General features: G+C 44.7%; 3 protein-coding genes across 7 annotated transcripts in view; all 3 read left to right on the forward strand.

Moving 5' to 3' along the window:
- The first annotated feature begins 4,942 nt into the window (after positions 1-4,942).
- On the forward strand, positions 4,943-94,580 carry GEMIN8 (gem nuclear organelle associated protein 8). 2 transcript variants are annotated; one of them, XM_069757742.1, is made up of 4 exons: positions 4,943-4,967; positions 59,803-59,838; positions 65,965-66,400; positions 93,560-94,580. In XM_069757742.1, exons 2-4 carry the CDS (start codon positions 59,836-59,838, stop codon positions 93,814-93,816), a joined length of 696 nt encoding a protein of 231 aa, XP_069613843.1. In that variant the 5' UTR covers positions 4,943-4,967; positions 59,803-59,835; the 3' UTR covers positions 93,817-94,580. The 2 variants fall into 2 exon arrangements, with proteins under 2 accessions (XP_069613843.1, XP_069613842.1); XM_069757741.1 differs by lacking the exon at positions 4,943-4,967 and adding an exon at positions 31,820-31,930.
- On the forward strand, positions 51,462-56,908 carry LOC138671674 (uncharacterized). The gene is made up of 7 exons (XM_069759840.1): positions 51,462-51,641; positions 52,480-52,543; positions 52,628-52,714; positions 52,876-53,071; positions 53,218-53,377; positions 54,278-55,286; positions 56,840-56,908. Exons 2-7 carry the CDS (start codon positions 52,496-52,498, stop codon positions 56,906-56,908), a joined length of 1,569 nt encoding a protein of 522 aa, XP_069615941.1. The 5' UTR covers positions 51,462-51,641; positions 52,480-52,495.
- A 44,945-nt stretch (positions 94,581-139,525) lies between the features above and the next one.
- The window catches only part of GPM6B (glycoprotein M6B), a 200,120-nt gene continuing 195,466 nt past the window's right edge, over positions 139,526-144,179 (forward strand). Inside the window, exon 1 of one of the 4 annotated variants that reach the window (XM_069757719.1) lies at positions 139,526-139,722. In XM_069757719.1, the coding sequence (XP_069613820.1) occupies positions 139,719-139,722 (4 nt within the window). In that variant the 5' untranslated portion in view covers positions 139,526-139,718. The remainder of the gene's footprint in view (positions 139,723-144,179) is intronic. The other 3 variants (XM_069757721.1, XM_069757723.1, XM_069757717.1) reach the window with 3 other exon arrangements.

The following is a 144,179-nucleotide window of genomic DNA, read 5'->3' on the forward strand; positions in this document are numbered from 1 at the left end:
TGTGCCTGGACTGCAGGATTGGACAGGTGTATCTGCTAATTGCAAAACTGACTGGGGTATATAGCTTTGCAGGACTCTTTAGTCCCTACCAGTTGTCCATTGTTCCTTTGGAAGTGTTGGTCCTGCCTGGCCTCTCCTGCTTGCTGCCAATTCAGCAAAGTTAAGTGTTTGCTTCATTTTGTTTTAGACGCACTGCTGTGTTTATTTTCTGTGCTATCTAGTTTCAATTTTGTTCCTGCTAGACTGTGCCTGATGTTTTTCTCAGTCTAGTTGGATTCGCTGGAGTTGCAGATATACTCTCCACATCTTTAGTTAGGTGGTGGAGTTTTTGTATTTTTCTGCTGTGGATATTTTTTGTAGTGTTTTATGCTGACTGCATAGTATCCTGTACTTTCCTTTCCTTTCTAGGTAGAAGTGGCCTCCTTTGCTTATCCCTGTTTTCAGTCTGCGTGTGTCTTTTCCTCTCCTACTCAGTCATTATTTGTGGGGGGCTGTCTATCCTTTGGGGGTCTACTCTGAGGCAAGAGAGTTTTCCTATTTCCATCTTTAGGGATATTTAGTCCTTAGGCTGTGTCCAGGTGTCTAGATCTGGTTAGGCACACCCCACGGCTACTTCTAGTTGCAATGATAGGATCAGGGTTTGCGGTCAGTATAGTTACCACTGCTCCAGCGAAGGTCATTTCATGCTGCTCCAAGGCCACCTGATCATAACAGACAACGATGTCAAGGACGGACAAGGAGGAGGAAGATGTGGAGAAAGATGTTGAGGATAGCCGAGGACGATGTCGAGGAGGGGGACGATGATGAGGACATCCAAGGAGGAGACCATCAGACCAGACGAGTAAGAGGACGATGTTGAGGACGGACGATAAAGAGGAGAAAAATTTCAAGGACGGACGAGAAGGATGTTTAGGACAGCCGAGGAGGAGGATGTTGAGGAGGGGGACGATGATGAGGATGGCCAAGGAGGAGACAGTACCAAACGAGGAAGAGGACGATGTCGAGGACGGACAAAGAGGATGATGTCGAGGACGGACAAGGGGGAGGAAGACGATGTCAAGGACGGACAAGGAGGAAGACGAGGAGGAAGACTGTCGAGGATGGACGAGGATATTGAAGATGGAGGAGGATGTCGAGGACAGCCAAGGAGGACAACTATGTCGAGGATGGATGAGGAGGACGACGATGTCGAGGACGGACGAGAAGGACAAAGATGTTGAGGACGGACAAGGAGGAAGATGTCGAGGCTGGAAGAGGAGGACGTCGAGGATGGCTGAGGATGAGGATATTTAGGACAGCCAAGGAGGACGATGTCAGGGAGAGGGACGATGACGAGGACTGCCAAGGTGGAGACCGGCAGACCAGACGAGGATGACGATTTCGAGGACAGACGAGGAGGATGATGATGATGTCAAGGTTGGACGAGGAGGAAGACGATGTCAAGGACGGATGAGGAGGAAGAGGAGGATGTCAAGGATGGATGAGGAGGATGTCGAGGACTGAGGAGGATGTCGAGGATTGAGGAGGAGGATGTCGAGGACAGCCGCGGAGGATGTTGAGGACAGCCGAGGAGGATGTTGATGGCCAATTCTATTTGCTAGTGATGCAATCAATTTCTCTTAGCTTATTAAAAGTTATGTCAAAAAGTCAATTGATCTTCCTTCATTCCATCATGTATAGTATAGAGCCCAATATCTTTCCTTTAATCACACCCAAAGGTTTGGTGCAGAAAAAAGAATGAGTGGAGGTGCTGAATGGACTGTCACGAGGGTGTCACGTTCCCCTGGAAGACCTTGAGTTAGATGGTCAGGTAATGAATCGCAAGTCTTCTTTAGAGATGGTGTGATTCATGTCCTATTTTAAATGGATTTCCTTTCCTTCAGGGCTGAGAGTAACCCTTTCCATGGTGGCTGTTAACATACAGACTGGTTCTTCTCAGCTGCAACTGCTTATCATTTACTCCCTTTATATATACAATCTCTGGGAGTTTAGTCCTTGATGGTGAAATATTCATCTTCCTGTGCTGTCTGCTAAAAAGCTGAGGAGTTTGGGGTTGGAGAGATCTGAAGTTTGCTGAAGTGTCTGTCTTTTGGTCCCTATTCCCATTTAGTTTATTCCTCCCTGTCACTATCCTTCTCCCTATTGTTGGTGAGTGCTTTTGTATGATAGAGTCCATAAAAAAACAAGAAAAAAGCTGAATGGCACTAAGAAACAGGTGAGTACTCACTGTTTGAGCAGTCTTAGCAGAGTCCAGTAGGATGAGCTGAGTCGACAACCCCACAACGGTAATCCACTGGAATAAGGCGTGCTTGCTTGAAAAAACATGAGTGGAAATCCAAACAGGAAGAAAATAGCAGCACCACATAAGTCTTCCAGTAAAAAAACCTTTGTCCTTTATTTTAACAACGTGCTGTGGACATGGTTACAGAGGGCAGGATGATTGCAAGATGAACTGGTTAGGTTAACGGACTATGGCCGTTTCGTCGGGTATACGCTTCAAAGGGTCCATCCGCTGGACCCATTGATACGTATACCAAACGAAACGGCCGTATTCCATTAACCTAATCAGTTTGTCTTGCAATTATCCTGCCCTCTGTAACCATGTCCACAGCACGTTAAAATAAAGGACAAAGGTTTTTTTACTGGAAGACTTGTGTGGCGCTGCTATTTTTTTCCTGTTTGGATTTTGTATGATAGAGGTTTTCTGTTATCCCTGTTTTGTCTTTGTGTCTTATTTACCTTACATTTCTGTACCATGCCTCATGAGGTGGGGGAGGGGGCAGAGTAAGGTTGGAGACACGAGCCTCTCTACATTCAAGGGTACTCCCAGGACAGTGATAGTTAAGGTCCCAGCTTCCAGGGACAGTTTGAGGCCCCTGTTCCTTACTGAAGACCATCACAGCGTGATTAGGACAGGATGTTTACACCATCCTCCAATTAGATGAAGCCCATTAGAGGTCAGTTAGACCAGTACAGTTTGCCATTTGGTACTTACAGTTAACGGCTCTCCCTGTAGTACAAAGTTACTGACAAGGCTTCCATCAGCCATGTGCATACGTGGCCCATATGTATTAAATATCCAAGACACTCTGACCTCCACACCTTCCTGCCAAGAAATGCAGTTTAGAGACATTTTCTTCCAGTAAAAATTTGACCTTTTTTTTGTTTGTAAAAATCTTACACAAATAAGTATGTATTTTTCTACCACTACTACTGTCCCCAGTATCACTTTACAGGGTTATTTTCATTACAACTTTTAGAGGGCTACCACTAATCAGCCTCCTGGCTTCTTGCTTGCCAGGGGACTTTCCTGAATGACTGTCAAAATAGACAAGCAACATGGCCACACAATTGGCCCAAACTGTCCACTGTTACAAGCAGAGCTAGCTTTGTCTCTACAAGATCGTGAGAGGGCAGTGACAATCAAGCTGGTTGAATCCAGCAATCAGGTGAGCATGAATGTTGTCCTTGAGTTGCTATTTGCTGCACATTATTGTCTGCTATCTTTGGGGGACAGGGACATAGGGTAATTGAACAATTGATGATTGCTAATGTTGATTACCCATTGTGTAAACCTCCTCCCTGTGGGTGCCAACCAAAAGCAGGTACCACTGGTGGGGGTAGTCGGCCCTGCAAGCCCCGAAGTCAGCTGTTCTAATCCCGGCAAGCCAGCAAAAGGGTGAGACTGTATTTTGCATCATCTTGGGTATTTTGCTGGGACAGTTCTGCAGGTTATTGTCGGTTTGGTGGTTCAATAAAGTATTGCCACTTTTAAAATTGCGATTTTACCCTCACCCTGTGTTCTCTGAGTAGTATTAGGCCCACGGGAAAGGAGAGAGTGTTCAGTTTGATGAGCCCTGGTCCATGTGCCCACTGACTCCCCATGTCTCCACCCAGTGCTTTCAAACTCTATAGCAAAAAGCATACAAGAGCTGCACTACTTGATGGACTATTGTTCCTTGTTTAGGTTACCGACTACATCTGAAAACTATGGAATTAAAAAGCCCTCTGTTCTTAAGAATGGAGAGGAGTTTCAATAAAAAGATAAATTACGTTTTTTTTATGCTGTCACCTCAGGTCTATAAAGAATTGCTCTGGCAAGGTTAAGAATTCCTTGACTTGTATAAACACATTCTATTTTAGTAATGAAACACCATGTGAAATTCATTTGATTGGGAATAAAAAATAAGTAATAATATAACAACTTGAAGCACACTGCTGTGAAGATCAAGACATTATTGTATCAAGACGTGGCTAGAAGCATTAATGTATCAAGACGTGGCTATTAGCCCGAAGAGTGGCCTGGCCACCCCAGAACATCATCATTGTGATTTTCACAAAAAGAATGAGAAATGATAGTCGCATTTCCAAGAAATCTGAAATGCAAAGGACTCGAAAAGAAATCAAGATGAGAATTAACAAAAATACTCAACTACCTAAAAAGGAATTTGAGATAAGTCACAGCCTCTTAGGAAATAAGAAGATAACTAGAAGATGCTGAGAAGTTACAGGAGAATTAGAAGGCTATCGAAGTGGTTTCCTGCACTGACCCAGTCTATATAGAACACCTATAACATTATATATATATATATATATATATATATATATATATATATATATATACAGTAAGGACCAAAGTTTGGACACACCTCATTTAAAGATTTTTCTGTATTTTCATGACTATGAAAAGTTGTTTCACACTTTTTTGTTAAGTATATAATTCCACATGTGTTAATTCAGGGTATGTGCACACAGAAATTTTCCTGACAAAAACCGGACATTTCTGCCAGAAATCAGCATGCGTTTTTACCGCGATTTTGACACGTTTTTGACAGGGCAGAGCAAAGTACGCCTGCGCCGGAGCCGTGGCTGAAGATCAGAAGAGGACGTCTTGTAATGAAGATGGGAGGCGCCGCAGCGGACCGGAGACACCCATCCGACCAGACCAGCAGCGGGACCGCCCCTGGGTGAGTATAATCTAACGTCTTTTTCTCCTCTTTCAGGTAACATCGGGGGCTTATCTACAGCATTACAGAATGCTGTAGATAAGCCCCTGATGCCGGTGAGCTTACCTCACCCGCGATTTTCGGGGTGACAGGTTCCCTTTAAAACCTTAATTGCAACATGTATGTTCATTTCAACTGTAGTAAACCTGCAGGACAAAATGAAGCATTGCAGTTTTTACTATTTTTGTGTCATGCCAAGTTCTACATAAGGCCCCCACAGGCTAGCCGATTCAGAATTACATGAGGGTCCCATTTTGATAACCAACGGTGTATTTTTTTATTTTTATTTTTTTTTGGGGGGGGGTTTATTATAGTCTCCCATTCTAAATGTGAAGAATATTTATATTGTTTGTGTGCCAGGGACATTATTTTAATATTGTAAGACTGAGGGTATGTGCACATGTTGCGGATTTGGCTGTGGATCCGCAGTGGATTTGACACTGCGGATCTGCAGCAGGTTTCCATGCGGTGTACAGTACCATGTAAACCTATGGAAAACCAAATCCGCAGTGCACATGCTGCGGAAAATTCTACGCGGAAACACTGCGTTTTTTTTTCCGCAGCATGTCAATTCTTTGTGCAGATTCCACAGCGGTTTACACCTGCTCCATAATTAGAATCCGCAGGTGTAAAAACGCAAGCGAAATCCGCACTAAATACGCTATAAATCCGAAGGCGTTTTACCTACGGATTTTTAAGAATCTGCGCGGAAAATCAGCACACGAATCCGCAACGTGTGCACATACCCTAAAGAGCCCAGTTCAGACAGAGAGTGCTATGAAGATTGTACGTTTTATACAAAAGAGCCCTCTATTACATATGTAGTGGAAAAGCCAATTACTCCATTACATGCAAGATTTGCTACTTATCAAGGGCCTTAAAACAGCGTAAATTACACAATGTGCAACAGTTTTAAAAACGTTGGCAAGACACACCATCAGCAAAAAACAAACAAAAACCCCTCAGCAAATAATAAAATCTCCCTAATATATTTAGAACGCAGCAAATATATAGTGCTTAAGGATATAGAAGTCAGAATACTAGTATAATCGCATCTGTAAGGATTTATTAAAGTCATTTTCCCCCCAATGTACGAGGAAAAAAAAGGGACTGATTTCATCAGTGGTTTGGGAGTTTTCACCGTCAGTGACTTTTTAAAAAAATATTTATTTTCTTTAAGCAAAATAGAAAATTGCCGCTGGGGCACTCAGGCAAGCAGGAGGGCCCACTCGCGGTCGGGGAAACTGGCACGCTGCGGGGTCCATTGGTCAGGGGTCCGGGTGCCAGCACAGGCGCATATGCTGGTACCGAGTCCTCCCTTGTGTTTTAAAGTAGTAATACTCACCTCTCCTCGTCCCCCGCAGGCCACAGGTCTAGTCTCTTCTGCTTCTTCTGACTTTCAGACGTCTCAGGGCAGAGGGCGTGGTGACGTCACTATAGCACGCCATCTGTGCTGAGCATTAGACAGCCAGAAAAGGCTGGAGACACTGGAGCTGCGGAGAGTGGAGCTGCAGTCAGCGGGGAACGTGAGGTAAGTATTTGATTATTTATTTTTTTATGTATGGAGCATTATATGGGGCCCATTATTTTGTATGGAGCATTATATGGGGTCCATTATTCTGTATGGAGCAATATATGGGGCCAATTATTCTGTAGGGACCATTATATGGGGCCCACTATTATGTATGGAGCATTATATGTGGTCAATTATTCAGTACAGAGCATTAAATGGGACCCATTCTGTATGGAGCACTATATGGGACCCATTTTCTATGGAGCATTATATGGGGCCCATTCTGTATGGAGCATTATGTGGGGCCCATTATTTTATATGGAGCATTATACAGGACCCATTCTCTATGGAGCATTATATGGAGACCATTCTGTATGGAGCATTATATGGGACCCATTCTGTATGGAGCACTATATGGGACCCATTTTCTATGGAGCATTATATGGGGCCCATTCTGTATGGAGCATTATGTGGGGCCCATTATTCTGTATGGAACCCATTCTGTGTGGAGCATTATTTGGGGTCCAATATACTGTATGAAGCATTATATCAGGCCCATTATTCTATATGGAGCACTATATGGTGCCCATAATACTGTATGGAGGACTATACTTTCCAGTCTAAAATTAAAACTTTTGAATTACCCCAAGGCACGCACTGTGTGCTGCGAAGATTCGCCGGTTTCTGAGCGATAGTACAATTTACAACAGATATCACTCATGTAATGTAAGAATTGAAATCTGGCATTGTAGAGCAATCTTTTTTTAAATAACTGCAACGTTTGTCCTACACATTACAGTAGAAATAGATCATACACACACAAAAGTGACATCATTGCTATCCGGGATTTTCACACACTTGTACGAGCGATTTTGATCCATGACAAGTCAAAAAACACATTACAAAAAATAATTTTCTGATATATATTTTTTTTACCCAAGAATAGAACACCCCACCCCTCCCCCCCACATAGTCTATAATATAGGTGTAAGAAGAGATGGATAACAACGGATGGCAGAGGCGCAGAACGAGGATTCCATTTTCCACATCTTGGGGCTGAAGGAAAGCTCATCACACCGACGGTAAATGGAGAATACAGGGGTGAGGGGTCTTCCACATTACCCTACCCTGTGTCATCACCCCCCTACGGTCTCTGCTGCTTCCCGCACCACAACCAGCTCGGGGCCAATAGGACTCACAGGTCCCCAGTAGTCATTATGTTGACTATCTCCGTAATTTTTAGTACATTTTATCATATCTATATTCACCCATGAGAATATCTTGTATTAATAACCATTAGGGTGGGAAGTGACAGGGTGCTGTCGTGGCTCATTAAAAGGGCATTACCGGTAAGTAATCCGGCTTTTTACCCTTCGCCACGACAGCACCCACTTTGAGAGATTTTCAGAGAACCTTCACCTGGGTGGGATTACCGTACTAAGGACGGCTCTCCCGAATGCCAAGTCAGATGCAGAAGACAGATCAAGTCTATAATGTCTATAGAAAGTCGAGGGTGACGACCAGGTTGCGGCCTTACATATGAGCTCGATGGAGATGTCTTTATTCTCCACCCACGAGGATGATACAGCCCGAGCTGAATGTGCTTTCACTCCCTCTGGAAGATCTTTGCCTTTTGATAAGTATGCAAGATGGATAGCCTCTCTGATCCAACGGGACAAGGTAGCTTTCGTGACACCGTGGCCTTTTCGGTGACCCTGAAAAGATACAAACAGAGCCCTACTCTGTCTGCAGGACTGGGTTCTCTCTATGCAGCTTAGGACTGCTCTTTTTACGTCCAACATATGTAGCTTCTCTTCCTCTGGATTTAGTGAATTATCATAAAAGGAAGGCAGGAAAATTTCCTGAGATCTATGGTACTTTGTCGCTACTTTAGGGAGATATGATGGATCTTGTTTGAGAACCACTCTGTCCTGATATGTCATTAAGAATGGAGGGTCTATGGAGAGGGCTTGGATGTCTCCTACTCGTCTGGCCGATGTTAAGGCTATCAATAAAGCTACCTTGTATGTGACATTTTTTAGAGGGATAGAATCTAAAGGCTCAAAAGGAGGTCCAGTTAAGGCGTCTAGAACTAGATTTAAGTCCCAACGTGGTAGACGTGGGACATGAACCGGAGTACATCGTTCACATGCTCTAACAAATCTTGCTATCCATCTATTACCCGCTATGTTAGCACTATAGAGGGCTCCTAGGGCAGACACTTGAACTCTCAAGGTATTAACCGATAATCCCATCCCATGACCTTTTTGTAAAAATTCAAGGATGGCTTTAATAGGAACCTTGTTAGAGAAGGGTTCGGTATAAAAGTTAAGAAATTTCCTCCATACTCTGGTATATATAAGAGTCGTGGATCTTTTCCTACTTAACAGTAAGGTATTAATCAATTCTTGTGAGAACCCTCTTAATGTTAGAATCTGCCTCTCAAATTCTACGCCGTAAGGTGGAGTCTCTTTACTCGTGGATGGTAGAATGGACCCTGAGACAAGAGGTCTGGTGTCATTGGCAGAGTCCAGGGATCGCAAACTGACATCGCTCGAAGACAGGAGAACCAGGGTCTCTTTGGCCAAAACGCAGCTATTAATATTACTTTTGCTTTTTCTTCTCTTATTTTCTTGATTACCATTGGAAGTAGCATCATTGGTGGAAAAGCGTAGGCCAGATCGTATTTCCATGGATACTGGAGAGAGTCTATTATATCTGGATGATCTGACACATTCAGGGAAGCAAACATCGGTACCTGCCTGTTGTTCCTGGTCGAAAATAAATCTATCTGCGGAAGGCCCCATATGTCCACTATCTTCCTGAATATCCGAGGATTGAGAGTCCATTCTCCCTGGCAAAGCGTGTGGCGACTTAGGAAGTCGGCTTTTAAATTTTCTACTCCTCTGATGTGTAGAGCCGTGAGTGAAAGTAAATTGGGTTCTGCTAGCTCAAAGATGTCTGCTGCTTAACACATCAAACTTCCTGATCGCGTTCCGCCTTGCCGATTTAAATATGCGACCACTGTTGTGTTGTCCGACAGGATTTTGACATGAGACCCTCGGAGCTGAGGAAAGAAAAAATTTAAGGCATAATAAACTGCATTTAGTTCCTTCCAATTTGAGGAGTGCTGAATTTCTAAAGAATTCCAGCGACCTTGGGCTATATTTTGGTCTAGATGGGCCCCCCACCCTTCTGGACCTGCGTCGGTAGTGAGTATTTTAGAGGACCTTATTGTCCATGAGACTCCTCTGGACAAATGGTCTTTATTTAACCACCAAAGAAGAGATTGAAGCACGTCATCAGATAAGGTGATCTTAGTATTTGGATGACCCTGGCAATGTGTTTGAGCATGAAGTATCTGGTGTTGTAAAGCCCTAGTATGGAATTGGGCCCATTGCACCGCAGGAATACAGGAGGAGAGAGACCCTAAGAGAGACATGGCATCTCTAAGAGAAATGTGAGGCCTAGATCTTGCCATAGTGACTTTTGAAATTATGGTAGATTTTTTGGATTCTGGTAAGAGACATTTTTGACTTACAGTGTCCAAGACTAGTCCTAGGAAGGACTGAAGAGTTTCTGGATGCTGCCTTGATTTTTTGAAGTTTACAATCCAGCCTAGAGCCTGTAATGATGAAATGGTATTAGACAAGCGTTCTTCACACAGATGCTGAATTACCAATTATTAGGAAATCATCTAAATAGGGCACAATTAGCGTGTCCTGATGACGTAGATAGGCCATCACCTCTAGCATGACTTTCGTGAAAATTCGAGGGGCTATAGAAAGGACAAATGGCATGGCCGTAAACTGGAAGTGATGGATCCGGCCGTGTAGGTTTACTGCCACCCTGAGATATTTTTGGTGGTCTGCATGGATTGGAAGATGGTAATATGCATCCTTTAAATCCAGACCCGTCATAAAGCACCTAGGAAACAAAAGTTTAATAGTAGATCTTATTGATTCCATTTTAAAGGTGTTTTTATACAAAAAGGAATTTAGTTTCTTCAGATTTATTATAGTCCGAAAAGTACCATCAGGTTTTGAAACCATAAATAAAGGGGAATAAAATCCCCTCCCTTCCTGATTTTTTGGTACTTCGACGAGAACATTCTTAGCCAAAAGGCTCAGAATTTCTAACTGAAGCGCTTCTTGTTGATCCGGCGCTTTCAGTGATGTTAAGATAAATTTATCTCGTGGTAATTTAAAGAAATCTAATCTTAGTCCAGATCTTATTAGACGGAGGATCCATTGATTTGAAGTTATGTTTTCCCACTGATGATAAAAATATTTAAGTCTCCCACCAAATGGGATCTCTCTACTGATGGTATCTACCACGTCTAGATGTCTCAGGGTTACTGTATAAGGCACCTTTCGGTTTTGCTTCCTTTGACTCCCAACGGTCTTTCTGTGGCTCGTACGGCCTCCTCCTGTTAAATGGCCGTCTTCTAAACGCTCTCCTATAAGAAAGAAGAAACTGTTTAGGAAAGCCCTTCCTTCTCTCTCCTGCTTTATTCAGTAGGTCATCCAAGACCTTCCCAAACAGGAACTCACCCTGGCATGGGATTGAACATAATCTGGATTTCGATTGTACATCTCCCCTCCATCCTTTTAACCATAGGGCTTGGCGAGCCGCATTGACCAGACCTGCTGACCTCGCCGCCAACCGGAGGGAATCCGCTGAAGCGTCGGCTAAAAATGCTGCAGCACTCCTGATTAGAGGCACAGTTTGGAGAATTTTTTTCTCTTGCCACCTTGCCCTTTACTTGCTGCTCCAGCTGGTCTACCCAGACTAGTAGAGACCTGGCTGTGCACGTGCCTGATATTGCTGGCTTAAAGGCTCCTGTATTTGTCTCCCAAGATCTTTTGAGGAGAGCTTCTGTTTTACGGTCTAATGGATCCAGTAAAACTCCCGCATCTTCTACCGGAAGGGAGGACTGTTTTGAGGCTGACGCCACTGCCGCGTCCACTTTAGGGACTTTGGACCACACCGCCAAATCCTCATCACTAAAGGGGTAACGCCTTTTAGAAGATAATGGGAGAAACCCTTTCCCTTGTTTGTCCCATTCCTTCTTAACAAGGTCCTTAATAGTGGTATTGACCGGGAAGGCACGGCGTTTTTTCTGGCCTAGTCCAGCAAACATTATATCCTGTACCGACCTAACCTCCTTAGTATCCGGACACCCCATGGTGTTCCTAACGTATTTTACAAGGTTATCTATGCTGTCGACAGGAAAACATGAACCGCCTTCATCCTCAGAAGAGCTAGGGGATGATCCTGAGGTATTAGAGGATCGGATAAGGCCCTCTTCAGATTCTGAACTGGAGACGGGAGAGTGGTGCTTACTTCCATGTTTTTTATGAGATTTCGCTCCGAGAGACTGGATCTCCTGTCTTATCATGGAACGGATGTTTGTGGCCGTAACAGCCGCCTCATCCTGTAAGGTCTGTTTAATACAGGTCTGACACAACCTCTTGGGATACGTGTCGGGCAGGGGTTGCATACACAGGGCACACTGCTTATGCCTAGATTTACTGGTCTTCTTAGCCTAAAGATACCGTCACACTAGACGATATCGCTAGCGATCCGTGACGTTGCAGCGTCCTCGCTAGCGATATCGTCCAGTGTGACAGGCAGCAGCGATCAGGCCCCTGCTGTGCTGTCGCTGGTCGGGGAAGAAAGTCCAGAACTTTATTTGGTCGCTGGACTCCCCGCAGACATCGCTGAATCGGCGTGTGTGACACCGATTCAGCAATGTCTTCACTGGTAACCAGGGTAAACATCGGGTAACTAAGCGCAGGGCCGCGCTTAGTAACCCGATGTTTAACCTGGTTACCATCCTAAAAGTAAAAAAAAACAAACACTACATACTTACCTACAGCCGTCTGTCCTCCAACGCTGTGCTCTGCACTCCTCCTGTACTGGCTGTGAGCGTCGGTCAGCCGGAAAGCAGAGCGGTGACGTCACCGCTCTGCTTTCCGGCCGCTGTGCTCACAGCCAGTACAGGAGGAGTGCAGAGCACAGCGCTGGAGGACAGACGGCTGTAGGTAAGTATGTAGTGTTTGTTTTTTTCTTACTTTTAGGATGGTAACCAGGGTAAACATCGGGTTACTAAGCGCGGCCCTGCGCTTAGTTACCCGATGTTTACCCTGGTTACCGGCATCGTTGTTCGCTGGAGAGCTGTCTGTGTGACAGCTCTCCAGCGACCAAACAGCGACGCTGCAGCGATCCGGATCGTTGTCGGTATCGCTGCAGCGTCGCTAAGTGTGACGGTACCTTAAGGGGAGAGGTAGAGAAGGAGGGGATCAGCTTATAGGTAGAGGATTATAGACACTCACCCAGTGAAGCTATTGTCATACCGGTCTTGGAGGTGAAGCCGCTGTGTGGGGTGTGAGTAGATGAGTATCTCTACTCTTCGTCTTGGTCCTGGAATGAGTGTCAGATCCTGCCATGGAACGACCACTCTTCTTTGCAGACGATCTAGCGCTGCTTTTTTCAGTGCTATCTTCCACCATAGGTGGGAGCTCCTCATGTGCCGGGGACAGCATGGTGAGCGATCTGCTCGGCGTCCCCGGCCTGCATTTGTAATGCGCGGGTTTTTTTTTTTTCCCGTGCTCCTGCCGCAAACCGGAAGTGTACCAATCACTTCCGGTTCAATGGATTAGTGCGGACTTACCCGCGCGATGCAGCCGCCACCGCCTCTACAGCGTCGCTGGCGGCCGACGATACCCAACACCTGGGCCCTCCATAGGCCGGGTTCGATCACCCGGAACCTGCCGGATCTCCACAGACGAGGGGGGAGGATGCGTGCAGTGGCTCCCCCGCCGCTGGTTCCGACGCCGCAGCCCCTGCTGTCCCCACAGGATCACACAGGCGGGTGCACAGGCGTCAGGTAATCCTGGAGGTGCTCCAACCACCTCCTCTGTAGGAATCCCGGGATTTCCGATAGGAACAGGAAACCAACTGAGGAGAGGGGGACCGCCCTTTTGTCTCTGTAGGTTTCCTGTTCCTATGGGCGGGTCCATCTCTCAAAGTGGGTGCTGTCGTGGCGAAGGGTAAAATATGAGATTACTGCATCTTTTTTTTAACAAGAAAACCGCTCGTTAAAAGTGTGTCTGAGTGTATGTGCCCACGATCTGGAGTTGCTGCGGGTATGACGCTGCGTATTTGTGTAGCGTCCAAATGTGACAGCATAGTGGATGGGATTTCTAGAACTCCCACATCTACTATGCGACCACAAAACGCCCGCGGCTTCCCTGCGGAGACGGACATGTGGGGTGTCTCTCCAGACTGCAGAATGTCTATTTCTCTTGTGGAGACGATAGCTTTCACAAGAGAAATAACTTCAAGGCAGGGTGCCCACGATCAGGAAGTAGCAGCTCATGTCCGCTGCGTGCAAAGCACTGTCTATTGAACACAGGTGAATCCGCATGGGTTCACTGAACCGTACAGATTCACAGCGCCTAAGGCTATGTGCACACAGTCAGTAAGCGCTGTGGGTTGTACACTGCATGTCAGATGTGACAGCATAGTGGATGGGATTTCAAGAAATCCCATGCTCACTATGCATCCAGACACACCGCGGCTCACCTGCAGAGACGGACATGAGGTGCGTCTTTCCAGACTGCAGCGTGTCAATTTATCTTGCAGATATACACAGTCTCCGCAAGATACATATCACCTGTACAGTGTATTGGACAAGGTGAACCCCCCACAGTTCAGTGATCACATGCGGAATCACCTGCGTCCAAAGAACTGCCAATTACAGAACTACTGCACATACCCTAAAGAGAAATTAAAATGCTGTGGTCTGGAGAGACGCGCCACATGTCAGTCTCCCCGGGTGAGTTGTGGGCATCTGTAGACATCCACTATGCTGTCAGGCTACGTTCACATTTGCGTTCTGCCGGGCGCAGCCGCGGCGACGCATGCGTCATGCGCCCCTATATTTAACATGGGGGCGCATGGACATGCGTTGCATTGCGTTTTGTGACGCATGCGTCTTTTTTGGCGCACGCGTCAGGGCGCAGAGGACGCAGCAAGTTGCATTTTTTTTGCGTCCAAAATCATGCCAAAAAAGGACGCATGCGTCACAAAACAATGCGTTTTGCATGCGTTTTGGTTTGTGTTGTGCGTTGCGTCGCCGACGCAGCACCGCACAACGCAAATGTGAACGTAGCCTAACATCTGGATGCTGCATAAATACGTAGTGTCCAACCCGCAGCATCTCCTGATCGTGGGCACACACGGTTCAGCGCTTTGGAGTCAGCAATCATGCACTGTTACTTCTGGATTGTGTGCACCCGGCCTTAATGTTCCCATGGTCAGTAACTGCTGCGGGTTGGACACTGCGTACATCCTCAGCGGCCAGATGTTACAGCAAAGTGGATATATATCTTTCCTGTACCATAGTGGATAGGACTCCATGTCTACTATGCGTGCAGGGACAACTGTGGATCACCTGCGCAGACGGACGTGCAGCGCGCATTTCCAGACCATCTCCGCAACATAAGGCTATGTGCACACATTGCGGATTTCCTGCGGATCCATTTTTTTTCTGTGCAGAAACGCTGCAGAACCACAAGTGATTTACAGTACTATGTAAATCAATGGGGGAAAAATGCTGTGCTAATGGTGCGGAAAAATAAGCACGGAATCCGCAGCAGATTAAAAAAAAGGAGCGTGTCACTTCTTTGTGAGTTTCTGCACCCTGCCATTATAGGAAAACAGAGGGGTAAAATTGCATGAAATCCGCACATAATCCGCAGGAGGAAAATACTAAAACCCTATGTGTCATATTTGTCTATACCTATGGTAGATTTTTACCTCTGCCTGTGGTAGATTTTTACCTCTGCCTGTGGTAGATTTTTACCTCTGCCTGTGGTAGATTTTTACCTCTGCCTGTGGTAGATTTTTACCTCTGCCTGTGGTAGATTTTTACCTCTGCCTGTGGTAGATTTTTACCTCTGCCTGTGGTAGATTTTACCTCTGCCTGTGGTAGATTTTACCTCTGCCTGTGGTAGATTTTACCTCTGCCTGTGGTAGATTTTACCTCTGCCTGTGGTAGATTTTACCTCTGCCTGTGGTAGATTTTACCTCTGCCTGTGGTAGATTTTACCTCTGCCTGTGGTAGATTTTACCTCTGCCTGTGGTAGATTTTACCTCTGCCTGTGGTAGATTTTACCTCTGCCTGTGGTAGATTTTACCTCTGCCTGTGGTAGATTTTACCTCTGCCTGTGGTAGATTTTACCTCTGCCTATGGTAGATTTTACCTCTGCCTGTGGTAGATTTTACCTCTGCCTATGGTAGATTTTTTAGTCATATTTGTCTGTATCTATGCCTATGTATTTGTTTATACCAATGGTAGATTTTTTTACAGTGTGTGGGAAATCAGCGATTCCGCAAAATTAATGAACATGTTTTTTTTGGGAAAAAAAATCGCAACATTTGCACAAGTTTTGCGGATTACATTGAAATGATTGGGAACCATATGTAAGCATTTTTTTCACGTTTTTACTGAACGTGTGCACATAGCCTTACAACTCCCTTCTCTGTGTACCTGAACTGAGAGAGGGAGGGGGATGTTTTGAGTGAGAATATTAAGGCTAGGTTCTCATTTCGTTTTCGGGTGAGCGCTAACAGACAGCGTTGCACGGCGAAATTAACGCCGTGCAACGCGTCCGTTAGCGCTCCCATTGCCAGCAATGTTAAATCTCATTGCTAGCGTGTGCCATTTTCGGCACGCGCTAGCGATGTGCCGTTCTTTTGTGGCGCGCCTCGGACGCTGCTTGCAGCTAGCGCTAGCGGGGACGTTTAACGCGACCCCTCAAAAGACATTGTGTTAGCGCAATCCGCTAGCGCTTAGCGCTAAACGGATTGCCGTAACGCAATGAGAACCTAGCCTAATATTGTCTACCTTGAGATAGTTTATAAACCCTCCTCTCACACATCCAGTACCCCAGCAACCACAGAATGCAGAGTAAGTGGACATGCTAGCTGGGGCATATCTTAAGGTACCGTCACACTGAACGATATCGCTAGCGATCCGTGACGTTGCAGCGTCCTGGATAGCGATATCGTTGACATTGACAGGCAGCAGCGATCAGGATCCTGCTGTGCCATCGTTGGTCGGAGCAGAAAGTCCAGAACTTTATTTCGTCGCTGGATCTCCCGCAGACATCGCTGAATCGGCGTGTGTGACGCCGATTCAGCGATGTCTTCACTGGTAACCAGGGTAAACATCGAGTTACTAAGTGCAGGGCCGCAATTAGTAACCCGATGTTTACCCTGGTTACCAGCGTAAAAGTAAAAAAAAAAAAAAAACACTACATACTTACCTTCCGCTGTATGTCCTCCGGCGCTGTGCTTCTCTGCACTGTGTAAGCGCCAGCCGGAAAGCAGAGCACAGTGGTGACGTCACCGCTGTGCTTTCCGGCCGGCGCTTACACAGTGCAGAGAAGCACAGCGCCGGAGGACAGACACGGAATGTAAGTATGTAGTGTTTTTTTTTTTTTTTTACTTTTAGGCCTCTTTCACACTTCAGTCTTTTGGCGTCAGTCACTACCGACATAGTGACGGATTGACGGATCCGTCACAATTGTTGCGAAAACGGTTCTAACGGATCCGTTTTTTTGACGGATCCGTTACTTGGGGGTTGTCTGGGAGAAGTATCTACTTTTTGGAGCATGCGCAATTGAAAAAACGGATTGGGGCGACGGATCCGCCGAAAAAACGGTTGCGGCGGATCCGTCGCCCATAGGCGCCCATTCTATGGAATGGCGGACGCGACGGATCCGTCGCGATCCGCCATTTCGGCGTTGACAAAAAACGTTCCAATGTCCGTCTATTTTCAGAAAACGTCCGCCAAATGTCGACGGATCCGTCGCATGGCGGATGGAACGGACGACCATCCGTCACAATCCGTCACTAATGCAAGTCTATGGGAAAATAACGGATCCGTCAAAAAAAATGACGGATCCGTTATTTGAGGAAAATGGCGGTTTTAGACTGACGCCAAATAACTGAAGTGTGAAAGAGGCCTAACGCTGGTAACCAGGGTAAACATCGGGTTACTAAGCGCGGCCCTGCGCTTAGTAACCCGATGTTTACCCTGGTTACCTGGGGACTTCGGGATCGTTGGTCGCTGGAGAGCTGTCTGTGTGACAGCTCTCCAGCGACCACACAGCGACGCTGCAGCGATCGGGATCGTTGTCTGTATCGCTGCAGCGTCGCTTAGTGTGACGGTACCTTTACTGAAGTCAAGCTGCAACACCAGGCTCTCCCATCACCACTTTGGTAAGTATTACGAATAACGGTTTTAAGCTCCGTTTTTTTATTGGAATATGTTCATATTAGTACAACAACGTTATCTTCCAAGTTTCATTAAGATCTTTTTAGGGATTCAGTCTTTATGCGCCATATTCTGCCATAGATGCCTAGTGTTATCATGGTTGGAAACGGAAAAACGGTTTTGAGCTCCGTTTTTTTTATTGGAATATGTTCATATTAGTACAGCAACGTTATATTCCAAGTTTCATTAGGATCTTTTTAGGGATTCAGTCTTTATGCACCATATTCTGCCATACCTATGCCTACAGTGTTATCACGGTTGGAAACGAAATAACAGTTTTGAGCTCCGTTTTTTTTATTGGAATATGTTCATATTAGTACAACAACGTTATCTTCCAAGTTTCATTAGGATCTTTTTAGGGATTCAGTCTTTATGCACCATATTCTGCCATAGATGCCTAGTGTTATCATGGTTGGAAACGGAAAAAACGGTTTTGAGCTCCGTTTTTTTTATTGGAATATGTTCATATTAGTACAGCAACGTTATATTCCAAGTTTCATTAGGATCTTTTTAGGGATTCAGTCTTTATGCACCATATTCTGCCATACCTATGCCTACAGTGTTATCATGGTTGGAAACGGAAAAACGGTTTTGAGCTCCGTTTTTTTTATTGAAATATGTTCATATTAGTACAACAACATTATCTTCCAAGTTTCATTAAGATCTTTTTAGGGATTCAGTCTTTATGCGCCATATTCTGCCATACCTATGCCTAGTGTGTTATCACGGTTGGAAACGGAAAAACGGTTTTAACCCCTTTACCCCCAAGGGTGGTTTGCACGTCAATGACCAGGCCAATTTTTACAATTCTGACCACTGTCCCTTTATGAGGTTATAACTCCGAAACGCTTCAACGGATCCTGGTGATTCTGACATTGTTTTCTCGTGACATATTGTACTTCATGATAGTGGTAAAATTTCTTTGATAGTACCTGCGTTTATTTGTGAAAAAAACGGAAATTTGGCGAAAATTTTGAGCACTTTGACCCACCAAGTGCTTCACAGAAGTTTATAATGCAGAACCGTAAAAATAAAAAATCATATTTTTTCACAAAAATTATATTTTTGCCTTCAATTTTTTATTTTTCCAAGGGTAAGAGAAGAAATTGGACCTCAAAAGTTGTTGTCCAATTTGTCCTGAGTACGCTGATACCCCATATGTGGCAGTAAACCACTGTTTGGGCGCATGGGAGAGCTCGGAAGGGAAGGAGCGCCGTTTGACTTTTCAATGCAAAATTGACAGGAATTGAGATGGGACGCCATGCTGCGTTTGGAGAGCCACTGATGTGCCTAAACATTGAAACCCCCCACAAGTGACACCATTTTGGAAAGTAGACCCCCTAAGGAACTTATCTGGATGTGTGGTGAGCACTTTGACCCACCAAGGGCTTCACAGAAGTTTATAATGCAGAGCCATAAAAATAAAACAAAATTTTTTTCCCACAAAAATTATTTTTTAGCCCCCAGTTTTGTATTTTCCCTAGGGTAACAGGAGAAATTGGACCCCAAAAGTTGTTGTCCAATTTGTCCTGAGTACGCTGATACCCCATATGTGGGGGGGAACCACCGTTTGGGCGCATGGGAGGGCTCGGAAGGGAAGGAGCGCCATTTGGAATGCAGACTTAGATGGAATGGTCTGCAGGCGTCACATTGCGTTTGCAGAGCCCCTAATGTACCTAAACAGTAGAAACCCCCCACAAGTGACACCATTTTGGAAAGTAGACCCCCTAAGGAACTCATCTTGATGTGTTGTGAGAGCTTTGAACCCCCAAGTATTTCACTACAGTTTATAACGCAGAGCCATGCAAATAAAAAATATTTTTTTTTTCCACAAAAATTATATTTTAGCCCCCAGTTTTGTATTTTTCCAAGGTTAGCAGGAGAAATTGGACCCTAAATGTTGTTGTCCAATTTGTCCTGAGTACGCTGATACCCGATATGTGGGGGGGAACCACCGTTTGGGCACATGGGAGGGCTCGGAAGGGAAGGAGCATCATTTGGAATGCAGACTTAGATGGATTGGTCTGCAGGCGTCACATTGCGTTTGCAGAGCCCCTAATGTACCTAAACAGTAGAAACCCCCCACAAGTGACCCCATATTGGAAACTAGACCCCTCAATGAACTTATCTAGATGTGTTGTGAGAACTTTGAACCCCCAAGTGTTTCACTACAGTTTATAACGCAGAGCCGTGAAAATAAAAAATCTTTTTGTTTTCCCACAAAAATTATTTTTTAGCCCCCAGTTTTGTATTTTCCCAAGGGTAACAGGAGAAATTGGTCCACAAAAGTTGTTGTCCAATTTGTCCTGAGTATGCTGATACCCCATATGTTGGGGTAAACCCCTGTTTGGGCACACAGGAGAGCTCGGAAGGGAAGGAGCACTGTTTTACTTTTTCAACGCAGAATTGGCTGGAATTGAGATCGGACGCCATGTCATGTTTGGAGAGCCCCTGATGTGCCTAAACAGTGGAAACCCCCCAATTATAACTGAAACCCTAATCTAAACACACCCCTAACCCTAATTCCAACGGTAACCCTAACCACACCTCTAACCCTGACACACCCCTAACCCTAATCCCAACCCTATTCCCAACTGTAAATGTAATTTAAACCCTAACCCTAACTTTAGCCCCAACCCTAACTGTAGCCCCAACCCTAACCCTAGCCCTAACCCTAGCCCTAACCCTAGCCCTAACCCTAACCCTAGCCCTAGCCCTAACCCTAGCCCTAACCCTAACCCTAGCCCTAGCCCTAATGGGAAAATGGAAATAAATACATTTTTTTTTTTTTTTTTCCCTAACTAAGGGGGTGATGAAGGGGGGTTTGATTTACTTTTATAGCGAGTTTTTTAGCGGATTTTTATGATTGGCAGCCGTCACACACTGAAAGACCCTTTTTATTGCAAAAAATATTTTTTGCAATACCACATTTTGAGAGCTATAATTTTTCCATATTTTGGTCCACAGAGTCATGTGAGGTCTTGTTTTTGCGGGACGAGTTGACGTTTTTATTGAAAACATTTTTGGGCACGTGACATTTTTTGATCGCTTTTTATTCCGATTTTTGTGAGGAAGAATGACCAAAAGCCAGCTATTCATGAATTTCTATTGGGAGAGGCGTTTATACCGTTCCGCGTTTGGTAAAATTGATAAATCAGTTTTATTCTTCGGGTCAGTACGATTACAGCGATACCTCATTTATATCATTTTTTTATGGTTTGGCGCTTTTATACGATAAAAACTATTTTACAGAAAAAATAATTATTTTTGCATCGCTTTATTCTCAGGACTATAACTTTTTTATTTTTTTGCTGATGATGCTGTATGGCGGCTCTTTTTTTGCGGGACAATATGACGCTTTCAGCGGTACCATGGTTATTTATATCTGTCCTTTTGATCGCGTGTTATTCTACTTTTTGTTCGGCGGTATGATAATAAAGCGTTGTTTTTTGCCTCGTTTTTTTTTTTTTTTTTTCTTACGTTGTTTACTGAAGGGGTTAACTAGTGGGACAGTTTTATAGGTCGGGTCGTTACGGACGCGGCGACACTAAATATGTGTACTTTTATTGGGTTTTTTTTTTTATTTAGATGAAGAAATGTATTTATGGGAATATTTTTTTTTTATTTTTCATTATTTTGGAATATTTTTTTTTATTTTTTTTACACATTTGGAAAATTTTTTTTTTACTTTTTTACTTTGTCCCAGGGGGGGACATCACAGATCAGTGATCTGACAGTTTGCACAGCACTCTGTCAGATCACTGATCTGATATGCAGCGCTGCAGGCTTCACAGTGCCTGCTCTGAGCAGGCTCTGTGAAGCCACCTCCCTCCCTGCAGGACCCGGATCCGCGGCCATCTTGGATCCGGGGCTGGAGGGAGCAGGGAGGGAGGTGAGACCCTCGCAGCAACGCGATCACATCGCGTTGCTCCGGGGGTCTCAGGGAAGCCCGCAGGGAGCCCCCTCCCTGCGCGGTGCTTCCCTGCACCGCCGGCACATCGCGATCATCTTTGATCGCGGTGTGCCAGGGGTTAATGTGCCGGGGGCGGTCCGTGACCGCTCCTGGCACATAGTGCCGGATGTCAGCTGCGATAAGCAGCTGACACCCGGCCGCGATCGGCGGCGCTCCCCCCGTGAGCGCTGCCGATCGCATATGACGTACTATCCCGTCCAGGGTCAGATAAGCCCAGGGCACCTCGACGGGATAGTACGTCTAAGGTCACAGAGGGGTTAAGCTCCGTTTTTTTTATTGGAATAAGTTCATATTAGTACAACAACATTATCTGCCAAGTTTCATTAGGATCTTTCTAGGGATTCAGTCGTTATGCGCCATATTCTGCCATACCTATGCCTAGTGTGTTATCATGGTTGGAAACGGAAAAATGGTTTTAAGCTCCGTTTTTTTTATTGGAATAAGTTCATATTAGTACAACAACATTATCTTCCAAGTTTCATTAGGATCTGAAGGGATTCAGTCTTTATGCGCCATATTCTTCCATACCTATGCCTACAGTGTTATCATGGTTGGAAACGGAAAAACGGTTTTGAGCTCCGTTTTTTTTATTGGAATATGTTCATATTAGTACAACAACGTTATATTCCAAGTTTCATTAGGATCTTTTTAGGGATTCAGTCTTTATGCGCCATATTCTGCCATACCTATGCCTACAGTGTTATCATGGTTGGAAACGGAAAAACGGTTTTGAGCTCCGTTTTTTTTATTGAAATATGTTCATATTAGTACAACAACATTATCTTCCAAGTTTCATTAAGATCTTTTTAGGGATTCAGTCTTTATGCGCCATATTCTGCCATACCTATGCCTAGTGTGTTATCACGGTTGGAAACGGAAAAACGGTTTTAACCCCTTTACCCCCAAGGGTGGTTTGCACGTCAATGACCAGGCCAATTTTTACAATTCTGACCACTGTCCCTTTATGAGGTTATAACTCCGAAACGCTTCAACGGATCCTGGTGATTCTGACATTGTTTTCTCGTGACATATTGTACTTCATGATAGTGGTAAAATTTCTTTGATAGTACCTGCGTTTATTTGTGAAAAAAACGGAAATTTGGCGAAAATTTTGAGCACTTTGACCCACCAAGTGCTTCACAGAAGTTTATAATGCAGAACCGTAAAAATAAAAAATCATATTTTTTCACAAAAATTATATTTTTGCCTTCAATTTTTTATTTTTCCAAGGGTAAGAGAAGAAATTGGACCTCAAAAGTTGTTGTCCAATTTGTCCTGAGTACGCTGATACCCCATATGTGGCAGTAAACCACTGTTTGGGCGCATGGGAGAGCTCGGAAGGGAAGGAGCGCCGTTTGACTTTTCAATGCAAAATTGACAGGAATTGAGATGGGACGCCATGCTGCGTTTGGAGAGCCACTGATGTGCCTAAACATTGAAACCCCCCACAAGTGACACCATTTTGGAAAGTAGACCCCCTAAGGAACTTATCTGGATGTGTGGTGAGCACTTTGACCCACCAAGGGCTTCACAGAAGTTTATAATGCAGAGCCATAAAAATAAAACAAAATTTTTTTCCCACAAAAATTATTTTTTAGCCCCCAGTTTTGTATTTTCCCTAGGGTAACAGGAGAAATTGGACCCCAAAAGTTGTTGTCCAATTTGTCCTGAGTACGCTGATACCCCATATGTGGGGGGGAACCACCGTTTGGGCGCATGGGAGGGCTCGGAAGGGAAGGAGCGCCATTTGGAATGCAGACTTAGATGGAATGGTCTGCAGGCGTCACATTGCGTTTGCAGAGCCCCTAATGTACCTAAACAGTAGAAACCCCCCACAAGTGACACCATTTTGGAAAGTAGACCCCCTAAGGAACTCATCTTGATGTGTTGTGAGAGCTTTGAACCCCCAAGTATTTCACTACAGTTTATAACGCAGAGCCATGCAAATAAAAAATATTTTTTTTTTCCACAAAAATTATATTTTAGCCCCCAGTTTTGTATTTTTCCAAGGTTAGCAGGAGAAATTGGACCCTAAATGTTGTTGTCCAATTTGTCCTGAGTACGCTGATACCCGATATGTGGGGGGGAACCACCGTTTGGGCACATGGGAGGGCTCGGAAGGGAAGGAGCATCATTTGGAATGCAGACTTAGATGGATTGGTCTGCAGGCGTCACATTGCGTTTGCAGAGCCCCTAATGTACCTAAACAGTAGAAACCCCCCACAAGTGACCCCATATTGGAAACTAGACCCCTCAATGAACTTATCTAGATGTGTTGTGAGAACTTTGAACCCCCAAGTGTTTCACTACAGTTTATAACGCAGAGCCGTGAAAATAAAAAATCTTTTTGTTTTCCCACAAAAATTATTTTTTAGCCCCCAGTTTTGTATTTTCCCAAGGGTAACAGGAGAAATTGGTCCACAAAAGTTGTTGTCCAATTTGTCCTGAGTATGCTGATACCCCATATGTTGGGGTAAACCCCTGTTTGGGCACACAGGAGAGCTCGGAAGGGAAGGAGCACTGTTTTACTTTTTCAACGCAGAATTGGCTGGAATTGAGATCGGACGCCATGTCATGTTTGGAGAGCCCCTGATGTGCCTAAACAGTGGAAACCCCCCAATTATAACTGAAACCCTAATCTAAACACACCCCTAACCCTAATTCCAACGGTAACCCTAACCACACCTCTAACCCTGACACACCCCTAACCCTAATCCCAACCCTATTCCCAACTGTAAATGTAATTTAAACCCTAACCCTAACTTTAGCCCCAACCCTAACTGTAGCCCCAACCCTAACCCTAGCCCTAACCCTAGCCCTAACCCTAGCCCTAACCCTAACCCTAGCCCTAGCCCTAACCCTAGCCCTAACCCTAACCCTAGCCCTAGCCCTAATGGGAAAATGGAAATAAATACATTTTTTTTTTATTTTTCCCTAACTAAGGGGGTGATGAAGGGGGGTTTGATTTACTTTTATAGCGAGTTTTTTAGCGGATTTTTATGATTGGCAGCCGTCACACACTGAAAGACCCTTTTTATTGCAAAAAATATTTTTTGCAATACCACATTTTGAGAGCTATAATTTTTCCATATTTTGGTCCACAGAGTCATGTGAGGTCTTGTTTTTGCGGGACGAGTTGACGTTTTTATTGAAAACATTTTTGGGCACGTGACATTTTTTGATCGCTTTTTATTCCGATTTTTGTGAGGAAGAATGACCAAAAGCCAGCTATTCATGAATTTCTATTGGGAGAGGCGTTTATACCGTTCCGCGTTTGGTAAAATTGATAAATCAGTTTTATTCTTCGGGTCAGTACGATTACAGCGATACCTCATTTATATCATTTTTTTATGGTTTGGCGCTTTTATACGATAAAAACTATTTTACAGAAAAAATAATTATTTTTGCATCGCTTTATTCTCAGGACTATAACTTTTTTATTTTTTTGCTGATGATGCTGTATGGCGGCTCTTTTTTTGCGGGACAATATGACGCTTTCAGCGGTACCATGGTTATTTATATCTGTCCTTTTGATCGCGTGTTATTCTACTTTTTGTTCGGCGGTATGATAATAAAGCGTTGTTTTTTGCCTCGTTTTTTTTTTTTTTTTTTCTTACGGTGTTTACTGAAGGGGTTAACTAGTGGGACAGTTTTATAGGTCGGGTCGTTACGGACGCGGCGACACTAAATATGTGTACTTTTATTGGGTTTTTTTTTTTATTTAGATGAAGAAATGTATTTATGGGAATATTTTTTTTTTATTTTTCATTATTTTGGAATATTTTTTTTTATTTTTTTTACACATTTGGAAAATTTTTTTTTTACTTTTTTACTTTGTCCCAGGGGGGGACATCACAGATCAGTGATCTGACAGTTTGCACAGCACTCTGTCAGATCACTGATCTGATATGCAGCGCTGCAGGCTTCACAGTGCCTGCTCTGAGCAGGCTCTGTGAAGCCACCTCCCTCCCTGCAGGACCCGGATCCGCGGCCATCTTGGATCCGGGGCTGGAGGGAGCAGGGAGGGAGGTGAGACCCTCGCAGCAACGCGATCACATCGCGTTGCTCCGGGGGTCTCAGGGAAGCCCGCAGGGAGCCCCCTCCCTGCGCGGTGCTTCCCTGCACCGCCGGCACATCGCGATCATCTTTGATCGCGGTGTGCCAGGGGTTAATGTGCCGGGGGCGGTCCGTGACCGCTCCTGGCACATAGTGCCGGATGTCAGCTGCGATAAGCAGCTGACACCCGGCCGCGATCGGCGGCGCTCCCCCCGTGAGCGCTGCCGATCGCATATGACGTACTATCCCGTCCAGGGTCAGATAAGCCCAGGGCACCTCGACGGGATAGTACGTCTAAGGTCACAGAGGGGTTAAGCTCCGTTTTTTTTATTGGAATAAGTTCATATTAGTACAACAACATTATCTGCCAAGTTTCATTAGGATCTTTCTAGGGATTCAGTCGTTATGCGCCATATTCTGCCATACCTATGCCTAGTGTGTTATCATGGTTGGAAACGGAAAAATGGTTTTAAGCTCCGTTTTTTTTATTGGAATAAGTTCATATTAGTACAACAACATTATCTTCCAAGTTTCATTAGGATCTGAAGGGATTCAGTCTTTATGCGCCATATTCTTCCATACCTATGCCTACAGTGTTATCATGGTTGGAAACGGAAAAACGGTTTTGAGCTCCGTTTTTTTTATTGGAATATGTTCATATTAGTACAACAACGTTATATTCCAAGTTTCATTAGGATCTTTTTAGGGATTCAGTCTTTATGCGCCATATTCTGCCATACCTATGCCTACAGTGTTATCATGGTTGGAAACGGAAAAACGGTTTTGAGCTCCGTTTTTTTTATTGAAATATGTTCATATTAGTACAACAACATTATCTTCCAAGTTTCATTAAGATCTTTTTAGGGATTCAGTCTTTATGCGCCATATTCTGCCATACCTATGCCTAGTGTGTTATCACGGTTGGAAACGGAAAAACGGTTTTAACCCCTTTACCCCCAAGGGTGGTTTGCACGTCAATGACCAGGCCAATTTTTACAATTCTGACCACTGTCCCTTTATGAGGTTATAACTCCGAAACGCTTCAACGGATCCTGGTGATTCTGACATTGTTTTCTCGTGACATATTGTACTTCATGATAGTGGTAAAATTTCTTTGATAGTACCTGCGTTTATTTGTGAAAAAAACGGAAATTTGGCGAAAATTTTGAGCACTTTGACCCACCAAGTGCTTCACAGAAGTTTATAATGCAGAACCGTAAAAATAAAAAATCATATTTTTTCACAAAAATTATATTTTTGCCTTCAATTTTTTATTTTTCCAAGGGTAAGAGAAGAAATTGGACCTCAAAAGTTGTTGTCCAATTTGTCCTGAGTACGCTGATACCCCATATGTGGCAGTAAACCACTGTTTGGGCGCATGGGAGAGCTCGGAAGGGAAGGAGCGCCGTTTGACTTTTCAATGCAAAATTGACAGGAATTGAGATGGGACGCCATGCTGCGTTTGGAGAGCCACTGATGTGCCTAAACATTGAAACCCCCCACAAGTGACACCATTTTGGAAAGTAGACCCCCTAAGGAACTTATCTGGATGTGTGGTGAGCACTTTGACCCACCAAGGGCTTCACAGAAGTTTATAATGCAGAGCCATAAAAATAAAACAAAATTTTTTTCCCACAAAAATTATTTTTTAGCCCCCAGTTTTGTATTTTCCCTAGGGTAACAGGAGAAATTGGACCCCAAAAGTTGTTGTCCAATTTGTCCTGAGTACGCTGATACCCCAAATGTGGGGGGGAACCACCGTTTGGGCGCATGGGAGGGCTCGGAAGGGAAGGAGCGCCATTTGGAATGCAGACTTAGATGGAATGGTCTGCAGGCGTCACATTGCGTTTGCAGAGCCCCTAATGTACCTAAACAGTAGAAACCCCCCACAAGTGACACCATTTTGGAAAGTAGACCCCCTAAGGAACTCATCTTGATGTGTTGTGAGAGCTTTGAACCCCCAAGTATTTCACTACAGTTTATAACGCAGAGCCATGCAAATAAAAAATATTTTTTTTTTCCACAAAAATTATATTTTAGCCCCCAGTTTTGTATTTTTCCAAGGTTAGCAGGAGAAATTGGACCCTAAATGTTGTTGTCCAATTTGTCCTGAGTACGCTGATACCCGATATGTGGGGGGGAACCACCGTTTGGGCACATGGGAGGGCTCGGAAGGGAAGGAGCATCATTTGGAATGCAGACTTAGATGGATTGGTCTGCAGGCGTCACATTGCGTTTGCAGAGCCCCTAATGTACCTAAACAGTAGAAACCCCCCACAAGTGACCCCATATTGGAAACTAGACCCCTCAATGAACTTATCTAGATGTGTTGTGAGAACTTTGAACCCCCAAGTGTTTCACTACAGTTTATAACGCAGAGCCGTGAAAATAAAAAATCTTTTTGTTTTCCCACAAAAATTATTTTTTAGCCCCCAGTTTTGTATTTTCCCAAGGGTAACAGGAGAAATTGGTCCACAAAAGTTGTTGTCCAATTTGTCCTGAGTATGCTGATACCCCATATGTTGGGGTAAACCCCTGTTTGGGCACACAGGAGAGCTCGGAAGGGAAGGAGCACTGTTTTACTTTTTCAACGCAGAATTGGCTGGAATTGAGATCGGACGCCATGTCATGTTTGGAGAGCCCCTGATGTGCCTAAACAGTGGAAACCCCCCAATTATAACTGAAACCCTAATCTAAACACACCCCTAACCCTAATTCCAACGGTAACCCTAACCACACCTCTAACCCTGACACACCCCTAACCCTAATCCCAACCCTATTCCCAACTGTAAATGTAATTTAAACCCTAACCCTAACTTTAGCCCCAACCCTAACTGTAGCCCCAACCCTAACCCTAGCCCTAACCCTAGCCCTAACCCTAGCCCTAACCCTAACCCTAGCCCTAGCCCTAACCCTAGCCCTAACCCTAACCCTAGCCCTAGCCCTAATGGGAAAATGGAAATAAATACATTTTTTTTTTATTTTTCCCTAACTAAGGGGGTGATGAAGGGGGGTTTGATTTACTTTTATAGCGAGTTTTTTAGCGGATTTTTATGATTGGCAGCCGTCACACACTGAAAGACCCTTTTTATTGCAAAAAATATTTTTTGCAATACCACATTTTGAGAGCTATAATTTTTCCATATTTTGGTCCACAGAGTCATGTGAGGTCTTGTTTTTGCGGGACGAGTTGACGTTTTTATTGAAAACATTTTTGGGCACGTGACATTTTTTGATCGCTTTTTATTCCGATTTTTGTGAGGAAGAATGACCAAAAGCCAGCTATTCATGAATTTCTATTGGGAGAGGCGTTTATACCGTTCCGCGTTTGGTAAAATTGATAAATCAGTTTTATTCTTCGGGTCAGTACGATTACAGCGATACCTCATTTATATCATTTTTTTATGGTTTGGCGCTTTTATACGATAAAAACTATTTTACAGAAAAAATAATTATTTTTGCATCGCTTTATTCTCAGGACTATAACTTTTTTATTTTTTTGCTGATGATGCTGTATGGCGGCTCTTTTTTTGCGGGACAATATGACGCTTTCAGCGGTACCATGGTTATTTATATCTGTCCTTTTGATCGCGTGTTATTCTACTTTTTGTTCGGCGGTATGATAATAAAGCGTTGTTTTTTGCCTCGTTTTTTTTTTTTTTTTTTTCTTACGGTGTTTACTGAAGGGGTTAACTAGTGGGACAGTTTTATAGGTCGGGTCGTTACGGACGCGGCGACACTAAATATGTGTACTTTTATTGGTTTTTTTTTTTTATTTAGATGAAGAAATGTATTTATGGGAATATTTTTTTTTTATTTTTCATTATTTTGGAATATTTTTTTTTATTTTTTTTACACATTTGGAAAAATTTTTTTTTACTTTTTTACTTTGTCCCAGGGGGGGACATCACAGATCAGTGATCTGACAGTTTGCACAGCACTCTGTCAGATCACTGATCTGATATGCAGCGCTGCAGGCTTCACAGTGCCTGCTCTGAGCAGGCTCTGTGAAGCCACCTCCCTCCCTGCAGGACCCGGATCCGCGGCCATCTTGGATCCGGGGCTGGAGGGAGCAGGGAGGGAGGTGAGACCCTCGCAGCAACGCGATCACATCGCGTTGCTCCGGGGGTCTCAGGGAAGCCCGCAGGGAGCCCCCTCCCTGCGCGGTGCTTCCCTGCACCGCCGGCACATCGCGATCATCTTTGATCGCGGTGTGCCAGGGGTTAATGTGCCGGGGGCGGTCCGTGACCGCTCCTGGCACATAGTGCCGGATGTCAGCTGCGATAAGCAGCTGACACCCGGCCGCGATCGGCGGCGCTCCCCCCGTGAGCGCTGCCGATCGCATATGACGTACTATCCCGTCCAGGGTCAGATAAGCCCAGGGCACCTCGACGGGATAGTACGTCTAAGGTCACAGAGGGGTTAAGCTCCGTTTTTTTTATTGGAATAAGTTCATATTAGTACAACAACATTATCTGCCAAGTTTCATTAGGATCTTTCTAGGGATTCAGTCGTTATGCGCCATATTCTGCCATACCTATGCCTAGTGTGTTATCATGGTTGGAAACGGAAAAATGGTTTTAAGCTCCGTTTTTTTTATTGGAATAAGTTCATATTAGTACAACAACATTATCTTCCAAGTTTCATTAGGATCTGAAGGGATTCAGTCTTTATGCGCCATATTCTTCCATACCTATGCCTACAGTGTTATCATGGTTGGAAACGGAAAAACGGTTTTGAGCTCCGTTTTTTTTATTGGAATATGTTCATATTAGTACAACAACGTTATATTCCAAGTTTCATTAGGATCTTTTTAGGGATTCAGTCTTTATGCGCCATATTCTGCCATACCTATGCCTACAGTGTTATCATGGTTGGAAACGGAATAACAGTTTTTCTTTCTGTCACGGTTATTCATTCGCTGATTGGTCTCGCAAGCTGCCTGTCATGGCTGCCGCGACCAATCAGCGACGGGCACAGTCCGGAAGAAAATGGCCGCTCCTTACTCCCCGCAGTCAGTGCCTGTTGCCCGCATACTCCCCTCCAGTCACCGCTAACACAGGGTTAATGCCGGCGGTAACGGACCGCGTTATGCCGCGGGTAACGCACTCCGTTACCGCCGCTATTAACCCTGTGTGTCCCCAACTTTTTACTATTGACACTGCCTATGCGGCATTAATAGTAAAACAAGTAATGTTAAAAATAATTTAAAAAAAACCTGCTATACTCACCCTCCGTAGCCGCTCGCACTGGCCGCCATCTTCCGTTGCAGGTTCCGGTGGCAAAGATGGTATGGGAGAAGGACCTGCCATGACGTCACGGTCATGTGAAAACCTTTATTCCGTTTCCAACCGTGATAACACACTAGGCATAGGTATGGCAGAATATGGCGCATAAAGACTGAATCCCTAAAAAGATCCTAATGAAACTTGGAAGATAATGTTTCCAAAAAATTTAACCCCTACATTCATGTATTGCAACTTTATGCAAATAAATACATATGTAAATAAATTGGTTACTCTGCTACAAATGGAGTGAAGTGGAAAGAAAAACTAAATTAAGAAAATGAAACGGTAAAAAAAAATCTAAAATAGGCATAAGTATAGGTTAATTTGGCACATAGGGTTTTAGTATGCACCTCCACAGGAAAAACGCACAAATCTGCATAAAAACGTGCAGATTCTAACCTATGTTTTCCGCCAAGCATCCGCACAGAAAACCCCACAGGCAAATCCGCAACGTGGGCACATAGCCCAAATGTCACCCGGACAATGTATAGGACACGGTGAGTCCCGACGGTTCAACCAACACAGAGGAGTGTGCTGCGTCCATAGCCCTGCCAATTCCTGACCCTGTGCACATACAGGCCGGAGGCAGCGTCCTCCCTCCTCCTCTCTGCTCTGTGGGGGTCGGGTCCTGCTCCTCCTGCTGCATCAGCTCTGCTACAGCATCACTGACGACACGTGACTGATCACATGCTCCTGACGTCATGAAAGGTCCTCTACCTCCCGGATGTAGCCGGCTCCAGCATGGTATGTATGTGCTGCTTTGTGCCGCTCCGCTGCTGAGGTACGGCGGCCGCATTGCTCTGTGCTCCTCCGCGCACACTCTAGGGCGGCTGCAGTGCCTGGCGGAGAGCAGGGGGTGCGGCGCCTTGTGTCAGTGACCAGGTGCAGTCTGTGCTGCGGATTTCCTGCAGAGTTTACCCTAAGGTCAAGTTCACACGTCCAGGGCTTGCTGTGGATTTCGCACTAGGCTGCAGCAATCTCTAGTGCTATACAGGGAGCGGGAGTGTCTACATCCCATTCACACAGTGAAGAAAATAATGCTGCGTTCTTGTTCGGACTTCACCATAGTCAAAGCTTTATAGAGTAGGGAGAACTCGTCAGTAACCGGCGGATTCACTCACAAAGCTGCAGAGGAAACTTCTCACCATGTGTGACCACGGCCCAGAGTTAATGAATATGATTGCAGTGCAAGAAATCCAGTGTGCAGCGCCCTCCGGCCTGGATTATACCGTGTGCAGCGCCCTCCGGCCTGTGGTGTCCCCGTGTGGCGCCCACTCCGGCCTGTGGTGTCCCCGTGTGGCGCCCACTCCGGCCTGTGGTGTCCCCGTGTGGCGCCCACTCCGGCCTGTGGTGTCCCCGTGTGGCGCCCACTCCGGCCTGTGGTGTCCCCGTGTGGCGCCCACTCCGGCCTGTGGTGTCCCCGTGTGGCGCCCACTCCGGCCTGTGGTGTCCCCGTGTGGCGCCCACTCCGGCCTGTGATGTAGGGTAAGCAGATGTGTGGTCTGGAAACCGGCCTCATGCTCATCATACATGGGGTGCTCCAAAGTGCAGGAATTACTGCTTCTCCAGGACGCTGAAAAACTGCCAGTAAGGGGTTGTTCGCTGCTGGGGAACCGCTTATTGATTGCTTTGGGGAGGTGGGGAAAAAAATGAGTGCTCCTGCTGGGGGCATCACTGAGCATGAAGAGCAGGGCCCGGAGGTAAATAGTGGTTGTCTCTTCCAGTTCTTTTAGCGTTTGCTCCCAACCTGGTTATAGATTGCATTGCACTCGCACCGATGTTACTCAGTGAGGCCGTGCTCATCTGTGAGGGTTTTTTTCTCTGCTGGAATCTGTCTGAGGAAAAAAATCTCAGCATGCTGCGTATGGCCGTGTATATCCGACGAGACTCGCCAATGCAAGTCAATGGAGGTGGGGGGGGGGGGGGGAATGGGACGTCACATGGACCACACATACACCGTCCACTTTTTACTCAGAAATCTCATAGACATAAAATATAAAAGCTATAAATATCCTGCAGATAAGTCACACACCCCTACATATTGTACACTTTCACCCTTTAGTGCCTTTCATGTGGCGTCAAAGGGTGTTTAACCGTTCATAGGCTATGGAACCTCATTCTGAGACTCAATAGGCTTTGAGCAGCAGCCACTCCCGCTGTGCTCCGAGCCCTGACGATTATGATGAGCGGTGACGTGCAAGATGTTACTGACATCACCGATCATCAGTCACCACATGTCACGGAGCGCAGCGGGAGCTGGGAGTGGACTAGAAGGCCGGGGTCACACTTAACATATGAAAAATCGGTGATCTCCATATGGTCATCTGTGTGTAATGCATTTGCAATGCGATGATGCGATTTTCTCGCACCTATGTATCCATATGACATGCATATGGTGTTACATTTCTCCCTGATTTTCTCCCTGAGCCATTGAATTTAATGGCTCAATGGGCTGAAATGAGGAAAATGTGTGCGTATTTATAGTTTTTCTCACTCCCATAGGTTTGCATTTGCGAGTCTTGGTGACAATGGCAGCATACTGTGATTTTACGTGCGCGTACAATACGCCGGAGAAAAAATACGGTGATGTGAGCTGCCCCGTAGATTAACAGTGGTCCGAGTGCTATGCAATGTTTTCTCACACGGCACTCGTCCGTATTCTATGCTAGTGTGACCCCGGCTGAACTCTAGTGCTACCTGTAGAAATCCTAAAAGTCAATATTGACCCGTAAATGAGCTCAATCACATGACTTGGGATAAAAGCCAAAATCTCAATTTGCAGACTCTGTGTTTCGGGGGTACTGTCCCTCGTCAGTGCAAAGTGTGAGATCTGGTTTTGCTGGGTAAGAGGTGTCTGACTGGATCCAAGGAGTAAAGGTACTGTCACACTAGACGATATCGCTAGCGATCCGTGACGTTGCAGCGTCCTCGCTAGCGATATCGTCCAGTGTGACAGGCAGCAGCGATCAGGCCCCTGCTGGGAGATCGCTGGTCGGGGAAGAAAGTCCAGAACTTTATTTCGTCGCTGGACTCCCCGTAGACATCGCTGAATCGGCGTGTGTGGCACCGATTCAGCGATGTCTTCACTGGTAACCAGGGTAAACATCGGGTTACTAAGCGCAGGGCCGCGCTTAGTAACCCGATGTTTACCCTGGTTACCATCCTAAAAGTAAAAAAAAACAAACACTACATACTTACCTACCGCTGTCTGTCCTCCAGCGCTGTGCTCTGCACTCCTCCTGCTCTGGCTGTGAGCGTCGATCAGCCGGAAAGCAGAGCGGTGACGTCACCGCTCTGCTTTCTGGCTGCCCGGCGCTCACAGCCAGACCAGAGAAGCAGAGCGCCGAGGACAGACACAGAAGGTAAGTATGTAGCGTTTGTTTTTTTACTTTTTAGGATGGTAACCAGGGTAAACATCGGGTTACTAAGCGCGACCCTGCGCTTAGTTACCCGATGTTTACCCTGGTTACCGGGGACCTCGGGAACGTTGGTCGCTGGAGAGCTGTCTGTGTGACAGCTCTCCAGCGACCAAACAGCGACGCTGCAGCGATCCGGATCGTTGTCGGTATCGCTGCAGCGTCGCTATGTGTGACGGTACCTTAACATTTCTTCTTGCGGAGAGTGACATGTCCTTTATTTGAACAAATGGCACTGACTCCTTTATTGACTCTATGCTAACCAAAAACTGTTATACTCACCTTACGCACAATCTACTGAAGCCGATGTCCCCTGTAAAATAATTAAAATAATAAACAACCATATTCCTCACCTGTCCACCAAGAAGATAATATTCCATTTGTCCCACGACGGGTCTAGCTTTGCTACTGTATATCTAGATGGCAGGCTGCATTGCTGCGTGATGCAACTATACAGCCTGCCATCCAGCAGAGACACTGAGCTGCCTGTGCTTGCTCAGCGTCTCGTGGTGATGTGCTAAAGTTGAGCAGAGTTCATATCCAATGAACTTTGACTTCACAGACGTCACCGATGGTGAGAAAGTTCTCACGCGGTGCCATCGGAATTCAGCGCTCGCGCTGACATCATTGAGTTGAACTGAGTTCTTTGGCGCTGAAGTCTGATGACCTTTCTGCTGGGAGAAAGCGGTCGGAGAAGGAGCCAGCTGGTCTTGTGCATGCTATGCCCCATCCGAGAAGACGAGTGGTGCCGGAACGAGCCGTAGTGAAGAAGTGGCAGGTCACTGAAACAGCTTACAGCTTTTCCTTCTCTTTTGCCGAGAGTTACATCTTTTTAGGGCTTCATTCCACACAGCTGTATGACGACTTTTTTTTGTGTGGGTCGAGTTGTAGTTTTGAATGACTCCATTAATTTTATTATACAGTGTACTGGAAAAATCAGGAAAAAAAATCAACGCGGTTAAATTGTGGGTGGGGTGGGGGAAGCCTGCAATTCAGACATTTTTGGGGGGTGAATTTTTATTTTTTAGGTTTTCACTGTGTGTTTAACTATGACCTGTCAGCTTGATTTTTCAGGTCAGCCTGATTACAGGCACATCAAATGTGTTCAGATTTTTTTTTTAATTATTGTAGTTGTGAAAAAAAATTCTGACATTTTTAAAGGAAAAAAGTTTTTGTTTTGATCCCATTTTCTAAGACTCACACGATTGATCTCTTTGAGGATTCTTTTTTTTATTCGTTTTGTAGGGCAAGCTGATGGGTTTTACATCCATGTGTCATCAGTGTGACACATACCGGCGCCTGGGAAAAACACTAGAGTTCGCTGTTACCAGGCACCGGTGCTGAAGACTGCTCTGATCATTGTTACATGTTCTCCCTGAGATTAGCATGACCAGGTGACAATGATGGGAGTTGTATTCACCCGCTGTGTACATCGTGTGTAAAATAAATAATTTGAAGAAAAAAAAATGCCTGGGCTCCTGAGTAATTTTATAAACCAGCAAAGGGAAAGCCCACAGCTGGGGAATGATCTTGTTAATTTGTGAAAGGGGCAGTGTCCCAAAAGGTTCCCAGGCTATTTGTAACAGCTCACAGCTGTTTACTTAGCCTTTACTGCTTAGTTTATGGGGGAACCCAGAAAAAAATTACACATTCAAACCAGCAAAGGCTAAATACAGAGCTGTGGGTTAATATTAATAGCATGGGAAGGGGCCAGGGATATTGGCCCCTCTCAGGCTAACAACCTCCGCCACCCCAGGATGGCGCATCCATGAGATGCACCAAATTTGATGCTTCGCCTTGCTCTACTCACTTGCTGTGGTGCGGTAGCGAGTGGGGTAATAGGGTTGTTGATGTCAGCTGTATTAATGGCCTCTGACATCAAGCCCAAGGGTTAGTAATGGAGAGGTGCCTATAAGATGCCTCCATTGCTAATCAAATAATGCCATTGTAAAAAATACACAGCAAGAATATAGTCCTTTTAACCGCTTAACGAACAGAGGTATTTTTGATTTTGCTTTTTCGTTTTTTGTTCCCCTTCTTTCCAGAGCCATAACTTTTTTTTTTGGTCAATATGGCCATGTGAAGGCCTGTTTTTTGCAGAACAAGTTGTACTTTTGAACGACCCATTGGTTTTACCATGTCGTGTACTCAAAAACGGGAAAAAAATTCCAAGTGCGATGAAATTGCAAAAAAATAGTGCAATCCCACACTTTGTTTTTTTTACTAGGCTCACTAAATGAAAAAACTGACCTGCCATTATGATTCTCCAGGTCATTATGAGTTTATAGACACCAAACATGTCTAGGTTCTTTTTTATCTAAGTGGTGAAAAAAATACCAAACTTTAAAAATAAAAAAATTGTCATTTTCCGATACCCCTAGTATCTCAATTTTTCGTGATCTCGGGTTGGGTGAGGACTTATTTTTTGTACACTGATCTGACTTTTTTAATTTTAACACTTTGGTGTAGATGCGATCTTTTGATCACCCGTTATTGCATTTTAATGCAATGTCGCGGCGACCAAAAAACATGTCTGGCGTTTTGACTTTTTTTTTCGCTACGATGTTTAACGATCAGGTTAATCCTTTTTTTTTACTGATAGATCGCTCGATTCTGAACGCGGAGATACCATATATGTGTATGATTGATTTTTTTTTACTTTTTTATTGTTTTATTTCAAATGGGGCGAAAGGGGGGTGATTTGAACTTTTATATTTTTAAAAACTTCTTGTTTTTACTTTTGGCATGCTTCAATCGTCTCCATGAGTTGCCATAACCTGATCGACTCTGCTACATACCGGCGATGATCAGATCAGCTATATGTAGTTGAATTACTCACTTGCCATGAGCGCTGACCACTAGGTGGCGTTCATAGCAAGCCGGCAGTGACAACCATAGAGGTCTCCAGGAGACATCCTGTTGTCATTCCAACCCATCGGTGACCCGCGATCACGTGATCGGGTCACCGGTGGGCGGATTTCCAGCATGAATGCTGAAAAAGCATGTTAAATGTCGCTGTCAGCCTTTGACAGCGGCATTTAACGGGTTACTAGCCACGGGTGTTTTCCGGATACATGTCAGCTGTTCAAAGCAGCTGACATGTACCGGGAAAGATGTGGCCTCACCGCCAGAGCCCACATCAAAGGAAGGGAGTCCGACATTGCATAAATGTACACCCAATGTCGGAAAGGGTTTAATTGAAAGAAAGACACAAGACTCCGTTATATGAAATAACCACTACCCACCCTCTTTTTTTTTCTTCCATTTATTACTGTTAAAATGTAAATAATAAAAAATATTCCTCACCTGTACGACAAGAAACCACTTTTCAAATGAAAAAGTCCAGCTCTGCTACATCTGGATTACATGGCAGAGCAGTGGCTTGATGCAACTGCTCAGTGATGAAACCAGGCCACACTGAGCTCAGCTTGGGACGCAGTTTCAGTGATGAGTGGTAACATCATGGAGGTTACCGCCGGTCACTGACAGCTATTCTCATGCTCAGTTCAGTAGGAGCCGGCCAATGTACTGCGGTAACCTTCATTGTGTCACTGCTAGCACCATGAGAAAAATCAACAGCTGGCAGTGATTCTATGAAGTTACCGCTAGTCACTGAAGCTGCGCCCTAAGCTCAGCGTGTTCTGGATTAATTTCTGAGCAGTCACATCATGTCACTGCTCAGCCATGTAATCCAAATGTAGCAGAGCTGGACTTCTTCGTTTAACACATGGATTGTCGTCGGACAGGTGAGGAATATGTTTTTTTATTTTAATTTTTACAGTAATGGTATAAAAGGGGTGGGGAGTTATTTCAGATACGGAGTCTGTGTCTTTCTCTCAGTTAAAGGACTTTATTCTTGCTGTGTATTTTTTACAGCTGTGTATTTTTTGCAATATGACTATAGTAATGGGGGCATCTTATAGACACCTCTCCATTACTAATCCCTGGGCTTGATGGCAGCGGTTTACAACAGCTGACATTAACCCCAACTCTATTATCCCACATAACACCGAACCAGGGCAAGTGAGAAGAGCGAGGCTAAGCACCGAAGTTTCTTCATTTCTGGGGTAACCGAGGGCTGATGTTGTTAGCCTGGGAGAAGGGTCCAATATCCCTCTTTCCTCCTTCTAAGGCTATTAATGCCAACCCACAGCTGTATTTTAAGCCTTTGCTGGTTTGAATTTATAGGGGGACCCTACATCATTTTTTTCTGGGGTCCACCGTAAACTTACCAGTAAATCCTTAGCAAACAGCCGTGAGCTGTTAATAGCCTGGGAAGCTTTTGGGATATTAGTATCATTTAGTAACATTAACCCCCAGCCGTGGGATTTCCTCTGCTGGTTTTGGCCCACGTCATTTAAAAAAAAATATATTTTACACACGATGTACACGGCGGGTGCTGAAAACAACTCCCATCATTGTCGCCTGTTCCTTCTGATCTTGGGGAGACCAGGCGACAATGATCCGAGCTGTCTTCAGCCTGGGAACAGCGCAAACTGTACCGCTGTTCTCAGGCACCGGTGTGTGGCACACGGATGCCACAGGTATGTAACATACGGACACGGATAACTGTGGTACTGGTTATTCCAGTACCGGAAATATCAGGATGTGTAAAAGAGCCTAAAATGGCCTCCCATAAAATTGACCCTTAAAGTCACGTGCACACAGTCAGTATTTGGTGAGGTTTTACCTCAGTATTTATGAGCCAAAATCAGGAGTGGAACAATCAGAGGGAAAGTGTAATAGAAACCCGTCACCACTTCTGTATTTATCACCCACTCCTGGTTTTGGCTTACAAATACTGAGGTAAAAAACTCACCAAATACTGAAAGTGTGAACGTGGCCTTATAGTAGAGAATACTATATTGACCACGACTAGAAGAGGCTGATGGACGTGAATTCATGCATTTTCCAGCGATGGGTGATTGAACCTAATTAAAGTGCACACTGCCGAGAGCTTTTATCAGTTCACTACTACTCTGACACCTACTGCAAAATATGCTTTGTGAAATCATGGTGAGGCCAAAGACAAACAGTTGTTTTCTCAGGAAGAACTATCTAATGGGCCTCCAAGGACTTTCATTGGCTAAAAGATTGACCAGGTGTAATCCTGTCAGATCCTAATGTGATCTCCATATTAGGTGGCACCGAGATGTCTTGTAGTGGATTCGTTTTCTCCCGAGAACGATGATTTTTAAGCTGATTTCACCAACAAACGTGTGCGTGTTTATTGAGTGATAGCCAATGGCCTCTTTAGTCAGACCGACATTTGGGAAATGAGTGTTCTGAGGCCTGTGAAGTGCATCGCAACTCCCAGGTGGCTATGTATGTATGAATCAGAAGTGAGAGAACGAGTATATTCAATCACCAACATTTTCAGTACTTATGCAAATTGAAGTGTGGGAGAAAGCTATATTTGGTAGATTTGTTTCTTTGTAGGATTATGTGCTTTGCTAGAGCCGAGCCACATGATTAGTACAATACAAGCCATGTGGTAATGCTCCCTTGTTCCAGCAGATGGTGCTAGAGAACAAATGACATGATCAGTGTGGCCCACACCCAGTATAAAGCATCCCCCATAGATCTGTAGGTCCAGTGTACGCCCCCCAGCAGTTATATGATTGTTAGGACCCCGCTCATGGACAGGAGAATAAGTTATTAGATTCACCAGAATTATAGCTTGAATTCGCTTTTTTAATGAGGCATTTGGATGGACTGTTTTCTAGCTAAAACCAGATCTACACTGACCTTGTGCAATAATGTCTCTGCCAAGATTGTGTTAGCGGAAATTCGGAGCTATTGGTGCTATGTTTGCTAATCATTTTGTCTTAGATAACTCAGAGGCCCACATTAGGGGACCCCGCTGTAGCTGGACGGATGGGAAGGTTTTCTGCCTAAATCAGTTGAAACTGCAATGAAATGTTGATGGATGTGTGATCCCTGGTTTCTTTTTCCTCCATTAACGATACTACACACATCCTGGGTAGATTTTATGGATGCTCTTGTCTTCGGTACTGATGGTAGGCGCACACTTAATTCAGTTGTACCTCTTTGTGAAACTTAGTATAGTGAACGCTACAGTTTGAGTTAACAGGTAATCTGTCAGTGAGCTACTTTTGATGGGGAGTTAGTAACTCTTTTATCTGTTTTATTTTTCTTTAACTCCTCTCTGTACTGGTATATGACCACATCACATTTGATCTGAATGGAATTCTCAGATCCTTACTGAATCGTGCAGATTTAACAGGTGATTATTAAAAAGAATTGTCCACTATTGGGCAGCTGCAGTTTAATCAGGACCCCATATAAACTGTGTATACTCACTTCCTGCAGCGTTTCGTTCCTTTTCCCAAGCTCGATGTGAGTGGACACTTGTCAGCTGCAGCCTTCACTATTTCTTCCACTTATCTTTTCCCCCTGGCAATGGATCGGAGGTTGCTTCGTCTTACATTCGCCTTATCTTCCTCTTGTATCACCTACATTTTAACATCTCTTGCCTTTTTCTATTCTGTTTTTTTAGTGTTCTGCATCTAGACTTTCATTATTGTATTTTCTATACATGATTATGGAGGTGGCAGCATCGTTGTTCCAGAGCTGCTAGCAGTATCCATAGGATTTACAGCAATCGCATGTGCTATGAAAATCTGTAGTTAAGATGTTCATTGCTTTATCTGAAAGTCAATAGAACATTTCTATCTACTGTTAATTATAGTGTAAATAGCCACATCTTGTCCAAAAGGAAAAAGCACCCCTCTGCAGGCAGCTGTATAGGGGTTCTGTCCTCTCATCAGTGCAGAGTAGGCTACTGGTTGCTTGGAGTAACAGCCTATGATCTACTATATAATTGTCTACAGGTACCGTCACATTTAGCGACGCTCCAGCGATATAGACAACGATCCGCCCTAAACTAGATCGCTGGAGCGTCGCTGTTTAGGTCGCTGTAGAGATGTCAAACACAGCAACTCCAGAACGATGCAGGAGCGATCCAGTGACGTAACTTCTCGTACTCGCTGGTTGTTAGCTCTGTGAAAAATCATTGCAGGCATTGTTGCTTTTGCTGTCAAACATGACGAATGACGCCGACCTGACGACCAAATAAAGTTCTGGACTTTCAGCTCCGACCAGCGATGTCACAGCAGGATCCTGATCGCTGCTGCGTGTCAAACACAACGAGATCGCTATCCAGGACGCTGCAACGTCACGGATCGTTGTCGTTCTCGTTGTAAAGTTGCTCAGTGTAAAGGTACCTTAAAGGTACCTTCACACTGAACAATTTAACAACGATATCGCTAGCGATCCATGACGTTGCAGCGTTCTGGATAGCGATATCGTTGTGTGTGACACGCAGCAGCGATCTGGATCCTGCTGTGACATCGTTGTTCGGAGCAGAAAGGCCAGAACTTTATTTCGTCGCTGGATCTCCCGCAGACATCGCTGAGTCGGCGTGTGTGACGCCGATTCGGTGATGTCTTCACTGGTAACCAGGGTAAACATCGAGTTACTAAGCGCAGGGCCGCGCTTAGTAACCCGATGTTTACCCTGGTTACCAGTGTAAATGTAAAAAAAACCAAACAGTACATACTTACATTCCGGTGTCTGTCGTGTCCCTCGGCGTTCTGCTTCCCTGCACTGTTAGCACCGGCCGTAAAGCACAGCGGTGATGTCACCGCTCTGCTTTACGGCTAGCCGGTGCTGACAGTGCAGGGAAGCAGAGTGCCGGGGGACAGACACCGGAATGTAAGTATGTAGTGTTTTGTTTTTTTTACATTTACACTGGTAACCAGGGTAAACATCGGGTTACTAAGCGCGGCCCTGCACTTAGTAAACCGATGTTTACCCTGGTTACCAGGGGACTTCGCATAGTTGGTCGCTGGAGAGCGGTCTGTGTTACAGCTCTCCAGCGACCACACAGCGACGCTGCAGCGATCGGCATCGTTGTCTAGATCGCTGCAGCGTCGCTAAATGTGACGGTACCTTAAGGGTCACTTCCGTCTGTCTGTCTGTCACGGATATTCATTGGTCGCGGCCTCTGTCTGTCATGGAAATCCAAGTCGCTGATTGGTCGCGGCAAAACAGCCACGACCAATCAGCAACGGGCACAATCTGGAAGAAAATGGCCACTCCTTACTCCCCGCAGTCACTGCCCGACTCCCCTCTGGTCAACGCTCACACAGGGTTAATGCCGACGGTAATGGACCGCGTTATGCCGCGGGTAACGCACTCCGTTACCGCCGCTATTAACCCTGTGTGTCCCCAACTTTTTACTATTGATGCTGCCTATGCGGCATCAATAGTAAAAAAATGTAATGTTAAAAATAATAAAAAAACAAAAAACCTGCTATACTCACCCTCCGTTGTCCGCCAACCCGCTCGCGCCTGCCGCCAACTTCCGTTCCCAGCGATGCATTGCGAAATTACCCAGATGACTTAGCGGTCTCGCTTAGCGAGACCGCTAAGTCATCTGGGTAATTTCGCAATGCATCCTGGGAACAGAAGATGGCGGCAGCCGTGCGCCTATCGCCGGAGCTTCGGTGGATCCTAGTGGGTGATTATATAACTATTTTTTATTTTAATTATTTTTTTTTAACAGGGATATGGTGCCCACACTGCTGTATACTACGTGGGCTGTGTTAGATACCACATGGCTGCTATATACTACATGGGCAGTGTGATATACTGCGGGGGCTGTGTGATATACTCCGTGGGCTGTGCTAGATATTACGTGGCCACAGTTATATACTGTGTGGGCAGTGTTATATACTACGTGACTGGACAATATACTACGTGACTGGACAATATACTATGTGGCTCTTTGCTGTATACTACGTGGCTCTGTGCTGTATACTACATCGCTGGGCAATATACTACGTGGCTGGGCAATATACTACGTGGCTGGGCAATATACTACGTGACTGGGCAATATACTACGTGACTGGGCAATATACTACGTGACTGGGCAATATACTACGTGGCTGGGCAATATACTACGTGACTGGGCAGTATAGTATATGGCTGGGCAATATACTACGTGGGTGGGTGCAATATACTATGTGGGCTGTGCAATATACTACGTGGACACGCATATTCTAGAATACCCGATGCGTTAGAATCGGGCCACCATCTAGTAGATATATAAACAGTGAACCCAAACCCGCTATCTGCAGATGGGTCTCTCTTCCTTTTGGGGAAGTCACTGGTTCTGTTAAATATCCTAATTCCCCCATACAGAATAGATAACAGTTTGCTGAATGATCTGTAAAGAGGAATGCTCGGCTCTCCCAGACTCATCTGGTGGCAGCTTATCTTGCGTAGAAGAAAAAAAGGGGGGCATCAGCAGTCCATAATTGGACATGCCAGAACCTTATCTTTCTAACCATCACCAGTCAAGTGAGAGTCTGGAGACTCCCATATACATTAGACTGACAGTTGAACACGGACATCAGTGGGTTCAACCGACTTTAGTCTAATATGTATGGGAGGTCTTAAAGCAGACCTTTCACCAGCTGAGTTTAGCTACAGGTCCTTCTCAAAAAATTAGCATATAGTGTTAAATTTCATTATTTACCATAATGTAATGATTACAATTAAACTTTCATATATTATAGATTCATTATCCACCAACTGAAATTTGTCAGGTCTTTTATTGTTTTAATACTGATGATTTTGGCATACAACTCCTGATAACCCAAAAAACCTGTCTCAATAAATTAGCATATTTCACCCATCCAATCAAATAAAAGTGTTTTTTAATAACAAACAAAAAAACCGTCAACTAATAATGTTCAGTTATGCACTCAATACTTGGTCGGGAATCCTTTGGCAGAAATGACTGCTTCAATGCGGCGTGGCATGGAGGCAATCAGCCTGTGACACTGCTGAGATGTTATGGAGGCCCAGGATGCTTCAATAGCGGCCTTAAGCTCATCCAGAGTGTTGGGTCTTGCGTCTCTCAACTTTCTCTTCACAATATCCCACAGATTCTCTATGGGGTTCAGGTCAGGAGAGTTGGCAGGCCAATTGAGCACAGTAATACCATGGTCAGTAAACCATTTACCAGTGGTTTTGGCACTGTGAGCAGGTGCCAGGTCGTGCTGAAAAATGAAATCTTCATCTCCATAAAGCATTTCAGCCGATGGAAGCATGAAGTGCTCCAAAATCTCCTGATAGCTAGCTGCATTGACCCTGCCCTTGATGAAACACAGTGGACCAACACCAGCAGCTGACATGGCACCCCACACCATCACTGACTGTGGGTACTTGACACTGGACTTCAGGCATTTTGGCATTTCCTTCTCCCCAGTCTTCCTCCAGACTCTGGCACCTTGATTTCCGAATGACATGCAAAATTTGCTTTCATCAGAAAAAAGTACTTGGGACCACTTAGCAACAGTCCAGTGCTGCTTCTCTGTAGCTCAAAAGTGGCTTTACCTGGGGAATGCGGCACCTGTAGCCCATTTCCTGCACACGCCTGTGCACGGTGGCTCTGGATGTTTCCACACCAGACTCAGTCCACTGCTTCCTCAGGTTCCCCAAGGTCTGGAATCGGTCCTTCTCCACAATCTTCCTCAGGGTCCGGTCTCCTCTTCTCGTTGTACAGCGTTTTCTGCCACATTGTTTCCTTCCAACAGACTTACCATTGAGGTGCCTTGATACAGCACTCTGGGAAAAGCCTATTTGTTGAGAAATTTCTTTCTGGGTCTTACCCTCTTGCTTGAGGGTGTCAATGATGGCCTTCTTGACATCTGTCAGGTCGCTAGTCTTACCCATGATGGGGGTTTTGAGTAATGAACCAGGCAGGGAGTTTATAAAAGCCTCAGGTATCTTTTGCATGTGTTTAGAGTTAATTAGTTGATTCAGAATATTAGGGTAATAGGTCGTTTAGAGAACCTTTTCTTGATATGCTAATTTATTGAGACAGGTTTTTTGGGTTATCAGGAGTTGTATGCCAAAATCATCAATATTAAAACAATAAAAGACCTGACAAATTTCAGTTGGTGGATAATGAATCTATAATATATGAAAGTTTAATTGTAATCATTACATTATGGTAAATAATGAAATTTAACACTATATGCTAATTTTTTGAGAAGGACCTGTATGTCACATTACAAACCCTTCTACCAGCTCTCCACTTACAGCACTGTCAACTCTACTGTACTGCCCCTTTCCCTACAATGCCTGTCTGGAGATGAGTATATCAGTTGTCATAAGGACAACTTGTAGAGCACAGAGATTGCGATCAGAACAGGCTACTCATGTGTGAGATGTAATTACACCCAGTTTTGATCTCACTGCAGTGCGATTTTATGGTGCTGTGAGCACAATAGATGAATTTCTGCACAGGCTCTCTGGGGAAGATGCAGTATAGCACAGCTGACAGTGCTATGAGAGGAGGAGAGCAGATAGAAGGGTTTATAAGGTGACACAACTAAACTTAGCTGCACTTTCTAATCATGCAGGAGATCAGAGATATTATTGGGTCGAAACTGTAGAGATACAGGGTCAGTGGGTGCTCTCGTCCGCTGGCTCGGCTGTCTTTAGAAAGACTGCATGGACCAAGGCTCATACCACTAAATACAAGCGTTCTCTCCCTGTGGGCAGAACACTACTCAGACAACACAGGGTAAGGGTAAAACAGTGTGGCAATAATTTATTGAACCACCAACACACAATAGCATATAGAACAGTCCAAGCAAAAATTCAAGATGGTACAAAATACAGAGTCTCACCCTTCCACTGACTCGCTGGGATTAGAGCTGTTTCCAGGGCCAAATACCCCCACCAGTGGCTCCCCGCTTTTGGTGGGCCCCCACAGAGAGGAGGTAATGACAAGCTTAGGAAGATGACAGTCCATTGATGTACGAGGTCAGGTAACATGATTGTCCGAACCTGGATTCTCTAAAGGTCTTTGAGGGTTCAGTGATGGTCAGTGAGGCAGCTCTGTATTTCTTTAGTTGGAGCGATGATGCCATGACTTCTGTCATGTAGAGTCTCTCTGAACACAGGCAGATCCTCCTTTTAATATATCACAACTTTTCATCTAGTCGTCCCACCACAGGCTTTGGGGGAAGGTGGATGGAGACCATCCCTCACTGCTGGAGTGTTCAAAGACCATGCATACATTGTCCTTCATATTTCTGAGCACCATTGGGTCATCAACATATTAACAAACATTCAAACTGTTGTGCCTTTGTTTCCCAAAGATAGTAGAACAATACGACTGCAATACTAGGACCGATGCAATAGCTAATTAGAAGCCAGTCAACAAATCACAACCAGTGAACATTAATGACAATAAGGGTCAACAGTCATTCTTACATGAACTTTAAGGGTACCGTCACATAGTGGCATTTTGATCGCTACGACGGCACGATCCGTGACGCTCCAGCATCGTAACAATATCGCTCCAGCGTCGTAGACTGCTGTCACACTTTGCAATGTACGACGCTGGAGCGATAATTTCATGACGTATGTGCGATGTAGAAGCCGTTGGTTATTATGCGCACATCGTATACAATATCATGCACACCTTTGTTACACCATGCGATCATGCCGCCACTGCGGGACACTAGACGATGAAAGAAAGTTTCAACTGATCTGCTACGACGTACGATTCTCAGCGGGGTCCCTGATTGCAGGAGCGTGTCAGACACTGCGAGATCGTAACTATATCGCTGGAACGTCACGAATCGTGCCGTCGTAGTGATCAAAATGCCACTGTGTGACGGTACCCTAATTCCATGTTCACACGCTCAGTATTTGGTCAGTATTTTACCTCAGTATGTGTAAGCCAAAACCAGGAGTGGGTGATAAATACAGACGTGGTGACGTGTTTCTATTATACTTTTCCTCTGACTGTTCCACTCCTGATTTTGGCTCACAGATACAGAGGAAATACTGACCACATACTGAATGTGTGAACGTGGCCTAGCTCATGTCCCTGGGCCTTCTGAAATATAGTGGGGAAAAAAGTACACTGCTCAAAAAAATAAAGGGAACACTTAAACAACAGAATATAACTCCAAGTAAATCAAACTTCTGTGAAATCGAACTGTCCACTTAGGAAGCAACACTGATAATCAATTTCACATGCTGTTGTGCAAATGGAATAGACAACAGATGGAAATTATTGGCAATTATCAAGACACACTCAATAAAGGAGTGGTTCTGCAGGTGGGAATCACAGACTACATCTCAGTACCAATGCTTTCTGGCTGATGTTTTGGTCACTTTTGAATGTTGGTTGTGCTTTCACACTCGTGGTAGCATGAGACGGACTCTACAACCCACACAAGTGGCTCAGGTAGTGCAGCTCATCACATCAGTGCGAGCTGTGGCAAGAAGGTTTGCTGTGTCTGTCAGAGTAGTGTCCAGGGGCTGGAAGTGCTATCAGGAGACAGGCCAGTACACCAGGAGATGTGGAGGGGGCCATAGGAGAGAAACAACCTAGCAGCAGGACCGCTACTTCAGCCTTTGTGCAAGGAGGAGCACTACCAGAGCCCTGTAAAATGACCTCCAGCAGGCCACAAATGTGCATGTGTCTGCACAAATGGTTAGAATCCGACTCCATGAGGATGGTCTGAGTGCCCGACATCCACAGATGGGGGTTGTGCTCACACTCCAACACCATGCAGGATGATTGGCATTTGCCACAGAACACCAGGATTGGCAAATTCACCACTGGCGCCCTGTGCTCTTCACAGATGAAAGCAGGTTCACACTGAGCACATGTGACAGACATGACAGAGTCTGGAGACGCCATGGAGAGTGATCTGCTGCCTGCAACATCCATCAGCATGACCGGTTTGGCAGTGGATCAGTAATGGTGTGGGGTGGCATTTCTTTGGAGGGCCACACAGCCCTCCATGTGCTCGTCAGAGGTAGCCTGATTGCCATTAGTTACTGAGATGAGATCCTCAGACCCCTTGTGAGACCATATGCTGGTGCGGTTGGCTCTGGGTTCCTACTAATGCACAACAATGCCAGACCTCATGTGGCTGGAGTGTGTCAGCAGTTCCTGCAAGATGAAGGCATTGAAGCTATGGACTGGCCCGCCCATTCCCCAGACCTGAATCCGATTGAACACATCTGGGACATCATGTCTCGCACCATCCACCAACGTCATGTTGCACCACAGACTATCCAAGAGTTGATACTTTAGTCCAGGTATGGGAGGAGATCCCTCAGGAGACCATCCGCCGCCTCATCAGGAGCATGCCCAGGCATTGTAGGGAGGTCATACAGGCACATGGAGGCCACACACTATTGAGCATCATTTCCTTGTCTTGAGGCATTTCCACTGAAGTTGGATCAGCCTGTAACTTCATTTTCCACTTTGATTTTGAGCATCATTCCAACTCCACACCTCCATGGGATATTAGTTGTGATTTACATTGATAAATTTTAGGTTTTATTGTTCACAACACATTCCACTATGTAATGAATAAAGATTTACAACTGGAATATTTCATTCAGTGATATCTAGGATGTGGGATTTTAGTGTTCACTTTATTTTTTTGAGCAGTGTATTTACTCAGTTGTGAAAGTTCTCTCCCTTAAAAAGATGAGAGGCCTGTAATTGACATCATAGATAGACCACTCAAGATTTATTTTGCAAATTATGGTGGAAAATAAGTATATGGTTATCTCAGTATTTTGTTATATATCCTTTGTTGGCAATGACAGAGGTAAAACGTGTTATGTAAGGCTTCACAAGGCTGGCAAACACTGTTGGTGGTATGTTGGCCCATTCCACCATGCAGATCTCGAGCAGTGACGTTTTGGGCCTGTCGCTGGGCAACATGGACTTTTAACTCCCTCCAAAGGTTTTCTATAGGGTTGAGATCTGGAAACAGGCTAGGCCACTCCAGGATCTTCATATGCTTCTTACGAAGCCACTCCTTCGTTGCCCTGGCGGTGTGCATGGGATCATTATCATGCTGAAAGATCCATCCACGTTTCATCTTCAATGCCCTTGCTGATGGAAGGAGGTTTGCACTCAAAAGCTCATTATACATGGCCCCATTCATTCTTTCATGTACATGGATCAGTCGTCCTGGTCTCTTTGCAGATAAACAGCCCCAAAGCATGATATTGCCAACCCCATGCTTCACAGTAGGTATGGTGTTCTTTGGATGCAACTTGGCATTCTGTCTCCTCCAAAGACAACGAGTTTTCTTTCTACCAAACAGTTCTACTTTGGTTTCATCAGACCATATGACATTCTCTCAATACTCTTCTGGATAATCCAAATGCTCTCTAGCAAACTTCAGACGGGCCCGGACATGTACTGGCTTAAGCAGGGGGACCCGTTTGGCACTGCCGGATCTGAGTCCCTGGCGGCATAGTGTCTTACTGATGGTAGCCTTTGTTACGGTGGTCCCAGCTCTATGCAGGTCATTCCCTAGGTCCCCCCGTGTGGTTCTGGGATTTTTGCTCACTGTTCGTGCGACCGTTTTGACCCCATGGGATGATATCTTGTGTGGAGCCCCAGATCGAGGGAGATTATCAGTGGTCTTATATGTCTTCCATTTTCTTTTTATTGCTCCCACACAGTTGATTTCATCACGCCAAGCTGCTTGCCTATTGCAGATTCAGTCTTCCCAGCCTGGTGCAGGGCTACGATTTTGTTTCTGGTGTCCTTTGACAGCTCTTTGGTCTTCACCATAGTGGAGTTTGGAGTGTGACTGTTTGAGGGTGTGCACAGGTGTCTTTTATACTGATAACAAGTTCAAACAGGTGCCATTAGTACAGGTAATGAGTGGAGGAAAGAGGAGACTCTTAAAGAAGAAGTTACATTTCTCTGAGAGCCAGAAATCTTGCATGTTTTTAGGTGACAAAATACTTATTTTCCACCATAATTTGCAAAATAAATCTTGCCAAATCAGACAAGGTGAATTTCTGGATTTGTTTTCTCATTTTGACTCTCATATTTGCAGTCTACCTATGATGTCAATTACAGGCCTCTCTCATCTTTTTGAGTGGGAGAACTTGCACAGTTGGTGGCTGACTAAATACTTTTTTTCTCCACTGTAATATGTCTGGATAATTTAGATTAAATGTGATGTCACCACAGAAGCCTTTGACATTTTTCATATATATAAAAAAATAGGAAGAAGTGCGGCACTCATCCTTTTTGCTTGTGGAATCGTGCTCTTTATTGGACCGACATGACCGACATGACTTTCTCATGTCGGTCCAATAAAGAGCACGATTCCACAAGCAAAAAGGGTGAGTGCCGCACTTCTTCCTACTTTTTGTTCATACAGCTATTTGCTATAAGTGCAGAGCACCATTGGCCCTGGGAATTAGTGCAGGCGGTGAGTCGGATTCACGTATATCCAAGTCCTAAATGTGCACTCCTCTGGTTCCGTTCATTCTATATATTTTTCTTTCCGTGTCTTTTCATATATATATATATATATATATTGGTCCGATTATATATGATCAGTTAAGAAATGAAAAATTATAAAAATTGACCAGTCTTTTACATGAATATGTACAATCATCCTACAATGGTAACGACACAGAAGGGAAGTCCATTGTGATCAAATACTTAGCTAAGGCTACGTTCACATTAGCGTCATGCACGCTGCGTCGTCGACGCACGGCAACGCATGCGTCATGCGCCCCTATCTCTATCATTGGGGACGCATGCGTTGCGTTGTCGTGCGTTTTCGGTAAAACGCACGACGCATGCGTCGTTTCACCGCACCTGGGTGGCGTCGGAGACGCTACATGTAGCATTTTTGTAGCGTCAAAAAAACGCGCGCGTCGCACTTGCGTCGCTCGTGCGTCGTCAATGCGTTACAATTTCCCATTGAAACGTATTGACGTCGCGGGTGTGCGTTTTGCGTGCGTTGTGCGACGCATGCGTCGTTAGATAAAAAGAAACAAAAAAGTGTCTAGACAGTGCAAACAGTGAGAAAAACATCCCCCATATATAAAGAAAATGTTGGATTGTTTGTCACTTCTGCTGCAGGCTACACTACAGAGTACATCTACTCCTACTACAGTCTTCTCATCCGCTGTCCAGAGATGTAAGTATAGAATGATTCTCTGCATTTTCTACATGTTTTTTAAAATTATTTTTGCAAGTTGGGTTTTTATATTCTGCACTGTGGTTAAAGATATTGTGGTATTTTTAGTCTAGTTGTGATGTATGGCGTTGTATAGGATGGCGTTTCATTGCCTGCGGCCTAGATTATTGTTCTTTCTAGGATAGATTTTTCGTTTCCATTTTTTGGTTTGGTGGTGTTTTTTGAATTCAGTTGTGATGTTTTATTCTTGCGTTATATGATGGCGTTTAATAGTCTCCGGCCCTGTCGGTTTTATATTAAAGTATGGCAGTATAGAATGATTCTGCGCCCTTTTATTACATTTATTAATTTTTTATTGCAAGATGTGTATTATGTTCTGCACTGTGGTTGTGTAAAGACATCGTTGTATGTTTATGGTTGTGATGTATGGCGTTGTATGCCCTTTTATTGTCTCCGTCCCTGTCGGTTTTATTGTAAAGTACGGTGTGTTATTAATGTTTATGCCCTTACTTTTTGTGTGTTGTTACTTAAAAAAAAAATATTGTGTTTTTTGTGTTGCTCCGTTCATTCTGTACTTTAAAAAAAAAAAAACCTTTTTTGGGATTACTACATAGGGTCTGTTGTAGATTAGTTTTCTTATCTTTAGGCTTTTGTACTCTGCCATTGGGTTGTCTCTGCCATTGTTTCTTTAATCTAATCAATGTGGCAGTGTTGTTTGCTCAGCGTTAGTTCAGTTGGAGTGCAATGTTCTTTGTGGTTTAAATGAATTTTTTTTTTTTTTTTTTTATATATTGCTGGATTGTGCATAGGATCAATGTTATTTTGTTCTTTATTTCAGATTTGCATTATTAGTCATGGCCAGCGGCACTGATTCCAGCAATACCCCACCGCTGAGGAGTCCGGTGAGTACATGATCTACTATTGCTTACTATATTCGCTGTCATTTGTAGATGGGTCACTCAACTTTTTGGTAAACTATTTTGCAGGCTTCTTCAAGTGAGGAGGAGAACCAGGAGGAAGAGAGGGAGCAGCAGCAGGGACCACGGGGCCAAGCTGTGGTTGCAGGACGGAGCGTAAGTATTTCTTTCAAACCTATAATTTTTTTATTTTTTTATTTTTTGCGGGTATGGGGGGTGGTGGGAGGTTGTGATGTTGTGTGTAGTAGGTGGCGGTGGAGGAGGTAGGGACAATTTTTTTTATCTTTCAAACATTAATATTTTCTATTTTTTTTTAGGTTTCACAACGGGCCCTGGATGAGCCACTTAATATCGACCTTATGGTGGCATCAATAGAAGCACGGGGCCCGTTGTGGGACAGCCGTGACCCCCAGCACGCGGACCAGGGCATATTGCGGCGTCTGTGGTTGGAGGTGGCACAATCGCTGTGGGATGGCTTCGACAGCGCTTCCTCCAAGGCTAAAGCTAGTTTCCGTAAGTATTTCCAAAATGCTGCTGTGACCCATCATGCCAGGATTACACAACCGTCTGTGATGTCTTCTATTGGGATTGCACACGGTTGCGTAATCGTTTTCAATATATTATCTAAAACCTTTTTTATTTTTTATCTTTATACACAGTTAAACAATTGAAGACCAGATGGCGCTCCATGAAGGACCGCTTCCGGAGGGGCCTGAAAAAGGAGGGACAGACTCGTAGTGGTGCTGCCGCTTCAAGGACCTCGGTGTACAAGTATAACCGTATACTGCAGTTCTTGCGACCGGTCCTTGAAAGCAGAGAGTAAGTATAGTACCTATGCACACACCTAGTTTTTACAACATGCATATTCACATACTACATTCCAGCCACGTAGCTTATTGCCCAGCCATTTATTTTGGCAAGTCCCAAGTATAGAAATGAAGAAAAAAAGGCAAGTTCACCGAGGTGTGAAAAGTAAAAAATACATACTTTTATCCACTTCAATCATAAGCAGAGGATGAAACATCAGCACAATGCAATAGACACTATGTACGCGTTTCAGGTGACAGGGAACATCAGACCTGAAACGCGTAGATAGTGTTTTTATTGTATTGTGCAGATGTTTCATCCTCTGCTTTTGATTAAAGTGAATTTTGTTTTTACTTTTCACACCTCGTTGACCTTGAATTTGTAATTCATTTCTGATCTTCTCACACTTGACACAGCGGCTCCCTTCTGGGATTACTGCAATGGTGAGCTTGACTTTTAGCAATTTCATTAAAATCTGAAGTATACATAAAAATAGTAGATTGTCCAAGCCCAGCCAATATTTCATAGTGGAGTAGTATATTGCCCATCCAGGTGTATCCACGATTTTTTATACACAAAAAAGAAAAATATAATAGATACGGCATACATTCTACTGCAAGGCAGGTTATGTTCCCATGGTTGCTCAGCTCGCAGGACCTGTGATGACGTCTCGGTCACATGACCGTGACGTCATGGCAGTTCCAACGTAAGCATAATTGTCTGGCGTTGCAAACCACAACCTTGGTTGACTATTTAGAAATACCTTTTTTTTAATATTGATGGTGCATATGCAGTGTCAATGTTAAAAATAGTTTAATATTTATGGCGGCAATGGATACCTGGCGGTAAAGTTTAATGACGCATGTGAAATGTGATATTTTGTATACTAATGGTTTCCTTATGTTTTCACAGAACACACAGCAGCACCCGCGAGACTGTCCGACCCTCTGGAGCGGTCCTTTGTGAAGCGCCATCTGAACTGTCGCAGCCATCCCACAGCGAGAGCAGGTCTGCACCAACACAATCTGGCGAACCGGCAGCCGGTCCATCAGATGTTCCCCTGGCCGAGGCCTCTGGCGTTCCTTCCTTCGGGTCTTCCCGACAGCGTCAGCGGGCCTCGGACAGGGCGCCCATGTCCGAATTTTTACATCTGAGCACCGTATTTCAGAATGGTTTCAAGGCGCTGTGCGATAAAATGTGCAATATCGAACGGCGTCTTGAAAACATCGAAACGGATCTCTCGAGGCCGGCCAAACATTTTTTTAGTGCCATTCACAACGGCATGGTTGAACATCTTACGCCGGAACTCCAGATTTCGTTCATGCAGGGCTGCAACAATTTATATGTCAGTGCTCTGCAGCAGGCTCGGGTCATGCAGTCAGCGACAAATATGCCCGCAGTACCATCGCTGGCTGCCATGACTCCGACTCCTGCTGCAGAGCACCACCACAGAGCTCCGCGTGCTGAGGGCCACCGCCACCACAGAACAGAGCCCCAAAGTTCTGAGCCTGACAGGCCTTCAAGGGGACACAGACGGGGTGCCGACCCACACCCAGAGGGAGAGAGGAGGAAAAAGAAGAAGAAGCGAACGACGACAACAACAACCAGTACGTCCTTGGCTATGGCTGCTCCCCTAAGTACCACCAGAAAACACCCCGGGTCGACCCGGAGCACACCAAGTACCCAGGCTGGGTCTACACGGAGCACACCCAGTACCCAGCCTGGGTCAACGAGGAGTACACCATCAACACAGCCTGGGTCGACCCGGAGCCGGAGTAGCCAGCCAAGGACACTGGTCGTCCCTCCTCCTCCCTCACCTGCTACTTTCCACGTCTCACCACCATCCACTTCCTGGATTGATGTCGGCATCCCGTCTAGTGTGATAGAGTATGCTGCTTCCTCCCCCTCGTCCTCCTCCTCCGCCTCGGTCTCCTTTACACCCCAAAAAACTGTGGGATATGAATCCCCTTTAGTTGCGGATATTGGTACCCCATAAAAACATTTTCCCCAATTTTATTTCTGTACCCTAAATAAATTTGTTATATTTTTTCAAAAAAAATTTGGTTTTTATTGTCTCAAATAAAGTTTGCACCAAATCACACCTTGCGCCGTACACACAAATCTTGTCTTTGTAACACCTGATGTGCAATGTGTGACAATATTGTATCACTTTATTTCCTTTTTTTATAGGGCTGTCGCTCATTGTACTCAGATGTTACAAACACAAACAGCATTGCTCAATATGTCAAGCTTTTTACAATGTACCATCACACAACGATTTCAGTATAGATAAAGTTGGTTTCTTCTGTGTAACCAACGTTATCTTTTCTGAAATCGTAAAACGATTGAGCCCCTGCTGTGAGTTTTTTGGTGTCAGCGAATGATTTGGAATTTTTTTTGGACTGATCAGACGCTGTCATTGTTGGATCGGCGAGTTTAGACCGATCCAGCGATGTCTTTGTTTTAAACAAGGGAATATTGGGTTACTAGCGCACTGTTTTAAACACTCAAATAAAAAGTGAACAATACCCCACAAATATAAAAAGGTGTCTACCACGTCCCTCGCCGTCATCTTTCCGCACTGACACTGTGATTAACGCCCGTAAAGCTGAGCACACCGTTGACTTAATAATAAACGCTGTGCTGTGCTTTAGGGCTGCCACAGTACGGGAAGTTGACGGCGATGGACGTTTCACACACCGGAGTGTAAGGGTTTTTTGTAATTTTTAAAATTACATTTACAATGGTAAACATCGTGAGTGTGGCAAAGCGCTTTTACCCAGATTACACGGGACTTGCTCTTTTTTGGTCACTGGAGAGCTGTCTGTGTGACAGCTCTCCAGCAACCACGCGACAACTAAACAACGATCTCGATCCAGTCGTATCACTGGTCGGTATCGTTGGATAATACTTTTATTAATGTACCTTAAGATTATTGGTCAGGTGAGGTGGAAGCAATGTTCACAGTGTCGCCACTATTTGACTCAGGACGATTTCTACCATCCCGAGTACAATAGTGTTAACTCTGTAGAGTTTTGCAAACATGATCGTCTCCCTCCTTGTCAAGCCAGGTTCCATATGCAAATAGTCTGCAGGATTAAAAATGCTTGACAAGGTGGGAGCCAATCATGTTATTATACGTCAAAACTATGGAACACACAAATTTTGTGTGACACACATTACTTTCAATATTGGATTTTACAATTCTATTATTACTATGAAAAAACGTATAGGAGATTTGTTTGGTGAAAACGGAAAGGCACAAGAACTTTATTTCAAAACACAACGCATTAGAAAATCAGGGGACATTATAACAATAACCAAACATAGGATGGTTAAATGACATGGACTACACGATGTTTACATGACATCATAACACGAAGAATTAAACCATTTGATCTTGCCATGAAACACGCCCAACATCTGAAACAAAGTATGCAGCAAATTGGTCCCTCATATGAGCAATCTCCACAGTTGTCCGCAGAGGATGAGCTTGGTAATCAGGCAATGGATTTGGAATGGGTTCATCAAGGTCCACGTTGACTCTCTCTTTATCAATAATAAAATTGTGGAGAACCACACACGCCTTCACCACCTCATCCACTGTCTCAATTTTCAAATTTATGGCGGATCCTAAGATACGCCATTTGGAGACCAGGATGCCAAAGGCGCACTCCACAGTTCTTCTGGCCCTGGACAGTCTGTAATTAAATATAGTTTTGGTGCGGTCCAACCCACGACTTGAGTAAGGTTTAAGTAGGTTGCCACTCATTTGAAAAGCCTCATCACCAACAACAACAAATGGCAGGGCCGGGCCGTCGGTGTTGGGAAGAGGTCGTGGCTGGGGGAAATTAAAATTGTTATTGTACAATCTTCGGCCCATATCAGACTCCTTAAATGTCCGTGAATCATTTGCACGACCAAAAGCTCCAATGTCCACAGCGATAAACCTGCAGTCTGCACCTGCAATTGCCATCAGCACGGTGGAAAAGTATTTTTTATAATTAAAAAAAAGAGATCCACTTCTTGAAGGCTTGGTAATCCTAATGTGCTTCCCGTCCACGGCTCCAATACAGTTAGGGAAAGAACACACTTGTTCAAATTTTTGGGCGTTGGCAAGCCAGATTTCTCTTGTAGGGATGGGTAAAAATTCCTCCCGGAGGTTGTCCCACAATGCGCGGCAAGTGTCGGCAATAATCCCAGACAGTGTGGAGACTCCAATCCGAAACTGGAAATGCAGTGATTTCAATGTCTCTCCGGTAGCCAGGAAACTGACAAGAAGATAAATAAATAAATATAATTAATTAAATTGGTATGAAAGAATTTTTCATTTTTAATTACAATCCCCCACCCCACAAAAACAAAACACGTTACTTTAAAAAATGGCAAGAACATATAAATCCTTCACATTCCATTACGTACCGTAGAGTCACCAGCAGACGTTCCTCAGGGGAAATCGATTTACGGAGCTGCGTGTCCTGCCTGGAAATGGTTCCTTCCACCAGACGCAGCAGATATCGGAAGCTGTCTTTTGACATCCTGGTGTATTCGAAGTATTTGTCCTGGTTCTCATTTAATTCGCCAAACAGACAATGGTAGGCTCCACGACTCTCTCGGACTTCCACTATAGGGTGTAGCCAAAAACGCCGACGAATCCTTCTCCGTAGTTTGTCTCTTCTCCTCTGTTCATGACAGGCAAAAGCATAAGCTATAGCAAGGGCTAATTCCAGCTGAAAAGTGAGGTAGATACTCTCCATGGGACGATCCATCTTGATGCTCTATGGTTGGAAATAATGTATGCCGGGGTATATATACCACTATTACATTAATACCCACCCCCATCTACCCATTGGTGGCATTATCGATTGTCTAGACACTAAACCCACCCTCTTCTATTCATTGGTGGTGTTATCTAGTGTCTAGACACTAAATTGTGTGTAAAGATCTAATCAGTGTTTGACAACGCATGCGTCGTAAAACGCGGCGTTTTTTGTATAAACGCACCAAAAACGCACCAAAAACGCTGCGTTTTACGACGCATCCGTCCGACGCTTGCGTCAAAAAAGGTGCGTTTTTGCGTGCGTTTCCAAAGCGTCGTGCGTTGCGTCGGCGACGCTGCGTCGCATGACTCTAATGTGAACGTAGCCTAAGATACTGAAGCGAGTTGCAAGATCCAGTGGTTAAACTTAAGGCAGACATCCGATGAAACCATGCCAAGAAATAAATCTAGAGAAGGACTTGGGAAAGAAGCCAAGACCTGTGAGAATGTAATGAGAAGTATAAAGCCAGGAGCCCTGAGTATATTCCTCTTCATATTGTAAAGCATGTGTCGTTATGCATTTTGCACCATAAGTCATTGAATTCCAGAATCAGTGTTTTATTCCTTTTTCTAGAGATTCTGCCAGTGGTTGGTAGCAGGCTGTGGCCATTTCTTATCTGAGATTTGCCTCTTTTGTGCGGTAATGTTTCTGGACACACATGATAAAGCGTACCCTGTGCTACACAAGACCTTGATCTTGATGCACAAAAGCCATGGTCATCTCTTCTAGGATGAGTTACAATGTATAATGAATTCAGTGTCTGTGCTATTCAGAGCCGGACACAATTGCAGCATTGAGTTGTATTGTATTCGGGACAAGTTGTTTTGCATTTGCTCGTCAGCCCACTTTATATCACTGCAGGATTTTCACTATCAAACTTGGCTTAGTTTCATGTCCCTTTTTCCTGATTTTCTAAATATTTAAAGGCTTTGTCTGATATAGAAAAAAAATTCTGGCGTATAGGCGCTTAGAATAAAAATCTGTGACATATTTACCACCTTTCAGAGCCCCTAGGTATCCAGCCCAGGCCACTCTGGAGGCTTCTGCTGGCTCAGAAAGCCATGTTTCAAAGTCTGGACCGCTGCATCCGGTTATTGGCTGCAGCGGTCAGGTGACTAATAGACCATGTCATTAGAGAATCCTCCCACGACACGCTTTTTTTTTTTTTAGTCATCTGACCGCTTCAGCCAAGCACAGGTTACAGCGGCACTGTGACCTCTGTACTGAATTTGAGGGGATGCTGGGAGGTCAGAATACCATCCATTTATATTTGAAGTACGTTCATGCCATTAAACACTTTTTTGTACTGTATTTCTTATAATGGAGCATCCCTTTAAGGCTGAGAATGCAATATGTTTATGTGACAAAGGACATTTAATATTTACCAGCACAGATAAATATACCAACTAAAATGTCCGCAATAGCTACAGAAGGTTACACACTGTGCTGAACATTGGGTTCCTCATGTATCAGTCATGATTAGATTGTAATCTCTACTTTATTTTTATCTGGGAAGAAAAAAAAGGAAAATATGTGAAAACAGTAAAAAAAGAATTTGGAGTTCCTAACTATTGTAATATATATGTAGAGCTTTACTCTATGTTTTTCTGTTCCTAGGTACTTGACGATTGATTAAACAATTCATCAAAAATGGTGAGTAGTTGTTTTTTCCATCATAAGTAATGCAATTAGAAGCAGAACAGTAAAAATAATGGCACATGGATGACTTCCGTATGCTGACTGTTTGAAATGTGAATGGTATCCGAGAATTGTGGAGCAAACTCTGACAAGTCTTTGTCTATTTTATGTGGACCATTGGCCAGCGGAAAAAACAAGCCTAAAGCAGTCTATAGCAGGGGTCCCCAACTCCAGTCCTCAAGGCCCACCAACATGTCATGTTTTCAGGATTTCCTTAGTCTTGCCCAGGTAATAATTGCATCACCTGTGCAATGCACAGGAAATCCTGAAAACATGACCTGTTGGTGGGCCTTGAGGACTGGAGTTGGGGACCCCTGGTCTATAGAACTAGACTGAGGACATGTTCTATCAGCAAAAGATCGTCCATGTGAGTTCTGTCTAGGAGGGGTTTCCAGGTTCCAGAATTTTGATGACCCCATTCAGTTTCATATTGGTGGAGGTCAGCCCACTATATCTGCTGTGGCTTTCAGATACCGATCCGTGCATCCTTTCTGAAAGGCCAGTGTCACACTTGCGAGTGCAATGCGAGAGACTCGCGCATCAATACCCTGCACTGCCGCCTGCAGTTCGGACCGGTGCGTTCAGCTGTATAGAAATACATGCAGCCGCACGCTCCTGTCCCAAGTGCCGGCGGCAGTGATGCGTGAGTTTCTCGCATTGCACACGCAAGTGTGACCCCGGCCTAAGGGTCATTCACACGACTGTATTTTCGGTTTGAGCGCTATCGGAGAAATGTTATCCAGTGGGGCAGTGCTGATGAACATTTTTTTTTTCACTGACTGAATCTGCATGCGAAAAAAAAATCACAGCATGCACAATTTTCCTCCGAAAATTGGACGATACTCGCCCTTTCAAGTCTATGGGTGCGAAGAAAGCAATTGGATGCCATATGGAGACACTGTATAGCATTGCAATTGGTTTGGTGGTCGTCTCAAAGAGATGGTATTTTCGAGAGGTTCCACCTGGTTTCCCAAAGCATATATTATAGCAATCACTGTATGGATTTTATTATTGTGTTACATCACATAGAATATTCTAGCTTCTTATAAGGTCCATGAGAGAGACCGAATAACATGATCTGCCTAGAGCTTCCACTGTGGGTGGAAGCTTCATAGTCCAGAACCATGTACAGGAGGAAGCCGAGTTTTCCCACAGTGTCCACGTCTCCTCCCGTGTGAATAGCCGCTACATCTGTAATCTTTATATCTTACTGTATATTACTCAGTATTGGAAAGCGTTCAGCAGTGCTTCCCCTGAATGCAGGGTTGGTGAACTAGTATAAATGGTCTAATAATGCTCATTTTCTTCTATGTGTGACTGGGCTGGACAGCTGCTGAAGCAGATGTGTTCTGGGTTTTCATAGTCCCAAGTGTTATGTAGGATGTTTGCTTTGGCTTGTTGGTTCACATGGATGTATGGGAAGTTAAAATTATACTTTGCTATTCGCGAAAATGTAACATTTTTAGAACCCTAACACTTAATACAGATTATAGTGTGTGACATTTGCTGATTTAAAGAGACAGCCTGTGTTAACGGTAGTTCAGCTGTAGAATATATAATTTTTTTACCAGAGTTCAAGCTATTTAAAGGGGTTGTCCACTACTTTGTTTACTTTTACAAATCGGCATATGGTGGTCGTAAAATGTATAATAGTAAAAAAAAAAAAAAATAGAAAGGTGGAAAAAAAAATCTCTCATCTACCAGACCCTAGCGTTCCCTTTTGTCCCATGCCAGTCTGCTTGTGCTACTTTTCTTCCAGCGAGGGACGCTGCAGCCAATCGCAGCATTGCCATTCCTTCCACGTGCAGCCCAGATAGAACGTCACTGCTGCAGCCATTCGGGGACCATGGCGAGTGTCCTTTTTTTTTGGCACCTACACACATCCATTTGTTATATATATATATATATATATATATATATATATATATATATATATATATATATATATATATATATATATATATATATATATATATATATATATACACAAAAGTTTTGACACACCTTCTCGTTTAAAAATTTTTCTGTATTTTCACGACTATGAAAATTGTACATTCACACTGAAGGCATCAAAACTATGAATTAACACATGTGGAATTACATACTTAACAAAAAAGTGTGAAACAACTGAAAATATGTCTTATATTCTAGGTTCTTCAAAGTAGCCACCTTTTGCTTTGATGACTGCTTTGCACACTCTTGCCATTCTCTTGATGAGCTTCAAGAGGTAGTCACTGGGAAAGGTTTTCACTTCACAGGTGTGCCCACTCAGGTTTAATAAGTGGGATTTCTTGCCTTATAAATAGGGTTGGGACCATCAGTTGTGTTGTGCAGAAGTCTGGTGGATACACAGCTGATAGTCCTACTGAATAGACTGTTAGAATTTGTATTATGGCAAGAAAAAAGCAGCTAAGTAAAGAAAAACAAGTGGCCATCATTACTTTAAGAAAAGAAGGTCAGTCAGTCCGAAAAATTGGGAAAACTTTGAAAGTGTACCCAAGTGCAGTGGCAAAAACCATCAAGCGCTACAAAGAAACTGGCTCACATGAGGACCGCCCCAGGAAAGGAAGACCAAGAGCCACCTCTGCTTCTGAGGATAAGTTTATCCGAGTCACCAGCACAGGTTAACAGCAGCTCAGATTAGAGACCAGGTCAATGCCACACAGAGTGCCAGCAGGAGACACATCTCTACAATAACTGTTAAGAGGAGATTTTGTGCAGCAGGCCTTCATGGTAAAATAGCTGCTAGAAAACCACTGCTAAGGACAGGCAACAAGCAGAAGAGACGTGTTTGGGCTAAAGAACACCAGGAATGGACATTAGACAAGTGGAAATCTGTGCTTTGGTCTGATGAGTCCAGATTTGAGATCTTTGGTTCCAACCACCGTGTCTTTGTGCGACGCAGAAAACGAATGGACTCTACATGCCTGGTTTCCACCGTGAAGCATGGAGGAGGAGGTGTGATGGTGTGGGGGTGCTTTGCTGGTGACACTGTTGGGGATTTATTCAAAATTGAAGGCATACTGAGCCAGCATGGCTACCACATCATCTTGCAGCGGCATGCTATTCCATCCGGTTTGCGTTTAGTGGGCCATCATTTATTTTTCAACAGGACAATGACCCCCAAACACACCTCCAGTCTGTGTAAGGACTATTTGACCAAGAAGGAGAGTGATGGGGTGCTACGCCAGATGACCTGGCCTCTACAGTTACCAGACCTGAACCCCATCGAGAGTGAAGGCAAAAGGGCCAACAAGTGCTAAGCATCTCTGGGAACTCCTTGAAGATTGTTCGAAGACCATTCCCGGTGACTACCTCTTGAAGCTCATCAAGAGAATGCCAAGAGTGGGCAAAGCAGTCATCAAAGCAAAAGGTGGCTACTTTGAAGAACCTAGAATATAAGACATAACAAAAAAGTGTGAAACAACTGAAATTAAGTACCGTATATAATTCCACATGTGTTAATTCCTAGTTTTGATGCCTTCGGTGTGAATGTACAATTTTCATAGTCATGAACATGCAGAAAAATCTTTAAATGAGAGGGTGTGTCCAAACATTTGGTTGTACTGTGTATGTGTGTGTATGTATATGTATGTGTATATGTATGTGTATATATATATATATATAATTGTCTAAGGGTTTTTCCGTCTGTCTGTCTGTCCTGGAAATCCCACGTCTCTGAGCGACCGGCACAGCGACGATGATGTCATAAAGGACGTAGACATCCCGCGTCTCTGATTGGTCGAGGCCGCCAGGCCTCGACCAATCAGCGACGGGCACAGCGACGATGATGTCATAAAGGACGTAGACATCCCGCGTTTCTGATTCAGCGACGGGCACAGTATTGATGTAGATGTCATAATGGTTGCCATGGCGACGATGATGTCATAAAGGTTGCCTCGACCAATCAGAGACGGGCACAGTCTGCCGCGAATTCTGGAATCATCATTGTCCATATACTACGGGGACATGCATATTCTACAATACCCGATGCGTTAGAATCGGGCCACAATCTAGTATATATATATATCTATATATATAATTGTCTAAGGGTTTTTCCGTCTGTCTGTCTTTCTGTCTGTCTGTCTGTCTGTCTTTCTGTCTGTCTGTCTGTCCTGGAAATCCCGGCTCTCTGATTGGTCGAGGCCGCCAGGCACAGCATCGACGTAGACATCCCACGTCTCTGATTGGTCGAGGCCGCCAGGCCTCGACCAATCAGCAACGGGCACAGCGACGATGATGTCATAAAGGACGTAGAAATCCCGCGTCTGATTGGCCGAGGCCGCCAGGCCTCGACCAATCAGCAACGGGCACAGCGACGATGATGTCATAATGGTTGCCATGGTGACGATGATGTCATAAAGGTTGCCATGGCGACGATGTCATAAAGGTTGCCATGGCGACGATGATATCATAATGGTTGCCATGGTGACGATGATGTCATAATGGTTGCCACGGCGACGATGATGTCATAAAGGTTGCCTCGACCAATCAGCGACGGGCACAGTCTGCCGCGAATTCTGGAATCATCATTGTCCATATATTACAGGGACATGCATATTCTAGAATACCCGATGCGTTAGAATCGGGCCACAATCTAGTATATATATATCAAATTATATATATATATATATATATATATATATATATATATATATATATATATATATATATATATATATATATATATATATATATATATATATATATTTGATTCAGATTTTGAATTGCAGACATTTCTGCCACAAATCTGCCCTATTAAGCTTGGGGCTGCACACAGATGTTTCCTAAGTATCGTTTTATATATCTATATATATAATTGTCTAAGGGTTTTTCCGTCTGTCTGTCTGTCTTTCTGCCTGTCTGTCCTGGAAATCCCGCGTCTCTGATTGGTCGAGGCCGCCAGGCCTCGATCAATCAGAGACCGGCACAGCATCGACGTAGAAATCGCGTGTCTCTGACCAATCAGCAACGGGCACAGCGACGATGATGTCATAAAGGACGTAGACATCTCACGTTTCTGATTCAGCGACGGGCACAGTATCGACGTAGATGTCATAATGGTTGCCATGGCGACGATGATGTCATAAAGGTTGCCTCGACCAATCAGCGACAGGCACAGTCTGCCGCGAATTCTGGAATCATCATTGTCCATATACTACGGGGACATGCATATTCTAGAATACCCGATGCGTTAGAATCGGGCCACAATCTAGTGTATATATATATATACACAGTACTTTATTTTCAGTTGCATGAAACCCATACGTGCATGTATATTTCACCCTGAAGCATGGCAATGTTTCTCAAAAAAGATAAACTAAAAAGGAGCCAGGAATTAGGAGAACAGTCAATTGGTCATCTCCCTGCCGTCTCCTCCCCGCCTGACCTGCGCTAGATTGAAAGGTTGCTCCCTAAACTTGGAATTGGATATATGTTCCCTCTGTTCTTGGCTTCTTTTTAAATTCTTTCTTCTCTCCCAGAGTTTTAGAGTAAATCATAGATATGAGACAACCTGTCACTGATTCATGCTGCCCGTGGTTCAGGCAACATACCATAATCACCTGACAGGCTCCCGTTAAACTCTTTTGGGGGAGGAATATTACAACCCTAATGGACGGTTGCCAGTAGCAATGTTTTTACTCCAAGACTATGGTACACTTCGTCATTGGTGATTAGCATTGCGGTGCATTCAGACTGACCGACCCGCATCACTAAACATCCGTGGATCAGCTACGTCTGAGTCGGATCGGTGGTCTTTTAATGTTCTGTTCAAACAGATTGACCACTCTTCCAATGCATAAACTTTCATTATTCTCGGCAGCACATGTGCTGCTTACACAGAGCGGAGCTATGTGCTGCAATTAACAATGATTTGTACGCAAATCTAAAAATCATGTCACCCGACGAATGGGCATTTTTCTTTTTCGTCGAGTGATTGGCAGCCTGCTTAGGCAGGCCGGTTATCGGGAAGCGAGCGTTCCTAGGACAAGATTTACAGATTTCACTAGGAGTGTGTGACAATGTAGGGATGCAATGTCGGCATGTATTCATCTGTAATGGTTGTCACTTTATCTCTAGGCAAATATACGCCTTCAAGAATCTGAGCCCTGGTACACCGGCCGGGTGTATGCCAGGTACTGGAAGCATTACAGTCAGGCAATGCAGTGGCTGTACCGGCATAAGAGAGCATACAGAGTGGCAGCGGCATCTATATGTTATCCCCCCTGGTACCCCTCTGAGACCTTTCATAATACTCGGTATACTGATTGGAAAGGAGGGCAGTCCTCTTATCAACCCTTCTACGCCAGGCCACAGAAACAAGTGCAGCCACACAGGGATCGCCCCTGTCTAAAGGTATCCTGTTCTAAGGAAGAGGGGTCTGCAATGGAACAAGAAGAGGCCGTGTCCACAGATTCAGATGAGGAAGGAATAGAATGTGACATGAGCAACATGGAGATCACAGAGGAGCTGCGCCAATACTTTGCAGAAACTGAGAGACATCGGGAAGAGCTCAGTAAGTGTCTGTCCGTAGGTCGTTCTTACTTCTCATAGATGTTGCTTCACTGCACGCTTATTACAGATTACATTATAGTGGTGTGTATACGTGCTGCAGTGTGGAGCGCTAACAAAAATCACTATATTTAGTTCAAATAAATCTTCATTAAAAAAAAAAATTGCAATCCAGTAAGTAAGTTTATAATCAACACTTGCTGCCAGCAAAGCCCTGTAATAATACATGGAATTTCTGAAGACTGGAACTCTTGGAAATTAATTTGGAAATTCATCCTATTTATAGTAGAATATTTTGTGCACCTTAAAAGGGTTTATGTTCTTCCCTATCCGTAGGGGATAATGTACAATTTGCTGTATGTCCAACCACTGGAACCAGAACTAATCCAGAGAATTGGGCTCTGTAGATCTCCAAACAAATGGAGCAGAGGTCGTGTATGTCCACCTCTGTTCTGGTCATTCTCTATTGGCCTTCTGGAGACAGTAGTGGACAGCGCTCGAGGATATCCAGCAGCGCACATACATGACCACCTCTATTCAGACTGGGCTTTATAGAACTCCATTCTCGGGATCAAAGCAGTTGGACACCTTGTGACCAGAAAGGTATACCCTATCCAATGTAGAAGGGATAACTTACAATCTTGGTACAATATCCAGATCTGTTATTAAAGAGCTTGTCTCATCATAGACAATTCCTTTCATATTTCAGCCAAATGTTGGAGGCCGACTCCTGGCACCCATTGAGCCGCTAGTTTTGCAGGGGGAAGCCGTGGCCATTCAGATACAGCTCTGGCAAAAATTAAGAGACCACAGCAACATTTTCAGTTTGTCTGATTTTTCTCTTTATAGGTATATTTTTGAGTAAAATGTAAATTGTTCTTTTATTCTATAAACTTCTGACAACATGTCTCCGAAGTTCCAAGCAATACATTTTGTATTTATTTTCTGAAAATGACAAATGGTCAAAATAACAAAAAAATGCATTGCTTGCAGACCTCAAATAATGCAAAGAAAACAAGTTCATATACATTTAGAAACAATAATACTAATGTTTTAACTCGGCAAGAGTTCAGGAATCAATATTTTGTGGAATAACCATGATTTGTAATCACAGCTTTCATGCGTCTTGGCATGCTTTTCACCAGTCTCTCACACTGCTTCTGGGTGACCCTATGCCACTCCTGGTACAAAAATGTAAGCAGTTCTTCTTTGTTTGATGGCTTGTGACTATCCATCTTCCTCTTGATTACATTCCAGAGGTTTTCAATGGGGTTCAGGTCTGGAGATTGGGCTGGCCATGACAGGGATTTGATGTGCTGGTCCTTCATCCACACCTTGATTGACCTAGCTGTGTGGCATGGCGCATTGTCCTGCTGGATAAACCAGTCCTCAGAGTTGGGGAACATTGCCTGAGCAGAAGGAATCAACTATTTTTCCAGGATAACCTTGTTTGCGGCTTGATTCATACATCCTTCGCAAAGAACAACCTGCCCAATTCCAGCCTTACTAAAGCATCCCCAGTGCGAGTTATAGGTTCACCCATGTGGTCTTGTCATGTCCACAGCTGCGATCCTTTCGTGTGCCAGTTTGAGCTCAGACCACTACCGGATCAGGGTGCAAGTGAGGTAGGCAGAAAATACCAGGGATTGTCAGACGCTGCTGCCACAGACCATGAAGAATCATCTAATTGATGGATTTCATTACATTGATTTATTTGTATTAGGCGAGACGACTGACACCTAAATGATGCTTTCATCAGGCTGTATTCCAGGGAGTGAGGAAGTATAAATACGGGAAGCAAAGATTTATTATATATGAACTTGTGGATTCTGCCAGAGTGAGTCATTCGTATGTAGAGCTCTGCGCTCTTGTATAAAGGACTGCAGCACTCCAGTCTTCGTTAGCCGTATGCCTTATTAAGCCATTATGGATAAGTCTTTCTGAAAAAAAAAAACAACCCTTAAATTGGATCTGAGATTAGGTTTTGAAATTCACACTGTATACATTATTAAATACCGTAGATCTTGTAGATTTCTTACAGATGAGAAAGATGGTGTATTTACTTAGTTTCTTTACTGAATATTAAAATGAGCATTGTATTATAAAATGCTCCTCTTAATATCCAGATTATGCAGATATTCTGATATTGATTTTGTCAGTAGCTACACCAGCCTCATCAGGTTGAAGATATCCACAGTATCTAATGGTTAAAGGGTTGGCCACTACTTAGATAAATAAACAATACCTATACTCACCTCCCGATACTGATTAAAATAAGAAAACATACTCCCCTCCTGTGCTGGCGCTGTTCCAGCGGTGTCAGCACTCGCGGTCCTGGAGCTCTCGTGCGGTTGTTGTGACTCTGACCCTGGTACCCTATCAGTGCTGGCATCATTGTCCCCGCCTTCTGACAAAACATGGAGAGGAAGTCCGGGCTGCAGCTGCTCCCTCACTTCCTCTTCATGTTCAATTCGACAGGAGGCGGGGACAGTGATGCCAGCGCTGATTGGGCGAGTGCCGACACCATGGGAATGGCACCAGAACGGGAGGGGAGTATAGGCCTCTCTTGAACCCTTCGACTGAGTTTGCCATCACCACCTCCTCAGGCAAGGAATTCCAGATTCTCACTGCCCTAACAGTAAAAATCCCCTTCTATGTTGGTGGAAAACCCTTCTCTCCTCCAGACGCAGAGAATGCCCCCTTGTGACCGTCACATTCCTTGGTATAAACAGGTCCTCGGAGAGATATTTGTATTGTCCCCTAATATACATCGTTATTAAATCACCCCTCAGTCGTCTTTTTTCTAGACTAAAAAATCCTAATTTTGCTAATCTCTCTGGGTATTGTAGTTCCCTTATCCCCTTTATTAATTCCTTTATATCCATTATATCCTTCCTGAGCACCGGTGCCCAAAACTGTGCACAGTACTCCATGTGCGGTCTAACTAGGGGTTTGTACAGAGGCAGTATAATGCTCTCATCATGTGTATCCAGACCTCTTTTAATGCACCCCATGTTCTTGTTTGCCTTGGCAGCCGCTGCCTGGCACTGGCTGCTCCAGGTAAGTTTATTATTAACTAGGATCCCCAAGTCCTTCTCCATGCCAGTGGTTTCCCGTTCAGTGTGTAATGGTGATATTATAGAGCAGGAGGAGCTAATTGGATTCATATACGGTACTTTTTTTGTGGGAACCATTTCAGTAAATCTTGCATTTTATTCATTGAAATCTCTGGAATTTGCATATATAAGTCTAGTGGGCAGCTCCTATATGACTGTGCATGCAGAGATAGCTGTCAATTACTAGTAGGACCACCCACTGGACTCATATGTATACAGACACTAGGCATTTCAGAGAATAGGACCGCCCACTGGACTCGTATGTATACAGACACCAGGAATTTCAGAGAATAAAATACAAGTTCTTGTGAACCTTTTCTCACAAGCCTATATATCATTCTGCTTGGCCTCTTCTCTATACCTTGCTGTCTATATAGCGGCTTCATGTACAACGTGACAAGTTGCCTGTAAAAGTCAAATACATCCGCTTCAGAGCTTTCACAGATGAAAAACTAAACAGTCCGTGGTTCCATGCCAATCTCAAGTACTTAAAAAGGGTTAGTGATTGTGAGTTGTGACTTGAATCCCTTGACCATGAAGAAGGTACATACATATAGGGGTCCCATGGCATTACACAGCCTATGATCCATACATACCAAAGGCAAGGCAATAAATATCAACATAATAAAATACACAGGACATGACTTTTAAATGGAAGTTTCCATCCACAGCCTCTATTAAATTTAAATATATAACTTTATAAACCACACGGCAGCTTAGTTAAAGCTCAAGCCCGTTTACCATCATGCTGTCTATTCAGTTCCCTGAGTGACTATCCCACCACAAATTAACCCTTAAGGGAAGCTATACCTGCGGCCTGGTAATGCCATGCATTACCCTCCTAAGGGTCCAGGTGATGCCATTCCTGTGCTTTTGTGTTCTTCATGCTGTATACATGAATGGTCACCTCCTACACCGTCTGTATGGCATTTGTGGTGTTTTCATCCTATTTCATTTCTTCATGTGCTTTCCTTCATTATGAAGGATCTTCCTACTTTTGGTTTATTGTAATCTGGCACATTGTATTTTTTCCCGTTTCTTGCTCATTTTCTATTTTCATGTGAAGTACCTTGCATCAGCCATATATTGTCTGTGATGCCATGTTTTTATAAGCCTAAACCACATTGCTCTAAGGAGGGAAAGTCTGAAACTTCTTCAAAGACCTCATCATGCTCAGCTTCCTTTAAAACATTGCAATCCCACTCTGTAAAGTTTCCATAACAACAGTACAGAGTGCTGAGAAAGGCTCCATTGACAGGACTCAATAGGGCCTCTCCAAGTAGGAGAGAACTGAAAGCTTCGAAGAAACAAAGGGGGGACAACCACGGCAACATGGAGACCTGGCTCCCGAAACACTGTGTGTATACCATTATATATGCTTCTCTATAGAGCTGTATTTTCCTTCGTTCTCTTTGTAACTTCCCTTTCAAAGCTGGACTAAACAGTACATACATAATTTGCTTTTTATGAATACATTGGTGCATATTTATCAGTGACATTTCAGTGAAAAGAAAAGTTTTCAAGCTGTCGCCACATCCACTCATTCTGAACGCTAGCACGGTGAGGTGTAGTGCAGAGAACACAGACTGGTACACGGAGGGTGGCACATCAGTAGCCAGAAATATACCCCCCCCCAATCCTCCAAACTTAATATCTCTTTTAGGCCACCTGCATATGCTGAATATTTGGTGAGTTCTTTGCCTCAGTATTTGTAAGCCAAAAACCTGGAGTGGAACAATCTGAGGAAAAGTATAATAGAAACCCGTCACCACTTCTGCATTTATCACCCACTCCTGGTTTTGGCTTACAGATACTGTGGTAAAAAACTCACCAAATACTGGTGTGCACGTGGCATTAGTGGTCATATGCATATTTGCCATGATTGGGTTACTCAGTTAATTTTGTTGTCCCTAATATAGTATCCACCATATCAGTTTTAGGCTACGTTCACATTTGCGTTGTTGGGCGTTGCGTCGGCGACGCAACACACAACGCATGCAAAAACGCATTGTTTTGTGACGCATGCGTCCATTTTTGGCTTGATTTTGGACGCAAAAAAAATGCAACATGCAGCGTCCTCTGTGCCCTGACGCTTGCACCAAAAATGACACATGCCTCACAAAACGCAAGACAACGCATGTCCATGCTCCCCATGTTAAATATAGGGGCGCATGACGCATGCGTCACCGCGGTTGCGCCCCAAGCAACGCAAATGTGAACGTAGCCTTATTGTGCCATTTACATTTTCACCAAAACGGACTTTGTATGCTCCCCAAACAATACAAATGATATTCTTCTGTTTTTGTATAATCATGTGGCTTCCTTACAATTACAGACCTGTCAAATGTAGAGGGTATTTCAGTAACAGACTTGCCCTCATTGTACTATAACTATATGACACATCTTGAGGAAATTGTGGAGGTAGACCCGCTCATGGTGGTCATTTAGAAACGTTTAGGTCCCATACAGCCAAATGCCAAAGGATCCCTTTGATCCTTCCACCAACTTTTGGAATCTAAGTGACATCATACTCAGTACCTGTATGGGAGGTCCCGGTGTCTTTTTTTTTTTTCTCCCTGGAGATGAGCCTGAAACTGTGCATTCCCCTGTGGTATCGGGCAGTGGCTTTCACCCTTCTCCCTGATTGGGCAAACATTCATATGTATGGAGGAGTCAGGAATAGATTTGGTGTCCTTGATCCATCAGCCCCATCAGTAATCTGTGGTTGCTGGACAGGACCTCTTATCTGACAGCATCCGTGGCTCTTCTTTTGATTAACCAGCTTGGCGCGACATCACATGTGTATCACGCTGCAGATGCTGTCATGTAAGAAGTGGCTCTTGGGGCTTCTGTCCAAAAACCACAGACTACTGTTCTGGCTACTGCAAATCAATTTACACACTTCCTAGTCAGAGATATCCAACAGCTATACAAGGTTTAGAAAGGCAATAGAGCTGGCAGAACGCTGATATTTAATATCCAAAGAATACTAGACATTTTTTGGCTCATTTTTATTTTTCTTTAATGGTTTATTAATTAAATTATTAAGTTTTAGAATGGCTTCTGAAATGAAGAGTTAAGGGTGTGCTATTCTTTCCAAAACAAGAGGCCACAAGAGGATTTGTTCACAAGATATGGCAAGGTTGAATATGAAGCATTCTTAAGTTTAATAAAATCCATTGAAATATCTGGGATATAACCCGGCTTGCTTTTCACAGACTGAAACGTGTTTATTTCTTAGTTGCTTGCATCGGTCGCAGTTGCTATTCGTCTGCAGGGGTTTATAACTTCCTCTATAAATAATACTTGTGGTTGCATCCACATGATATTTTCATGTTTCTTTAGGCCCATGTATAAGACAAGGCTGTTCCCATGGACCCCTGCTGGAGTTATGTATACTTCTAATGTTGACCAAGCTGTTGTACAATTTTCTCAGCTCCCTCTCTTCCCAAGAGGAAACGTGTTGTAAAATTTAATTTACCGTACACTACAGTTCTCTACTCCTTTAGGAAGTAATGTGCTGCAGAATTTAATTTGCTTAAGTTATACTTTCAGAGGCTTCGTAATATGTCACACCCTGTGTTCTATGGACTGTTTTGTTGCAATATTCCAATCTGAATTGGATTGTGTGAAGTCCCAATACTTTTTTTTTTTTTTTTACAATATGATACTGTATGTAGGGAAATGGATATTCTCAGTTCTTGCCACATTGGTAGATGCAAAAGAATTGTGACACACCTCTTAAAGAGGTTCTCCCTTACTATCACATTGGTGGGGGACGACACACAGTTCCCCCACCGATCGTAATTGGATGTAACTCATGGGAGTTAGCTGAGTATCTTTGCGTGCTCAAATAATATGTTCAAGTTCCCGTGGCTGCATAATTCCCAGCTGTTAGACAACCACAACACGTGCTACCGCGGGGACTCGAACATAGTATTCGAACATGCCCAAGATACTCGGGTAACAGCCAAGCATGTTCGGATAGCACAATACTCGAGCACGTTCGCTCATCGCTACGGCAGATCATCACCTCCTATTTATTTGAATAGTAGACCTGTTCTGCAGGGTGAATCGCCCTTATCTATCTGGATGATTGAGGAAGAAGTCTGGATTTGGCAAATGCCAGGAGAACGTTTTCTGCCTGACTCCATTGTGCAAGCTGTAAAGATTGATGGAGGAGCGATAATGCTAAAGGGTTGTTTTTCATGAGTGGCCTAAGTCCCTTAGTTCAAGTGCAGGGAAATAATAATTCTTCAGGATACCAAGACATTTTGAACAATTCTATCCCTCCAGCATTGTGTGAACAGTTTGGGGAAGTCCCTTTTCTGCTCCAGCGTGACTGTGCCCCAGAACACAAAGGCCCTGGTCAAATATCAGTGTCCGACCTCACAAATGGTCTTCTGGATAAATGGATAAAAAAATCTGGTAGAAAGCCTTGCCAGAAAAGTGGATCCAGCAAAGTGGGAACCAACTCCATAATATCTGTGGTGCTAGAATGGGATTTCCGAAAAGCTCCTGTAGGTGTCCCAATACTGGTATTCATATAGTGCATTTTCTTGGATTAATGCATAATCATTCATCTAGTTTTACTATTATCCCTTTAAGTGCTGTGACCTAGTTCTCCATTCTCACACCGTGGAAACACTAAACAGATTTTTTAATCTGCGAGTTTCCACTTTATTAGAGACCCCTATCTGATAGTGCTTTGACCCTCCTTTTGGCCTTCAGGACTTCAGCAATTTATTGTGGCATAGATCAGGTGTTGAAATCTTTCCGCACCAATATTGGCCCATGCGGACGGCATAGATTCTCACAGTTGCTGCAGATCAGATGCAAGTACTCTCATGCTTTTAACAATCATTTTACCGCCTTCTAAAATTGCTGTACATAATTAGAGACTCTGTCAGCACAGAATGACTGTTCAAACCAAGTACAGGCGTTCGATGCTTCACGGCCAATAATTTAAATACACTTTCCTACCTGCTTGCTTTCCATTTAACGCCGACCTTCTTTGGCCCTATAAAGACAGAGCTGTCAATTAAAGAAGATTGAGGGGAAACAAACCGGTGGGAAGGTGTACATAAATGATGGCCACGAGCGACGGTATTTGATTTGAATAGTCATTCTGTGCTGACAGTCCCTTTGAGATCTAGGGACTGTTAATGCCAGGAAGAAAGGAAAACTGACTGTCCTGTTCCTGAAACCAATGCATTACTACATGTCACATGTTCTTGCTGAATGTATATTTATTCCTTGAAGGGAAATCTTTTACTGCCCAGAGATGCATCCACAAGTATCGGAGAACTCAGGATTTGTAAAGAAAATAATTCTCCCTCCATTACTTCACTTCTTTCAGCCTGAACTATTGACTCCTGACAGTGTATTGATTCATACTACTTGCACCAATGTGAACCCTCTTACCAGCACGTTGCCACAGAAATTTGGATTCATCTGACCATTGCTTATTGAACCAATTTTTGTGCTATTTTGCCATCTTTCTGGTTCCCTTAGACCGCAGTAGCACTTAAACTGGTCATCTCCTATTATAGCTCTTCCATGCTAATCAATGAGTAATCTGGACATACTAGTTGAGAGCCGTCGTTGTATTCAGATCTAATTTGCTGAATCTTGACATCCTCCTTTGACTATGTCCTTAGTTTCCTCTTTTGCTTGATGCTTTTTTCTTGATTTCACTATTCTCAGTATAATAATAATAATCTTTATTTTTATATAGCGCTAACATATTCCGCAGTGCTTTAGAGTTTATTTTTGTTTTGTTTTTTTGTGCACACATTATCATCGCTGTCCGCGATGTGGCTCACAATCTAAATTCCCTATCCATTATCCATATGTCTTTGGAATGTGGGAGGAAACCGGAGTGCCCGGAGGAAACCCACACAAACACAGGGAGAACATACAAACTCTTTGCAGATGTCCTTGGTGGGATTTGAACCCAGGACTCCAGCGCTGCAAGGCTGCAGTGCTAACCACTCACTAAGCCACCGTGCTGATATATATATATATATATATACAGTTATATGAAAAAGTTTGGGCACCCCTATTAATCTTAAGCTTAATGTTTTATAAAAATTGTTTTTTTTTGCAACAGCTATTTCAGTTTCATATATCTAATAACTGTTGGACACAGTAATGTTTCTGCCTTGAAATGAGGTTTATTGTACAAACAGAAAATGTGCAATCTGCATTCAAACAGAATTTGACAGGTGCATAAGTATGGGCACCCTTATCATTTTCTTGTTTTAAATACTCCTACTTACTTTTTACTGACTTACTAAAGCACTTTTTTTGGTTTTCTAACCTCATTGAGCTTTGAACTTCATAGCCAGGTGTATGCAATCATGAGAAAAGCTACTTAAAGTGGCTACTTGCAAGTTGTTCTCCTGTTTGAATCGCCTCTGAAGAGTGGCATCATGGGCTCCTCAAAACAACTGTCTAATGATCTGAAAACAAAGATTATTCAACATAGTTGTTCAGGGGAAGGATACAAAAGGCTATGTCAGAGATGTAACCTGTCAATTTCCACTGTGAGGAACATAGTAAGGAAATGGAAGAACACAGGTACAGTTCTTGTTAAGGCCAGAAGTGGCAGGCCAAGAAAAACATCAGAAAGGCAGAGAAGAATGGTGAGATCAGTCAAGGACAATCCTCAGACCACCTCCAGAGAGCTGCAGCATCAACTTGCTGCAGATGGTGTCACTGTGCATCGGTCAACTATACAACGCACTTTGCACAAGGAGAAGCTGTATGGGAAAGTGACGCGAAAGAAGCCGTTTCTGCAAGCACGCCTCAGAGTCGGCGGAGGTATGCAAAAGGACATTTGGAGAAGCCAATTTCTTTTTGGAAGAAGGTCCTGTGGACTGATGAAAACAAGATTGAGTTGTTTGGTCATACAAAAAGGCGTTATGCATGGCGGCCAAAAAACACAGCATTCCAAGAAAAACACTTGCTACCCACAGTAAAATTTGGTGGAGGTTCCATCATGCTTTGGGGCTGTGTGGCCAATGCCGGCACTGGGAATCTTGTTAAAGTTGAGGGATGCATGGATTCCTCTCAGTATCAGCAGATTCTTGACAATAATGTTCATGAATCAGTGACAACGTTGAAGTTACGCAGGGGATGGATCTTTCAGCAAGACAATGATCCAAAACACCGCTCCAAATCTACTCAGGCATTCATGCAGAGGAACAATTACACTGTTCTGGAATGGCCATCCCAGTCCCGAGACCTGAATATCATTGAACATCTGTGGGATCATTTGAAGAGGGCTGCCCATGCCCGGAGACCATCAAACTTAACTGAACTGGAATTGTTTTGTAAAGAGGAATGGTCAAAAATACCTTCATCCAGGATCCAGGAACTCATTCAAAGCTACAGGAAGCGACTAGAGGCTGTTATTTTTGCAAAAGGAGGATCTACTAAATATTAATGTCACTTTTCTGGTGGGGTGCCCATACTTATGCACCTGTCAAATTTTGTTTGAATGCAGATTGCACATTTTCTGTTAGTACAATAAACCTCATTTCAAGGCAGAAACATTACTGTGTCCAACAGTTATTAGATATATGAAACTGAAATAGCTGTTGCAAAAAAAAAACAATTTTTATAAAACATTAAGCTTTATTAACCCCTTTCTGCCATTAGACGTACTATTGCGTCCATGTGGGGTGGGCTTTACTTCCCAAGGACGCAATAGTACGTCATATGCGATCGGCAGCGCTCACGGGGGGAGCGCCGCCGATCGCGGCCGGGTGTCAGCTGTTTATCGCAGCTGACATCCGGCACTATGTGCCAGGAGCGGTCACGGACCGCCCCCGGCACATTAACCCCCGGCACACCGCGATCAAAGATGATCGCGATGTGCCGGCGGTACAGGGAAGCACCGCGCAGGGAGGGGGCTCCCTGCGGGCTTCCCTGAGCCCCCCGCAGCAACGCGATGTGATCGCGTTGCTGCGAGGGTCTCACCTCCCTCCCTGCTCCCTCCAGCCCCGGATCCAAGATGGCCGCGGATCCGGGTCCTGCAGGGAGGGAGGTGGCTTCACAGAGCCTGCTCAGAGCAGGCACTGTGAAGCAGCCTGCACTCCTATCAGATCAGTGATCTGACAGAGTGCTGTGCAAACTGTCAGATCACTGATCTGTGATGTCCCCCCCTGGGACAAAGTAAAAAAGTAAAAAAAAAAAATTTCAAATGTGTAAAAAAAAATAAAAAAAAATATTCCAAAATAATGAAAAAAAAATAAAAATATTATTCCCATAAATACATTTCTTTATCTAAATAAAAAAAACAAAACAATAAAAGTACACATATTTAGTATCGCCGCGTCCGTAACGGCCCGACCTATAAAACTGGCCCACTAGTTAACCCCTTCAGTAAACACCGTAAGGAAAAAAAAAAAAAAACGAGGCAAAAAACAACGCTTTATTATCATACCGCCGAACAAAAAGTGGAATAACACGCGATCAAAAAGACAGATATAACTAACCATGGTACCGCTGAAAACGTCATCTTGTCCCGCAAAAAACGAGCCGCCATACAGCATCATGAGCAAAAAAATAAAAAAGTTATAGTCCTGAGAATAAAGCGATGCAAAAATAATTATTTTTTCTATAAAATAGTTTTTATCGTATAAAAGCGCCAAAACATAAAAAAATGATATAAATGAGGTGTCGCTGTAATCGTACTGACCCAAAGAATAAAACTGCTTCATCAATTTTACCAAACGCGGAACGGTATAAACGCCTCCCCCAAAAGAAATTCATGAATAGCTGGTTTTTGGTCATTCTGCCTCACAAAAATCGGAATAAAAAGCGATCAAAAAATGTCACGTGCCCGAAAATGTTACCAATAAAAACATCAACTCGTCCCGCAAAAACCAAGACCTCACATGACTCTGTGGACCAGAATATAGAAAAATTATAGCTCTCAAAATGTGGTAACGCAAAAAATATTTTTTGCAATAAAAAGCGTCTTTCAGTGTGTGACGGCTGCCAATCATAAAAATCCGCTAAAAAACCCGCTATAAAAGTAAATCAAACCCCCCTTCATCACCCCCTTAGTTAGGGAAAAATTAAAAAAATGTATTTATTTCCATTTTCCCATTAGGGCTAGGGTTAGAGTTAGGGCTAGGGCTAGGGTTAGGGCTAGGGTTAGGGCTAGGGTTAGGGCTAGGGCTAGGGTTAGGGCTAGGGTTAGGGCTAGGGTTAGGGTTAGGGCTAGGGTTAGGGCTAGGGTTAGGGCTAGGATTAGGGTTAGGGCTAGGGTTAGGGCTAGGGCTACAGTTTGGGTTGGGGCTAAAGTTACAGTTAGGGTTTAGATTACATTTACGGTTGGGAATAGGGTTGGGATTAGGGTTAGGGGTGTGTCAGGGTTAGAGGTGTGGTTAGGGTTACTGTTGGGATTAGGGTTAGGGATGTGTTTGGATTAGGGTTTCAGTTATAATTGGGGGGTTTCCACTGTTTAGGCACATCAGGGGCTCTCCAAACGCGACATGGCGTCCGATCTCAATTCCAGCCAATTCTGCGTTGAAAAAGTAAAACAGTGCTTCTTCCCTTCCGAGCTCTCCCGTGTGCCCAAACAGGGGTTTACCCCAACATATGGGGTATCAGCGTACTCAGGACAAATAGGACAACAACTTTTTGGGTCCAATTTCTCCTGCTACCCTTGGGAAAATACAAAACTCGGGGCTAAAACATATTTTTTGTGGGAAAAAAAAAGATTTTTTATTTTCACGGCTCTGCGTTATAAACTGTAGTGAAACACTTGGGGGTTCAAAGTTCTCACAACACATCTAGATTAGTTCCCTGGGGGGTCTAGTTTCCAATATGGGGTCACTTGTGGGGGGTTTCTACTGTTTAGGTACATTAGGGGTTCTGCAAACGCAATCTGACGTCTGCAGACCATTCCATCTAAGTCTGCATTCCAAATGGCGCTCCTTCCCTTCCGAGCTCTGCCATGCGCTCAAACGTTGGTTTCCCCCAACATACGGGGTATCAGCGTACTCAGGACAAATTGGACAACAACTTTTGGGGTCGAATTTCTCCTCTTACCCTCGGGAAAATACAAAACTGGGGGCTAAAAAATAATTTTGGGGGGAAAGATTTTTTTTTTTAATTTTCACGGCTCTGCGTTACAAACTGTAGTGAAACACTTGGGGGTTCAAAGCTATCACAACACATCTAGATGAGTTCCTTAGGGGGTCTAGTTTCCAAAATGGTGTCACTTGTGGGAGGTTTCTACTGTTTAGGTACATTAGGGGCTCTGCAAATGCAATGTGACACCTGCAGACCATTCCATCTAAGTCCTCATTCCAAATGGAGCTCCTTCCCTTCCGAGCCCTCCCATGCGCCCAAACAGTGGTTCCCCCCCACATATGGGGTATCAGCGCACTCAGGACAAATTGGACAACAAATTGTGGGGTCGAATTTCTCCTTTTACCCTCGGGAAAATACAAAACTGGGGGCTAAAAAATAATTTTTGTGGGAAAAAATTTTTGTTTTATTTTTACGGCTCTCCATTATAAACTTCTGTGAAGCCCTTGGTGGGTCAAAGCGCTCAGCACACATCTAGATAAGTTCCTAAGGGGGTCTACTTTCCAAAATGGTGTCACTTGTGGGGGGTTTCTACTGTTTAGGTACATTAGGGGCTCTGCAAACGCAATGTGACACCTGCAGACCATTCCATCTAAGTCTGCATTCAAATGGCACTCCTTCCCTTCTGAGCCCTCCCATGTGCCCAAACAGTGGTTCCCCCCACATATGGTGTATCATCGCACTCAGGACAAATTGGGCAACAAATTTTGGGGTCCAATTTCTCCTGTTACCCTCAGGAAAATACAAAACTGGGGGCTAAAAAAATAATTTTTGTGGGAAAAAAATTTTGTTTTATTTTTACGGCTCTGCATTATAAACTTCTGTGAAGCACTTGGTGGGTCAAAGTGCTCACCACACCTCTAGATAAGTTCCTTAGGGGGTCTACTTTCCAAAATGGTGTCACTTGTGGGGGGTTTCAATGTTTAGGCACATCAGTGGCTCTTCAAACGCAACATGACGTCCCATCTCAATTCCTGTCAATTTTGCATTGAAAAGTCAAACGGCGCTCCTTCCCTTCCGAGCTCTCCCATCCGCCCAAACAGTGGTTTACCCCCACATATGGGCTATCAGCGTACTCAGGACAAATTGTACAACAACTTTTGGGGTCCAATTTCTTCTCTTACCCTTGGGAAAATAAAAAATTGGGGGCGAAAAGATAATTTTTGTGAAAAAATATGATTTTTTATTTTTACGGTTCTACATTATAAACTTCTGTGAAGCACTTGTTGGGTCAAAGTGCTCACCACACCTCTAGATAAGTTCCTTAGGGGGTCTACTTTCCAAAATGGTGTCACTTGTGGGGGGTTTCAATGTTTAGCCACATCAGGGGCTCTCCAAACGAAACATGGCGTCCCATCTCAATTCTAGTCAATTTTGCATTGAAAAGTCAAATGGCACTCCTTCGCTTCCGAGCTCTGCCATGCGCCCAAACAGTGGTTTACCCCCACATGTGGGGTATTGGCATACTCAGGACAAATTGTACAACAATGTTTGAGGTCCATTTTCTCCTGTTACCCTTGGTAAAATAAAACAAACTGGAGCTGAATTACATTTTTTGTGAAAAAAAGTTAAATGTTCATTTTTATTTAAACATTCAAAAAATTCCTGTGAAGCACCAGAAGGGTTAATAAACTTCTTGAATATGGTTTTGAGCACCTTGAGGGGTGTAGTTTTTAGAATGGTGTCACACTTGGGTATTTTCTATCATATAGACCCCTCAAAATGACTTCAAATGAGATGTGGTCCCTAAAATAAAATGGTGTTGTAGAAATGAGAAATTGCTGGTCAACTTTTAACCCTTATAACTCCCTAACAAAAAAAAATTTTGGTTCCAAAATTGTGCTGATGTAAAGTAGACATGTGGGAAATGTTACTTATTAAGTATTTTGTGTGACATATCTCTGTGATTTAATTGCATAAAAATTCAAAGTTGGAAAATTGCGAAATTTTCATAATTTTCGCCAAATTTCCGTTTTTTTCACAAATAAACGCAGGTACTATCAAATAATTTTTACCATTGTCATGAAGTACAATATGTCACGAGAAAACAATGTCAGAATCACCAGGATCCATTGAAGCGTTCCAGAGTTATAACCTCATAAAGGGACAGTGGTCAGAATTGTAAAAATTGGCCCGGTCATTAACGTGCAAACCACCCTTGGGGGTAAAGGGGTTAATAGGGGTGCCCAAACTTTTTCATACAACTGTATATACACACACAGTATATGTGTATGTGTGTGTATGTATATATATATATATATATATATATATATAATTATAATATACTCTTGTCTCTGTTGCACGAGAAACCCTAACATAACAAAGTGGGTCAGTTTTTTCAAATGCTGGCTGCTGTTAGTATAGCACCAATGAGCTAGCCTCGTTTGAAGTTGCTCATATCAATCGTTTTTCCCATGCTAATATGGAAGAATCTGATCCGCAGAAAATTTGCTCACTTGATTTTATGCTAAATTCCCGGATTGTGTATGTTAATATACAGTTGTGCTTAAAAGTTTGCATACCCCGGCAGAATTTTTCCTTTCTTGGCCTTTTTTCAGAGATATCCATGATAACACCAAACCTTTTTCTCCACTCATGGTTAGTGGTTGGGTGAAGCCATTTATTGTCAAACTATTGTTTTCTCTTTTTAAATCATAATGACACCCCAAAACATCCAAATGACCCTGATCAAAAGTTCACATACCCTGGTGATTCTGGCCTGATAACATGCCTGACAGTTGACACAAATGGGTTTGAATGGCTACTAAAGGTAACATCCTCAACTGTTTGCTTGTAATCAGTGTGTGCATAAATGCTGAGTGAGTTTCTGGGATCCAGACAGACTCTTGCATCTTTCATCCAGCCACTGACGTTTCTGGATTGTGAGTGATGGAGAAAGCAAAGAATTGTCAACGGATCGAAGGGAAATGGTAGTTAAATTGTATAAAACAGAAATGGGATACAAGAAAATATCCAAGGAATTGATAATGCCATTCAGCAGCGTTCAAACTGTGATTAAAGGAAAATCAGGGGCTCTGTAAAAACAAAACCACTGGCAGGTAGACCAACAAAAATTTTATCCACAACTGCCAGGAAAATTGTTCAGGATATAAAGAAAACCCCACAAATAACATCAGCTGAAATACTGGACTCTCTGAAACCTAGCGGTGTGGCTGTTTTCAAGATGCACAATGAGGCACTTTAAGAATAATGGGCTTCATGGTCGAGTCGCCAGAAGAAAGCCATTGCTGCGCAAATGCCACAAAGTATCTTGCCTACAATACTCAAAACATTACAGAGACAAGCCTCAAAACTTCTGGAACAAATTTAACTTTTGACCACAACCATAAATGTTACATTTGGAGCGAGGTCAACAAGGCCTATGATGAAAGGAATTCCATTCCTACTGTAAAGCATGGAGGTGGATCGCTGATTTTGGGGATGTGTGAGCTAAGGAAACTTGGTCAAAGTTGAAGGAAAGATGAATGCAGCACGTTATCAGCAAATACTGGAGGCAAATTTGCAAACATCAGCCCCGAAGCTGCACATGGGACGTACTTGGACATTCCAACATGACAACGATCCAAAACACAAGGCCAAGTCGACCTGTCATTGGCTACAGCAGAACAAAGTGAAGGTTCTGGAGCGGCCAGCTCCGTCTCATGTCCTCAATATCATTGAGCCACTCTGGGGAGATCTCAAGCGACCAGCTCATGCTATCCAGCCCAGGAATTTACAGGAACTGGAGGCTTTTTGCCAAGAAGAGTGGGCAGCTTTACCATCTGAGAAAATAGAGAACCTCATCCACAACTACCACAAAAGACCTCAAGCTGTCATTGATGTTAGAGGGGGCAATACACTATATTAAGAAATGGGGTATGTAAACTTTTGATTAGGGTCATTATGATTTAAAAAGAGGAAACACAGTAGTTTGAAAATAAATGGCTTCACCCAACCACTAACCATGAGTGGAGAAAAGGTTTAGGTGTTATCATTCATGTTCTCAGTAAAAAGGCCAAGAAAGCAAAAATTTGCTGTGGTATGTAAACGTTTGAGCACAACTGTATATGGAAAGAGTATTGTGTATGGAGGTCTCCTGATGCTCCCCCAGCATGTTATTGGGTCAGCAGTTTGTATTTACACACCTGACCCTTTTTTTCTCCAAGATGAGGACAGTCTAGCAGTGTCTAATTCATATAGATCAGTTCAGCCTTTTAATGTGTTTAGTGGATGTGCACATTTTAGGCTCTGTTTACATCTGCATTAGAAATATTGTCTTTTTGTACAGGAAAACATAATTTTTTGAAGAAATGAAGGTCACATGACAAGTCCAAAAGATCCCATGGACTATAATGGGGTCCTTTTGGGTTTCTGTCTGTGTCCGTCATTTTAATGGAAATCTGAAGCTCCGTTGCAGATGTGAACTGAGCCTTAGCATTCTTTTCAGGTGATTCTGAGGATTGGTTGGTGACTTTTCTCATCATCAGACCCCTTACCATTCTGCATTAGTGACAGACACACCCTTCCTTGATAACTAACAGTTATGAAATGATAAGTCCCAGACCTTGTGATAAAAACATGTTTTAAAATGAAAACCAAATACCCCTTACTGCATGAAATTGGGTTGTCAGGAATTGGCTCATGGCTTGGCAGAGCTACTTCATTTTTTCCACTTGATGCTTTCCTTTTTCCAACCTGGCACTTGTGCGGCAAGAGATTTTGTACATTCCCACTTCCCCCTCATCACCCTTTTGTATGCTGTGCATCTGCTGCCATTTACCAGGGAAATTCTGACTCATGCCAGGATCTGCTGGGTGCTACGGTTTCTTGCAGGTTATCTGAATTCACCTCTTATGCAGGGGAACACTTAGGACCAAACTGATGCTGACTGCCGTCCTCATGAGCGTTATATGCACAAACACATACCATTATACACTGGGCCTATGGGTCTGCCAACAATGGAGCCGTTCTAGCAGCCAGTCAGATTTCAGTCTTTGTTTTTATGGAGAGGTAAGAAAATGTAAGATCTGAAAGTGGTCTGATTGCTTTTTGCTAGGCACTTCTCTACTTGTCATTAGAAAAGTCCTGCGTTTGCAGTGTGCTTCTACGGCTTTTGTAGAGAGGACTTTCCAACACATGTTAATTGGAAACCTGATCTGTCACAAACAGAATTATATTGTAGAAAAGGAAAACAATAACACTGAAAATATAACAAAGACTAATAGAACGCTGAATATACGGTACTTTATTTGTTCTGGACACTGATGATTTAAACAACCTTTTTTTTAAAGAATAGTTTGACTGATATAGATTTATAGTGTTGCCATCTTTTCTATTTCCAAGTACTACAGTTAGTAGGGACATAAAATGCCTTATGAAAATAAAGAAATCAGTCTGATAGCGGCTGGGGACGGTGAGGGGGCCTGACAAGTTCCCTTGAAACCGTGCTTCCCAAACTGTGACCTGAGCCTCACTGATGAGGCACTAACAAGTTATTGGCGAGGCACAGCTAGGGTAATAGTATTGGCACAATTAGTGATCATCGCCAAACATGCCCATCTCTGGTGTAACACTATAATTGACATCATATGAGCATATTGTTATGATTTAGAGGAAAAATGAAAGTCACATGGATTATGATAGAAGGATTAACTCTGACATCTGTGGCCATGTTGTTGAGGCCCCAGTGGAAAAGACCTAGTCCTGGTCTAAGGGATAAGAGGGCTCGTTTATGAGAAATACTCTTCAGCCCTTTAGGCTAGGTTCTCAGATCAGGTATTTGTTGCTAATGTGCTAAGTACAGTACAATATAGAGGTTGGTAAATGTATTTAGACAGTATGTAGAAACTCTGCAGCAGATTCTAGGCTTTCTGTGGTTGTATATCCTTTGTGTTTTGCTGCTGGTTCCACAGCTCTGTAAGTGGTCTGCTTCCATAAGTGTCCTAGTATTGAGCAATAGTTAGATTCATGCAGCCCAAACCACGGACAGCATGAACCAGAGCCTAGCTTCACCATTGCAGTCAGATATGTTTTACTTTATAATAATAATAATAATTTTTATTTATATAGCGCCAACATATTCCGCAGCGCTTTACAAATTATAGAGGGGACTTGTACAGACAATAGACATTACAGCATAACAGAAATCACAGTTCAAAACAGATACCAGGAGGAATGAGGGCCCTGCTCGCAAGCTTACAAACTATGGGGAAAAGGGGAGACACGAGAGGTGGATGGTAACAATTGCTTTAGTTATTCGGACCAGCCATAGTGTAAGGCTCAGGTGTTCATGTAAAGCTGCATGAACCAGTTACCTGCCTAAGTATGTAGCAGTACAGACACAGAGGGCTAATACTGCATAAAGTGTATGAGAACATGATGCGAGGAACCTTTTTTTTTTTTTTATTATAAATAGGCCACACAGGGATCGTTAGGTTAATGCATTGAGGCGGTAGGCCAGTCTGAACAAATGAGTTTTTAGGGCACGCTTAAAACTGTGGGGATTGGGGATTAATCGTATTAACCTAGGTAGTGCATTCCAAAGAATCGGCGCAGCACGTGTAAAGTCTTGGAGACGGGAGTGGGAGGTTCTGATTATTGAGGATGCTAACCTGAGGTCATTAGCGGAGCGGAGGGCACGGGTAGGGTGGTAGACTGATACCAGGGAGGAGATGTAGGGTGGTGCTGAGCCATGGAGTGCTTTGTGGATGAGGGTAGTAGTTTTGTACTGGATTCTGGAGTGGATGGGTAGCCAGTGTAATGACTGGCACAGGGTAGAGGCATCGGTGTAACGGTTGGTGAGGAATATGATCCTGGCTGCAGCATTCAGGACAGATTGGAGCGGGGAGAGTTTTGCAAGAGGGAGGCCGATTAGTAGAGAGTTACAATAGTCCAGACGAGAATGAATAAGTGAAACAGTCAGAGTTTTTGCAGAGTCGAAAGTAAGAAAAGGGCGAATTCTAGAAATGTTTTTGAGATGCAGGTAAGAAGAGCGAGCCAGTGATCGGATGTAGGGGGTGAATGAAAGGTCAGAATCAAGGATGACCCCAAGGCAGCGGGCATGTTGCTTTGGAGTAATGGTGGAACCGCATACGGAGATGGCAATGTCAGGCAAAGGTAGGTTAGTAGAGGGAGAGAACACGAGGAGTTCAGTTTTTGACAGGTTTAGTTTCAGATAGAGGGAGGACATGATGTTAGAGACAGCGGTAAGACAATCACTGGTGTTTTCTAAAAAGGTCGGTGTGATATCAGGAGAAGAAGTGTATAATTGGGTGTCGTCAGCATAGAGATGGTACTGGAAACCAAATCTACTGATTGTTTGTCCAATAGGGGCAGTATACAACGAGAAGAGTAGGGGGCCTAGGACTGATCCTTGAGGAACCCCAACAGTAAGGGGAAGGTGAGAGGAGGAGGAACCAGCAAAACATACAGTGAAGGATCGGTCAGAGAGATAGGAGGAGAACCAGGAGAGAACGGTGTCCTTGAGGCCGATGGAGCGGAGCATAGTGAGGAGGAGCTGATGATCCACAGTGTCGAATGCTGCAGAGAGATCCAAGAGAATTAGCATGGAGTAGTGACCATTAGATTTAGCTGTTAGTAGGTCATTAGAGACTTTAGTGAGGGCAGTTTCAGTAGAGTGTAAAGAGCGGAAGCCAGATTGAAGAGGGTCGAGAAGAGAGTTATCTGAGAGATAGCGGGTAAGACGGGAGTGGACCAGGCGTTCGAGGAGTTTAGAGATGAAGGGAAGATTAGAGACAGGTCTATAATTAGCGGCACAGTTTTGATCGAGGGATGGTTTTTTAAGTAATGGATGTATGATGGCATGCTTAAATGAGGAGGGAAAAATACCGGAAGTGAGGGAAAGGTTGAATATTTTTGTTAGGTGAGAGGTGACAGCCGGGAAAAGGGACTGGAGGAGATGTGATGGAATGGGGTCACTGGTGCAAGTGGTCGGGCGAGAAGATGCAAGGAGCCTGCTTACTTCTTCTTCTGTAACTGCTTCAAAGTCAGAGAGTGAACTAGATGCAGTGGGGGAGGGAGGACAGTGCATGGTATGAAGAGATTGGGAGATGATTTCCCAACTTTGAAATACTGTATATACTCGAGTATAAGCCGACCCCCCCCTAATTTTGTCACAAAAAACTGGTAAACCTTATTGACTCGAGTATAAGCCTAGGGTAGGAAACGCAGCAGCTACCCGTGAATTTCAAAAATAAAAATAGATGCTCCATACCGTTCATTATTGCCCCATAGATGCTCCATATAAAGCTACTAGATTGTGGCCCGATTCTAACGCATCGGGTATGCTAGAATATGCATGTCCCCGTAGTATATGGACAATGATGATTCCAGAATTCGCGGCAGACTGTGCCCGTCGCTGATTGGTCGAGGCAACCTTTATGACACCATCGTCGCCATGGCAACCATTATGACATCATCATCGCTGTGCCCGTTGCTGATTGGTAGAGGCCGCCAGGCAACCATTATGATGACATCGTCGCTGTGCCCGTCGCTGATTGGTCGAGGCAACCTTTATGACATCATCGTCGCCATGGCAACCATTATGACATCATCGTCGCTGTGCCCGTTACTGATTGGTCGAGGCGTGGCGGCCTTGACCAATCAGAGACGCGGGATTTCCAGGACAGACAGACAGACAGACGGAAAAACCCTTAGGCAATTATATATATAGACTAGATTGTGGCCCGATTCTAATGCATCGGGTATTCTAGAATATGCATGTCCCCGTAGTATATGGACAATGATGATTCCAGAATTCACGACAGATTGTGCCCGTCGCTGATTGGTCGAGGCAACCTTTATGACATCATCGTCGCCATGGCATCCATTATGACATCTACGTCGATACTGTGCCCGTCACTGAATCAGAAACGTGGGATTTCTACGTCCTTTATGACATCATCGTCGCTGTGCCCGTCGCTGATTGGTCGAGGCAACCTATATGACATCATCGTCGCCATGGCAACCATTATGACATCTATGTCGATACTGTGCCCGTCGCTGAATCAGAAACGTGGGACTTCTACGTCCTTTATGACATCATCGTCACTGTGCCCGTTGCTGATTGGTCGAGGCCGCCAGGCAACCATTATGACATCGTCGCTGTGCCCGTTGCTGATTGGTCGAGGCAACCTTTATGACATCATCGTCGCCATGGCAACCATTATGACATCATCGTCGCTGTGCCCATTGCTGATTGGTCGAGGCAACCTTTATGACATCATCGTCGTCATGGCAACCATTATGACATCATCGTCGCTGTGCCCGTCGCTGATTGGTCGAGGCAACCTTTATGACATCGTCGCCATGGCAACCATTATGACATCATCATCGCTATGCCCGTTGCTGATTGGTCGAGGCCGCCAGGCAACCATTATGACATCATCGTCGCTGTGCCTGTCGCTGATTGGTCAAGGCAACCTTTATGACATCATCGTCGCCATGGCAACCATTATGACATCATCGTCGCTGTGCCCGTTGCTGATTGGTCGAGGCAACCTTTATGACACCATCGTCGCCATGGCAACCATTATGACATCATCATCGCTGTGCCCGTTGCTGATTGGTCGAGGCCGCCAGGCAACCATTATGACATCATCGTCGCTGTGCCCGTCGCTGATTGGTCGAGGCAACCTTTATGACATCGTCGCCATGGCAACCATTATGACATCATCGTCGCTGTGCCCGTTACTGATTGGTCGAGGCCTGGCGGCCTTGACCAATCAGAGACGCGGGATTTCCACGACAGAAAGACAGACAGACGGAAAAACCCTTAGGCAATTATATATATAGATAGATTATAGATTTATTAGTGACCTAATAAATAGGAGCAGAAGCTCCCCCTGGTAGCCTGGAGTGTGAATGTGTGTTGCATGTTTGTGATACCTGGATGCAGTTATCCTTTCTTGCCTCTAAACGTAGCATCACTCTCCCCGTGAGGAAAGCAATGATGATTCCAGAATTCGCGGCAGACTGTGCCCGTCGTTGATTGGTCGAGGCAACCTTTATGACATCATCGTCGCCATGGCAACCATTATGACATCTACGTCGATACTGTGCCCGTCGCTGAATCAAAAACGTGGGATTTCTACGTCCTTTATGACATCATCGTCGCTGTGCCCGTTGCTGATTGGTCGAAGCCTGGCGGCCTCGACCAATCAGAGACGCGGGATATCTACGTCCTTTATGACATCATCGTCGCTGTGCCCGTCGCTGATTGGTCGAGGCCTGGCGGCCTCGACCAATCAGAGGCGCGGGATTTCTACATTGATGCTGTGCCCGTCGCTGATTGGTCGAGGCCTGGCGGCCTCGACCAATCAGAGAAGTGGGATTTCCAGGACAGACAGACAGACGGAAACACCCTTAGGCAATTATATATATAGATGCCACATATAATGCTCTGCACCGTTTATTATGGCTCCATAGATGCTCCATATAAAGCTGTGCCCCATATATAATGCTCTGCACCGTTCATGGCCCCATAGATGCTCCATATAAAGCTGTGCCATATAGAATGCTCTGCACCGTTCATTATGGCCCCATAGATGCTCCATATAAAGCTGTGCCCCACATATAATGCTCTGCACCGTTCATTATGGCCCCATAGATGCTCCATATAAAGCTGTGCCATATAGAATGCTCTGCACCGTTCATTATGGCCCCATAGATGCTCCATATAAAGCTGTGCCCCATAAAGAATGCTCTGCACCGTTGATTATGGCCCCATAGATGCTCCACATAAAGCTGTGCCATATAGAATGCTCTGCACCGTTGATTATGGCCCCATAGATGCTCCTTATAAAGCTGTGCCCTGTATAGAATGCTCTGCACCGTTGATTATGGCCCCATAGATGCTCCTTATAAAGCTGTGCCCCATATAGAATGCTCTGCACTGTTGATTATGGCCCCATAGATGCTCCTTATAAAGCTGTGCCCCATATAGAATGCTCTGCACCGTTCATTATGGCCCCATAGATGCTCTTAGAATGCTTTGCACCATTCATTATAGCCCCATAGATGCTCCATATAAAGCTGTGCCCCACATATAATGCTCTGCACCGTTCATTATGGTCCCATAGATGCTCCATATAAAGCTGTGCCCCATATAGAATGCTCTGCACCGTTGATTAAGGCCCCATAGATGCTCCTTATAAAGCTGTGCCCCATATAGAATGCTTTGCACCATTCATTATAGCCCCATAGATGCTCCACATAAAGCTGTGCCCCACATATAATGCTCTGCACCGTTCATTATGGCCCCATAGATGCTCCATATAAAGCTGTGCCCCATATAGAATGCTCTGCACCGTTGATTAAGGCCCCATAGATGCTCCATATAAAGCTGTGCTCCACATATAATGCTCTGCACCGTTCATTATGGCCCCATAGATGCTCCATATAAAGCTGTGCCCCATATAGAATGCTCTGCACCGTTGATTAAGGCCCCATAGATGCTCCATATAAAGCTGTGCCCCATATAGAATGCTCTGCACCGTTCATTGTGGCCCCATAGATGCTCCATATAAAGCTGTGCCCCACATATAATGCTCTGCACCGTTAATTATGGCCCCATAGATGCTCCATATAAAGCTGTGCCCCATATAGAATGCTCTGCACCGTTCATTATGGCCCCATAGATGCTCCTTATCAAGCTGTGCCCCATATAGAATGCTCTGCACCGTTCATTATGGCCCCATAGATGCTCCATATAAAGCTGTGCCCCATATAGAATGCTCTGCACCGTTGATTAAGGCCCCATAGATGCTCCTTATAAAGCTGTGCCCCATATAGAATGCTTTGCACCATTCATTATAGCCCCATAGATGCTCCACATAAAGCTGTGCCCCACATATAATGCTCTGCACCGTTCATTATGGCCCCATAGATGCTCCATATAAAGCTGTGCCCCATATAGAATGCTCTGCACCGTTGATTAAGGCCCCATAGATGCTCCATATAAAGCTGTGCTCCACATATAATGCTCTGCACCGTTCATTATGGCCCCATAGATGCTCCATATAAAGCTGTGCCCCATATAGAATGCTCTGCACCGTTGATTAAGGCCCCATAGATGCTCCATATAAAGCTGTGCCCCATATAGAATGCTCTGCACCGTTCATTATGGCCCCATAGATGCTCCATATAAAGCTGTGCCCCACATATAATGCTCTGCACCGTTAATTATGGCCCCATAGATGCTCCATATAAAGCTGTGCCCCATATAGAATGCTCTGCACCGTTCATTATGGCCCCATAGATGCTCCATATAAAGCTGTGCCCCACATATAATGCTCTGCACCGTTCATTATGGCCCCATAGATGCTCCATATAAAGCTGTGCCCCATATAGAATGCTCTGCACCGTTCATTATGGCCCCATAGATGCTCCTTATCAAGCTGTGCCCCATATAGAATGCTCTGCACCGTTCATTATGGCCCCATAGATGCTCCTTATCAAGCTGTGCCATATAGAATGCTGCTGCAATAAAAAAAAATCACATACTCCCCTCTCTTGCTCAGAACGCCGGCGCTTTCAATATTTACCTGCTCCTCGTGCGGCTCTGTCTCCAGCACTGACGCTCAGCAGAGGGCGCGCACTGACTACGTCACCGCGCCCTCTAACCTGAGCGTTACAGCCAGAGGACGCTGGAGACGGAGCCGCACTGGAACGAGGAGCAGGTAAATATCGCGCAGCGCTCCCCTCCCAGTATACTTACCTGCTCCCGGCGTGGTCCCTGCAGTCCCGGCTTCTCCCGGCGCTGCATCTTCTTGCTGTATTGAGCAGTCACAGTTACCGCTCATTTTCAGTCATGAATATGCGGCTCCACCTCTATGGGAGGTGGAGCCGCATATTCATTTCTGTAATGAGCGGTACCGTACCATGTGACCACTCGGTACAGGAAGAATATGTAGCGCTGGAAGAAGCCGGGACTGCAGGGACCGCGCCGGGAGCAGGTAAGTATAATTACACAGCCCCCGCTCACCCTCCCCTGCCGACCCCCGGGTATGACTCGACTTTGTGGGGGACTTTCAGCCCAAAAAAATGGGCTGAAAATCTCGGCTTATACTCGAGTATATACGGTACTGCAACAACTCAGAGAAACCATCGCATAGCACTCGACCCAGTGTTACTCTATGGGGCAGCTCACATCTGCGATTATTTTCTCATGCCGAATTGTCATGCTGCGATAGATACTACTGCACAGGCACGGCTGCCTGCACCATTTTGATTGTGTTTTTTTTCTCCCAACATAACAAAATTAATGTATGCATATTGTACATCGTATCATGCTACAACGCAGGCACCGCCTGCGTGATGAAAGTTTTATTTTTTCAAACAATAGTATATTTGGCATGTAAAATAGGAGGTAGGTGACTGAGGAATCAGTGACCTGTCATAAACCCATAAACGTCCATATGTAATCAGAGCACCACATGTAGCCGCCCCAGAGCACGAGCATCTCATGAACTGAAAACTGAGAATAAAGATTAAACAACAACCACAAGACGGATTTCATCACCAGGTATCATTGTAATCAGTATAACGGCGCCGACCTGACACTGTCTGTAGGTTACTGTGCACAATCCTGCTAACAGGTTCCCTTTAAGCTCATATTAATTAAGTATCTGTATCTTGAATATGTTTTGGTAAACTGATAAAATGCCAAAACTTGTTACTGTCAAACTACAAGGTGAAATGAATAAAATGGCTGGGAGCATCATAGAGAATAAATGCAATTTATGGAAATGGGTAATCCCATTACAAAGAGAACAACCCTCCATTGTACACATGATGCATCTTTTGGACTATGGAAATATATTATTTCTATATCTAATAACCAGATTATAACCTATTGTGGTGATAGGATATACATTTATGCTTTTTTTTGTAATAAAGTATAACTTTTATTGTTTTAGAGCGACAGCAGCAACTTGAGGAGGAAATGCATGAGCAATATGTAGATGCCGGTCATGATCTGCACATCCCCACCAAAAGATCAACTCATCCTCCGTCTGAAAAACCTGGAGAAAGACGCAGAATAGAGATGAAGAAACTTTACGGAGAAGATGCTGCACAAATCCAAGGAATGGAAACTGCCATGCAACTCAACTTTGATAGACATTGTGATAAAAAACTGCCCAAGTACTGGCCGATCATCCCATTAAAGCTATAAGTCTCTGGGCGGAGATGAGCACTTTCCATTACTGTATGTAGGAGTAATAATAGTAACCACAGCTGTATCAACTTGTAAAAGGAGCCGTACAGCTGGGTGTTCACCTACTTGAGCAATAGATTCCTACCTTGCATCCAAACTCACAGGATATGTTCACAAACAGTTTTTCAAGTGGATTTTAACAATTATTCAGAGTTGAAATCCAGGTGAAAACCAATCACAGACCTGATTACATTGTGTTTGATTTAATGTGTCACCCATAGTGGGTCACGTTAGGGTTCCTTTACACCGGCCAATGTGCGGCACTAAACAACAATTGTGTGCTGATCAGTGGTGGTTTTGTTTTTTGCCTGTTTAAACAGACAGCTGTAATTCCCACACACACATTGAATGATCGATAAGTGCACGTAGGCTGCCATTGTTCTCTGCAGCATGGGTCCTGTTTACACCAGCCCCTGTTTACACAGGACTCCACATTCAGAGATCTGCTAGATCTGCTGCAACGAAAACTGATTTTATCAAAATGACAACAAGCGGCCCATGAAGTGACACACTGCTGTAATCTGGGCCCCTACATCATGCTTGTAAGAGAATACATAGCAAAAACCTGCTGACTGATTCCTATTTTTCTGCAGATACATGTTTACATACAAGCCATCTTTATGTTTTAAAATTTTTTACTCAAATGGTTGCACTAATGTACTTCAAGTCCTCTTCTGTCTACTGTTTCCTGCTTAAGAATTATTAAAATGTTGTTGACTATCTTAGGTCTCATTCAGATATGTCAATTTCACCCATATCTTCTATATTGATTATGGATTGTGAATCTTCATTAAATCACAGTGTGGTGAATGAATCCAATTCACATATAGCAAGGAAAATGTGCATGATTTTCTGGCCACTTGACATATTGTTCCCTGAAATCTCACCCATTGGGTTGTGGTAAAATATGCATGTCATGCACAAGGATTGTGGTAAAATCAGGAATGGATTTTGTTTCTACCATACTATTCGTGGTGTCACCATAATCTTGACCTGCTGCTATTAGAGGCAGGTGATGGCTGTGTAGCAGATGCAATGGGAAAGATATGAACATGTGACACACACGGGTTATATGTTTCAGATCAAAAATCAATCACTCCCAGTAATCTCTCTCCAGTCCAGTTCATCAACACACTGGAAATGCTCGGTCAATCACAGGCTAGGGCTGGTAATCGCTACTGCTGCCGTTATTGGCTGAGCAAGCATTTTCAGATGGCCATTCCCTTTAAAGTATGCACGCTCAACATCTTTTTTTCAGGCGGATTCCGTTCCGAAAACCTTTAGAAAAAGCGCTGACTAAACACTCAGAAGAATTAACACGTGCATTTCTATGGAAATACGACTTGCTGTTCACACGTTCAGGCTTTTGAGCATCTTTTTACTGCTTCAGGTTTCCAATGATACCAACCTGTTAAAGTTACTGAGCTGACCGTTCTTCAGGTGTCTTCTGCTCTGGAGATGTCCTATAATCTATAATAGAAAAAAATAAATAAAGTTCAGAAAATGGAAGCTAAAAAGAGACCTTAAAAAACTGCTAGCAGTCAAAAATGTCAAAGTTTCTAAAACTTAACAGGTTCGCCCAGCTGAAAAAACTGTCATGTGCACAGACCCTTACAATAAATGGAGTCTGCTCAGACATTGGCCGGGGTGGCTGATGTGTATGAAGAAAGATTAGAGGAGCTGCAGCACTAAAGCTGGGTCACACTCCGTCTGTGCCCAGCAGTCACGATTGCATCTGTACACCATAGGGGACTTTTTTTTTTTTTTTGGAGAAAGAAATGTATACCGCCTGTTTAAGGCAGCACTTTCCTGTACAGTAAAGCAAACTAACTCCTATATTGACATGCATACCTGCCAGACACACTTTAGTCTAGTGAATGGGGGCTTATGGAGAGGTTACAGTGTGCGTTGGGAAAAGCTCGAATAGTAGGTAAGGTGCACAGACACAGAGTACACATAGCCTAAGTCAGCTTCACTACAGGTACCGTCACATTAAGCGACGCTACAGCGATATAGACAACGAGCCGATCGCTGCAGCGTCGCTGTTTAGGTCGCTAGGAGACGTCAAACACCGGCAACAGCTGAACGATGCAGGAGCGATCCAGTGACGTACTTATCGTTCTCGCTGGTTGTTGCTCCATGAAAAACCATTGCAGGCATCGTTGCTTTTGCTGTCAAACATGACGAATCACGCCGACCTGACGACCAAATAAACTTCCGTACTTTCAGCGACGACCAGCGATGTCACAGCGGGATCCTGATCCCTGCTGCGTGTCAAACACAACGAGATCACTATCCAGGACGCTGCAACGTCACGGATCATTGTCGTTCTCGTTGTAAAGTTGCTCAGTGTGAAGGTACCTTAAGCTAAAGCCCCCCATACTCATCAGTCAGCTGACTGCTCTCTCCGGAGTCCCCTAAATAGGATCACTTAGCGCACCCGATTGCTCCTGTCGACTTTTAGAGCTGCTGCTGAATCTTTCTCTTCCCGGAGATCATGTCAGGAGGCCCAAATACCTATAAGGCCACATTCACACACTTGAGTATTTGGTGAGTTCTTTACCTCAGTATCTGTAAGCCAAAACCAGGAGTGGAACAATCAGAGGAAAAGTATAATAGAAACATATGCACCACTTCTGTATTTATCACCCACTCCTGGCTTTGGCTTACACATACTGAGGTAAAAAACTCACCAAATATTGAACTTAGCCTTAGACTGTCAAACAATCATCCCAATAACAGTGGGTTTGGCTGTCATTAGTTTAATTTGTAAGAGATGGACCGTAAATATAGTCTTTCACTCCAAAAACACATTTTAAACTAAATAAACAGTTATATATGGGACTTTGACCAATTAAAAATCATACCATCAGTGTGCATTTTAGTAGCTGAAAAAAACAGTTTCATATGGAAAGGAGAGAATATAGATGTAACACTAATGTGGCCAAGAACTCGGTGCACCCATACACCCCCCAATTTACATTATCTGCACTCTTCCTGATTGACAACCCTCGCAGTAGGAAAGAGCTGATGGCTGGCCCTCGTCCTTGACTCCAGTCTTCGGCAGCTCACTATACCTCCAGTAGTGAGCAGCGCCCCCACAGGCGGGAGCCAGGAAAGAGAGTGCGCCTGCACTGATACTGAGCTCTGCTGGACTATTGGGGTGTCAGTGTCCCACAGATTTAAGTTCAGGCAGCGCTCGCTGTGGGAAAGTGAGCACTGTAAATTGGGATTGGGGCACATTAAAACGTATGCTGCTGGTGTGATTTTCTTTTTTCGAGAGGCAAAGTCCCCTATATCACTGGTTAAGTATTTTACTATGCGATTTGAGTATGGCAGACTCGCTTTAACATCTGTGTTATGTTTGCTTAACTCTCTGTGGCAGGATATAGCCAAAGCGCACAGACAATCCTTGAGTCCTGTCTATTTGGTAGCCAAAAAAACGAAGGAAAATAAATCCATTGCCAGTGATCCTATAAAGTAACCCAGTTTTATTCCAGAAAAGTCCATATGCAGAGTCTACAGCCTCAGCAGCTAGGTAACAAGTCTACTTGATTTTTTTTCTTTTCCGTTATTTTACCCAAAAGTAGAAATAGATCCTGTAGAAAGAAAAATACGAAGGAATGCATAGCCAATGTACTGTGTGAATATGGCCTAAGGAATAAGAAGCTGCAGCTCTTGTAAGAAATGGGGTTTAATGGGGTGCCCCGGCACTGACTGTCAGCCGGCCTTAACCCGGGTTCACACTGCGTTAATGGTGTCCGTTAGACAGACTACATTACACCGCGGCATAAACGCGGTGTAACGTAGTCCGTTACGGCCGCCATTGATTGCAATGTCGGACGCATCGCTAGCGCACGCCCACAATGGGCGTGCGCTAGGGATGTGCCGTCATTGAGTGACGGACGCGGGCTGCAGAGTTTCCAGGTTTATAGCCGGGTGGCTATAAGGCTGGACTCAGACAACTGTATTGCATGGATGGCCCTTGGGCATCTAGAGCCAAACTTGGCGGCCTTATATATATAGTGGCATGTAACAGTTTGGGCACCCCTGGTCAAAATTACTGTTATTGTGAAAACAAATTTCAAGAAAATACTGCTGAAATACTAATGTGTGAATGAGCCCTAACAGCGAACATAGGGTAAAGCTCGTACAGTGTGCAGGATCTGACAAATATGTGGTGTAACCTGGATCAATATTACAGATGGATGTATATCTGAAGGCAATCGTTTCCTTATTGCTACCTATATGAGACATAGATCACTCAAGTGTCCTCAAATTCTGTTCTTCTGTACAATTTATTGTCTACAGTTCAATAACCAGAAAGAATGTTGTTGTCAGATTTTCTTTTGACTGTCCCAGCATAAGCCAATATTTTCCTTTTTATTACGTGGAAACCAAATGCTTGGATCCCTCAGGGACTGTGGTCTTTGTGGTAATTGTAAGATAGAATTAGAGGGAGGAAATATATGGTGGTAATTCTGAGTGTATTTGTTTTCAGTAGGTTTTGTTATATTTATAGACCACTTATTATTATTTTTTTCTCTCGACCTGGCATAAATTCCGTTAGCACATTTACAAAAAAACACCACCACAATATAATTTATAAGGGATTATCTGCATCAATAATAAGCTTATTTACAGAATACAGAAAATGTTAGAATCTTTCTATTTTAATAAAGCTACTCTGATTTGCACAACCTCTTCTACTATATAATTGCCTATAGGTACCTTCACACAGAGCAACTTTCCAACGATCACGACCAGCGATACGACCTGGCCGTGATCGTTGGTAAGTCGTTGTGTGGTCGCTGGAGAGCTGTCACACAGACAGCTCTCCAGCGACCAACGATGCCGAAGTCCCCGGGTAACCAGGGTAAACATCGGGTTACTAAGCGCAGGGCCGCGCTTAGTAACCCGATGTTTACCCTGGTTACCATTGTAAATGTAAAAAAAAAAAAAACACTACATACTCACATTCCGGTGTCTGCCACGTCCCCGCCGTCAGCTTCCCGCACTGACTGTGTCAGTGCCGGCCGTAAAGCACAGCACAGCGGTGACGTCACCGCTGTGCTTTACGGCCGGCGCTCACAGTCAGTGCGGGAAGCTGACGCCGGGGGATGTGACAGACACCGGAATGTGAGTATGTACTGTTTTTTTACTTTTACAATGGTAACCAGGGTAAATATCGGGTTACTAAGCGCGGCCCTGCGCTTAGTAACCCGATGTTTACCCTGGTTACAAGTGAACACATCGCTGGATTGGCGTCACACACGCTGATCCAGCGATAACAGCAGGTGATCCAGCGACGAAATAAAGTTCTGGCCTTCTAGCTCCAACCAGCGATGTCACAGCAGGATCCTGATCGCTGCTGCGTGTCAAACACAACGATATCGCTATCCAGGACGCTGAAACGTCACGGATCGCTATCGTTCTCGTTCAAAAGTTGCTCAGTGTGAAGGTACATTAAGGGTCACTTTCGTCTTTCTGTCTATCTGTCCTTCTGTCTGTCACGGATATATTCATTGGTCGCGGCCTCTGTCTGTCATGGAATACAAGTCGCTGATTGGTCTTGCCAGCTGCCTGTCATGGCTGCCGCGACCAATCAGCAACGGCCACAGTCCGATTAGTCCCTCCCCTACAGTCAGCGCCCGGCGCCCGCTCCATACTTCCCGCAGTCACCGCTCACATAGGGTTAATGCCAGCAGTAACGGACCGCATTATGCCGCGGGTAACTCACTCCGTTACCGCCGCTATTAACCCTGTGTGACCAAGTTTTTACTATTGATGCTGCCTATGCAGCGTCAATAGTAAAAACATCTGTTAAAAATAATTTAAAAAAAATAAAAAATCATTATATACTCACCTTTCGCGACGCTCCAGTGACCGCTCCATGCAAGCGGCAGGCTCCGGTGCCAAGGATGGTATGAGAGAAGGACCTGCCATGACGTCACGGTCATGTGACCGAACTACAAGGGGCCCTTGGAAGGTGAGTATTTGTTTATTTTTTAACCTGTGACATACGTGGCTGGGCAATATACTACGTAGCTGGGCAATATACTACGTGACTGGCCAATATACTACGTGGCTCTGTGCTGTACTACGTCGCTGTGCAATATACTACGTGACTCTGTGCTGTATACTAAGTCACTAGGCAATATACTACGTGGCTGGGCAATATACTACGTGGCTGGGCAATATACTACGTGGCTGGGCAATATACTACGTGGCTGGGCAATGTACTACGTGGCCGGGCAATATACTACGTGACTGGGCAATATACTACTTGGCTGTGCTATATACTATGTGGGCTGTGCAATATACTACGTGGACATGCATATTCTAGAATACCCGATGCGTTAGAATCGGGCCACCATGTGCAGAAGTCTGGTGGATACACAGCTGATAGTCCTACTGAATAGACTGTTAGCTGCTTTTTCTTGACATAATACAAATTCTAAGTAAAGAAAAATGAGTGGCCATTATTACTTTAAGAAATGAAGGTCAGTCAGTCCGAAAAATTGGGAAAACTTTGAAAGTGTCCCCAAGTGCAGTGGCAAAAACCATCAAGCGCTACAAAGAAACTGGCTCACATGAGGACCGCCCCAGGAAAGGAAGACCAAGAGTCACCTCTGCTTCTGAGGATAAATGTATCCGCGTCACCAGCCTCAGAAATCGCAGGTTAACAACAGCTCGGATTAGAGACCACGTCAATGCCACACAGAGTTCTAGCAGCAGACACATCTCTACAACAACTTTGCAGCAGGCCTTCATGGTAAAATAGCTGCTAGGAAACCACTGCTAAGGACAGGCAACAAGCAGAAGAGACTTGTTTGGGCTAAAGAACACAAGGAATGGACATTAGACCAGTGGAAATCTGTGCTTTGGTCTGATGAGTCCAAATTTGAGATCTTTGGTTCCAACCACCGTGTCTTTGTGCGACGCAGAAAAGGTGAACGGATGGACTCTACATGCCTGGTTCCCACCGTGAAGCATGGAGGAGAAGGTGTGATGGTGGGGGGTGCTTTGTTGGTGACACTGTTGGTGATTTATTCAAAATTGAAGGCATACTGAACCAGCATGGCTACCACAGCATCTTGCAGCGGCATGCTATTCCATCCGGTTTGCGTTTAGTTGGGTCATCATTTATTTTTCAACAGGACAATGACCCCAAACACACCTCCAGGCTGTGTAAGGGCTATCGGACCAAGAAAGAGAGTGATGGGGTGCTACACCAGATGACCTGGCCTCCACAGTCACCAGACCTGAACTCAATCGAGATGGTTTGGGGTGAGCTGGACCGCAGAGTGAAGGCAAAAGGGCCAACAAGTGCTAAGCATCTCTGGGAACTCCTTCAAGATTGTGAGAAGACCATTCCCAGTGACTACCTCTTGAAGCTCATCAAGAGAATGCCAAGAGTGTGCAAAGCAGTCTTCAAAGCAAAAGGTGGCTACTTTGAAGAACCCAGAATATAAGAAATATTTTCAGTTGTTTCACACTTTTTTGTTAAGTATATAATTCCACATGTGTTAATTCATAGTTTTGATGCCTTCAGTGTGAATGTACAATTTTCATAGTCATGAAAATACAGAAAAATCTTTAAATAGGAAGGTGTGTCCAAATTTTTGGTCTGTACTGTATATATATATATATATATATATATATATATATATATATATACAGTGCCTACAAGTAGTATTCAACCCCCTGCAGATTTAGCAGGTTTACACATTTGGAATTAACTTGGCATTGTGACATTTGGACTGTAGATCAGCCTGGAAGTGTGAAATGCACTGCAGCAAAAAAGAATGTTATTTCTTTGTTGTTTTTGTTTTAAAAATTGTGAAAATTCTTTTCAGAGGGTCATTTATTATTCAACCCCTCAACCCACCAGAATTCTGTTTGGTTCCCCTAAAGTATTAAGAAGTAGTTCAGGCACAAAAAACAATGAGCTTCACATGTTTGCATTAATTATCTCTTTTTCCAGCCTTTTCTGACTATTTAAGACCCTCCCCAAACTTGTGAACAGCACTCATACATGGTCAACATGGGAAAGACAAAGGAGCATTCCAAGGCCATCAGAGACAAGATCGTGGAGGGTCACAAGGCTGGCAAGGGGTACAAAACCCTTTCCAAGGAGTTGGGCCTACCTGTCTCCACTGTTGGGAGCATCATCCAGAAGTGGAAGGCTTATGGAACTACTGTTAGCCTTCCACGGCCTGGACAGCTTTTGAAAGTTTCCTCCCGTGCCGAGGCCAGGCTTGTCTGAAGAGTCAAGGCTAACCCAAGGACAACAAGGAAGGAGCTCCAGGAAGATCTCTGTTATGACCTGGTGGTGAGGACAATAATGGACCTGGTGGTTAAGAGCACACGGAATGACCAGATAGTTACTAATAATACAGGACAAGCTCTGAGACGTGGGAACTCTGCTGACCGCAATCCCTAATCCTATCACACACACTAGAAATAGCCGTGGATTGCTCCTAACGCTCCCTATGCAACTCGTCACAGCCTAAGGAACTAGCTAGCCCTAGAGATAGAAAAATAAAGCCTACCTTGCCTGAGAGAAATTCCCCAAAGGAACAGGCAGCCCCCCACATATAATGACTGTGAGTTAAGATGATGAAAATTACAAACACAGAGATGAAATAGATTTAGCAAAATGAGGCCCGACTTAAGGTACCTTCACACATAACGATATCGTTAACGATATCATTGCTTTTTGTGACGTAGCAACGATATCGTTAAGGAAAACGTTATGTGTGTCAGCGACCAACGATCAGGCCCCTGCTGGGAGATCGTTGGTCGCTGAACAAAGTCCAGAACTTTATTTCGTCGCTGGATCTCCCGTGGACATCGCTGGATCGGCGTGTGTGACACCGATCCAGCTATGTCTTCACTGGTAACCAGGGTAAACATCGGGTAACTAAGCGCAGGGCCGCGCTTAGTAACCCGATGTTTACCCTGGTTACCAGCGTAAAAGTAAAAAAAACAAACACTACATACTTACCTACGGCTGTCTGTCCCCGGCGCTCAGCTTCTCTGCACTCCTCCTGTACTGGCTGTGAGCACAGCGGCCGGAAAGCAGAGCGGTGACGTCACCGCTCTGCTTTCCGGCTGACCGAAGCTCACAGCCAGTACAGGAGGAGTGCAGAGCACAGCGCCGGGGACAGACAGCGGTAGGTAAATATGTAGTGTTTGTTTTTTTTACTTTTACGCTGGTAACCAGGGTAAACATCGGGTTACTAAGCGCGGCCCTGCGCTTAGTTACCCGATGTTTACCCTGGTTACCCGGGGACTTCGGGATCGTTGGTCGCTGGAGAGCTGTCTGTGTGACAGCTCTCCAGCGACCAAACAGCGACGCTGCAGCGATCCGGATCGTTGTCGGTATCGCTGCAGCGTCGCTAAATGTGAAGGGGCCTTTACTGAACAGACAGAGGATAGGAAAGGTAACTTTGCGGTCAGCACAAAAAACTACAAAAAGACCACGCAGAGGGCGCAAAAAGACCCTCCGCACTGACTCACGGTGCGGAGGCGCTCCCTCTGCGTCCCAGAGCTTCCAGCAAGCAAGACAAAAATCAAAATAGCAAGCTGGACAGAAAAAATAGCAAACAGAGAAAAACAAGCAGGAACTTAGCTTCTGCTGGGAAGACAGGTCACAAGAACGATCCAGGAGCGAACTAGACCAATACTGGAACATTGACAGGTGGCATGGAGCAAAGATCTAGGTGGAGATAAATAGAGCAGCCAGCTAACGAATTAACCTCGTCACCTGTGGAAGGAACCTCAGAAGCCGCAGCCCCACTCACAACCACCAGAGGAAGCCCATGGACAGAACCAGCCGAAGTACCATTCATGACCACAGGAGGGAGCTTAGCAACAGAATTCACAACAGATCTCATGGCAGTGGGGACATTGGTTTCAGTTAATACCATAAGTAACGTACTCCACCGCAATGGTCTCCATTCCAGACGAGCCCGTAAGGTACCTTTACTTTCAAAGCGTCATGTCAAGGCTCGTCTACAGTTTGCTCATGATCACTTGGAGGACTCAGACTGACTGGTTCAAGGTTCTCTGGTCTGATGAGACCAAGATCGAGATCTTTGGTGCCAACCACACACGTGACGTTTGGAGACTGGATGGCACTGCATACGACCCCAAGAATACCATTCCTGCAGTCAAGCATGGTGGTGGCAGCATCATGCTGTGGGGCTGTTTCTCAGCCAAGGGGCCTGGCCATCTGGTCCACATCCATGGGAAGATGGATAGCACGGCCTACCTAGAGATTTTGGCCAAGAACCTCCGCTCCTCCATCAAGGAACTTAAGATGGGTCGTCATTTCATCTTCCAACAAGACAACGACCCAACGCACACAGCCAAGAAAACCAAGGCCTGGTTCAAGAGGCAAAAAATCAAGGTGTTGCAGTGGCCTAGTCAGTCTCCTGTGTTGTGAATTCTGTTGTCGAGCTCCCTCCTGTGGTCGTGAGTGGTACTTCGGCGAGTTCTGTCCATGGACTCCCTCTGGTGGCTGTGTGTTATGAACTGGTGATTCAGAAACACAATGGACCTGGTGGTTAAGAGCACACAAAGTGACCTGATAGTTACTAATAACATAGGACGAGCTCTGAGACGTGGGAACTCTGCTGACCGCAATCCCTAATCCTATCACACCACACTAGAGGTAGCCGTGGAGCACTCCTGACCAGACCTAGGCGCCTCGGGCACAGCCTGAGAAACTAGCTAGCCCTGAAGATAGAAAAATAAGCCTACCTTGCCTCAGAGAAATTCCCCAAAGGAAAAGGCAGCCCCCCACATATAATGACTGTGAGTAAAGATGAAAATACAAACACAGATGAAATAGGTTTTAGCAAAGTGAGGCCCGACTTACTGAATAGACCGAGGATAGTAAAGATAGCTTTGCGGTCAGCACAAAAACCTACAAACAACCACGCAGAGGGCGCAAAAAGACCCTCCGTACCGACTAACGGCACGGAGGTGCTCCCTCTGCGTCCCAGAGCTTCCAGCAAGCAAGAAAAACCAATATAGCAAGCTGGACAGAAAAAATAGCAAACAAAAGTAACACAAGCAGAACTTAGCTTATGCAGGGCAGACAGGCCACAAGAACGATCCAGGAGAGAGCAAGACCAATACTGGAACATTGACTGGAGGCCAGGAACAAAGAACTAGGTGGAGTTAAAAAGAGCAGCACCTAACGACTTAACCTCGTCACCTGAGGAAGGAAACTCAGAAGCCGCAGCCCCACTCACATCCACCAGAGGAAGCTCATAGACAGAACCAGCCGAAGTACCACTCATGACCACAGGAGGGAGCTTGACCACAGAATTCACAACAGTACCCCCCCCCTTGAGGAGGGGTCACCGAACCCTCACCAGAGCCCCCAGGCCGACCAGGATGAGCCAAATGAAAGGCACGAACCAGATTGGCAGCATGAACATCAGAGGCAAAGACCCAGGAATTATCTTCCTGACCATAACCCTTCCACTTAACCAGGTACTGGAGTTTCCGTCTCGAAATACGAGAATCCAAAATCTTCTCCACTATATACTCCAACTCCTCCTCAACCAAAACCGGGGCAGGAGGATCAACGGATGGAACCACAGGTGCCACGTATCTCCGCAACAATGACCTATGGAATACATTATGGATGGAAAAAGAAGCTGGAAGGGTCAAACGAAAAGACACAGGATTAAGAACCTCAGAAATCCTATACGGACCAATGAAACGAGGCTTAAACTTCGGAGAGGAAACTTTCATAGGAATATAACAAGACGACAACCAAACCAAATCCCCAACACGAAGTCGGGGACCCACACAGCGCCAGCGGTTAGCGAAACGTTGAGCCTTCTCCTGGGACAATGTCAAATTGTCCACTACATGAGTCCAAATCTGCTGCAACCTATCCACCACAGTATCCACACCAGGACAGTCTGAAGACTCAGCCTGCCCTGAAGAGAAACGAGGATGGAAACCAGAATTGCAGAAAAACGGTGAAACCAAAGTAGCCGAGCTGGCCCGATTATTAAGGGCGAACTCAGCCAAAGGCACAAAGGACACTCAATCATACTGATCAGCAGAAACAAAACATCTCAGATATGTTTCCAAGGTCTGATTGGTTCGTTCAGTTTGGCCATTTGTCTGAGGATGGAAAGCCGAGGAAAAAGACAAATCAATGCCCATCCTAGCACAAAAGGCTCGCCAAAACCTCGAAACAAACTGGGAACCTCTGTCAGAAACGATGTTCTCCGGAATGCCATGTAAACGAACCACATGCTGGAAAAACAATGGCACCAAATCAGAGGAGGAAGGCAATTTAGACAAGGGTAGCAAATGGACCATCTTAGAGAAGCGATCACAAACCACCCAAATGACCGACATCTTTTGAGAGACGGGGAGATCCGAAATAAAATCCATAGAGATATGTGTCCAGGGCCTCTTCGGGACCGGCAAGGGCAAAAGCAACCCACTGGCACGAGAACAGCAGGGCTTAGCCCGAGCACAAATCCCACAGGACTGCACAAACGAACGCACATCCCGCGACAGAGACGGCCACCAAAAGGATCTAGCCACCAAATCTCTGGTACCAAAGATTCCAGGATGACCAGCCAACACCGAACAATGAACCTCAGAGATAACTCTACTCGTCCATTTATCAGGGACAAACAGTTTCTCCGCTGGGCAACGGTCAGGTGTATTAGCCTGAAACTTTTGCAGCACCCGCCGCAAATCAGGGGAGATGTCAGACAAAATTACCCCCTCTTTGAGAATACCCACCGGCTCAGGCAAACCCGGAGAGTCGGGCACAAAACTCCTAGACAGGGCATCCGCCTTCACATTTTTAGAGCCCGGAAGGTACGAAACCACAAAGTCAAAACGGGAGAAAAACAAAGACCAACGAGCCTGTCTAGGATTCAACCGTTTGGCAGACTCGAGATAAGTCAAGTTCTTGTGATCAGTCAAGACCACCACGCGATGCTTAGCTCCTTCAAGCCAATGACGCCACTCCTCGAATGCCCACTTCATGGCCAACAACTCTCGATTGCCAACATCATAATTACGCTCAGCAGGCGAAAACTTCCTGGAAAAGAAGGCACATGGTTTCATCACCAAGCCATCAGAACTTCTTTGCGACAAAACAGCCCCTGCTCCAATCTCAGAAGCATCAACCTCGACCTGGAACGGGAGCGAAACATCTGGTTGGCACAACACAGGGGCAGAAGAAAAATGACGCTTCAACTCCTGAAAAGCTTCCACAGCAGCAGAAGACCAATTGACCACATCAGCACCATTCTTGGTTAAATCAGTCGACGGTTTGGCAATACTAGAAAAATTATTGATGAAGCGACGATAAAAATTAGCAAAGCCCAGGAACTTTTGCAGACTCTTCAGAGATGTCGGCTGAGTCCAATCATAAATGGCCGGAACTTTAACAGGGTCCATCTCGATAGTAGAAGGGGAAAAAATGAAACCCAAAAATGAAACCTTCTGAACACCAAAGAGACACTTTGACCCCTTCACAAACAAAGAATTCGCACGCAGGACCTGGAACACCATTCTAACCTGCTTCATGTGAGACTCCCAATCATCCGAGAAGACCAAAATATCATCCAAGTATACAATCAGGAATTTATCCAGGTACTCTCGGAAGATGTCATGCATAAAGGACTGAAATACCGATGGAGCATTGGAAAGCCCGAATGGCATAACCAGGTACTCAAAATGGCCCTCGGGCGTATTAAATGCTGTTTTCCATTCATCGCCCTGTTTAATACGCACAAGATTATACGCACCACGAAGATCTATCTTGGTGAACCAACTAGCCCCCTTAATCCGAGCAAACAAATCAGACAGCAGCGGTAAGGGGTACTGAAACTTGATTGTGATTTTATTTAGAAGGCGGTAATCAATACAAGGTCTCAACGAACCATCGTTCTTGGCCACAAAAAAGAACCCTGCTCCCAATGGCGACGACGACGGGCGAATATGACCCTTCTCCAAGGACTCCTTTACGTAACTCCGCATAGCGGCGTGCTCAGGCACAGACAAATTAAACAGTCGACCTTTAGGAAACTTACTACGAGGAATCAAATCGATAGCACAATCGCAATCCCTATGCGGAGGTAGGGCACTGGACTTGGGCTCATCAAATACATCCCGGTAATCCGACAAGAACTCTGGGACCTCAGAAGGGGTGGATGATGAAATAGACAGAAATGGAAAATCACCATGTACCCCCTGACAACCCCAGCTGGACACAGACATAGACTTCCAATCCAATACTGGGTTATGGACTTGTAGCCATGGCAACCCCAACACGACCACATCATGCAGATTCTGCAACACCAGAAAGCGAATATCCTCCTGATGCGCAGGAGCCATGCACATGGTCAGTTGGGTCCAGTACTGAGGCTTATTCTTGGCCAAAGGCGTAGCATCAATTCCTCTCAATGCCATGACAGAATAGGATGACAAAGAGCAGATCAAAGTAACGGACAAAAGAAATTTCGACTGTACCGTACCAATGGTGGCAGACCTAGCGAACCGCTTAGTGCGCTTAGGACAATCGGAAATAGCATGAGTGGAATCACCACAGTAAAAACACAGCCCATTCCGACGTCTGTGTTCTTGCCGTTCAGCTCTGGTCAAAGTCCTATCACATTGCATAGGTTCAGGTTTATACTCAGATAATACCGCCAAATGGTGCACAGTTTTACGCTCACGTAAGCGTCGATCGATCTGAATGGCCAAAGACATAGACTCATTCAGACCAGCAGGCATAGGAAATGCCACCATGACATCCTTAAGGGCTTCAGAGAGACCCTTTCTGAAAATTGCTGCCAGCGCACATTCATTCCATTGAGTGAGCACAGACCACTTCCTAAACTTCTGACAATATATCTCTACCTCATCCTGACCCTGACACAGAGCCAGCAAATTTTTCTCTGCCTGATCCACTGAATTAGGTTCATCATAAAGCAATCCGAGCGCCAGAAAAAACGCATCAACATTACACAATGCAGGATCTCCTGGCGCAAGGGAAAATGCCCAGTCTTGAGGGTCGCCATGTAATAAAGAAATAATGATCTTAACTTGTTGAACTGGGTCACCAGAGGAGCGGGGTTTCAAAGCCAGAAACAGTTTGCAATTATTTTTTAAATTCAGAAACTTAGCTCTATCTCCAGAAAATAAATCAGGAATAGGAATTCTAGGTTCTAACATAGATTTCTGAACCATAATGTCTTGAATTTTTTGTACTCTTGCAGTGAGATTATCCACACAAGAAGACAGACCTTTAATGTCCATCACTACACCTGTGTCCTGAACCACCCAAATGTCTAGGGGAAAAGAAAGACAAAACACAGTGCAGAGAAAAAAAATGGTCTCAGAACTTCTCTTTTCCCTCTATTGAGAAGCATTAGTACTTTGGGCCTCCAGTACTGTTATGAACTGGTGATTCAGAAACACAATGGACCTGGTGGTTAAAAGCACACAAAGTGACCTGATAGTTACTAATAACATAGGACGAGCTCTGAGACGTGGGAACTCTGCTGACCGCAATCCCTAATCCTATCACACCACACTAGAGGTAGCCGTGGAGCACTCCTGACCAGACCTAGGCACCTCGGGCACAGCCTGAGAAACTAGCTAGCCCTGAAGATAGAAAAATAAGCCTACCTTGCCTCAGAGAAATTCCCCAAAGGAAAAGGCAGCCCCCCACATATAATGACTGTGAGTAAAGATGAAAATACAAACACAGAGATGAAATAGGTTTTAGCAAAGTGAGGCCCGACTTACTGAATTGTTGTGAATTCTGTGGCAGAGCTCCCTCCTGTGGTCACAAGTGGTACTTCGGCTGATTCTCTCTGTGAGCTTCCGTTGGTGGAGGAAAGTGGTACTGCGGCTTCTGAGTTTCCTTCCTCAGGTGATGTGGTGAAGTCGTTAGGTGCTGCTCTATTTAACTCCACCTAGTGCTTTGATCCTGGCCTCCAGTCAATGTTCTAGTATTGGACCTGTTTCCTCCTGGATCGTTCCTGTGGCCTGCTGCTCTGCATAGCTAAGTTCCGCTTTGCTATTTTGTTTGCTGTTTTTTCTTTCCAGCTTGTCTATTTGTTTTTTCCTGCTTGCTGGAAGCTCTGGGACGCAGAGGGTGTACCTCCGTGCCGTTAGTTCGGTACGGAGGGTCTTTTTGCCCCCTTTGCGTGGTTTTTGTAGGGTTTTGTGTTGACCGCAAAGTTACCTTTCCTATCCTCGCTCTGTTCAGAAAGTCGGGCCTCACTTTGCTAAATCTATTTCATCTCTACGTTTGTCTTTTCATCTTAACTCACACTCATTATATGTGGGGGCTGCTTTTCCTTTGGGGTATTTCTCTGAGGCAAGGTAGGCTTATTTTCTATCTTCAGGCTAGCTAGTTTCTCAGGCTGTGCCGAGTTGCATAGGGAGCGTTAGGCGCAATCCACGGCTGCCTCTAGTGTGGTTGGAGAGGATTAGGGATTGCGGTCAGCAGAGTTCCCACGTCTCAGAGCTCGTTCTATGTTTTTGGGTTATTGTCAGGTCACTGTATGTGCTCTGACCTCTATGTCCATTGTGGTACTGAATTACCTTATCATAACAGTACTGGAGGCCCAAAGTACTAATGATTCTCAATTGAGGGAAAAAAGAAGTTCTGAGACCATTTTTTTTTCTCTGCACTGTGTTTTGCCTTTTTTTTCCCCTAGACATTTGGGTGGTTCAGGACACAGGTGTAGCGATGGACATTAAAGGTCTGTCTTCATGTATGGATCAGCTCACGGCAAGAGTACAAAATATTCAAGACTTTGTGGTTCAGAATTTTATGTTAGAACCGAGAATTCCTATTCCTGATTTGTTTTTTTGGAGATAGAACTAAATTTCTGAGTTTCAAAAATAATTGTAAACTATTTCTGGCTTTGAAACCTCGCTCCTCTGGTGACCCAGTTCAACAAGTTAGGATCATTATTTCTTTTTTACGTGGCGACCCTCAGGACTGGGCATTTTCTCTTGCGTCAGGAGATCCTGCATTAAGTAATATCGATGCGTTTTTCCTGGCGCTCGGATTGCTGTACGATGAACCTAATTCAGTGGATCAGGCAGAGAAAAATTTGCTGGCTCTGTGTCAGGGTCAGGATGAGATAGAGGTATATTGTCAGAAATTTAGAAAGTGGTCCGTACTCACTCAATGGAATGAAGGTGCGCTCGCAGCTATTTTCAGAAAAGGTCTCTCTGAAGCCCTTAAGGATGTCATGGTGGGATTTCCTATGCCTGCTGGTCTGAATGAGTCTATGTCTTTGGCCATTCAGATCGGTCGACACTTGCGTGAGCGTAAATCTGTGCACCATTTGGCGGTATTACCTGAGCTTAAACCTGAGCCTATGCAGTGCGATAAGACTTTGACCAGAGTTGAACGGCAAGAACACAGACGTCTGAATGGGCTGTGTTTCTACTGTGGTGATTCCACTCATGCTATCTCTGATTGTCCTAAGCGCACTAAGCGGTTCGCTAGGTCTGCCACCATTGGTACGGTACAGTCAAAATTTCTTCTGTCCGTTACCTTGATCTGCTCTTTGTCATCGTATTCTGTCATGGCATTTATGGATTCAGGCGCTGCCCTGAATTTGATGGACTTGGAGTATGCTAGGCGTTGTGGGTTTTTCTTGGAGCCCTTGCAGTGTCCTATTCCATTGAGAGGAATTGATGCTACGCCTTTGGCCAAGAATAAGCCTCAGTACTGGACCCAGCTGACCATGTGCATGGCTCCTGCACATCAGGAGGTTATTCGCTTTCTGGTGTTGCATAATCTGCATGATGTGGTCGTGTTGGGGTTGCCATGGCTACAAGTCCATAATCCAGTATTAGATTGGAAATCCATCTCTGTGTCCAGCTGGGGTTGTCAGGGGGTACATGGTGATGTCCCATTTCTGACTATTTCATCATCCACCCCTTCTGAGGTTCCAGAGTTCTTGTCTGATTACCGGGATGTATTTGATGAGCCCAAGTCCGATACCCTACCTCCGCATAGGGATTGTGATTGTGCTATCGATTTGATTCCTGGTAGTAAATTCCCAAAAGGTCGACTGTTTAATTTATCTGTGCCTGAGCACGCCGCTATGCGGACTTATGTGAAGGAATCCTTGGAGAAGGGGCATATTCGCCCGTCATCGTCGCCATTAGGAGCAGGGTTCTTTTTTGTAGCCAAGAAGGATGGTTCACTGAGACCTTGTATAGATTACCGCCTTCTAAATAAGATCACGGTTAAATTTCAGTACCCCTTGCCGTTGTTATCTGATTTGTTTGCTCGGATTAAGGGGGCTAGTTGGTTCACCAAGATAGATCTTCGTGGTGCGTATAATCTTGTGCGTATTAAGCGAGGCGATGAATGGAAAACTGCATTTAATACGCCCGAGGGCCATTTTGAGTATCTAGTAATGCCATTCGGACTTGCCAATGCTCCATCTGTGTTTCAGTCCTTTATGCATGACATCTTCCGAGAGTACCTGGATAAATTCCTGATTGTGTACTTGGATGACATTTTGATCTTCTCGGATGATTGGGAGTCTCATGTGAAGCAGGTCAGAACGGTGTTTCAGGTCCTGCGTGCTAATTCTTTGTTTGTGAAGGGATCAAAGTGTCTCTTTGGTGTTCAGAAGGTTTCATTTTTGGGGTTCATCTTTTCCCCTTCTACTATCGAGATGGACCCTGTTAAGGTCCAAGCCATCCATGATTGGACTCAGCCGACATCTCTGAAAAGTCTGCAAAAGTTCCTGGGCTTTGCTAATTTTTATCGTCGCTTCATCTGCAATTTTTCTAGTATTGCCAAACCATTGACCGATTTGACCAAGAAGGGTGCTGATGTGGTCAATTGGTCTTCTGCTGCTGTGGAAACTTTTCAAGAGTTGAAGCGTCGTTTTTCTTCTGCCCCTGTGTTGTGTCAACCAGATGTTTCGCTTCCGTTCCAGGTCGAGGTTGATGCTTCTGAAATTGGAGCAGGGGCTGTTTTGTCACAGAGAAGTTCTGATTGCTCGGTGATGAAACCATGCGCCTTCTTTTCCAGGAAGCTTTCGCCTGCTGAGCGAAATTATGATCTGGGCAATTGAGAGTTGCTGGCCATGAAGTGGGCATTCGAGGAGTGGCGTCATTGGCTTGAAGGAGCTAAGCATCGCGTGGTGGTCTTGACTGATCATAAGAACTTGACTTATCTCGAGTCTGCCAAGCGGTTGAATCCTAGACAGGCTCATTGGTCGCTGTTTTTTGCCCGTTTTGACTTTGTGATTTCGTACCTTCCAGGCTCTAAAAATGTGAAGGCGGATGCTCTATCTAGGAGTTTTGTGCCCGACTCTCTGGGTTTATCTGAGCCGGCGGGTATCCTCAAAGAGGGAGTAATTGTGTCTGCCATCTCCCCTGATTTGCGGCGGGTGCTGCAAAAATTTCAGGCTAATAAACCTGATCGTTGCCCAGCGAAGAAACTGTTTGTCCCTGATAGGTGGACGAATAAAGTTATCTCTGAGGTTCATTGTTCGGTGTTGGCTGGTCATCCTGGAATCTTTGGTACCAGAGAGTTAGTGGCTAGATCCTTTTGGTGGCCATCTCTGTCGCGGGATGTGCGTACTTTTGTGCAGTCCTGTGGGATTTGTGCTCGGGCTAAGCCCTGCTGTTCTCGTGCCAGTGGGTTGCTTTTGCCCTTGCCGGTCCCGAAGAGGCCTTGGACACATATCTCTATGGATTTTATTTCAGATCTTCCCGTCTCTCAAAAGATGTCAGTCATTTGGGTGGGGTCTGTGATCGCTTCTCTAAGATGGTCCATTTGGTACCCTTGTCTAAATTACCTTCCTCCTCTGATTTGGTGCCATTGTTCTTCCAGCATGTGGTTCGTTTACATGGCATTCCAGAGAATATCGTTTCTGACAGAGGTTCCCAGTTTGTTTCGAGGTTTTGGCGAGCCTTTTGTGGTAGGATGGGCATTGACTTGTCTTTTTCCTCGGCTTTCCATCCTCAGACTAATGGCCAGACCGAACGAACCAATCAGTGTTGTGAATTCTGTGGCAGAGCTCCCTCCTGTGGTCACAAGTGGTACTTCGGCTGATTCTCTGTGAGCTTCTGTTGGTGGAGGGAAGTGGTACTGCGGCTTCTGAGTTTCCTCCCTCAGGTGATCTGGTGAGGTCGTTAGGTGCTTCTCAACTTAACTCCACCTAATGCTTTGATCCTGGCTTCCTGTCAATGTTCCAGTGTTGGACTTGCTTTTCCCTGGATCATTCCTGTGGCCTGCTGCTCTGCATAGCTAAGTTCTTCTTTGCTATTTGTTTGCTATTTTTTCTGTCCAGCTTGTCTAATTTGTTGCTGGAAGCTCTGGGACGCAAAGGGTGTACCTCCATGCCGTTAGTTCGGTACGGAGGGTCTTTTTGCCCCCTTTGCGTGGTTTTCTTTAGGGTTTTGTGTAGACCACAAAGTTACCTTTTCTATCCTCGCTCTGTTAAGAAAGTTGGGCCTCACTTTGCTGAATCTATTTCATCCCTACGTTTGTCTTTTCATCTTAACTCACAGTCATTATATGTGGGGGGCTGCCTTTTCCTTTGGGGTATTTCTCTGAGGCAAGGTAGGCTTATTTTCTATCTTCAGGCTAGTTAGTTTCTCAGGCTGTGCCGAGTTGCATAGGCAGAGTTAGGCGCAATCCACGGCTGCCTCTAGTGTTGTTTGGAGAGGATTAGGGATTGCGGTCTGCAGAGTTCCCATGTCTCAGAGCTCGTTCTATGATTTTGGGTTATTGTCAGATCACTGTATGTGCTCTGACCGCTATGTCCATTGTGGTACTGAATTGCCTTTCATAACAAATCAGACCTTGGAAACATATCTGAGATGCTTTATTTCTGCTGATCAGGATGACTGGGTGTCCTTTTTGCCTTTGGCTGAGTTCGCCCTTAATAATCGGGCCAGCTCGGCTACCTTGGTTTCGCCGTTTTTCTGCAACTCTGGGTTCCATCCTCGTTTCTCTTCAGGGCAGGTTGAGTCTTCGGACTGTCCTGGTGTGGATACTGTGGTGGACAGGTTGCAGCAGATTTGGACTCATGTAGTGGACAATTTGACCTTGTCCCAGGAGAAGGCTCAACGTTTCGCTAATCGCAGACGCTGTGTGGGTCCCCGACTTCGTGTTGGGGATTTGGTTTGGTTATCTTCTCGTCATATTCCTATGAAGGTTTCCTCTCCTAAGTTTAAACCTCGTTTCATTGGTCCGTATAGGATTTCTGAGGTTCTTAATCCTGTGTCTTTTCATCTGACCCTTCCAGATTCTTTTTCCATACATAACGTATTCCATAGGTCATTGTTGCGGAGATACGTGGCACCTATGGTTCCATCTGTTGATCCTCCTGCCCTGGTTTTCGTGGAGGGGGAGTTGGAGTATATTGTGGAGAAGATTTTGGATTCTCGTGTTTCAAGACGGAAACTCCAGTATCTGGTTAAGTGGAAGGGTTATGTTCAGGAAGATATTTCCTGGGTCTTTGCCTCTGATGTCCATGCTCCCGATCTTGTTCGTGCCTTTCATATGGCTCATCCTGGTCGTCCTGGGGGCTCTGGTGAGGGTTCGGTGACCCCTCCTCAAGGGGGGGGTACTGTTGTGAATTCTGTGGCAGAGCTCCCTCCTGTGGTCACAAGTGGTACTTCGGCTGATTCTCTCTGTGAGCTTCCGTTGGTGGAGGAAAGTGGTACTGCGGCTTCTGAGTTTCCTTCCTCAGGTGATGTGGTGAAGTCGTTAGGTGCTGTTCTATTTAACTCCACCTAGTGCTTTGATCCTGGCCTCCAGTCAATGTTCTAGTATTGGACCTGTTTCCTCCTGGATCGTTCCTGTGGCCTGCTGCTCTGCATAGCTAAGTTCCGCTTTGCTATTTTGTTTGCTGTTTTTTTCTTTCCAGCTTGTCTATTTGTTTTTTCCTGCTTGCTGGAAGCTCTGGGACGCAGAGGGTGTACCTCCGTGCCGTTAGTTCGGTACGGAGGGTCTTTTTGCCCCCTTTGCGTGGTTTTTGTAGGGTTTTGTGTTGACCGCAAAGTTACCTTTCCTATCCTCGCTCTGTTCAGAAAGTCGGGCCTCACTTTGCTAAATCTATTTCATCTCTACGTTTGTCTTTTCATCTTAACTCACAGTCATTATATGTGGGGGCTGCCTTTTCCTTTGGGGTATTTCTCTGAGGCAAGGTAGGCTTATTTTCTATCTTCAGGCTAGCTAGTTTCTCAGGCTGTGCCGAGTTGCATAGGGAGCGTTAGGCGCAATCCACGGCTGCCTCTAGTGTGGTTGGAGAGGATTAGGGATTGCGGTCAGCAGAGTTCCCACGTCTCAGAGCTCGTTCTATGTTTTTGGGTTATTGTCAGGTCACTGTATGTGCTCTGACCTCTATGTCCATTGTGGTACTGAATTACCTTATCAGAACACTGAATAGACCGAGGATAGTAAAGATAGCTTTGCGGTCAGCACAAAAACCTACAAACAACCACGCAGAGGGCGCAAAAAGACCCTCCGTACCGACTAACGGCACGGAGGTGCTCCCTCTGCGTCCCAGAGCTTCCAGCAAGCAAGAAAAACCAATATAGCAAGCTGGACAGAAAAAATAGCAAACAAAAGTAACACAAGCAGAACTTAGCTTATGCAGGGCAGACAGGCCACAAGAACGATCCAGGAGAGAGCAAGACCAATACTGGAACATTAACTGGAGGCCAGGAACAAAGAACTAGGTGGAGTTAAATAGAGCAGCACCTAACGACTTAACCTCGTCACCTGAGGAAGGAAACTCAGAAGCCGCAGCCCCACTCACATCCACCAGAGGAAGCTCATAGACAGAACCAGCCGAAGTACCACTCATGACCACAGGAGGGAGCTTGACCACAGAATTCACAACAGCTGTGAGTGGAGCTGCTGCTTCTGAGGTTCCTTACACAGGTGACGTGGTTTATCCTTTGGTTGGCTGCTCTATTTTCCTCCACTCAGATCGTTACTCCATGCCAGCTGTCAATGTTCCTGCATTGGTTCAGTTCGCTCTTGGATCTTTCTGGTGACCTGTCTACTCCAGCAGAAGCTAACTTCCTGCTTGTTATTATTTGTTCATTGTTTCCTTGTCCAGTTGGCTATCATGATTTTGTCTTGCTAGCTGGAAGCTCTGGGATGCAGAGTGGCATCTCCGCACCGTTAGTCGGTGCGGAGGTCTTTTTGCACACTCTGCGTGGTCTTTTGTAGTTTTTTGTGCTGACCGCAAAGATACCTTTCCTATCCTCTGTCTGTTTAGTAAGTCTGGCCTCCCTTTGCTGAAACCTGTTTCATTTCTGCGTTTGTGACTTTCATCTTTCCTCACAGTCAATATATGTGGGGGGCTGCCTTTTCCTTTGGGGAATTTCTCTGAGGCAAGGTAGGCTTTATTTTCTATCTCTAGGGCTAGCTAGCTCTTAGGCTGTGAAGAGGCGTCTAGGGAGAGTCAGGAACGCTCCACGGCTATTTCTAGTTGTTGTGATAGGATTAGGGGTTGCGGTCAGCAGAGCTCCCACATCCCAGAGCTTGTCCTGTTGAGTTTAACTATCAGGTCGTGCCGGGTGCTCTTAACCACCAGGTCCATAACACTCCTGACCTTAACCCAATTGAAAACTTGTGGAAGGAGCTCAAGATTAAAGTCCACATGAGACACCCAAAGAACCTAGATAACTTGGAGAAGATCTGCATGGAGGAGTGGGCCAAGATAACTCCAGAGACCTGTGCCGGCCTGATCAGGTCTTATAAAAGACGATTATTAGCTGTAATTGCAAACAAAGGTTATTCCACAAAATATTAAACCTAGGGGTTGAATAATAATTGACCCACACTTTTATGTTTAAAATTTATAAAAATTTAACTGAGCAACAAAACTTTTTGGTTTGTAAGATTTATGCATCTGTTAATAAATCCTGCTCTTGTTTGAAGTTTGAAGGCTCTAACTTATTTGCATCTTATTAAACCTGCTAAATCTGCAGGGGGTTGAATACTACTTGTAGGCACTGTATATATATATATATATATATATATATATATATGTATATATGCATGTATATATATATATATAAGTAAGCAAGAGAAGGCAGCACTCCAGGTCCTTTTAAAGGTGAAAAAATGTGACGTTTATTCAACCCACATCGCGGTGCGACGTTTCGGCTCACACTGAGCCTTTTTCAAGCAGTGAGTATCACTAACAGGGGTGTTTTTATAGGCATAATCTACATTCATTTGCATATTACATTGATCATTAGGCATAAATACATGTATACATACATTATACAACAAATGTGCAAAAAAATCTCTTTTGTGCCATCCGTATCTTATAAAGTGCATTGTGCTAAGGTGCTAATAAGTTCCAGAATCTCCACAGTTATTTTGATTATTTTTCACATATTTCTTTTCAAATAAACATTTCTCTCATAATACCCGCTGTAATTGTTTACATTCCTTACCCTGCCGCACGCAGGTCACACCACATGGAGGACGCTGTATCTGCCATTATTGGCGTTCTCTGTCCTCTATTGCGCATGTCCTGATGTCATTTCTCTCTGTCATAGGCTGCCGGCCAATCACAGCCCCTCTAAGGTCAATTTCTCTTGGAGCATGCGCACTATTTGTCAGCGCCGAAGCGCCATCTTGGATGTGGCATAGTGCGTTCTTAAGCGCCTCACTCCTAGTAACTACCTGCATGCAATATCTATACTGCGGTACACATATATTGAAATAATATCGTTCATAGACTGTGCTTCTAGCTATATTCTCTGATGATAAGTAGTATCTGGCTATGAGGCATCTATTTACACTCTGACATAACGGACGACACCTTCTTCAGGTCGTCTCCGTTTGCCAATGTCCCTCCCACTTGACACACAGCCCTTCAAGGCCATATTATCACTCTTGGGGGGTCCATATAAGTGATTTTTTGTTGCCAACCATCCTATTTATATAACAAGCTTTCGTACACCACAATCTTATATCATGCATGGTTTAATTATATTACTAGGACAATGTAACCGGCCGACAGTCATGACAGATTAATTATAAAAAATAAGCAAAAGGATTTTTTAAAGAAAAACAAAAAAAGAAATATAAAGAAAATATATATATTCTTTCATCCTTGTTTTTCTTTAAAAAATCCTTTTGCTTATTTTTTTATAATTAATCTGTCATGAGTGGACCATTCTACCCAGGAGGCCGGGCACCCACCGGTGAGCATTGTGCTGTTCCAATTTTTCTATTATATATATATATATACATATATATATATATACACATACCATATATTTTGGCTGTGTTATTACCGGATTACACCATATGCCCTTCTGTAATAAGTGCTATGTTGCTAAATATGACAGTACTATAAGGACCACTTTCTGGAATACTACATTCTTGTCACTTTACTTAGCTGTTAATCTGAGATTATCACATCTAGAGTTCTGTAGTTCAGGCTGAGGAGCCTAATGAGATTCAAGCTGTGGATGACAGAATTGACCCCTGCGTGACAGGAAGACACATAAGGACATTCAACGCTATGGCAATATGTCAGACTCCGGTTGCCTTACATTAGTAGGACATTAGCCTCATCACATCGTAATCAAGGACATTACATACTAACTTACATGTGAACATGTTATGTGATAAGGTAATAGGTTTTCCCCAATCTACTGATGGTTATATGTTATTGAAGGTGACATCATATTGTTACCTAATACAGTCTAAGAGTATACTTACACGTTCTTAGGCACATTCATTCATAATAATATTTCTATAGCGCCAACATATTCTGCAGCACTTTACATTTTTAAAGGGGACTTGTAAAGACAATAAAAACATTACAGAATAACCCATAACTCAACATTTCCCAATAATGGCATAGTGTAAACAGGCTACCGATCACCCGATGAAAGAACAAAATGTCAGGTGAAATGATATTTAAATCTGCTTATAAAATGACTCTAAAAATGACAGCATATGTGCACAGAACGATCTATTACCGATCATTCTGGGTGCATCAGATGTGCGATCGGAGAGCCTAAGCAGGCTAATAAACAATCACCATATCAGTGGTCATTTTCGGGAGCAAATCAGGTAGTGTAAACTCTCAGGCCGCTGTCAGACGGTGATGGTGGTACATTTTAGGGACCACAGTGTATGTTCACAGCACCAGAACTGTGCTTAGATCAACTAGATCCCTGTGATCAGGAAACCTAAATGATGCGTTGACCAAGCTGGCCTTAGTGGTCAAATAAACATGACATTTTTACAGAATATCCCAGCGTAAATTGAACAGTGATGCAGATTTCAAATCCACAATATGTCATAATAATAATCTTTATTTTTATATAGCGCTCACATATTCCGCAGCGCTTTACACACATTATCATCGCTGTCCCCGATGGGGCTCACAATCTAAATTCCCTATCAGTATATCTTTGGAATATGTGATCCAAAAAGTGATATGCGTGGCTTTCCCACACGGTTTTGACAAATATAGGCACATAGATATATAAATTAAAAATTTCTATGGTGGTCACTCGGAAGCAGATATGGCCCATGGGAATGTACCCATGGAGTTACACCTGCAGCATCCCTAATCAGTCAGTGTCATGGGTGAGAGGTCCAGCCCAAAGTTGGATTGGCAGAATGCTGACAAGGGGAGGTGGAAAAGCCTCTCGATCCATGCTATTATTAATAAACTCTCACAACACATTTTCAATATGCGTCACTGTGAAAATGATTGACAATCATGTTATTTCCAGAATTTGTGCTTTTTAGCTGTGAGATTGCTCTGATAACTCACTGCAATGCTACAGCATAAGGAGTATTATTTTTCCCAACTTTTTCTTGGATCCATAAGTTTTCAATCTGTTTGGGATTCTTCTGGGCAACCATGAGGGAGTGGTCATTTTCCACAGCTCCAGTGACACTATAATGAAATGCAAATCTGTGTTCTCCTACTGACCTAAGGAACACAAACCATATTGCGCTGTAAGGCTAATTTGGACTATTCAGTTTATGTATATGCCACCAAGTGCATTGACAATTACTTCTGTAAAACCGCCACATAATTGCCAAAAAGAATGCCCATACATATAGGAGTCTAAGGGGTAAAGTTTCTCCTTGTGGAGAGTGACATACCAGCTCTGGCTTGTCAAGGTAAGGAGGCTTATTCACCGTGCAATGCTCCTCTGGGAAGTATAATATGCAAATTGCCTCTTCAGAGAGAAAGAGGACTTGAACTCTATAGCGCCACCTGTTGGAAGTAACGATCCTACAAGGATCCTACATGCCAAATCAGATCTCATACCTAGCACTGACGAGGGCAAACAGCCCGAAACACTGTGTCTGCAAATTGAGATTCTGATTTGGCTTTTATCCTAAGTCATATTGCAAGACTCGTTAAAGGGCTGATTGTGACTTGTAGGATCGCTACTTCCAACAGGTGGCGCTATAGAGTTCAAGTCGTCTTTCTCTCTGAAGAGGCAATTTGCATATAAAATTTCCCAGAGGAGCATTGCACAGCGAATAACCCTCCTTACCTTGACAAGCCAGAGTGGGTATGTCACTCTCCACAAGGAGAAACCTTACCCCTTAGACCTCATTCCAGAGCCTCTCAGCTAGCCAAATCAGGTCTCATACTTTGCACTGACAAGGGCCAATTGCCTGAAACACCGTGTCTGGAAATTGAGATTCTGATTTGGCTTTTATTTGCACATACATATAGGAGAAATTTGGATAGCCATGCCCACCAAACTTGGAGGGACCAGACCCCTAACTTATACAGTACGTATGAATGTGCGCCATTTCTCCCCTAACAGATGATCACTGGAGAAAAGCTACTGCCAAAGGTGTTTCCACTCCCCCGTGAAATCACATGTATGGGAGAGGGAGTCGGATGGATAAGCCTTGGGCCCTAGAAGCATTTGGCTGACAGATATGGCCAGTCTGATGCTCGGTTTACATGTTTTGACTGCAGCTGTTAAATGATTGTCAAATGGCTACATCTAGGCAATCGGTGGTCATTTATTAGGCTACGTTCCCACACTCAGTATTTGGCCGGGGTCACACTTACGTGTGCAATGCGAGAAACTCGCATGTGTCTCTCGCATCAATACCCGGCACGCTGGACCAGAGCATGCAGCTGCATGTATTTCTACAAGTGTGACCCCGGCCTTTGGTGATTTTTGGATGTATCAGATTTTGTGCGCCTATTAGATAAATTAGGTAACTTGCATTTTTCATTGTGTTTTTACATGTATTTTTATCGCTTTTCTTCTGCTGCAGTTTTTGTCTCCTTTTGGTATGTAATGTTTTAAATAAAGCTGCTTTGCTTTGGATAGTTCCTGCTATCTAGCTTTGATAAAGCTTATTGGTGAAGTCAATTGTGGATTACATGGACTTTTAGTGTTTTTACGAAATGTATTTAAATTGTATTTGAATTTCTTTTTCACCTATTTTCCTCATCCCATTCAAATCTATAGGGACAATCCGTAAACAAAACACATATTTTATGAGAAAAATTGACAGATTGCAGATTTCAAACTCACCCTGCATGTCAGTTTTCGCAAAAACTGCTTAAATAAAGTACAGTGGGCATCAGATTTTTATATATCCCACACACTTTGCTGGGACTATAATATGGAGCAGAAAAACACACTGTGGTGAAATATGTGTGCATATATACCGTACAGACCAAAAGTTTGGACACACCTTCTCATTTAAAGATTTTTCTGTATATTCATGACTATGAAAATTGTACATTCACACTGAAGGCATCAAAACTATGAATTAACACATGTGGAATTGTATACTTAACAAAAAAGTGTGAAATATCTGAAAATATGTCTTATATTCTAGGTTCTTCAAAGTAGCCACCTTTTGCTTTGATGACTGCTTTGCACACTCTTGGCATTCTCTTTATGAGCTTCAAGAGGTAGTCATTGGGAATGGTCTTCCAACAATCTTGAAGGAGTTTCCAGAGATGCTTAGCACTTGTTGGCCCTTTTGCCTTCACTCTGCGGTCCAGCTAACCCCAAACCATCTCGATTGGGTTCAGGTCTGGCGACTGTGGAGGCCAGGTCATCTGGCGTAGCACCCCATCACTCTCCTTCTTGGTCAGATAGCCCTTACACAGCCTGGAGGTGTGTTTGGGGTCATTGTCCTGTTGAAAAATAAATGATGGTCCAACTAAACGCAAACCGGATGGAATAGCATGCCGCTGCAAGATGCTGTGATAGCCATGCTGGTTCGGGTATGCCTTCAATTTTGAATAAGTCACCAGCAAAGCACCCCCACACCATCACACCTCCTCCATGCTTCACAGTGGGAACAAGGCATGTAGAGTCCATCCGTTCACCTTTTCTGTGTTGCACAAAGATACGGTGGTTGGAACCAAAGATCTCAAATTTGGACTCATCAGACCAAAGCACAGATTTCCATTGGTTTAATGTCCATTCCTTGTGTTCTTTAGCCCAAACAAGTCTCTATTGCTTGTTGCCTGTCCTTAGCAGTGGTTTCCTAGCAGCTATTTTACCATGAAGGCCTGCTGCACAAAGTCTCCTCTTAATGATTGTTGTAGAGATGTGTCTGCTGCTAGAACTCTGTGTGGCATTGACCTGGTCTCTAATCTGAGCTGCTGTTAACCTGCAATTTCTGAGGCTGGTGACTCGGATAAACTTATCCTTAGAAGCAGAGGTGACTCTAGGTCTTCCTTTCCTGGGGCGGTCCTCATGTGAGCCAGTTTCTTTGTAGCGCTTGATGGTTTTTGCCACTGCACTTGGGGACACTTTCAAAGTTTTCCCAATTTTTCGGACTGACTGACCTTCATTTCTTAAAGTAATGATGGTCACTTGTTTTTCTTTACTTAGCTGCTTTTTTCTTGCCATAATATAAATTCTAACAGTCTATTCAGAAGGACTATCGGCTGTGTATCCACCATTTATAGGGCAAGAAATCCCACTTATTAAACCTGACAGGGAACACCTGTGAAGTGAAAACCATTTCCGGTGACTACCTCTTAAAGCTTATCAAGAGAATGCCAAGAGTGTGCAAAGCAGTCATCAAAGCAAAAGGTGGCTACAATGAAGAACCTAGAATATAAGACATAATTTCAGTTGTTTCACACTTTTTTGTTAAGTATATAATTCCACATGTGTTAATTCATAGTTTTGATGCCTCCCCGTGGCTATGATCGCTCTGATTGGCTCTTGAAAGTGAAACAGCCAATCAGAGCAATCTGTAATATTTCACCTATAAAAATTGGTGAAATATTACAATCCAGCCATGGCCGATGCTGCAATAGCATCGGCCATGGCTGGAGACCCCAATCTGGCCCCCCACAGTCTGACGGCGGCGATCTGTAGCCGCCGTCAGTGTTCCGTACCCCTCCGTCCTGTCCTAAGTGCCTTCCTCTCCCCTCCGACCCTCCCCCATCCTCCTCTCCGCCCCCCCCTCCCCCGCTGTCCGGTCGCACCCCCCCATACTTACCTAGTCCCGGTGTCCCTCCCGGTGTCCTCGGTCTTCTCGCATGGGCGCCGCCATCTTGGAAAATGGCAGGCGCATGAGTAGTGCACCCGCCGAATCTGCCGGCCGGCAGATTCGTTCCTTGTACATTTTGATAGCTGTGATAGAACCTATCACAGCGATCAAAATAAAAAAAATAGTAAATAACCCCCCCACCTTTATCCCTCCCATAGGTAGGGAAAATAATAAAATACAGAAAATATATTTATTTTTGTTTTTCCGTTAGGGTTAGGGGTAGGGTTAGGGTTGCACTTAGGGTTAGGGTTGCACTTAGGGTTAGGGTTGCACTTAGGGTTAGGGTTGCACTTAGGGTTAGGGTTGCACTTAATGTTGCACTTAGGGTTAGGGTTGCACTTAGGGCTAGTGTTGCATTTAGGGCTAGGGTTGCACTTAGGGTTGCACCTAGGGTTAGGTAGGGAAAATAATAAAATACAGAAAATATATTTATTTTTGTTTTTCCGTTAGGGTTAGGGGTAGGGTTAGGGTTGCACTTAGGGTTAGGGTTGCACTTAGGGTTAGGGTTGCACTTAGGGTTAGGGTTGCACTTAATGTTGCACTTAGGGTTAGGGTTGCACTTAGGGCTAGTGTTGCATTTAGGGTTAGGGTTGCACTTAGGGATATCGTTGCACTTAGGGTTGCACTTAGGGTTGGGGTTGCACTTAGGGTTAGGGTTGCACTTAGGGCTAGTGTTGCATTTAGGGCTAGGGTTGCACTTAGGGTTGCACCTAGGGTTAGGTAGGGAAAATAATAAAATACAGAAAATATATTTATTTTTGTTTTTCCGTTAGGGTTAGGGGTAGGGTTAGGGTTGCACTTAGGGTTAGGGTTGCACTTAGGGTTAGGGTTGCACTTAATGTTGCACTTAGGGTTAGGGTTGCACTTAGGGCTAGTGTTGCATTTAGGGTTAGGGTTGCACTTAGGGATATCGTTGCACTTAGGGTTGCACTTAGGGTTGGGGTTGCACTTAGGGTTAGTGTTGCACTTAGGGCTAGGGTTGCATTTAGGGTTAGGGTTGCACTTAGGGATATCGTTGCACTTAGGGTTGCACTTAGGGTTAGGGTTGCACTTAGGGTTAGTATTGCACTTAGGGCTAGGGTTGCACTTAGGGCTAGGGTTGCATTTAGGGCTAGGGTTGCACTTAGGGTTAGGGTTGCACTTAGGGCTAGTGTTGCATTTAGGGCTAGGGTTGCACTTAGGGTTGCACCTAGGATTAGGTTTGCACTTAGGGTTAGGTTTGCACTTAGGGCTAGGGTTGCACTTAGGGCTAGGGTTAGAATTAGGGTTAGGGTTGCAATTAGGGTTAGGGTTGCAATTAGGCTTAGGGTTTGAATTAGGGCTAGGGTTGGAATTAGGGTTAGAATTACGCTATGTGCACACGGTGCGGATTTGGCTGTGGATCCGCAGCGGATTGGTCGATGCGGATTCGTAGCAGTTTTCCATCACGTTTACAGTACCACGTAAAACTATGGAAAACCAAATCCGCTGTGCCCATGGTGCGGAAAATACAGCGCGGAAACGCTGCATTGTATTTTCCGCAGCATGTCAATTCTTTGTGCGGATTCCGCAGCGTTTTACACCTGCTCCATAATAGGAATCCACAGGTGAAATCCACACAAAAAAACACTGGAAATCCGCAAGTAAAGCACAGTGCGTTTTACCTGCAGATTTTTCAAAGACGGTGCGGAAAAATCCGCACACAAATCCGCAACGTGGGCACATAGCCTTAGGGTTAGGGCTGGAATTAGAGTTAGGGTTGGAATTAGGGTTAAGACTAGGGTTAGGGGTGTGTTGGGTTAGGGTTGTGGTTAGGGTTGGGATTAGGGTTAGGGGTGTGTTGGGGTTAGTGTTGGAGTTAGAATTGAGGGGTTTCCACTGTTTAGGCACATCAGGGGGTCTCCAAACGCGACATGGTGCCACCATTGATTCCACCCAATCTTGCGTTGAAAAAGTCAAATGGTGCTCTCTCCCTTCCGAGCCCCGATGTGGGCCCAAACAGGTCTAGTTTCCAAAATGGGGTCACTTGTGGGGGGTTTCTACTGTTTAGGCAATTCAGGGGCTCTGCAAACGCAACGTGACGCCCGCAGAGCATTCCATCAAAGTCTGCATTTCAAAACGTCACTACTTCACTTCTGAGCCCCGGCATGTGCCCAGTGGTTTACCCCCACATATGGGGTATCAGTGTACTCAGGAGAAACTGTACAACAACTCTTGGGGTCAAATTTCTCCTGTTACCCTTGGGAAAATAAAAAATTGCAGGCTAAAAAATTATTTTTGAGAAGAGAAAAATTATTTTTTATTTTCATGCCTCTGCGTTATAAACTTCTGTGAAGCACTTGGGGGTTAAAAGTGCATACCACACATCTAGATTAGTTCCTTGGCATGTCTAGTTTCCAAAATGGGGTCACTTGTGGGGGAGCTCCAATGTTTAGGCACACAGGGGCTCTCCAAACACGACATGGTGTCCGCTAATGATTGGAGCTAATTTTCCATTCAAAAAGCCAAATGGCATGCCTTCCCTTCCGAGCCCTGCCGTGCGCCCAAATAGTAGTTTACCCCCACATATGGGGTATCAGCGTACTCAGGACAAATTGGACAACATTTGGGGTCCAATTTCTCCTGTTACCTGTTATGGTCTGGTGATTATGGAACGACATGAGACTAGCTCTGAGCAGGTGGTATCTATACTGACCGCAGACCCTAAGCTCAACACACAACTAGAAGCAGCTGTGGATTGCTCCTAACGCTCCCTAGGCAACTCATCACAGCCTAAGAGCTAACTAGCCCTAAAGATAGAAGCAGGAAAACTATCTTGCCTCAGAGAAAATCCCCAAAGGAAAGACAGCCCCCCACATGTAATGACTGTGAGAGGAGAAGGAAATGACATACGTAGTATGAAACAAGATTGAGCACAGGAGGCCACTTCTAGCTAAAAAGGAAAGTACAGGAAAGAGCTCTGTGCGGTCAGTAGAAAAAACTAGAGAAAGTCCACCGCAGAGAAATGCAAAAATCTCCACACCTAACTAAAGGTGTGGAGGGCAAACTCTGCTGCCCAGAGCTTCCAGTTTAGCTAAAAAGATCCATACTGATAAACTGGACAAATGAGCAAAAAACAAGACAGTACAAAACAACAAGTCCACAATAAGTGAACTGTAAAGGACATGGAAGGACTTAGCTTTGCAGAACTTGGTCAGAGTGTCAGGAAAATCCAAAGAGCACTGACTCCAGGCAGACAATTGACAACTGGCATTGATTGAGGGCTAAGGCCAGACTAATATAGCCGAGCCCAAAAGACAATCAAAGGAAACAGCTGAGAAGCTAAATCCAAGAAGCAGCCATTCCACTAAAGACCACAGGAGGAGCCCAAGAGCAGAACTCACAAAAATACTACTTACAACCAAGAACGGAATTCACAACAGTATCCCCCCCTTGAGGAGGGGTCACCAAACCCTCACCAGAGCCCCCAGGCCGATCAGGACGAGCCAAATGAAAAGCATGAACCAACTCGGCGGCATGAACATCGGAGGCAACAACCCAAGAATTATCCTCCTGGCCATAACCCTTCCACTTGACAAGATACTGAAGCTTCCGCCTTGAAAAACGAGAATCCAAAATTTTCTCAACCACATATTCCAACTCCCCCTCAACCAACACCGGGGCAGGAGGATCAACAGATGGAACAACGGGCTTCACATATCTCCGCAACAAAGATCTATGGAAAACATTGTGGATGGAAAAAGAAGCAGGAAGGGCCAAACGAAAAGACACAGGATTGATAATCTCAGAAATCTTATAAGGACCAATAAACCGAGGCTTGAACTTAGGAGAATAAACCTTCATAGGGACATGACGAGAGGATAACCAGACCAAATCCCCCACACGAAGCCGAGGACCAACACACCGACGGCGGTTAGCAAAACGCTGAGCCCTTTCCTGGGACAACATCAAATTGTCCACCACATGAGCCCAAATCCGCTGCAACCTGTCCATCACAGAATCCACACCAGGACAATCAGAAGGCTCAACCTGTCCTGAAGAAAAACGAGGATGGAAACCAAAATTACAAAAGAAAGGCGAAACCAAAGTAGCCGAACTGGCCCGATTATTAAGGGCAAACTCGGCCAACGACAAAAAAGTCACCCAATCATCCTGATCAGCAGACACAAAGCATCTCAAATAGGTTTCCAAGGTTTGATTAGTTCGCTCAGTTTGGCCATTTGTCTGAGGATGGAACGCCGAAGAAAAAGACAAATCAATACCCATCCTAGCACAAAAGGCCCGCCAAAACCTGGAAACAAACTGGGAACCTCTATCAGACAAAAAAAAAAACAAAAAAAAAAACAACCCGACAAAAAATAGAATCGGAGCATATACTTATTTAACAACCAAAAAAGACAAAAAAATGCCCCTAAAATATAACTTTTAATTGATAATAGGTAAAATGACCTAAAGAGTCAGGAGACAGTATTACTTAACCATATAAATTAATACTAAAAAGGATAGAGGTATCTGAGGTGAGGGGGGTGTTCTCTCCCTAACCCACCCTACCTAACCGCGGAGGTTGGCACCCTAAAGTCGACATGGCGCCCCCACTCGACGACGGCTCTCCCTTATGACCCTAATGGGGACTACTTAGAGAAAACACCACCACCAACACCACAAATATAGTAAAGTGCTAATGTGCTAAAGTGCTAAAATGGCACCTGCAAGGTATAATCTAGATTCTTCATATACTAATAAATCTTATCAGGATTCTAGTAATGTGAATCCTGCTCCCTAATAACTGGGGGTGCGAGCTGTGAGTAGAGATAATAATGGATTTCCTACTCTCTATTACACAAGTGTAAGTAAATATATTGATTTTATCTTAGATATTTCAAATAATAAAAAAACTCTTTAAAAGAGAGAAAAAAAAATATATATACACTTCTATAGGCTAATATTGCTGTAATCACCTATACACCATGTGATATTACACACCAAAAGTACATATGTCAGTCTGAACACAAAAGGGAGAATGTCCCAATCTAAAAATGTTTATAGGGTATGTTCTAACTCCCCAATAATAGAAAAGGTATATTCAGACTCCCCAATAGTAGAAAACAATAGCCATAATAGTAAAAAGCTCACACATATTAAATAAATGGTAACAGTACCAGCCCAGTTACATAGCACATTGCAGGATTTTAAATAATCATCAAGTTTTAGAACATGGTCAGAGAAAAAAAACCAGTACAAATTGTACTCATCGTTTAGCTGCCCGTCCCAACGCGTTTCCCCCCGGGAAGATGGACCGGGGTTCATCAGGGGACAATAAGCTACAATGAGCTACACCCGGCTCTGACCGCTCACTATGAAGCCGGTCAGAGCCGGGTGTAGCTCATTGTAGCGGTCACCGGCTCGGGTAACAAGCCCCTTCTTTATTGTCCCCTGATGAACCCCGGTCCATCTTCCCGGGGGGAAACGCGTTGGGACGGGCAGCTAAACGATGAGTACAATTTGTACTGTTTTTTTTCTCTGACCATGTTCTAAAACTTGATGATTATTTAAAATCCTGCAATGTGCTATGTAACTGGGCTGGTACTGTTACCATTTATTTAATATGTGTGAGCTTTTTACTATTATGGCTATTGTTTTCTACTATTGGGGAGTCTGAATATACCTTTTCTATTATTGGGGAGTTAGAACATACCCTATAAACATTTTTAGATTGGGACATTCTCCCTTTTGTGTTCAGACTGACATATGTACTTTTGGTGTGTAATATCACATGGTGTATAGGTGATTACAGCAATATTAGCCTATAGAAGTGTATATATATATTTTTTTCTCTCTTTTAAAGAGTTTTTTTATTATTTGAAATATCTACGATAAAATCAATATATTTACTTACACTTGTGTAATAGAGAGTAGGAAATCCATTATTATCTCTACTCACAGCTCGCACCCCCAGTTATTAGGGAGCAGGATTCACATTACTAGAATCCTGATAAGATTTATTGGTATATGAAGAATCTAGATTATACCTTGCAGGTGCCATTTTAGCACTTTAGCACATTAGCACTTTACTATATTTGTGGTGTTGGTGGTGGTGTTTTCTCTAAGTAGTCCCCATTAGGGTCATAAGGGAGAGCCGTCGTCGAGTGGGGGCGCCATGTCGACTTTAGGGTGCCAACCTCCGCGGTTAGGTAGGGTGAGTTAGGGAGAGAACACCCCCCTCACCTCAGATACCTCTATCCTTTTTAGTATTAATTTATATGGTTAAGTAATACTGTCTCCTGACTCTTTAGGTCATTTTACCTATTATCAATTAAAAGTTATATTTTAGGGGCATTTTTTTGTCTTTTTTGGTTGTAAAATTGAACCTCTATCAGACACAATATTCTCCGGAATGCCATGCAAACGAACCACATGTTGAAAAAAACAATGGAACAAAATCAGAGGAGGAAGGCAATTTAGGCAAAGGTACCAAATGGACCATTTTAGAGAACCGGTCACAAACCACCCAGATAACAGACATCCTCTGGGACACAGGAAGATCTGAAATAAAATCCATGGAAATATGCGTCCAAGGCCTCTCCGGAATGGGTAAAGGTGTAAGCAACCCACTAGCACAGGAACAGCAAGGTTTAGCCCGGGCACAGGTCCCACAGGACTGCACAAAAGCACGCACATCCCGCGACAAGGAAGGCCACCAAAAGGACCTAGCAACCAAATCTCTGGTACCAAAACTTCCAGGGTGACCGGCCAACACAGAACAATGGACCTCAGAAATTACCTTACTTGTCCATCTATCAGGAACAAACAGCTTCCCCACAGGACAGCGTTCAGGCTTATCAGCCTGATACTCCTGAAGCGCTCGCCGTAAATCAGGGGAGATGGCAGATAAAATCACCCCTTCCCTAAGAATGCCAACCGGCTCAAGGACTCCAGGGAAATCAGGCAAAAAACTCCTAGAGAGGGCATCCGCCTTAACATTCTTAGATCCCGGAAGATACGAGACCACAAAATAAAAACGGGAGAAAAACAGGGACCACCGAGCCTGTCTAGGGTTCAGCCGCTTGGCCGACTCAAGGTAAATCAGATTCTTATGATCGGTCAAGACCACAATGCGGTGCTTGGCTCCCTCAAGCCAATGACGCCACTCCTCAAATGCCCACTTCATAGCCAACAACTCCCGATTGCCTACATCATAATTGCGTTCCGCAGGCGAAAACTTCTGAGAAAAGAAGGCACATGGCTTCATCAAGGAACCATCAGAATTCCTCTGTGACAAAACGGCCCCTGCACCAATCTCAGAAGCGTCAACCTCAACCTGAAAGGGAAGAGAAACATCTGGCTGACGCAAGACAGGGGCAGAAGTAAATCGGCGTTTAAGTTCCTGAAAAGCCTCAACAGCCTCAGAGGACCAGTTAGTCACATCAGCGCCTTTCTTAGTCAAATCGGTCAGGGGTTTAACCACACTAGAGAAGTTAGCAATGAAACGGCGATAAAAATTAGCAAAGCCCAAAAATTTCTGAAGGCTCTAAAAAAGATGTAGGTTGAATCTAGTCATGAATGGCTTGGACCTTAACAGGATCCATTTCTATAGACGAAGGGGAAAAAATAAACCCCAAAAAGGAAACCTTCTGTACTCCAAATAGGCACTTAGACCCCTTCACAAATAGAGCATTATCACGAAGGATCTGGAATATCATCCTGACCTGCTTCACATGAGACTCCCAATCATTAGAAAAAAATCAAAATATCATCCAAATACACAATCAGGAATTTGTCAAGACAATTGCGGAAAATATCATGCATAAAGGACTGAAACACAGAAGGAGCATTAGAATGCCCGAAAGGCATCACTAGGTATTCAAAATGGCCTTCGGGCGTATTAAATGCAGTTTTCCATTCGTCACCCTTTTTAATACGAACAAAATTATATGCCCCTCGAAGGTCAATCTTGGTAAACCAACTAGCCCCCTTAATCCTAGCGAATAAATCAGAGAGCAAAGGTAAAGTATATTGGACTTTGACCGTGATTTTATTAAGAAGGCGATAATCAATACAGGGTCTTAAGGAGCCATCCTTCTTGGCAACAAAAAAAAATCCCGCTCCCAAAGGTGACGAAGACGGCCGAATATGCCCCTTCTCTAAAGACTCATTAACATAGCTCCGCATGGCGGCATGCTCTGGCACCGACAGATTGAAAAGTCGGCCCTTAGGGAACTTACAACCAGGAATCAAGTCAATAGCACAATCACAGTCCCTATGTGGAGGAAGGAAACTGGACTTGGGCTCATCAAATACATCCTGGAAATCTGACAAAAATTCAGGAACATCAGAAGAGGGGGAAGAGGAAATTGACATCAGAGGAACGTCACTATGTACCCCTTGACAACCCCAACTAGTCACAGACATTGATTTCCAATCCAGCACTGGATTGTGTACTTGTAACCATGGAAAACCCAGTACAACAACATCATGTAAATTATGCAACACCAGAAAACGGCAATCTTCCTAATGTGCAGGAGCCATGCACATAGTCAGCTGAGTCCAATACTGAGGTTTATTCTTGGCCAATGGTGTAGCATCAATACCCCTCAAGGGTATGGGACTCTGCAAAGGCTGCAAAGAAAAACCACAGCGCCTAGCGAATTCTAAGTCCATTAAGTTCAGAGCAGCGCCTGAACCCACAAATGCCATGACAGAAAAAGATGACAATGAGCAAATCAGGGTCACAGACAGGAGAAATTTAGGGTGCACAGCACTAATGGTAACAGATCTGGCGACTCTCTTAATACGCTTAGGGCAATCAGAAATAGCATGCGCCGAATCACCACAGTAAAAACACAACCCATTCTGACGTCTGTATTCCCTCTGTTCCGCTCTAGTCAAAATCCTATCACATTGCATGGACTCAGGACTCTGCCAAGAGGACACTGCCATATGGTGCACCACCCTGCGTTCACGCAGGCGCCGATCTATCTGAATGGCTAGAGACATAGATTCGCTCAAACCAATAGGCGTGGGAAACCCCACCATAACATCTTTAAGGGCTTCAGAAAGACCCTTCCTGAAAATGGCTGCCAGAGCGTCCTCATTCCATCCAGTGAGCACAGACCATTTTCTAAATTTCTGACAGTATAACTCTGCTGCTTCCTGACCCTGACACAGGGCCAATAGTGTTTTCTCAGCATGCTCTACTGAGTTAGGTTCGTCATACAATAATCCGAGCGATTGAAAAAATGCATCTACATTAAGCAATGCCGGATTCCCTGACTCAAGAGAGAATGCCCAGTCCTGAGGATCGCCACGTAGCAGAGAAATAACAATCTTTACTTGCTGAATGGGATCACCAGAGGAATGGGGTTTCAGAGCAAAAAAACAATTTGCAATTATTTTTAAAGTTCAGAAACTTAGATCTATCCCTGTAAAACAAATCCGGAGTAGGAATTCTAGGCTCTAAGGCCGGAGTCTGAACAACAAAATCTTGAATATTCTGTACTCTTGCAGCAAGCTGATCCACACGAGAAAATAACCCTTGAACATCCATGCCTGCATCCAAATCCAGAATCACCCAGAGATCAAGAGGAAAAAAAAAAGACAAAACAAACCAAAGGAAAAAAAATGACTCAAAACTCCTTTTCTTTTCCTTCTTTTAAGAGGCATTCAGTTCAATTTTGGCCAGTTGTACTGTTATGGTCTGGTGATTATGGAGCGACATGAGACTAGCTCTGAGCAGGTGGTATCTATACTGACCGCAGACCCTAAGCTCAACACACAACTAGAAGCAGCCGTGGATTGCTCATAACGCTCCCTAGGCAACTCGTCACAGCCTAAGAGCTAACTAGCCCTAAAGATAGAAGCAGGAAAACTATCTTGCCTCAGAGAAAATCCCCAAAGGAAAGACAGCCCCCCACATGTAATGACTGTGAGAGGAGAAGGAAATGACATACGTAGTATGAAACAAGATTGAGCACAGGAGGCCACTTCTAGCTAAAAAGGAAAGTACAGGAAAGAGCTCTGTGCGGTCAGTAGAAAAAACTAGAGAAAGTCCACCGCAGAGAAATGCAAAAATCTCCACACCTAACTAAAGGTGTGGAGGGCAAACTCTGCTGCCCAGAGCTTCCAGTTTAGCTAAAAAGATCCATACTGATAAACTGGACAAATGAGCAAAAAACAAGACAGTACAAAACAACAAGTCCACAATAAGTGAACTGTAAAGGACATGGAAGGACTTAGCTTTGCAGAACTTGGTCAGAGTGTCAGGAAAATCCAAAGAGCACTGACTCCAGGCAGACAATTGACAACTGGCATTGATTGAGGGCTAAGGCCAGACTAATATAGCCGAGCCCAAAAGACAATCAAAGGAAACAGCTGAGAAGCTAAATCCAAGAAGCAGCCATACCACTAAAGACCACAGGAGGAGCCCAAGAGCAGAACTCACAAAAATACTACTTACAACCAAGAACGGAATTCACAACAGTTACCCTTGGGAAAATAAAAAATTCCGGGCTAAAAAATAATTTTTGAGGAAAGAAAAATTATTTTTTATTTTCACGGCTCTGTGTTATAAACTTCTGTGAAGCACCTGGGGGTTTAAAGTGCTCACTATGCATCTAGATAAGTTCCTTGGGGGGTCTAGTTTCCTAAATGGGGTCACTTGTGGGGGAGCTCCAATGTTTAGGTACACAGGGGCTCTCCAAACGCGACATGGTGTACGCTAACAATTGGAGCTAATTTTCCATTCAAAAAGTCAAATGGCGCGCCTTCCATTCCGAGCCTTACTGTGTGCCCAAACAGTGGTTTACCCCCACATTTGAGGTATCGGCTTACTCAGGAGAAATTGCCCAACAAATTTTAAGATCCATTTTATCCTGTTGCCTATGTGAAAATGAAAAAATTGAGGCTAAAAGAATTTTTTTGTGAAAAAAAGTACTTTTTCATTTTTACGGATCAATTTGTGAAGCACCTGAGGGTTTAAAGTGCTCACTATGCATCTAGATAAGTTCCTTGGGGGGTCTAGTTTCCAAAATGGGGTCACTTGTGGGGGAGCTCCAATGTTTAGGCACACAGGGGCTCTCCAAATGTGACATGGTGTCCGCTAACGATAGAGATAATTTTTCATTCAAAAAGTCAAATGGCGCTCCTTACCTTTCGAGCCTTACCATGTGCCCAAACAGTGGTTTACCCCCACATGTGAGGTATCGGTGTACTCAGGAGAAATTGCCCAACAAATTTTATGATTAATTTTATCCTGTTGCCCATGTAAAAATGAAAAAATTGAGGCTAAAAGAATTTTTTTTGTGAAAAAAAAGTACTTTTTCATTTTTACGGATCAATTTGTGAAGCACCTGGGGGTTTATTAAATTGCTCACTATGCATCTAGATAAGTTCCTTGGGGCGTCTAGTTTCCAAAATGGGGTCACTTGTGGGGGAGCTCCAATGTTTAGGCACACGGGGGCTCTCCAAACGCGACATGGCGTCCGCTAAAGATTGGAGCCAATTTTTGATTCAAAAAGTCAAATGGCGCTCCTTCCCTTCCAAGCCCTGCCGTGCGCCCAAACAGTGGTTTACCCCCACATATGAGGTATCAACGTACTCAGGTCAAATTGCACAACAACTTTCGTGGTCCATTTTCTCCTTTTACCCTTGGGAAAATAAAAAAATTGTTGCTAAAAGATCATTTTTGTGACTAAAAAGTTAAATGTTCATATTTTCCTTTCATGTTGCTTCTGTTGCTGTGAAACACCTGAAGGGTTAATAAACTTTTTGAATGTGGTTTTGAGCACCTTGAGGGGTGCAGTTTTTAGAATGGTGTCACTTTTGGGTATTTTCATCCATATAGAACCCTCAAACTGACTTCAAATGTGAGGTGGTCCCTAAAAAAATGGTTTTGTAAATTTTGTTGTAAAAATGAGAAATCACTGGTCAAATTTTAACCCTTATAACTTCCTAGCAAAAAAAAATGTTGTTTCCAAAATTGTGCTGATGTAAAGTAGACATGTGGAAAATGTTATTTATTAACTATTTTGTGTCACATAACTTTCTGGTTTAACAGAATAAAAATTCAAAATGTGAAAATTGCGAAATTTTCTTTTGCCAAATTTCCTTTTTTTTCATAAACAAACGCAGAAATCATCGACCTAAATTTACCACTAACATGAAGCCCAATATGTCACGAAAAAACAATCTCAGAATCTCTAGGATCTGTTGAAGCGTTCCTGAGTTATTACCTCATGAAGGGACACTGGTCAGAATTGCAAAAAATGGTCAGGTCATTAAGGTCAAAATAGGCTGGGTCATGAAGGGGTTAAATGAGAAGGTGTGTCCAAACTTTTGGTCTGTACTGTATATATATGTGTGCAGTGACCTTATGTATAGGTATTGTGTGACTAGGAACATCTGTCCTGAAGGCTGCAGGTTCGCACCCAAGTGTTAATATGTATTTACCTGGGACAAGTAGAATTCTGTCTTCAATCTCACCTAGGGGTCCTGCTAGAGCCTAGAAGAAAGGTAACATTTGACACCTCCTAGCTCTTGGAAGAGAGATGTTAATTACGGCCTGATAGTATCTCTGTAAGAGCTTTTACACAAAGGACCTCAAGAGAAAATAATATATTCATTGGGGGGCGCGGCCGTGGTCCAATCAAAAACAAGCAATTATGATATTAACCTGAGGGGCTGGTCTAGAAACCTGACCTCCAGACCAAAGCTATAAAGTAGACCTGATACCTAAAAAAACGTGTTCACATAATGGGGGGCGGCCGAGCTGGTGTGATCCAATCTACATTCATCCTACCCTCAGGGAGCAGAAAGCAGAGTACCAGTTATATGATTTCTGTAAGTTTTCTCCTGTTATTTTATACTGTTTTGCATAAGTTGTATGTCTGTATCATATTTTTATATCTTTTCTTACTGTAAGCACTGAACCTTTTTTGTATTAAAGTATAAAACTTTAACAAGTTGAACCTTGAATGTTCTAAATGATTCCATAGCCTAAGGTGTGTGAGCCTTACGAGTGGTAGCAGTGGCGTAACTACAAAGTTATGGGTCCCGGTACGAACTTTCAAATGGGGCCCCCCCACCATGCCAAAATATTTTCCACCCAAATTTACATTTTCCATATTAATTAATTCCCTATTAATTCCCTACATGCCCCGGCTGCCCCCCCCCTAGATACGCCACTGCCCTAGATACGCCTCCTTGCCTATTCCACCACTTACATCATTTCCTCCTCCCCCACCATCCCCATCCTTGTCCATTCCACCACTTCCATCATTTCCTCCTCCACCACCATCCCCATCCTTGCCCATTCCACCACTTCCATCATTTCCTCCTCCACCACCATCCCCATCCTTGCCCATTCCACCACTTCCATCATTTCCTCCTCCACCACCATCCCCATCCTTGCCCATTCCACCATCTCCATCCTTGCCCATTCCACCACTTCCATCATTTCCTCCTCCACCACCATCCCCATCCTTGCCCATTCCACCACTTCCATCATTTCCTCCTCCACCACCATCCACATCCTTGCCCATTCCACCACCATCTCCATCCTTGCCCATTCCACCACTTCCATCATTTCCTCCTCCACCACCATCCCCATCATTGCCCTCTCCTCCCCCTACACACACACACCATTTACTTCTCTGCACATTCCCCTGCAGAGCGCAACACACACACACACCTCTCCTCGCGCTCTGCCGCAGCATCTCATCGCCTTCCTCTGACACAGCCGGCCGCTGACTGATGACGTCATCCAGCGGCGCGTCTGTGTGAGAGGAAGCAGGAAGACAGATCGCTGGGCAGCGGAGCTGCAGGGATTTCTCCCTGCCTGCGGCAGCCACTCTGCAGGGGCTCCCTCTGCACACATTGGGAGACGGCGCTCTGCAGCTTCTCTGTGCCAGCTGTCAGCTTGACAGTCGGCGCAGAGAACAGCTGACTCCCAGTGCAGGGGGCGGCAGAATGCAGCCGCCGGGGGAGACGCTGCGGACCGCCACATTAGGCGGCCCGACTGCGCCCCCCCCTGCCGGCTGTGCCCTGCCCCCCCCAGATACGCCTCGGACTGTTGCCGTGCGGGAGGGATCTCCTGCACTGCAACATGGTGTCGGCCGGAGCCTCTGACCTGCCGGGCGGCGGGCCCCTGACCTGCCGGGCCCCGTCGCAGTGGCGACCGCTGCGACCGCGGTAGTTACGCCACTGAGTGGTAGCGTGACACACGCCAAATACTGACAGTGTGAGCGTGGCCTCAGGCTACGTTGCCATGATGAGCTTTTGGTGCATTTTTGATATTGCAGAATTTCTGTGCCTATTATTTAAATTATTTTACTTGCGTTTTTCATTGCTTTTTTTGTGTGTGTTTTTATCAGTTTTTGATGCTGCGGTTTTTGACTTTGGTGTGTCATTCTTTAAATAAAGCTGTTTTGTTTTTGAAGCTTTATGATATTTTGATTTCACTGAATTTTATTGACATATGTAGGTGCGGATCTGTGCGGATCACACGGTTTCGGCCGCACATGTGTGGTTGAAAATGGCGGACTCAACGCACAAAAAAAGTTACATGTAACTTTTTTTGTGCTGAGGGTCCGTCAAAACACGACGCATCCGTCGTACAACGTGTGGCCATACGTCGCTAATAAAAGTCTATGGAGAAAAAACGCATCCTGCGGGCACATTTGCAGGATGCGTTTTTTTTCTCCAAAACGACGCGTTGTGACGTACAGCAAACAACGCTAGTGTGAAAGTAGCCTAGGCACCCATGTATTAGTGCCAGTATTGTCACCACCTCTGTAACTCTGGGGCACTCACTGTGGGGGCAATCACAGGGACCATGATTAAAGACTTCAGCACTTCTCTTTTCACTCTGGAGGGAAATATTGGAAATTAATTTATGATATATGTGTAGATGGCCAGTAGAAAAAAAAAAACAATTGAAACATTTGTTGCCACGAGTGAGTGAGTGAGTGACCTGCCTGCAGTATGCTGCTCATCTCCTGTACTGCAGCTGCTCTTCATGTGCACCTGTGAGAAACCCCTAACGTATGTCTTACAAGCCGTGAAAGAAATGTAGCCCAAAGAAAGGAAAAAAGAAAAAAAATCTAGGTCCACGGTGACGTCATAGGACCTCGCTGCAGCAGAGCCCGCCCTCTGCACGGCTGCATGACGTCACTGGCCCGCCCCCTCCTGCGCTGCAGAGCTTGTCAGGCTGCACAGGCTACTACATCGCTAATGAAGTAAGAGCCAGCTGCAACATCCCAGCACCATCCCGAGCGGGCACACAGGGCAGACTAGCGGGCAAGGCACCGAGCACATCATGGGTAAGTGGTCCCCGCGCTCCGCTCTGTGCGATCTGACCCGTATGCCGTAATCTGCTCTACTGGGGCTGAGCCGAACTTTGCAAAGTTTCACACCGGTTAGCCTGTATGGGAATATGCCAGGTATGAGGGCACCAGCAGTCCTGTATGGGAATATGCCAGGTATGAGGGCACCAGCAGTCCTGTATGGGAATGTGCCAGGTGTGAGGGCACCAGCAGTCCTGTATGGGAATGTGCCAGGTGTGAGGGCACCAGCAGTCCTGTATGGGAATGTGCCAGGTGTGAGGGCACCAGCAGTCCTGTATGGGGATGTGCCAGGTGTGAGGGCACCAGCAGTCCTGTATGGGGGTGTATCAGGTGTGAGGGCACCAGCAGTCCTGTATGGGAATGTGCCAGGTGTGAGGGCACCAGCAGTCCTGTATGGGAATGTGCCAGGTGTGAGGGCACCAGCAGTCCTGTATGGGAATGTGCCAGGTGTGAGGGCACCAGCAGTCCTGTATGGGGATGTGCCAGGTGTGAGGGCACCAGCAGTCCTGTATGGGGGTGTATCAGGTGTGAGGGCACCAGCAGTCCTGTATGGGAATGTGCCAGGTGTGAGGGCACCAGCAGTCCTGTATGGGAATGTGCCAGGTGTGAGGGCACCAGCAGTCCTGTATGGGGGTGTATCAGGTGTGAGGGCACCAGCAGTCCTGTATGGGGGTGTATCAGGTGTGAGGGCACCAGCAGTCCTGTATGGGAATGTGCCAGGTGTGAGGGCACCAGCAGTCCTGTATGGAAATGTATCAGGTGTGAAGGCACCAGCAGTCCTGTATGGGGGTGTATCAGGCATGATGGCACGGCACCAGCAGTCCTGTATGGGGGTGTATCAGGTGTGAGGGCACCAGCAGTCCTGTATGGTCATATATCAGGTGTGAGGGCACCAGCAGTCCTGTATGGGAATGTATCAGGTGTGAAGGCACCAGCAGTCCTGTATGGGGGTGTATCAGGTGTGAAGGCACCAGCAGTCCTGTATGGGGGTATATCAGGTGTGAGGGCACCAGCAGTCCTGTATGGTCATATATCAGCTGTGAGGGCACCAGCAGTCCTGTATGGGGGTGTATCAGGTGTGAGGGCACCAGCAGTCCTGTATGGGAATGTATCAGGTGTGAGGGCACCAGCAGTCCTGTATGGGAATGTGCCAGGTGTGAGGGCACCAGCAGTCCTGTATGGGGGTATATCAGGTGTGAGGGCACCAGCAGTCCTGTATGGGAATGTGCCAGGTGTGAGGGCACCAGCAGTCCTGTATGGGGGTATATCAGGTGTGAGGGCACCAGCAGTCCTGTATGGGGGTGTATCAGGTGTGAGGGCACCAGCAGTCCTGTATGAGAATGTATCAGGTGTGAGGGCACCAGCAGTCCTGTATGGGAATGTGCCAGGTGTGAGGGCACCAGCAGTCCTGTATGGTCATATATCAGGTGTGAGGGCACCAGCAGTCCTGTATGGGAATGTATCAGGTGTGAAGGCACCAGCAGTCCTGTATGGGGGTATATCAGGTGTGAGGGCACCAGCAGTCCTGTATGGTCATATATCAGGTGTGAGGGCACCAGCAGTCCTGTATGGAAATGTATCACGTGTGAGGGCACCAGCAGTCCTGTATGGCGGTGTATCAGGTGTGAGGGCACCAGCAGTCCTGTATGGTCATATATCAGGTGTGAGGGCACCAGCAGTCCTGTATGGGAATGTGCCAGGTGTGAGGGCACCAGCAGTCCTGTATGGGGGTGTATCAGGTGTGAGGGCACCAGCAGTCCTGTATGGGGGTGTATCAGGTGTGAGGGCACCAGCAGTCCTGTATGGGAATGTATCAGGTGTGAAGGCACCAGCAGTCCTGTATGGGAATGTGCCAGGTGTGAGGGCACCAGCAGTCCTGTATGGGGGTGTATCAGGTGTGAGGGCACCAGCAGTCCTGTATGGGGGTGTATCAGGTGTGAGGGCACCAGCAGTCCTGTATGGGGGTGTATCATGTGTGAGGGCACCAGCAGTCCTGTATGGGGGTGTATCAGGTGTGAGGGCACCAGCAGTTCTGTATAGGAGTGGGCCAGGTGTGAGGGCACCAGCAGTCCTGTATGGGAATGTGCCAGGTGTGAGGGCACCAGCAGTTCTGTATGGCTGTGTATCAGGCATGAGGGCACGGCACCAGCAGTCCTGCATGGGAATGTGCCAGGTGTGAGGGCACCAGCAGTTCTGTATGGGGATGTATCAGGCATGAGGGCACGACACCAGCAGTCCTGTATGGGAATGTGCCAGGTGTGAGGGCACCAGCAGTCCTGTAGGGGAATGTGCCAGGTGTGAGGGCACCAGCAGTCCTGTATGGGGGATGTATCAGATGTGAGGGCACCAGCAGTCCTGTATGGGAATGTGCCAGGTGCGAGGGCATCAGCAGTCCTGTATGGTCGTATATCAGGTGTGAAGGCACCAGCAGTCTTGTATGGAAATGTGCCAGGTGTGAGGGCACCAGCAGTCCTGTATGGGGGTGTATCAGGTGTGAGGGCACCAGCAGTCCTGTATGGGGGTGTATCAGGTGTGAGGGCACCAGCAGTCCTGTATGGGGGTGTATGAGGTGTGAGGGCACAGCAGTCCTGTATGGGGGTGTATCAGGTGTGAGGGCACCAGCAGTCCTGTATGGGAGTGGGCCAGGTGTGAGGGCACCAGCAGTCCTGTATGGGGGTGTATCAGGTGTGAGGGCACCAGCAGTCCTGTATGGGAATGTGCCAGGTGTGAGGGCACCAGCAGTTCTGTATGGCTGTGTATCAGGCATGAGGGCACGGCACCAGCAGTCCTGCATGGGAATGTGCCAGGTGTGAGGGCCCCAGCAGTTCTGTATGGGGATGTATCAGGCATGAGGGCACGACACCAGCAGTCCTGTATGGGAATGTGCCAGGTGTGACGGCACCAGCAGTCCTGTATGGGAATGTGCCAGGTGTGAGGGCACCAGCAGTTCTGTATGGCTGTGTATCAGGCATGAGGGCACGGCACCAGCAGTCCTGCATGGGAATGTGCCAGGTGTGAGGGCCCCAGCAGTTCTGTATGGGGATGTATCAGGCATGAGGGCACGACACCAGCAGTCCTGTATGGGAATGTGCCAGGTGTGACGGCACCAGCAGTCATGTATGGGAATGTGCCAGGTGTGAGGGCACCAGCAGTCCTGTATGGGGGATGTATCAGATGTGAGGGCACCAGCAGTCCTGTATGGGAATGTGCCAGGTGCGAGGGCACCAGCAGTCCTGTATGGTCGTATATCAGGTGTGAGGGCACCAGCAGTCCTGTATGGGAATGTATCAGGTGTGAAGGCACCAGCAGTCCTGTATGGGAATGTGCCAGGTGTAAGGGCACCAGCAGTCCTGTATGGGGGTGTAATAGGTGTGAGAGCACCAGCAGTCCTGTATGGGAATGTGCCAGGTGTGAGAGCACCAGCAGTCCTGTATGGGGGTATATCAGGTGTGAGGGCACCAGCAGTCCTGTATGGTGGTGTATCAGGTGTGAGGGCTCCAGGAGTCCTGTGTGGGGGCGTGCCAGATGTGAGGCCACCAGCAGTCCTGAATAGGAATGTATCAGGTGTGAAGGCACCAGCAGTCCTGTATGGGAATGTGCCAGGTGTGAGGGCACCAGCAGTCCTGTATGGTGGTGTATCAGGTGTGAGGGCTCCAGGAGTCCTGTGTGGGGGCGTGCCAGATGCGAGGCCACCAGCAGTCCTGTAGGGGGATGTACCAGATGCGAGGCCACCAGCAGTCCTGTGTAAGGATGTATCAGGTGCGAGGGCACCTGCAGGCCTCTATGGGTATGTATAAGGTGTGAGGGCACCTGCAGGCCTCTATGGGTATGTATAAGGTGTGAGGGCACCTGCAGGCCTCTATGGGTTTGTTCCGGGTGGGGGTACAGAACCTTTATGAATAAGAGCAATGTGTGATCATTTCACCACCCTTCACGATTTCTGTGCACATCCCTCCCCCCGAGGAAGTGTTCAGTGCTAATTTCCTATTAGGCATTGATTTAATATAGCTGGAATGAGTAGGGATGACACAGCCAAGCTTACACTAGAGGGAACAGGGACTCACCATCCTGATCTTCTCATTAACTGTTAGAGGCCTTCTCTGGGATTTAGGAATATGGCGTGGTTTGTGTTATAGTCATTGTTGTGCTTGTGGTGTTTATGGCTGGTTCACATCAGGGGCATTTATACAGGTGCTCATAATGTCTGGGGATAAATATAAAGTGGCATAAATACTGGGGGCGAGGAGGGGGACCCATTCACAGGGGTGGTGCGTGGCTGTTTCTAGTTTATGAGGGGAGGAGGTGGCTGTATCTACAGGGGATCTGTTACCCGTCCTGTGGGGGAGCTTGTCCCATCCACTGAGGATCTTGTAGGACCGCGTGCATGTATACATACTGTGTTGCCCCATAACAGTGGTGTTAATTTTAACACA

Source organism: Ranitomeya imitator, chromosome 3 (assembly GCF_032444005.1).
Source record: "Ranitomeya imitator isolate aRanImi1 chromosome 3, aRanImi1.pri, whole genome shotgun sequence".
Lineage (NCBI taxonomy): Eukaryota > Metazoa > Chordata > Amphibia > Anura > Dendrobatidae > Ranitomeya > Ranitomeya imitator.

Coding starts and splice junctions, on each gene's coding strand:
- LOC138671674 (XM_069759840.1), top strand. CDS start 52,496: ATGGCCAGCGGCACTGATTCCAGCAATACCCCACCGCTGAGGAGTCCG. Junction 52,544..52,627: donor CCCCACCGCTGAGGAGTCCG/GTGAGTACATGA, acceptor ACTATTTTGCAG/GCTTCTTCAAGTGAGGAGGA. Junction 55,287..56,839: donor CCCCCTCGTCCTCCTCCTCC/GCCTCGGTCTCC, acceptor CAATCTCCACAG/TTGTCCGCAGAGGATGAGCT.
- GEMIN8 (XM_069757742.1), top strand. Junction 66,401..93,559: donor GAGACATCGGGAAGAGCTCA/GTAAGTGTCTGT, acceptor TTATTGTTTTAG/AGCGACAGCAGCAACTTGAG.